This window comes from Megalops cyprinoides, chromosome 23, assembly GCF_013368585.1.
Source record: "Megalops cyprinoides isolate fMegCyp1 chromosome 23, fMegCyp1.pri, whole genome shotgun sequence".
NCBI lineage: Eukaryota > Metazoa > Chordata > Actinopteri > Elopiformes > Megalopidae > Megalops > Megalops cyprinoides.
In genome coordinates, this window is record NC_050605.1 from 2421384 (window position 1) to 2565562 (window position 144179).

At 41.6% G+C, this 144179-nt stretch overlaps 3 protein-coding genes across 6 annotated transcripts; 2 read left to right on the top strand and 1 right to left on the bottom strand.

Annotated features, from left to right (window-relative positions):
- The first annotated feature begins 16458 nt into the window (after positions 1–16458).
- Positions 16459–47431, top strand: plxnc1 (plexin C1). The gene is made up of 31 exons (XM_036518351.1): positions 16459–17441; positions 17696–17836; positions 18185–18316; positions 18417–18517; positions 19943–20051; positions 20136–20304; positions 21210–21312; positions 21892–21979; positions 22336–22374; positions 23333–23466; positions 23788–23964; positions 25486–25591; positions 25819–25986; positions 26201–26362; positions 26502–26598; positions 27060–27161; positions 28107–28210; positions 28326–28367; positions 28606–28730; positions 29650–29848; positions 30022–30168; positions 33509–33677; positions 34355–34455; positions 35140–35215; positions 38277–38311; positions 38414–38509; positions 39663–39826; positions 39964–40111; positions 44013–44153; positions 44561–44635; positions 45741–47431. Exons 1-31 carry the CDS (start codon positions 16515–16517, stop codon positions 45843–45845), a joined length of 4482 nt encoding a protein of 1493 aa, XP_036374244.1. The 5' UTR covers positions 16459–16514; the 3' UTR covers positions 45846–47431.
- A 3027-nt stretch (positions 47432–50458) lies between these two features.
- cep83 (centrosomal protein 83) lies at positions 50459–62545 on the bottom strand. The gene is made up of 14 exons (XM_036518115.1): positions 62469–62545; positions 61056–61321; positions 58182–58332; positions 57800–57892; positions 57187–57318; positions 55167–55418; positions 54492–54623; positions 53556–53670; positions 53026–53170; positions 52700–52849; positions 52470–52545; positions 51998–52155; positions 50998–51127; positions 50459–50830 (listed from the first exon to the last, which is right to left on the bottom strand). The coding sequence occupies exons 2-14, from the start codon at positions 61232–61234 to the stop codon at positions 50642–50644; spliced, it is 1902 nt and encodes a 633-aa protein (XP_036374008.1). The 5' UTR covers positions 61235–61321; positions 62469–62545; the 3' UTR covers positions 50459–50641.
- Positions 62546–110750: 48205 nt separating this feature from the next.
- Positions 110751–115393, top strand: LOC118770764 (V-set domain-containing T-cell activation inhibitor 1-like). Of its 4 annotated transcripts, none has more exons than XM_036518533.1 (7): positions 110751–110781; positions 110924–111024; positions 111186–111548; positions 112313–112600; positions 112922–113047; positions 115179–115229; positions 115343–115393. In XM_036518533.1, exons 2-7 carry the CDS (start codon positions 110961–110963, stop codon positions 115366–115368), a joined length of 918 nt encoding a protein of 305 aa, XP_036374426.1. In that variant the 5' UTR covers positions 110751–110781; positions 110924–110960; the 3' UTR covers positions 115369–115393. The 4 variants fall into 4 exon arrangements, with proteins under 4 accessions (XP_036374426.1, XP_036374428.1, XP_036374425.1 ...); XM_036518535.1 differs by having other exon boundaries at positions 110778–110884; positions 111008–111024; XM_036518532.1 differs by having other exon boundaries at positions 110778–111024.
- The last annotated feature ends 28786 nt before the right edge of the window (positions 115394–144179 follow it).

A 144179-nucleotide genomic window follows, 5' to 3' on the forward strand; every position in this document is an offset into this window, starting at 1 on the left:
CTGCTGTCTCCAGAGAACCATGCACATGGGAAACGTAGCACTGCATTGTACAGGATGAACCACAGGTGGACTGTCTCTGAGACACAGTCCAGGCTCAGTGCCTGGAGAAAACACAGAGGGGAGGGGGGCACAAAACATCATATCTTTAAAAAATGTAATAAATACTGTAGACATTGGGATATAAGGTGTGGGTTCACTAAGATCCATCTGGGGCCCTAAGCAACCCCATAGCTCCGTCCCAGGCACAGTCCTTGGCATAACCCTTACCCCTTTTCCACCAATGCAAACTACGTGCTAGTTATGGGCTGGTGCTAGTGCCAGTTCGGAGTTGCTTTAACTTGCAAACCTTCTAAGAATGGGTTTGCTTTTCCACGGGCTAGAGAGCCACCGTAGAGCCACGTCATTACATCATTGTATACATCTCCACTTTCCTGCTAGCGCCAAGCTGGCAGTGGTGGCTGGTGAGCTGGAAACAGGGGAAGCCCAAACATTACCTTTAAATCTATCATTACTTTCAACCTGTTCCCCTTTATCCTTCTTGATTAACAATACAACAAATAATTCACAGAATAGTTCACACCAATCGCGTAAATAGAGTAAATGATTATGCTCGCAAAACACTGCAGATTGTCTGTAGCTTGTGTGCTTGCGAAAGCTATAACGTGAGTTTAATTAACAAGGATGGCATTTATCGATTTAAATTACGTTAAATGCTCATGACACATCACAGCTTTTGTGAGGTCTGTGTTCTAAACGTTATTGTTCATTGCACTCAACTTAACCTAAAAGTTTATTCTCAGTAATTTAAATCGATTTAACTAAATTTAGCTCCGTTCTGTAATTTGAATTTTGTAACACAAGAAAGCTATAATGTGACACATTTAAGAGAAAGCTTTGGGATTAGTTGCCACTTAATTATTCAAATTTCCATCCTTTTTCATTAAACATTCTCATGCTGTAGCTTTCACAATAGCACACAAATTTCAGACAATCTGCGCTGTTTCGCGAGCATAGTGTTTTGCTAGCTTGCAGCTGTCACTGCAAGCTAATGGGAACAAACAACAACTATAAAAACAAGAGAACAGTGCTTTTAAAAACAAACTTGTCCACTACAGTTTATACAATGTTAGCTTTTTGTGACGCCAAATGTGAAGTGACATTGGTAGGTGAGTCAATGGCAATGTTAGAAAGTAGCATGCTAACGTTAGCTACTGTTACCAAGGTTACGGTAGCTGGCTAGCTAGCTGTTGGTCAGCTAACATTACCCAAGCAAGCATAGCTACTAATTTCTCACATCAATGTCGAATGTAAGATTGATGTGAGAAATTAGTAGCTATGCTTGCTTGGCTAATGTTAGCTGACCAACAGCTAGCTAGCCATCAATGTTACGTTCATAACATTGATGTGAGAAATTAGTAGCTCGCTAAACAGCTAAGAAATACATAGCTGGCTGGCAACAAGGTAAAACATTTGAAAAATAAAACTCTGTTTTTTCTTCTTTTTCTTTTTAGGCAGACTAGATGACTAGCTCTGGTTTTTTAAAAATGGCGGTCACAAAGTTTTAGTTGGACTTATTCGGTCACAATAATCCCACCCCAGCCCCTGACGTAGCAGTTCTTTGTTCTAGACCAGCAAAGTGTTGGTGCCGCTCTCGAACCAGTTTTCCTGGCCCAGAGCCAGGTCTTTGGCTGTCGAAACACGAAGAAATGGTTCGAGATTAGGCACTGGCTCCGAACCAGCCCTCGAACTGCCTTGGCGGAAAAGGGGCACCTGATAGAACACCCTGACCTGATGGTCTGGTCCTCCACTGTGGTCCCACTTCGAGACAGGAGCACCTTCTGTTTCTGCGGTGTTCCACAGAGAAGAGCATGCTGGGTGTTGTCCGCCAGGGAAGGAAGGAGCTAACCGCAGTACCAACGCGGTACTGCAAGTCATGATGAGAAGGCAACAGCACAGCAGACCCCTCCACCAGACAGCCTTTATTTATCAAATATTTAAAATTTATCTCATTTAAAATTTGCTTTGACAAATCAGATGGAGTTACAGGGTTGAGGGAGGGTTTTCTGAGGTGAAAGGACAGTGATAATCTGATTGAAATGCGTGGGGAATAGGGGATGGGGGTGGAGGCGGGGTGATTTGATGTGGTTTGGGGTTGTGGGAGGACGCTGAGGCTCACTACCCTGCAGAGTCTCGTGGCTCCCGGCCGGCAAGCAGGTTGTCACTTCTGGGCCACGATCCACAGATTTGTTATGTTTGCCAGCTCCGCCTTGTCCTTGTGTGACCCAAAACAACTGCTCACACACGGTCACACGCGCTACACAAACAAAACATGTATATGCAATCGCAAATGCACTATGCAGACATGCATGGTTGTACATGCCACAAACCATCAAACACATACATACACATACATACACATGCCCTGGAGTGAGTCCTCCTAGAAATACATGCCCATACATAAACCGGATAGGATAAAAATAAAAAAATAAAAATTATATTATAAATATCTACTGCCTGAGGGAACAGGTCTGTATTTATGACAAAAGTTGCTCTGATGATGAAGGTTTTACTTACTGTTCTTTGTGTGTACATTCAGGATGCCATTTCATTTAGCACTGTAAAACTTACATAACTGAGCACCAATACCAGTCTGGTTCTTCTTCTATAGCTACATTTTTAGTATTGTTTACCCAACATGCCCTCACACCACTGCACTTCCTGCTTTATTCATAGTGTCACACAAGCATAGGTGCTGGCTGCTAAACATCCATTTTTTGAGCATGTGTGTTTGTGTGTTTGTAAATCTGGGACAGCCATAAGATCATCCATGGTTGACATTTTCTGTGGAAGCAGACCTGTTTGGTCAGCACATACAGTTTACCAGTTAACACACTTGAAACCAATTTATGCTATTGGATTTTTAATTAAAGGAAGCTGAAAGTCAACAATTTTCTTGAGGAATAAACAGCAATATCCGAGTGGTATTTCAAACCACAACTCAAAGGTTGTCTGTCGCTGTTCTCTGATTGCCTGCCAACTGCATTTACTGGGTTTTAGTCCAAAGCGTAAACCAGAAGGCATGTACCACATCAGCAAGGTGCAAAACGAAAAAGCCTCCTCCCATAAATGCACTGGTATGTAGATGGTTCCCACAGCACACAGAGTGCTCTTGCATCTGGAAGCTTTGGGGATTGTTTGAGGGAATTTTCAGCTTTAACATTCTATCTTCCAAGGGATTGAGTGAAGTAATTGATTTTAATAGATTTGTAATAATAGTAATAGATTTGTTTCTTGTAATACTGTAACTAATTTGATCCTTCTTGGTGTGGGTAAATTGAAACTGTATTTACTCATTCTTTGCCAGGTGCATTTTTATCATTAGCATTCGCAACTCTCTCCAGGATATCCTGTCTGCCATTCTTAAATGAGGACCCTGTAAAATCGGTTTGGGTTTTTTAGAATGACTCATTTTAAGCCTCTACTGTGACTGTCCCCAGGGATAGGAGGACCTAAATGAAAGTGCACGTGGGCTCCCATGTGGTGTTACTGCTCTTACTGAGGGTTAAATGACTGTTCAGCCCATGCTCATTGGTGGAATTTTGTCCCTGCGTATTGTAATCACCCAAGCTCCTCGAGTGTTTGTCTTATCATCAGATCAATCTGTCAAATTTAACATTGTCCTCTTAACCAATGGACAATTTGATTTGATGTCCAAAGATTTCCTTTGATTTCACTCAGTACTTTATTGTAATTATTCAAGTTCCTTTTACATTTTTCAAACTGAAAGCTGACAGAGCATGTAACAGTTCCTTTACAAGCTTCATGGGACCATTATCTAACAAACATTGAGAAGATTATAAATCATAATAACTTTGGTTAGTCCAGGCTTGTGTATCGAGGGGAATAATCCTAAAGATTTTCCTGGCCCAGTAGATGATGATATTGAAATAGACTGATGATATTGTGTGGCATACTAACAATATAGAAATAAAAAAATATTTCAATGCTATTACTGAATAAAAAAATTGGAATGGTTCATATTCCCAAGTGACACAAACAATAATTATATTTGCTCACAGCACCAATGTCATGGGCAATGGACACTCCAGTGTAACATCATTTATACTGGAGTTCAGAGTAGTCACAATGTCTTATCCATTTTAATGAGTATTGCTTTTTTCTCAGAGACCAAAGGAAAAACAGTAAGCCATGACACAGAGTAATGCGATGCTGCTGAACAGACACTGTGGAAGTTAGCAAGCATTCTGTCTAGCAGGGAGCAGGTCCCACCAGCCCACACCTCTTTCCTTACTGTTGCATCAGTTTGCCCGGTTGCGGTTTGTTACGTCTGTGCGTTTGTCCCGCTGTCATTCGTTTTTTGGGACTTTGGGCTTGCCTGCCTGTACCCACAGCACGGTTTCTGAACTCAGTGAACTGTACTGAGAGCTTTGAAAAACAAACCAAAACAGCGGTGTTTTGGTTTCAGTGTTCCAGTTGTCTGGAAAGGGATGAAACATTCTTATCGCGTATGCGCTGTTAAAAAAAAAAAGCAGTGGCTGTGTGTCTCTGGAAATGGCCACAGATTACAGGCTACATGGAGACAAATAAAAATGACAAATGATATCTGCAATGGAGTCTCAGTATGTTTTTTGGCTGAAGTTATTAATGATAGTCTCTTCCAGTTTGGTAAAGACTTTTATTTTTGTTGAACATGAAATGTCTAGCCAAAAAGCTGTTGCATTACCAGAGGGCCTTTTTAAAAAAAAAAATCATCAAAGCTTTCTGTTTCCACATGAAAGCACCACTAATGACAGCTAAATGAGTGCCACGTTCAGCTTCCTCATGTTTTGAGAGAAACAAAGAGTAACATAAAATACCTCCCAAGTCATGTTCAGCTGTAGAGGAAGTTAAAATTAAATAGTAATTCTTTCAAAATCCAGATAATAACCACAGAACCAGGATATAATCATTTTCAAATGACAGTACTGTAATCATCATTCTAATTCAGCCATATTAGTGAAGAAAAACACATCCTAATGTGGCATTTCAGCAACACTAGTACCAATGCAAATTAACCCCTGTTTTCTGATAGATTGCTCCAATAGAAATCAGGCCAACTGTCTCTCGCTAGGGAGCTTTGAAGCTCGGTGTTGAATGTTTGTCTCGGTGCAACACACACACACACACACACACACACACACACACGCATGCACACACACTCACGCATGCATACATACAAGTAGATTCAGTCCCTGCTTTAACTAAAGCAATACAGAGTGTCCCCTTACATGGTCCAAGCTGGGCGCACAGTCTGCAGGATTTCTTTGGGATTATCTTGTGAGGGTTTCCCAGAAAGCCCCTAACAGGGAAGGGCTTTCCTGGAATCCTGATTAGAGCATAGTGGCAAAAAGCCAGTGGGATAGGGTCGCTATAACGTGCTGCCCTTGATGTCACATCCTGCTGAACACACATTTCACTCCTGTATGGTCACTAATTGGTCATTGTCCTTCATGAATGAACAGGAATCGGTGACAAATGAGGGTGTTTCAAGATTCACGCAAAGAGGTCAACACGAACTCAGTGAGGTCAGTGGGCCGGAGGCCTGACTCTAAAGGAATACTATTAATGGGTAAGCAGTGGAAACTGAAGGAGCAATGTATAAAACATGTTTACACATGCAATAATTGTACCCTATAAATAATAATATGTTTACTGTACTCAAAATGGAGTAACCCTCCAAGGATGGAAATGGTGGTAGTCTTTACCTTTTTAATGTGGCCTAATAATTCCCACAATCCCCTGAGGGAAAGGGAGTAGCTTAATGCTTCAATGCTGTGCAATATTCATAAGCTCTTTGAGTCTCCTGAATGCATATGTGCAGATATGGTATTCTACAGCCTAGAGAGACTGAGGGATGCTGGAGTTGTGGCCTCTTTCTGTCTGCCTCCCTCTGTCTCTTTCTCTCTCACTCTTTCATTACATTACATTATTGTCATTTAGCAGATACTCTTGTCAGGAGCAACTTACATGTAGTACTATTTTTACTACTTCACATTTTAGAATAACAGTAAAGACATTAAAACTTTGAAATAACACAAACGGAATTGTGCAGTGACTATTTTATAAACAAATCAAAATTATCTTATATTTTCTTATATTTTAGATTCTTAAAAATAGCCAAATATATTTTTTAATTCATTTTTTTAAAGAAATTCATACATAGGCATCGACTTCACTATTAATATTTATCAAGGAAAGAACAAATGTCAAGCATTTAAACGTACGTCTTTACAGCAAAATGTCTTTGAATCCATATTTCCCATTATCTGAATCAGGTGTGTCCAAACTTGACTGGCACTGTGATACTGGTACAATTCTATGCATTTTATACAGCTGGATAGTTACTGAGGGAATTGTGGGTTATGTACCTTGCCCAAGGGTACAACAGCAGTGCCCCAGGAGAGAATAAAACCAGCAACCTTTTGGTTACAAGCCCCACACCTTACCACTACTCCACACTGTTGCCCTTTCAGGGCCATGTTATCCATAAAAATGCAATCCATTACTATTATTTCCATTTTTGCCAAGTGGTTTTCAAAATGGGAAATAAAGCTTGAAAGAATCAGACTTATCCAAGAATCAATTCCAAGTTCAATTTTGTGAGAATGTTTACACTCACACACACACACACTCATATGCAGACACATCATCTTAGCAAGGATATGTATTGATATTCTGTCAGTCGCTCAGAGTCCTGTACTGTTAAACTGGCCCACTCCCCTCTGGTTGCCACCAGTCAAGGTCAAAATGCTTTTAATGAATCCTAATGTCCAATCAGCAGTCAGAACATGCCCTTGATACCCTGTACATTAAAATAACACTCAGGTTTGCCCTTGAGCTCCTGTTACGTGGAGCCAAAGTCCACAGGTTTAGGTGCCTCAACACTGCAGGTGTTTACCCTGAAGGGGACAGGGGGTCATCTCCTCTCCACTGTAAGTAAATGTTTTGGACAGCTTTGCGCGAGTGTGAAAATATGCTGCATGTGCACTGGATTTTGTTTATTTGAAAGCATACATGTGTATAATATTCAGAAGGCCAGTCAGTAATAGTGAGTGTTAGGAGGTCAGTTAATGAGTACAGTAGTCACATAGTCAGTGATAGTTAGTATGAGTAGGTTAGTCAGTGATAGTGACTGTGAGGAGCTCAGTCAGTGATTGTGAGTGTGCAGGGGTCAGTCAGGGCCAGAGATGATGTGTAGCTCAATCAGTGCTAGTGAATAATACCAGCTCTGTCAGTGTCAGTGAGTGTCAGTATCTCAGTGAGTGCCAGTGAGTGTGATTAACTCAGTGTCAGTGAGTGTTACCTCGGTCAGTGCCAGTCAGTGAGTGTGATTACCTAAGTCAGTGCCCCAGAAAGTTCAGTCAGTGCCAGTGAGAACGCCTGCAGGAGCAAAGTGGCCCCTATGTTCACAGCCTGCCCATTAGGCTTGATGTACCATAATTACAGTAGATTGCAGCACTGCCTATACAGTCACGCTTCATTTGGCTCTATTGCAAGGAGGATGGGAACAGTTTAGATAATGCCCATAAAATCCCTGGTTTACAAACATTCACATTACCAGGGAAATCTTTGTACTTTTCACATTAATTATGAACACCATGTATTTTCATATTCGTGGATCTGAGTCAGTTGTACTACGCAAGCAACACAAAAACAAAGACTTTCTGATTTTTGGATTTGATCATTAACATCATTAATGCCCCCATTCTATCTAGAAACATTCACCATGGCATCTGAAAAACATGGCCACAAAGAGCTCATAGAACAAGCGGGCAACAGATAATCTACGACTGCAAGAAAAGGCATGACCCAACGAATAACCTCCTTAGCAAACTGAAGGAGCTGAAAGCGAGCTGTGGGAGCTTCATGTGAGCGGTAGCTAAAGGCAGACAACGAGTAGGAAGGCCCTTCTGTTGGGGGATCCGTGTCCTCTGCCCGAGCATGAATTGATTGAATGCATCTGCACAGTGTTGGCACGGCACGGTAGAGCGCCACTACTGTGTGAACCTTCCCCATTTTATTAGGCAAGTGTGACACAGCAAAAAAAGGCAGGGATTTTTGGCTGCGATGCATATGGGGTCACTGTGTCCCTGTGTGAGAGCTCTCTTGTGACTTGGTGAAATTGGCTGAAATTGTGCCACTCTCCCTTATCTGAACAGGTTGGTAAAGCGCCACCTGTAGCTGTGCGAGGTCACTTGCATCAGTGTAATCTTGCAACAAGTCAATCAAAGTCTGGTCTTTCTGTGCTGAACTTTTCTTATGCTTTTCTGTGTGAAAGTTTTCTTCTGTTTTTCTTCTTCCATACTGAACTTTGAGCTTTTCTTTTTCTTTTCTTCGTCTGTATGGAACTTTGAATTTTCCTTTTTCTTTTCTGTTTTCTGTATAGAGCTTTGAACTTTATTTTTTCTTCCTCTTCTTTATGGAACTTTGAACTTTGTTTTTTTCTTTATGTAACTTTGAGTTTTTCTGTTTCTTTTCTTCATCAGTATGGAACTTTGAACTTTTCTTTTGCTTTTCTTTTTCTGTATAGAACTTTGAACTTTATTTCTTTTCTTTCTCTTCTTCTTTATGGAACTTTGAACATTCCTTTTGCTTTTCTGTTGCATGAAACTTTGAACAGTTTCTTTTTTAATTCTGTATGGAACTTTGAGATTTTATTTTTCTTCTCATGCTATCATGCATTGTGAAACAACCAGTGCTGATCATGTTAGTGCTTGAGACTCTTCAGAGCAGCACTGTGGCTGCTGCAAAATTGTTGTCTCTTGTTTGAATTTGACCAGATGTTTTCTTGATCGGTTGTGTTGTTCATGAGGCCCTATTACAACTATATGTACCAATTTATCTTTCACTGGTTAAAAGTATAAGGCAAACAAATTCATGCAGATATAAACATCACAGGCATCTAAGAAAATACTTTACACAATTTCTATTGTAACATTGTTGCATGTACTTTTGGTACTTAGGGTACTTAATGGTTGCTTATGGTAAAATTGATTCAACAAACTCATCATGCTCTCCTGAGTTGCAGGGAAGCATGAAGGTGGACATGTTTGGTGTATGGAGGCAGAATGAATCCTGGGAAATCGTCTTTGTCATTGAAATAGGGTAGCAGTAGCAGCTGTTTTGCATGCACTGTGTGTGTCTGCACTTTGGCCATAGTCCCTGGAGCTGTGCGTGTCTGCACTATGATCACAGTCCCTGCAGCTGTCTCTCTGAACCACAACGGGGAAACTTGTTACAGACCAAGCAGGATCTCTGATTGCACCTATATATCCACAAGGCAGCAGTGTTCAAGCATGATAAATGAGCTATATGCTCTTTAAGGGTCAAGGACTCCTTGTGGTGCACACATGATGATTAAAGGGTGAATTACTGCTTGATGGAAGCAAATTTCCACAAAATGATGATCTTTCAATTTTAAAAAGATAACACGCAATGCAGCAATTATAACACAATGAGTGCTGAACATAAAATGCAGACAATAACCTCTCAATTTCCAATATTTCTGGGTGTGATGAATTCAAGACATCTCAAAATCATGAGATGACTCAAGCTCCAACTGCGGAAAGAAATCCTTTGTCAAACTTTGGTTTTAGCGCCATCTACTGACAAAACAGTACTATCGCTAGTGTTGATCTTTCCTTTGGACATACTGTACTTTTCCAACTGAGAATGCTCATGCAGATAAGATGCAGAGAAAATCCATGTGTTGTAGAGACTTACGGCAACAGCTGTGGATCAAGCATGATCAGAAAGGTAAATAAAATAACATAAAATTTCTGTAATGTTGGCCAAAAAAAAAGAGTCAGAGCGGTCAGCCTGTGTCTTTGAATATGCATAACTCAAAACTTTTCATTCATAAATTTTAAAAGAAACAGCAACAACAAGACAGACCTGTCTCTTGATGCAGCCTTCTTCAGCGTAATTTCATTATGGTGATGCTCTTAAACAGAATGAATCACTGTTAAAACAATCAGAGGACTGATGCTCTCTTCAATTAACGGTCCTCATGGAGTTTCAGATATATAAGAGATATATACAGTTAGGACCTTGGATTAGTTGCAAAACTACAAATGAGGTGCATTAGACCCACAGCTAGCTCCAGACACACTGGCCACTTTGGCCCCGCAAACATACCTGCTGTCACTGGATGATCTACTTGCTCTTTCTAACTGAACCCCTCATGCTAACTACCATCGACTGATCTACCCACTGCTACGAATGGAACCTGTCATGCATTACATTACATTACATTACATTACATTACATTACATCACATCATTTAGCAGACGCTCTTATTCAGAGCGACTTACAAAGTGCACCACTGTGCTAAGAGTACAAGAGGTCAGTAAGATACAAAGTTAAGTGCTCGGCTAGTGTGGAGTTTTTTTCTTGTTTGTTTTTTTTTTTTTTTTTTTGAACATAGCAATCAATAGGATAGATAGACATACATAGGGGGAAAGTACTTTTTAGCTACAGATACATCTTGAACAGATGATTTTTAAGTTTTAAGTTTTAAGTTTTTTCTTGCCTTGATGTTTCATCTTCCTCTGCTTGTGTTCTCCCTCTTCATTGGTCATGCTAGCTACCATTAACTGATTAACTAACTACTCGCTGTTACTAACTGAACCTCTTATGCCATTTACTATTGACTGCAGTACTTGCTGTTGATAAGTGAAACCCTTTTGCTAGCTACAACAGACTGATGTACTTGCTGTTATTAACTAAAACCCTACTTATGGGTTAGCATACACTCACCATTGGACATGTTACAGAATGATTTTGGGGTGAAGAAAATATTTTCTATTAGCATGTCATGTATATGTACTTATGTAGCTCAACATTAGATGTATTTACATAGTTTAAAAATCAACAAATTATCTAGCTGGATAAAATGGATTAAGTACCTTAATGCAAGTCAAACTTACATTCTGCCATATTGTCAGCTGGGCAGTTGTTAATTTGGGGGATAAAATGTTATGTTGTTATAGTTTCTATATAGTACATTAGTGCGGTCTTCTCTGGAATGTTCTGTTTGAACTGCTACTCAATCAGTTCTGTAAATTGGAACAGAATGTAGCATAGAGCAGTAATTTGTGACTGAATTGCTGTGAAATGGAATTAGCTCACTCTTGCAATATCTCGTTTGAGGGTGATGAGGTCTTGTGTTGCAAAGTGCAGATTTTTGTTCCAGCAGAGCTCTCAATAAGGCTCAGTTGAGCTGTTTATTGTATTTGGATTTTTATACGATGTCTGCACATTTAATTTATTGGTGGTTTTTGTTGTTCTGTAGTTCTGTGTTGATGGTGAGACAGTGATCGTGCTGATAAAGCTGTTTTCTCCACATTTATTCATTTATGCCCTTTTCCCAAATCTTGGCGGCTGTCTCAATTGCAGTGAACTGTTTTGTCTTTTCTAAGTCTTTTTTAAAGAACTAATAACTTGTCAGCAATAAAACTGAATACCTCTCTGCATTACTAGATGAATCGAAATAATCTGCAGAAAAACCCTTGTTTGAATTTTCTCTTTCTCTTTCACGTTAGAACAAAATGCACTTTTAAGAAACCCTATTTGTAAACAAAGACCCAAAGTCAACTCCATATGCCTCAACACCTAGGAGCTTTACAGAAACCAGGGCGCAGAGGACAACGGCTTTTTATGAATGAGAGTAGTGATTTTAATTTGACTTAATTTCGTTTTACCCATGTGTTTTTATGTTTTTCTAGATACGTAGCAGAAAAACACCCAACTAAAATTCCTATAATTCTCCACTAGAGGACACTATCGTATTGCAAGAAACAGTTCGTAGGAGGGCGGACTTGAAAATGGTGTACGAAGTTTCTGTAAGCGAAATCTTTTGACGATCCATGTTACACATTGCGCCCACCACTCTGTTTTGCTAGCGACTATATTTAATTAATTTGCACCATTTTGTATGATGCGAATCTGGCCACGCGAAACGTGGTTATTTTGTAGGCATCAGTTAGTTATGCTAGTTAGCTAATTGTCTAGTATACATCGTTGTACAACATTAACGAGCGCTGAGTTTTTCCATATTAAACAGCAGCATGAAGATACTGTAGATTGTTCGATGTGTCGTCAGCGTTCTAGTGGAATATGGCCAAAGGGCATCAGTACTTCAGTACTACATCAGTACTTCAAGATAACACACGCGCCTTGTCCCGACCCTCTTGCCTGACCCTCGCTCTAACCCAGAGGGTTAGGGATAACAGCTGGATATTTACTGAGGGTTGTGTACCTTGCCCAAGGGTACAACAGCGGTGCGCTAGGTGGGATTCAAACCAGAAACCTTTCGGTTAGTAGACCTGCTCCTTAACACTACGTCATACTGATGCATTGGATACTACCACTACCTCCATTAGACGAATATGGTATTTGAATTATACGTTAATACACGTATCCGGAGCATAAATAATAAGCATGGCGGTCAATTTTACTGTATGAATGAATGAATGAACACTCAGTCGAGGACCAGTGGTGCGGAGGTGACGACTTCAGCGTATTTTAATCAGAAGAGAGCAGAAATAGTGACAAGCGACTTTGCGTTTGCGTTCACATTCATTCATTTGGCTGACGCTCTTATCCCGAGAAAAAAAGGTTACGACTGGATTTCAGGGTTCAAACAGATATGAATCACTGTGATATTTACGTGATTATCCAGCGCTATCTGCCAAAAGACAAACAGGGTCGGTCTAAAAGGGGCAGGAGAAGTTGGCGTGATATGTGGGGGAGGTGTATACAAATCAAGACCATAATACACACCGTCTTCCGCCTAATTAAACAAACAGCACAACATTCAATAGGGTCAGTGGATATACTACTCTCATAATACCTGACAAAAAGGTAATTAGCCCCCCCCCCCCACCCCCCCCCCCCCCTTCCTAAACACCTCGACTAAAATTTCATCAAAACCGAAGTTATTTACTTAGAGGGAAAAGTACGTACAATATGAGGGTTATTACCTATGTATCTTAGACACCAAACAACATACTGTAGAATTTATGGTAAATTACTACAAACTGGAGTTGCCAGTAAACTACTGTAAATATCACTCTTTTACAGTGAGTTACTGTAAAAGACAAAACTACAAATAAATCATTCTAATTTGAAAACAGCTATGCTTTATAATTACAGTAAATTGATATAACCCTCTTTCCAGTAAACACCAGTAATTAATGATTTATGTGGGCCTACAGCAATGACTCCTGCTGCCAATAATTTCTTCCATTTTACAGGGTTTTGTACTGAAATGAAAATGAAGTTTAACATTATGTGTCTACAACGATATCTTGGAGACTGGAATTTCTGTTTACCATAGATTATAACTTAAAAATGAAGACAACAGTGATAGCCTTCAGAGACAACGGAATGGTTGTAAGCCGTGTTATAGTTTATAACCATGCTACAATTAGGCTCTGCCGTTTCCAGTCCTTTCGCTTCCTCAACAGAGAGTGGGTGCCAGTTGAATTCTTGTCTAGTCTACTTGACTTGACTTGCTGACGATCTGACCACATATTTGCTCGAGCAAACAATATTTAACCTTCTTTTACTACCTCTTGTATAAATTTGCACCTCATTAATTTTGGGTCTCTTTTGGCATTTTTTCCTTCATAAATGGAAGAAAGTGCAAAAAAAAATCATGGTTAAAAGCAGGCTTGCTTAATGTGCTTGCAACACTCTTCTATTTTTACATTTTCGCTTTCCTTAAATAAACAGAAAACGTTTTAAACTGATGCTGGTACAAAAAATACAAAACAGAAAAATTGCAGAGGGTGTTAGCCATCAGTTTTCAGAAGTACTCACAGACAGTTGGCCACTGACTCGCACGTCAGTTATACTTTATTACATTTGACAGTTAATTATGAGAAAAGCCAGTAAGATATGTGGGTAATTGGGGGCATGTATTCGTACTATCGTACACAGTATGTCTGAGGTGAAAGGGGTGTGGTTGTCTTTCTGGTCTTCGAATAGGGAAGTAAAAAAGCAGTAAAGGAACTCCCTGCGCAATTTCCCATCTCACTTAAGACTGCAGGAATGGACTTTGTCTTTTGCGATTAAGATCGCTGAGATATTTAAAGTAGACAGAAAAAACTAAGATGTTCCTCTTCGTTATTCTCCTCATTGGACACTGCCGTTGCGATAACACCTACACCTTTGAGCGAAACATCACTGACTTTGCTGTTGCAAATGGTATGGTTTACATCGCGACAGATGACAGACTCCACCAGATGAACAGCAATCTTTCATTAGAACATCGAAAGGACACTTCCATCACAACGCCTCATAATACGGTGAAGATTCTGGTGCCATTTGAGAGAAACAACTCATTGGTCACCTGCGGAACAGGGCGTTGTGGGTACTGTGAGGTACTTGATTTGAACAATATTTCCAAAACCGTATACGACGAATCACTTAATATAGCTTCAATCAGCCCCGAAGACTCGTCTCTGGCTTTCCTTGTGGACCTTGGGCATGGTCCAGAAAGCACATACCTTCTGGCGGGAGCGGTCCAAAGAGAAGACAAGCTGAAGGAATGCGGCAGGGAGGGTTATTTAATAACTCTGCGGGACACAAAAGAATCTCAGAATGGTGGGATATTTTCGGCGACGGGAGACCGTGGTGTCCAGTCCATCCGCTCAAAGGGGAACGGATCTGTTGAGTTTGTGGACGGCTACCAGTTGGAATCGCGGGTGTATTTGTTTTTGAACTTACGTGATAAAACATTACAGCAAAACCGAGTTCGGGTCCTGTGGATGGAGACAAAAAAGAGCAAGGATGATACACTGGGATCCCTCAGAGGTCTGATTCTTGAGTGCTGTGAGAACACGTCTCGCGCGCTAGTGTCCTCTGCCGGAGCGCGTAGCACCTCTCTGCAGCTCTGGGCAGGTGTCTTCACAGCCAGTAACAATCTTGAACCTGACAACACCGCGCTAGCCATTTTCAACTTCACACTGATAATCGCCGATGGTGGACCTACAAATACGGACCCGGATTTTAACGTAAACGGTCAGGTTAGTGGATGCTGCCAGTTTCTGGAAACTGTTTGATTTAACACTTGGACTGCAATGTCCACCTAAAATGTATGTATTATAAAATACACAATAGCATTGACAAATGTTTTGAGAAAATGTGTTTCAAAATATAACAAAGAATGAATTGCAGTGATATGATATCGTATGTATCGTATCAGATTACATTGCTGTAGTGAAGGAGTTAATTGTCCAAAATGATGTTTCACAATGTGTCATTATTCAGCGTGGACTGTAAATATATGTCGGGTTATACAGTACAATGGAATTGTAATATTTATCTGCCCCACAGCTGCACATCTTACATTATAATTTTAAATTGATTATTAGCGCAGTCTGGAGCTGTTCGTAATTTGCATAGAATCTGTTAACGCACCGATACGTCTACTACACAGCACAGCTTGCGGTGGCAGCGGAGCATTCATTAGTTTTTCTTTGCACGAAGCGTTGTGGTGCTCTCGTCAGAGGGTGGCAGTACAGATCAATACAGGGAAATTCACATATGAGGCATGTTTTACTTACAACAACAGGAGTTATTAAGCTATTTGCTTAGTGAATACAGAGCTAATATGTAAAGAAACGTTCATAACACGTAGCCTGGTAATAGGAGCAGAAACAATACCACAGGTATAAAATAGATAGAATTACCGTAAATAGTTGAATAAAAGTAATCTGAGTGTGAACGCAGTAGCTTTGTCAGTGCGAGTTAGTGCATAGGGTAACTATGGCAGGAGCTGAAAGCTACAAAGATCATATTAGTCTTCCTTTCCTTGCGTCTTTATATTTGTTTGCGCCTCGTTAATTTGGGGGTTTGCTTTTCCTTTTTTAACCTAAAACATTCTGCAAAAAACAACAAAGAAAATTGGTATTGTTTACTCACGTTTTCTCATTAAATTCTTGTTTCTTTTCGTGACGTCATGAATGGGAGCGTCTCGGACTTTCATTCATCGCACATATGCAGTAACGCGGCCGTATACAAAGCTTCGTAGCAAGTGGGCAACACTTTGCCACATTTAGCCTACATTTTCGTTTACAGTAAAAATAACCTCCGACTGACAGACTACAAATACAAAGCATCGTAGTATTGCAGGACACATTAGTGGTTTTTCATAGGTTGTCGTAGTTGGCCAGCGACTCACATGTAAGTTATAGGTTACTTTATTACATTTGAGTTAACTGTGTGCCAGGTCAGTCAGTTAGATCGTTAATTGGCTAAATGTAACTGCCCTACTGTATTGGCTAAGCATGTGAAGAGAGGGCTGTGGTTGTTTTCCGAGGCTCGAATATGGAAGTTAGAGCTAGCGTTAAGAAAGGAAAAGAAAGGAACTGAAGTTCAGTCGAGTGCGCGAGATGGAACCTCTGCGGCTGCGATTCATTTGACTTCACTGCATCGTGGACAGAAACATGCCGTCGGTTTTCCTCGTTGTTCTCCTGCTGCTCGGATGCAGTGACAGCTTCACGTTTGACGGAAACATCATTGATTTCGCTGTTGTAAACAGTACACTTTATATTGCCGCAGACGACAAACTCTACCAGATGAACAGTAGCCTTTCAGTAGAGCGTCTAAAGGACACTTCTAACACAACGCATCATAATAGGCTGAAGATTCTGGTGCCTTTTGAGAAGAACAACACATTGTTCACCTGTGGAGACCGAAGTTGTGGATACTGTGTGGTGCATGATTTGAATGATATTTCCAAAATCATACATGAAGAATTTATAAATGTAGCTTCCATCAATCCTGAAGATTCGTCTCTGGGGTTTTTAGTCGACCTTGAAGATGGCCAGGAAAGCACATACCTGCTGGCTGGAGCGTTCCAGAGAGAAGAGAAGCTAAGAAATTGCAACTCTGAGGGCTATTTATTAACTCTGCGGAGCACAAAAGATTCGCAGACGGGAGGGATATTTTCGGCGATTGGAGAGCAAGGTACCCCATTCATCGGCACTAGGAGGAAAGACGTTGTTGAGTTTGTGAAAGGCTTCCAGCTGGATTCGCGGATTTATGTGTTTTTGAATTTACGTCAAAATAAAACGCTGTCACCAGTCCGTGTTCGGCTTTTGTGGATGGATGCAAAAGTAAATAAGAGAAACACGTTATCATCCCTTGGAGGTGTGACCCTGCAATGCTGTGAGGACAAGTCTCGTGCGCTGCTCGTTTCATCTACCGGGGCTCATGGCAGCTCTCAGCAGCTCTGGGCAGGTGTCTTCACTGCTGGTAACGATCGCGTCCCTGTGAACACCGCGCTAGCCATTTTCAGCCTGACACAGATTATCACCAACGGTGGATCTACAAATAAGGACTCCGATTTTTGCCTTAGTTGTACTGGTCAGGTTAGTGAATGCTGTCGGCTTTTGAAAATTCTTATGCCTCACACACATAGGCCTACACACACTAACATACACACATACGTCACATAGCCTACATGTATTTGTTAAAAGCAAACGTTTGCGTTGTTGCGAGGGCGTGTTTCAAAATATGGTGGAGAATGAAATGTCAGGTTACATTTACTCATGTACTGCTGGCTGAATAGTTGATATTATTAATCCATTACGTGCATTTCAATGTACTGTAATGTATCCTTCAGAATACTGAGCAAATTCAACCTGTGGCGGTGAACCCGACGGCAGTGGTATTCCGGTACTCCTGGATGACGTCAGTGGCCTCTGTGACGCTCGGTTCCTGGCTGGTGTACTTTGTCGGGACAGGAGATGGTCAGTTAATCAAAGTAGGTGCTCAGCACAGAAGTTCCCGTTAGATATGACATCTCTTGAGAGGTGTCGCTGTCTCAGCTATCATTAAAATGGTTGCAGATAACCACTGTATAACCCATGCACACGCACTTTGAAATATTAATTGTTTTTAACATAACTCGTGAGCCTAAGAGTTGTGAAACCTTGAAATCATCTGTTTAATTTCTGGCAGAACAAAGCCATGTCAAAGCCACATGCTTTGTGCTGCAACCTTTATACACACTCTGCTGTCAAACAGTACAGCCCCAAAGTGTTCGCAACCATTAAGAGCAATTACCCATTATGGTAAAGTCATGTAATGAGTTTCCCCTTTTTCTTTAAAGATTGCAGTGGACAAGGCCCTGAAAACAACCTGCCCCATTGTCTTGTACAAAGCTGATGACGATCGCAAGATTTCCAAAATGGTGCTGGACCCAGGAGATGAGAAACACATCTATGTGGCTTTGGAGAATCAGGTGCATTGTTGTCTGTCGTGATCCATGCTGTTACATGCTTTTAATCGTTCACTGGCATGGTGGGGAACATGTCCGTGACCCACTGGCTTTGCGTTTGCAGATAAGGAAGGTGGGTGTGGCTCAATGTGAGAGATATGAGAGTCTGACATCCTGCTGGAACGCACAGGACCCCCACTGCGGGTGGTGTGCCTCTCAGAACAGGTCTGTGTCTTTTTTTCTTCATTTTAATCCTTTAAATACAGTATTTTTCTTCACCAATTCAATTAATGACAATTATAATAAAACATTTTAAAGCATGTGTACATTCAGATGTGATTGAATGACAAATGTTATTACCCATAGTGACTTACACAGCTTGGATTTTTACTTGTGATGCCGTTAATACAATTGTGCATGTATGAACCATTGCGGGGTAAGTGCCTTGCTTACGTCAATTGCGCTCCTCCACCTGGGAATCAAACCTGTAACATTGGTAGAAAAGTTGTTAACCAGGCCGTAGTCTACATAATGTACATTTGACCTGAGCTGATTGTTAATCTGGACCATTGTTTTACTATGGTTATAGATTGGCAATGTTGTGAGATACCTTGCTGTTCAATAAACTGTAACAACCTGGCACATTCCTAGAGAACAACACGGTTTTTGCCCTCTGCAGGCATTAAAAACAACTGACAGCCAGATGATCATTAAGGATCTAATTTTTGGTTATTTTCATGAAGGGCTTGGCTGTATCCCTGGAAGGTATTTCTTCATACAAGTCACTTTTAAGCGTGATGGTACAACTGACCTTTCTTTGAGGACATTACTATTTGTCAATTCACCTCTTTAATGAAATCCTTTTTTTCAGATAGTTAGCAAGAACTCCTTTGCCTGCCATAGTGCTTTGCCTGCATAGCACTTACTCCCACTTGCTCCTACTGCCAGTATTTTTTTGTCCTGTAGATGCACGAGCACGAGCAGTTTTATTGGCTAAGCTGACAGCAGTACCATTCTCAGTAAGAGAAACAAGCATTTTCATTTTTCAGTGATTATCAGCTCATCTGAAATGAAACAAGCAATTTCTGTTATTTCTTTCCTGTTCCAGTTTTATGCATGTATTTGGAATGTTGTACATTCATTGGATTTGGAACCTCCATCACAAAATCACAGCCTTTGAGATGATATTGTCATAGGTATTCTTTGATATGATATCCTTTGATATAATAGAGTATGGTAGGTGTGTAACCTTATTGTATACAGAATGCTGTGACAAAAATGTTTTCAGAGACATTGTTGGGAAGTGTCACAAATACATGGATGCAATGCTTTTTACAGACTCACAGTACCTCCTATGAGTGTCTGTTAGCCACCGCTAATGCTATGCTAATGCTACGCTAATGCTATGCTATGCTCATTACTCTCCTATGATCATACTCTGTGATCTTTGCTCTGTGGTCTGTGGTCATATTTTGTGGTCACTGCACTCCTGAAATCATATTTTATGCTCAGTCTCCCCTGTAGTTGTATTCTGTAATCATTTCTCTCGTGATCATATTTGGTGCTCAGTGCTTGCTTATGGTCATATTCTAAGTTTGTTGATCTGCTGTGGTCATATTCTGTGCTCACTGCTCTCTTTCTTCTCTCCAGATGTATGTTTCGTGATGAATGCTCAGGGTCCCTGTGGTTCTCCATTCCCGACGGCTCTGTGCAGAAGAAAATGTTTTCTTTTCAGGTGGATCTGAGTCCTTCTAAAGAGGTAGAGGATTTTTCTTCATTAAACTTTATGCTGAATCCATTACAAGCTTTATACTGAACTAACAACACACTTACTTCCTCTCAGGAAGTCACTGTGAATGTAATGGCCCACCTGAATGAGCAACATACAGGAAGACCCGCCTTCTCCTGTGCTTTCACTACAGAACAGGGGAACCTGTGTGTCGGGTCTGGAAGTGTCTCTCCCTCACACAGCTGCTCCTGCAGCTTCTCCACAGAGAAGCTCCCTGCTGCAGGTTAGTGTCCTCTTACCTGGCCGCTCCTACCACACCTTACTCTAACTTTATTAGCACAACAGGAGCAATCCAGTGTCTGCAAAGCATTTTACAGCAGGAATGTATATATACAGTGCACATAGTGTTTACGTCCGTAGATTATCCATCGAACATCTTTTCTAAGTTTCCTGCTGCTTTTCTTTTCAAACGGTATGGTTAATTTTGATAGCATAGCAGAGAACACAGTTATATTTTTCAAAATTAATACATTTCTTTGTTGAGGGTCACATTTATACCCTTAAAATCAATTTCCACAGCAAGAAATCTACAGTGTTCTGTGTTTTGGAAGTTCAGTGGGAGCTTCTGAAAGTGCACAGAGGCATGCAAAGGCTTCCTGTTTCCCTGGGGTATAGAAGGAGGTGACAGATATGCCAGGAAAATGGTGCTAGCGTATCTTGCCCTTACAGGCTGTGAGAGTGGTTTCAGTATAGGAGGCCAGGGTAAATCCACAGGCATGAGCTGGAGATCTTCATAACAAATTGGCCTTTGCAGGATACAAAGTGTCAGAGAGTTACATTCAGAGTTGCTGCCTAAATAATAATTCACGGCTGGATGACAAGGGGGAGGCCTCTTTGGAGGTTTTTGGAGGTTCCCATCAACATTATATCTAGAACCTTTACGTTCTCTGGAGTCATAGTTTGTGAACAGTATGTCTGTGCTCTCTTGAATGCTATTAAGAATGAATCAATAATTAAAAAAAAAAAATGAAGCATAAATGCAACCAATCACCTTCCTTTTTCCGTTACACCATTTTTCTTCCTTTTAATTTTTTATGAATGATGTTACATTAATTAAGATGCGTTGTTCACAATGTTCATATTAATTGAATCACAACATAATGAAGAAGTTTGGCTTGTTTATTACAGGCCTCAGGGTAAGAGTGCAAATCTCTTTGGGGGACCAGCAGGTCTCTGAAGACTGGACTTTGAGGAACTGCTCTGCCCTGGTTGGAGAGCCCACCGCTGGCCTGTAAGCGATGGCCAATACGCCATACTCAATCACATCCGCACACTGTGGTTATGCTCCTGAGTCCCTTTCACTGCCGGCAAACATCCTTTTCACCAAAACGAGTCTTCTTTTGAAGATGTCTTTTGCTGAAACATTGTGGTTTTGTCACAGGGAATGTCACTCGGCAGTGTTACAGCAGTGTGTTGGTTTGCTGATTTTTTTCTCCCACTTGATTCCTTGTCATTGCATCCAGTCCCTGTGAAATGGTAAAGATTGATGCTGATCGTGTTGATCTGATCTATAATACTGTGTATGTGTCAGTATGCATTTAATTGATATTAATCACACCTGAATGTACTATATACTTTATAAAGCACACTATCTGAAATTTCTGGTTTTGCCTTAATAAAGAATCAAGTAGTATATGAGAAAGTTTACATTTTGCAGGTGTGTACAAGTTATGATATTCATCCCATATCCTGTAGCACACATCTCAAGTAGGAGCTCCTGGAAAACCCATCTAAACTGTCAGTCCCAGCTGCCCCTGGCTCTGTAGTATTACAGTAATGCAGCACATGTGTGTGCTTATCTTGTTCGCAGGTGTTCAGACTGTGTCACAGCTGGCTGCTTATGGTCACATCACACATGTACCTGGATGTCTAAGCCTCCACGCCTGAATCAAACAGAGGTAAGACTCTTTCTCTTTCTCACACACACACAAACACACACACACGCACACACACACACACACACACACACACACACACACACAAACACACACACTAGAGCCATTCTCAGCAACAATAGGTCTCCTAACCCAAAGGTTGTTGGTTTGATTCCTTGGTGGGGCACTGCTGTTGTGCCCCTGATCAGAGTAGTTAACCTGACCTGCTTGAGCAGATAACCAACTGGGTAAAGGATAATATGAAGTTACTGTGCATAAGGGGGTCAGCTAAACATATATGAAACAGTAGGTTTAACCTCGTGTTCAGTCATCCCTCAGTACTATATATGTCATTCTGACTTTGATGCTTCTTCCCTCAGGCCACGTGTCAAAGCTACCCGTCTGGACAGAACATCTCTGTAAGCAGGACTCTTCGCCATCTTCTCCTCTCATAAACAACTTGGCTGACTTCTACAGAAGGAAATAAACTTGTCAGCAGGGCTTTTGAGTAAAGGGGCCATTAATCAGGAAGTGAAACTGATAGCTGGCCTTGCATAAGAGTGGTTCCTCTCTGGAACCAAGCATAATGGATTGCTGTCGCATTACAACACGATGCAAACTTCTGTATTTCAGTAATAAAGGCTAAAATGATACAATCTCAGGCACATGTTGGTAATGTTGCTTAGTCAGCCCAGGAAATGTGACAGTAGATAATTTCTGTATGTTTTGTTTTCATTACACAAGCTATAACCTTTCTATTTATCTGGAGACACAGAGACATGTAACATTTGAACCATTTAAGACACTTTGAATATGGAAAAAACAGGAAGTGTTTTCCTATCCACTGAATGAACTTAGTGTTCATTGAACATGCTGCTTCTCAGACTGTCTCAGTGTTTCAATGAGGTTATTTAACCCCTCTTTGAATCTGATATTCAATTAGATTTGGTGCATATTTAGCAAGCATGTGGCTTGTAATTATGAATGGAGCGTTTGTCTGGCATGAAGTTTCGAAGCTCGAATGCACAGAGAATGGGATCAAGTGGCTGATGTGGACAATGCTGTTTAAATAGCTGTATTTACTCTCTGTTTAATTGGGTTTTCACCATTAAACCCTCCAATGAGGCCTAAATTTTTTTTTTCTCTTTTGAAATGCCAATGCCCAATCACAATTAGGAACAATGATTCTCAATTCCATTCCAATTTTTTTATTGCATCTATGAAATACCCATCATTATAAGATAAAGATTTGTTTGTGATTACGGTGTGTTAAGCAGTTTTTAGATGCAACAGCCAGCTCACGTTGGACTCCAAGTGGGATGAGAGATTGATTTCATGCCAAGCTTTATCAGATATCTCTGTCGTTGCCATCTCTAGGAACCGAAAATAATCTCTGTGGATCCAAATGAAATATCCTTTTATGGGAAAAACAATGTAACACTGAAGGGAGAAAACCTTGATCAAGTGACTAAAATACGTATCCGGGACAAAATGGACTGCAATCCAAAGGAGTAAGTGACTGACGTCTGTTGTGATTTGTGGGGTTTCCTAGAAAAACATGTAAATTCTATGTATTCATTATTTATTCTGTGTCAACCGTTTTATTTTCCAGCTCACATGATAATCACTTTGAGATGGGTTTACTTCAGTTAGGGATTCATTTACAGCTGAAATAGTGTTATCCAATATGTTAGACTTTATAGAGGACCCTTTATAGAGCAGCCTTCTGTAGGCAGCACCCCTGATCTGAGAGATTCTCCTTACTCTGTCGTTCGCTGTGTTTGAAAGGGGGAAAGTCAGATATGCCTGTGTCACACCTGCCTTCTGTCCAGGTCTCCAGTGTGGAACCGCTCCAACCACAGTCTAACGTTCCACGTTCCGAGTGCCAGCAAGGGTGTAGTGACCGTTTGCACCGTGGTCCCTGGGGGGAAGTGCCACGGGTCGGCTGAAATCGCTTACAGGTCCCTGCCCTCCTGCAGCAGCTTATCACCCAACAGCACCTGGGCCAGGTGAGTCCTCTGCTCCTCCTCATAGACAGGGGTGTAGCTTTGTGTGCAGCCGATAGACCAGCATCAGATCCACTATGATAGAGTTACAGTTAACATAAACACTGGTTTGTCTGGTAGTCTGTTTTGTTGCAGTTGTTTTTTTTTTCTGCTGAACATGCTGTCAGTGATCTCATTAGTGTTACTTTCTCAATTGCATGCATATTTCAAAATCAGCATCTACTGTACATTGTTATCATGTTAACTCTTATAGAGTTAGGCATGTATTGACACTCCAGAGAGGTGCTAGCGTCACCCTGGTGTGCCTATGCTGTCATAGATAAAGGGACATACATTAAGGGCAAAATTTGGCTGCTGTAATTGTACTGTGGCCCAAAAGGTCATCCTATCACAGGGAGACAACATTCCAAAACTGAATTTCCAATTTATGACACAGTAGGCTAAACTGAATCAGCAAGACTCTTTCTAGACTCAGCAGTTATTAAACTCTACTACACATTACCATTCCATTCCATGTCATGTCAAACTATGCTACTATACTATAGTATGCTATGCTACTGTGTTATATTATGTACTAAACTATACTATACTGTGCTACACTATACTTGTCAGTACTCCGCCCCCCTAGCTGTTTTGGTGTTCTTCCTGTCTGTCAATGTGGTCCATGTGCTTTTGTTTACTGTTTTCCTTGTGTTCCAGCCCTGCCCCGCTCTCTGCCCTGTCCCCGCCCTCCTGATTACCTGATCTCCTCCACTTGCCTGCCTGCCCACCTGCATCCCATCTCCTTGTCACCCCAGCCCTGTATCTACCCTGCTTGTCTCTGTCTTGTTGCCAGTTCGTTGCAATGATTTTTGCCTGTCTCGTTCCCACCTGTTATTCTGTTTTGCATTTCCTGTGCTGACCTGGCCTGTTCCTCGACTTCGTCTCTGCCTGCCGTTTTGCCCTGATTGCCTGATCTGCTTGTCTGCCCGGTTTGACCCTGCTTGTTCCTGTTTTTTTGATCCCCGCTTTGTCTTCGGACTGCCTGCCTGGTTTTGACCCTGCCTGTTCTGTCGTTACTCTCTTGTCCTACTATTCCAATAAATCGCCTGGACCCTGAGCACTTGTGGTCTGCGTTTGAGTCCTTGCCTTAGCCCTGACATGCATATCAAAACTGTCTCTTTTTATTTCTGTGGTAACTGTAACTACTAACTCATGCTAATTATTTATATTATGTCAATAAATATTTTCTCATTATTTTTCATTTATTTTGTATTCAAATGTAATTTGCCTGGAGTTCTTCATAGTTTTACCTAGTTAAACTTATGATTTGGAACTGAGGAGTTGGTGAGACCTTTCACATCAGTTTGCATTGTACAATACTGATGAAAGGTGAAGTTCAGGGTGAGAGGTTGTGGAGTTAGCACCACCTGACTCTGAGCTTTAGCTCCCATCAGCAGCCAAAAAGTGGCAGCTCACACTGACAAATGCAGAAAAAACTGTCTGATTACTGACTGACTGAATTTGTCTTTCTGTGTTCAACAGTGGGGGAAGGATAATCAGAATCCTTGGCTCAAACCTGCAGTTTGTAGATGGGGTAGAACACGATGGCAACCAGCAGACACTCAACATGAATGCCAGTTCCAATGGAGTAAGTACCCTATTATCATCATTGTCCTGTCACAAACAGCTTCTCACCCATGTTTCACCATAATGACCCCGTCACACACATCTTCCTCACCCTGATTTCACCACAGTGGACAACTCCCATCTCTGTGATCTCACAGCTTGCCTGCTTCCTTGCTATAGGGACTTGCCATGAGTTTGAATGCCTGCACACTGCTGAGCTGCTGTTTTAAGTTCGTTCCTCCTTTTCAGATTGGCTGGTACCAAACACCAGCTTCAGGAGATGAAACAGTCAAAGGTGTGAGGTTGAAGGTGGCGAATAAAACGATCAACTGTCCACCCCTCACCTACCACGCAGACCCGGAGTTCACCAGCTTCACTGCCACGCCCACAGGAGATGACCTACGCATCACCATCAAGGTAAAGTGTAACCTGGGGCTGCAGTCCATCCACCACATGAAAAACTCACTAATAAAGAATTTCACAGATCTACCCAAACTTACACCAGTGCAAACAGGATTGTGCGTAGCATTTACATCTTTAGTTAGGAGTAGATTGTTGATTTAATTTGTCTCATTCACCTTTTTAATGAGTCCAATCTTTTTATGATTACACTCTACCTACGTTCCACCAGAAAAAAGCAGACAAAATGAACATTGGGCCAGAGGAACTGACCATTTGGGCCATGGACCACCGCTGTGAGAACATCATAGTTGAGACGGGAAAAAACATTGGCGAAGATTCCGTGGTCTGTGAAATCAGCAATGAGGCAAATGCAAAGATACAAACAGTCAAGGTAAGTCATCAACCAAACAGTATTGAAACCATTCTAAACTGAAATATGTCATTTTTCTTGAACTTTTGAATTAATAATGAGCGTACTAAAATGTGAATGTCCTGCTAGTATTCAAATGTACATTAAATGTCTGTTTCAGATAATACTGGGATACCGTACATATGAAGTAGATGGGGCACATTCTTTTATGTACCTCATACTGTTGATTTTGTGTATCATACCTTTGATTATTGTCGGTGAGTATTTTGCTTTTGAGGTAAGTTCCTTCTACTAAAAATGAGATAGATTAACCACTTCCATATCCAGTGTGCTTTACACTGAGAATAAATAAGAGGAAGCTGAATTAACAGGAGGTTGAAACCAGGATTACTGCAGTATTAAAAGTAAAACTCATATAATTAGAATCTATCAATATGCTCTGCTCTGAGGTCAAGTCTCACATCACAGTAAATAGATACTGTGTATGTAGCTCATCTAAAAACACAAAGGCCACATTAGAACTGTTGAGCTGTTTACACAAGGCACATTGGTTGTCTGTGTAGCTAATGTTATCCAGGCCTGAGTTGCACAGCTGTTTTGATTTCACAGACGCTGGTTTTGTCCCAGATCAGGTGCTTGAAATGCTGTGTTTGTTACCGTCGTGCTGAACAGAGGTATGTGCGTCCGTGTCTGTGCGTGTGCATGTGCGTGCTGGCAGGAGTGGTGTGGATTTATCGTGTGAAGCAGAGGAACCTGTCGGAGCAAATGAATGAGCGCCTGGAGCTGCTGGAGAATGACATCAGAAACGAGATTCGACAAGGTCAGTCACTGCGGGTGCTCTTCCTGCGGTTGAGCTTTGACTCAAGACCAAGGTAACGTAGCAGAACCAAGCCATTCCTCGTGGGAACTGTGTCAGGACTGGGCCTCTTTCATGCTGAAGAATGTAGCATAGTGGTTAAGGAGCAGGACTTGTAACCAAAAGGTTCCTGGTTCAATTCCCCACTGGGCCACTCTTGGGCAAGGTACTTAGCACACAATTGTCTAAGTAAATATTCAGCTGTATAAATAGTTGACATTGCAAAAACTGTAAGTTGCTCTGGATAAATGCATCTGCTAAATGCCACTAATGTAATGTAATGCTTTTGTCTCCCACCCATAACATATCGCCCCATCTGCATCCAATTTTCCAAATTTCACTGATCTGGGACTTGTTACTGTACCATACAAATACCTCTCTGGTCCCAGAGGCTGAGAGTTAGGCAGCTTCTTTTTCTGCCTGGGACCACTAAACCTAACTGGATTCATTTGGTTATTGGGTAAGTGAGTTTAGCTCCTGGTGTTGAGAAGCTGGAGCTACAGTAAAAGTCTGTTGGTGCAGCAGACTACAGTTTTCCAGACTCGGGGATGACACTAATCTTGACTGTCATTTGAGTGTGATTGTGAAAGGGGTTCAGAGGAATTAGCTCCTCTTGGGCGGAGTCGTGGTTGACTCATGAAGCAACACGAGAGTGATGACTGTTCCTTTTTACATATAGACACTCACACACACACACACACACACAGCACATTTTGACTACATTTCTCAGCAGTGTGCTTTAATAGAAACATTAATTTTACTGTCCAAAATAGATCACCCAATTAGACCCATAGTAAATACATGCCTCAGCTTATACTGAGCAAACCTATCATGAATAATGGCCACTGTATAATGTTAATGTAAAGGAAAGAGTCATATTCATTTGCATTCCTCCTTGATTTTCTTTAGGCTTTGTGGACATGCAGACAGAAAAATCAGACTTAACAGAAAACGTTGGTGCGATCCCCTTCTTAGACTACAAGCATTTTGCTTCCAGAATTTTCTTCCCTGAGGTAAGCGAGTGTGTTGTGGGTTTTATTGAGTGTATAGAGGATTGGAAACTGATTTAGTGCAGATGTAGTGTTGATGCAAAGGAGACAGAGCATTTTTTCTCCTTCTTATTTGCAGGCTGGAGCTGCGACAAGCTCTTTCCTTAAAGACCTGGGCCAGGTGAGGTCATGCCCCAGCATGCATTTGTTCAATGAATACCTGCTGCACTTTTATACTGCTGTCTTCAGTGTGATTCTTTATATACGCCTCTCACTGACTGATTTACCTGGATCTAGCACTGAATCCCACAATTTTATTTGCCTGGGGGTCTGTGAAATATCCCTGAAAATAAAGTGATGGCTCATGGAGTGTATTGTTGGCTGTTACATTTTTCTACTGGTGTCTGTTTTTCCCGCAGGACTCGGTGAAAGTGCATACAGATGAGAGCTGCCAGGCCCTGTCCCGACTGATCCAGGAACAGTTCTTCCTGACTTCCTTCATCCACACGCTGGAGGAGCAGAAAAACTTCACCATCAAGGATAAGTGAGTCAGCAACCAGTCACCACAACAGGGGGCGGAGTAACTACGGTGTGGCCCTCTCAGGTGTGATACACAGGTGGTGACTGAGATGTGGCTCACCAGGTGTGATATAGGGGCGGAATGACCAGACCACTTGTACTGTCAAGTTAACACCCATGGTTGTATGGTTTGGCTGGTTTTGTATGTGAAAATACACAGGTCTAAAAGCACATGAAACTAAAGTGGCTATTTGATAGCGAAGACAATGGAGACAGATAGCAGCTTCCCTGTTTGTGCGCATGCAGACAGTACTGCTCACAACTCTGCCTCATGTCACATTAGAGCATTCTGTAAAAGAGATCTCAAGTTTTCAGTTTCCCCACCCACTGAAGTGAACTCATCACTGCTGACTCCCTGGATGTTACAAATTACCACAGGAAATGAACACAAATTCCACAGCAGTGATTTGTTTTTTACAAGTGACCTAGGATCAGCTTTTCCATCCCCAATCCTTACCCAACCATTTAGGGTAAAATGCAAATGTAGGGGTAGGGCAGTAGGGCAGTTTTTCGAAACATGTTGCCGCCAGGGTTCTCCATAAAAAGGTATCAAATGAAGGAGTTTTCAGCTGTCTAGCTAGTTAGCTGCCCATCTTGGTAATCCAGTCAGATAGCTGAAGTAGGAAATTGCTTATTCTGGTAATCCAGTCAGACAGCTAAATGAAGCAAGTGGTATCAACTTGTAAGCAGGAACACATACTCATGTGGACCACAGGCTAGTACATTTTGCTTTGAAACAGGTTCTGTTTCCAGAGCAGAAAAAACAAGAGTTTTGCACATAATCCTGTGTTGATACCAAAAGCCAGGTCAACATATGAGGTTAGAGTGTCATTACCCTCAGGTGTGGCATAGGTGCGTAGTGACGGGACTGTTTTGACCTTCAGGTGCACTGTGGCCTCCCTGCTGACTCTGGCGCTGCACAGTGACCTTCCCTACCTCACAGAGGTGATGGAGGACCTGCTCCGTACCCTGATGGATCTGTCCAGCAATGCCCAGCCCAAACTCATGCTGCGCCGCACTGAGTCCATCGTGGAGAAGCTGCTGACCAACTGGATGTCCATTTGTCTGTATGGCTTCCTGAGGGTCAGTCTGTCTGCCTACCTGTCTGTCTCTCTCCACTTATGCTACAGATCAGTTCAACTGAGATCGCTTTGCTGCTATTACAACAAAGTGTTTGTCCTGAATTTGGGGGACAGTTAGTGGGCACTGCTGTTGAGTAAATTCTGCTGAGTCACCCTCATTGTGTTTTTTCGCAGGAGTCTGTGGGGCAGCCCCTGTACCTGTTGGTGTCTGCACTGAATCAGCAGATCTCCAAGGGCCCGGTGGACTCAGTGACGGAGAAGGCTCTGTACACTCTGAATGAAGATGGGCTGCTGTGGCAGGCTCAGGACTTCAACACCTTGGTACACAGACCACGCCCACTCCTCTGTCTTTGCCCTCTAAAACAGCACCCTGGCACACAGTCCACACCCACTCCTCTATCTTTCTCCTCCAAAAAAGCACCCTGACAAACAGACCACACTCACTCCTCTGTCTTTCTCCTCTAAAACAGCACCCTGGAACACAGTCCACACCCACTCCTCTGTCTTTCTCCTCTAAAACAGCACCCTGGCACACAGACCACGCCCACTTCTCTGTCTTCCTCCTCAATCACAGCACCCTGGTTCAGCGTTACCTCAGTTGCATAACTTCCACACATACTTCCGTTGCAGAAAGCATTCATACTCACACACGCACACAAACTCATGCAGACACAATCACCATGCAATGAGTTTTATCATAAAGCTTGCCATTCTTGTGGATAGCTCATAGATGCAGACAGTGAGCAGCAGCAGGGCTCTCAGTGCTAAGCCGCAGCAGCAGGGCTCTTAGTGGTGAGCAGCAGCAGGGCTTTCAGTGCTGAGCAGCAGCAGCAGCAGGGCTAAATCTCTCAGTCTGGCATGTAGGGGGTGAGAAGTGTGACTGGTTTTCCGCTGCATCTGCTGTCTTGTGTTTTTTCTTTATTTCCTTTTTCCGTTGTGGCACGTGCTTAGAAATGACTCTGTGTCAATAGCGCAGCTTTTGGTTAACACAGGCTATTAAAATAACCAGCCCAGTTATACTGCTCAACCTGATGATTTAACATGCATCACCAACATCAGCTCCTTCATCATCAATGCAAAATGATTTCTCAAGGTGAGGTTCTGCACAAATCTTTACATGATAAGATTTAATCTCACAACTCAGTTCTGTTGCCACAAGTAAACTCCACAAACCAAGCTCTTCTTGACTACTGAGGAAGTGACCACACTGTTTCTGTCTTGGGCAGTTGCCATTTGTAGTGAATGTGGGCTCAGAGTTCATCTCTCTCTCTCTCTGTCTTTATTGTATCGCAGTATCTGAAGTTGTCAACAGGAAGGAACAGTGATATCTTTTCATCTCACTGTCACCCTGCTTAAACAGCCTCAACTGAAATCTTTTAACAAAGAACCAACATAAGATGGCAACAGATGGCATGTTGAGAGTCAAAATGGAAATCCACCACAGCAGAGGCTTCCTGAACAACATTTCATAAAAGTGACACCTACTTAGCAAATCTCACATAAATAAAAGGGAGGGAGGACACACACAGGCTGTGTCCCAATATGAAGTCAGCTGCCTTAGTATTGGGACCCAGCCACAAATTACTTTCTACCCTTGATGTCTGAGGCACCAGCTTAGAGAACCAATTGCAGAGCACAGCAACCTGAGGGAATCAATCACACTGTTATTATAGTTCACATTACCCTTCTCAGCAAACTGATAAATAGGGTATGCCCCCTTATCTGGGTCACTGACAATTGTGTGTTGATGGTACCAAAGCACTGCTGTGGGTTTTGAACCACAGGCCTTGCAATCATTGCACAACAAAATATCTGCTTGCTGAGCTTAAGATGAAGGCCTCAACTTAATCAAACCAGTCATATTCTTGTGACTCTAGTGGGTGATGTCACCTTCTACAGTGAATGCTCACATGTTCTCTTATGTTTCTGAGCTCTGCAACAGCTACTGATTTTTACCAGAAGACAGACAGAGAGAGCGAAAGAGAGAGAAAGAGAGACCTGACTCGTGTTTTCCTGTGGGGTTTATTCAGTGAATCCTAACAAAGATGTGCAGGGGAGGGCACACCTCATCTATTGCAGTCAACAGTGAGAATGGTAAAATGCGTCCCTTTTGGTGTCACTGGCAACACAAGCTATCCTCTCTTGGATAAAAGTGTAAAACAAATGGATCATTAGTTAGTAGGTGTACTGAACATATGAGCTGAAAATATTAGGTGCAAAATATTGGCCATTTAGTCATAACCATTATTCAGAGGACTTGAACAGCACTGCTGTTTCTTTATGAAAATGACCCCTCTGTACAGGCTGTGGATCTCCACTATATTTGCTGATGTAGGCATGCATTTCTATTGGAACATGCACTAACTTGGCTGAAGTTGGTGCTATACAGTCTGTGCTTGTACGGAACAGAAGCAAGGATTTGCAGTTTGAGAACCATGTCCACTGCAGCACAAGCCTACCTGCTTGTCAGACTCACATGAAGAGGCATAACAGATGAAACAATGGAAAAAAGGCTTGAGAATTTGATGCTTGAAAACCTTTGTTCTGAGTTTTTTCAAGATGGGCACTGCTTATAAGAAAATGCATGCCCTTGAAATCCCCACATTTAACCCAAAATTAATGGCAAATAGCAGTTGCAGACTTAAGGGTATTTCCCAAAAAGTGTTAAAAACAGAAGTGGATTGTGTGCGCAGTACGACACAAGTGTTTTTTTTCTAAAGCCGTCTGTTCAGTGTGTTGTGATGCTGAGAAAAGCCTTGGTGCATTTGTGGTTTTAAGTCACAGACCTCTTCTGTCTGAGGGAAATGACTGACACACACACACACACACACACACAAATACATACACATGCAGACAGAGGTGCACACAGACACAGGCACTTATAGGCACAGGCACCTCACATACACATACATACACACACACACACACTCACACACAGACACACACACACACACACACACACACACTTCACTCCCTTGAGCAACTTTGGCTGGAGTACCCTCAGCTGAATTTCATGTGGCACGCATGCAGCATTAGTCAGACTGGTTGTCAAGAAAATGGTTTTTGTGGTGTTTTGGGCCATACAGTCAACAAGGCCACAAAACATTGAAGCCCTTGAGCCCAAATATAGACTCATTTCATTTCAGAGATGTACATAAAGAGTAAGCTTCATACGTACAGATGCTGGCACTATATATAGTTTAGGTTAAAAACACCACTTAATTTTACAAGAAGTTGTATGTCTAAGAGAGGAATCCTCTGACAGCAAGCTGGTGTGCTGCGAGGCCATAGTTTTTTTAAATCACTGGAAACTAGAAGATGTCAGGATGATTTGAATGCAGAATTTTGGCGGCATTCAAGCATGTGCTGTATTCAGAGCAAGCAGGAGGTCCCAGTGCAAAGCTTCTGTCATTTTATCTTTGATGCATTTCCCCTGTTCTTTCCTTACTACATTGGTTTTTGTGACAGCTATAAGTGACAGACATGCATAATGTAATGAGGGAAAACATCTAAATCCAAAGCCCATTCTCCCAAACTTCTCTGCACTATTAAACTTGCCATCAGAGCAGCTCATTGTAAAGTCTGTCCTCATTTCAAAGTGGTCTCCTGCACAGGGTTACTGTGGTGTGAGTTCTCAGCCCTGTCTTGGTTGCTCCATCAGAAGCTGAAGGTGTCGTATGCGGTGGTCTCCATGGGAGAGGGCAGCGCCCCCCTGGAGGTCAGTGTGCTGGACTGTGACACAGTGGAGCAGGTGAAGGAGAAGATCCTGGCAGCCTTCAGGAGCAAGTTTGGCTTCCCCTACAGTGGGAAGCTAGGGGACATTAACATCAGTAAGTGTGTCTTTTACGCTACCATTGAACAGTACCAGTCTGTTTGATTGGTGGACATTTTAACCAGTATAAGAATGAACGCACAGTATAGACATGATGGTAGAGATTAGACTGTTAGTCTAGACTGCTGTCATATAAAAAGAATTGCATATATTGTGACTCAGAATATGGCTGTCTTGAAATTGGCAGTCATTTGACTGTTGCTCCAAGCTGATGCTTTGGGATTTGTAGTAAGGTTACATGCCTAACCTTATTCAATGCACTTTTTCTAAATCACTCTGAATAATGAATAAATGTAAATGCAAATATGAGTAGAAGCACTTCTGTGGTCATACTCTTGCTCGCCTCTGTCTAGTCCAGGGGTCTAGAACTCTGTGTATACCCTCAGTTTCTCTCAAGCAAACGAGCCATATTAATCCAATCATAGTAATTTATGTATCCACGGTCATTAAGAGTGAAAATGAGAATATAAAATACATGCTCTCTAGATCTCTGCTGTATGTGTGGAGGATTTGGCATTTCTGTTTTGCCCTGGGTAATACATTCTGCAATCCGTATGTGGCTGCAGTATTGCAAAAACATTGCAACAGTATGGTGCGTTCATGTCTTCAGCTTGTGTAGCTGTGAACAGCTCTCTTTTTTTGTTGAAACTCTTCTTCGGGTTTTCGTTATTACAGCATACGAGAAGGCAGGCGGCTGTGTTCTGCTACAGGAAGTGGACAGCACTTCACAGGTTCTGGGGGAAGTGACCATGCTCAACACTCTTAGGCACTACCAGGTAAACAAGAGCACTAAAACACACAGGAAATGGAGGCACAACCCCCACTACATCCTGCAGACCTGAGCTGATGTTACAGCAGGCCACTGCCATCAGCCATGAATTTAGTGACATAGCATTGGCTCAATGGACCTCAGTAAATGTTGCAACGTATCTCTGGAAAAGAGACTTTTTACAATGGCAACTTGCTGGAATGGCCTTGGGACACTTGGAGGAATTTGTACTGGCTGTACATCTGCAGGCTGTACTTTAGGATACAACGTGCTCTGCGGCTGCAAAATCAGATCACACATACACCCCCCATCCCCAGAGCTTCATTTCAAGGCTGGCTTTTCAGCTGAAGTGCTCATGTCACAAGGCCAAATGAGGCCAGGATTAGATTAGAATAAAGCCAGGATTAGATTAAAACTTTAAACCACATGTTTAAACCACATGATACTTGTAAATCCCAATCCACAACATTGTTGTGTGATTTTTTTTGTAATTTTTAACAGTGAGAAAGCTAAGAAGGACTAAGTATGGATAGAGGGAAGGACAGAGGTGTGGAATGAGACAGACAGAAAATGTAGACATAGATAGATAGATAGATAGATAGACAGATGTAAATTATGAAGAGTTGCTCTAAATTTAGATGAAATTGAAGAGTACCTTTAGATCCATGACAAGGTTTTGGGGTTTTTGCAGGTTCCTGATGGAGCACCGGTCAAAGTCACCCTCAAAGAAGCCCATGCCCCTTTGAGCAGCCAAGTCAGCTTGAAGGGTGAGTTTTGCAGCACAAACCACTGCTTTAAAGCTGCTCCTAGAAAAGAAAACTATTAGCAACTGAACTACTTTAGACAATCTGCCTTTTCTTCCAAAGTCATTAAAGAATGGAATAAGCTCCCCGCCATCTGAAAACCTGCACAGTCTTCCATATTTTCTCTCTTAAAAAATGGATATTAAGTAACCAGTCTTGTCAGCATTAATTCGACATTCTGATGACCTGATTTTATAACTTTGGATATATGTATGTAATATTTTGATATCTATATTCTGTCATGTGTTTATTCCTATGAAGTGTGTTATTGTGTGTCTGTGTATGTGTGTGTGTGTGTGTGTGCGTGTGCCTGCATGGGTATGAATAGGATGTTGGCCTATTTGTAGTGGTTATGTTTTGTTTTGTGTTTTATTGTTTCCTTCACCTGCCCAGGGACTGCAGATGGAAGTTAGCTAGTAGCTAAATCTGGTATAAACCATCTTTCCTTTTTTTTGAGGTTAATGTATTTTGTACATGGTCCCTGATATAAATAAACTTAATAAATAAATAAATAGACCCATATGTCTCACTTGTGAAGACATTTGAACAAATAACTTTCTATATCCTTTCCACCCCGGAAGTACAACTTGACCCTATGCAGTTTGTTTATAGACTGCAGAGGCATGGAAGACACAGACAGACTCAGACTCATTGCAGATAAGATTGCAAGGCATCTCAGGGCAACTAACACATAAACAGGAGCTTTGTTTGGGATTTCTCATCAGCATTTAAAACCATGCTGTTTCAATAAATAGTAAACATATCAACCATTTTCATGTAGAGAATCAATTTGCATTGTGGATTGTAGATTGTAAATTAGTCACTGTGCAACAGTACATTAAAATGTATTTTAATCAGACATAACAGATAAGTAACGCGTATTAGTATTTTGCCAATTCCCTGCACCAGTGCCTGAAGACATAGTCATGCAAATACTCGCTTAATAAGAAATGAACTATACAAGGATATGACCCAATATGAATAATGTGTAATAAGGACATCTTAATAAGTCTTAAATTACTAAATCAGGCTTAATCAGTCCTAGAGTATTAAATAAGGCTTATTCAGCCTTATTTGTTCTAAGGTTTGTTCAGCCCTAGAATACCAAGTAATGCTTATTCAGTACTAGAGTACTAAGCAAGGCTTATTCAGTCCTAGAACACTAAGGAAGGTTTATTCAGTCCTAGAAGACACTTGCTTGCTTCCTTCCAGAAGACCTAACCTGCACCAAGGTGTAAAACAAAGAGAATTTGTCAATCAAAATGTGGCACCTTTACTCTCCCGGTGCTAATCTCATAGCTTCTCATACAAAAACTTGTCAAATCCACTTATGGGAAATCTAGATATTTGTGCATAATGTTTAGTTCTTGCATCACATATGTACTTTTGTAATCCCAAATGTAATAGACTCTGGTGGGATAAATATAGCATGTTTTTGATAGATCAGGATATGCTCAACATCTCATTAATGTGTACCTTATGCATTAACGCAAGCTTGAAAACATGTGAATATGGACAGTGGTGGATTTGGGTATGGGGGACATGGGCAGCCGCCCAGAGCGGCATCTTGCCCGGGGTGGCACGGGGCGCCTGCACAAAAAAAATTGGAATGGTGACATTTGCGCAGTCGGTTTTCTATCACTCATTTGCATGTCACATCAATGATATCATGTCACCATGTGGGTGTCACAAACATGTCTAGGCTCAGGAGTGTGAACAAAAGGGGTGAGACGGCACTGTGGGCAAAAAAAATGGCGAGACAAGGCCTGGTATATTTTAAAGTATTTATTCTACAAAGAAGACAACTAGGCTTGCAAAGTCCACAACCAATGCCGGCTGTAAGCAGGTCAATTAACAACAAGGCATTGGTCCCGGAAAGCAAGCCTCGCGTCTCAGGCCGTCAACTCAGACTCTCATTCTGAGTACACACAGGGACGTAACAGTAGGTCAATTAACCTTGTCGGAGTGGGCGCCCTGATTCTAGTTTGTGAGCTAGGCAGGCTACTGCCTGGGAAGGTCTCCCAATCAGAAGTACGAGATGGGAAGGGGGTGGGGGTAGGTTGACCTCAGGTCTCCCCACTGGAAGCCCGAGGTAGGGGGAGTGGGGGAATCTATTGAATAGCGCACACTTCATAAAATCGGTCAGTTTTACTAAGTGCAATTAGTAAAATCGGTCACACTACCAAATGCTATCAAATAAACCACAATTCATTCATAATACTGTGAATATATAGTTTCACAGACATATTGTTGCATATACATACATATTTGTTTCTGCTTTGTGCAAAATCGTTAAGAATAATATTAAACCAGTCTGCATACCACCAAGGTGAATTGGTTTAGTCTTGACTCTTGGTTAACAGTGTTGGGGGATGGGTAATGTATTAATGCGCGAGTGCCCAATCAACACAAATGGATAAGAAAAGGTTTAAGCCATCAGGTGCCCAGTTTAGGAAAAAGAGGAGAGAAGAAGAGGAGAAACGCGCAAAAGATAAAGGTATTTAGCTATGTGTCATCTCTTGCCCAGGGCGCCATACAAGCTAGAACCGCCACTGAACTGACACTCACTGCTGTTGTACCCTTGACCAAGGTCTTTAAACTGAATTGCCTCAGGACATTACCCACCTGTAAACTGGATAAATTGTAAAACCATGTGAGTCTTCCTGGCGAGGGCATCGGCTCAGTAAACAGAGACATTTAGAAACTGAAAATGAATAAAACGAATAAAAATAGAGCTTTGAGATCATGGCAAGAGCCTGCTGTGGTTAAGCTGCAGAGTGGCTCCAGATAACTTTGACTTAGATAGCTTTGGTTGTTCTCTCACTGCCTATTCTTGGAAAGAAGAAGTGTTCCGTTTTAGCTATTGCGGTCACTGTCGCCGGAGGCTCATTTGTAAGATTGACAGTGTTTTGAATTTGCAATATCTGTAGATTGAAACATTTAATAGCAGAATTTTGCAACTAAACAGTGGAAAAAAACTGATGAGAGTCTGAGTAACCCTCTTCACTGTATTTGTGTGTTGCAGATGATAAGAACTTCTCCATCAAGTACTTCCATTTGGTAAGGCGCGCCATGGTTTTGGTCAATGAATCGGCATGTGTTGGCTGTATGATGCATTTCGTCACAGGTCGATCATGATGTGATGGTGCATTTTTGTCCCAGATCGATCCTGATATTGACCATGACCTGAGGAAGCACCCAGAGAGGAAGAAGCTGAAGCTGAAGGAGGTCTATCTGACAAAACTGCTGTCCACCAAGGTACGAGGTTTAAACTCTTCACCATGGCTCCCTGGTGACTCTGTGGTAAGACGTTCACTTTGAGCATGTGATGAGCTCTATGGCTCGGGTTCGATCCAAGCCGCATCATCAGCCAACAATGACTGGGAAGCCTGCGGTAGAAGAACAAATCTGCTTTGTACTGTTGGGGTTTAAGGGTTGTCAGGGAAAGGACCCAGGCACAGACAAAACAGGCAGTAAAAGAGATCCTTTAATAACAGATCCAAGCACACAGGCAAAGTCGTAATGAAAACCAGTTCAAAATCATTAACCAAAAAATCCATAGGGAAAACACGGTATCAAAAACGGCAGGCAAAAAGGGAGAATCAGGAACAGGCAAAAAACCAAACAGATGAAAACCAACAACCGGCGAGAACAACACAGGAATAAGGCTGAGACGATCAGGCAGACAAAGGAAACAGCAGGGTATATTCAAGGGCTGGTGATGAGAGAACCGGGAACAGGTGTGCAGGATGGGCTTCAGGTGGTGGGTGTGGCAGCAGGGCAGATAGGCAGGACAGGAGGTGGGGCGATGGCTGAAAACAAAACAAAAGCATATGCATGGGAAAACACAAACAAAAGACACACCCACACTGACAGAAAGGGAGAAACCTGCCGCTCAGGCTGGAGTACTGACATGGGGTGGGTATGTTAGCCAGGGATCCCATGCTGCACCCTGTAGGGCATTTGGATGCCTACAAGTTGCTCAGGTCGCATCAGGAAGATGCACTTTTCTTGCATATGGTGTTTGCTTCCTGTTTCAGTGTGGGACTTCAGGTGCGTCTTCCTGATGCCATCTGAACAACTTGTAGTCACATGTAGGCATGAAGTCTTACCTTACATACTTGAGACTGCCCACTGCAGTAGAAAAAGAAACTAAGGCCGGAACAGCATGAAGATTAATCAAGGGGGAAATGCAAAGTTGGAGAGATAACGCAAAAAAATACAGAAAAGATTAAATCACCACAATGAGGCATGTATGAAACATGGGGACCATGCATAAGAGATGTTAAGCAAAGTGATAAAGATGGGTCCATCCTCTCGGTCATGGTAAGCGGTGCATCTGAGGAGGTCCATGATGACGGTATTCTCAGCCTGTTTCACAGAGAGGCTCGACTGTCTGCTGCTCCCCCAGGTGGCCGTTCACTCCTTTGTGGAGAACCTTTTCAGGACGATTTGGGGCACGGCCAACAGCAGAGTCCCACCTGCTGTCAAATACTTCTTTGACTTCCTGGACACCCAGGCCGAAAACAAGAAGATCACCGACCCGGACGTGCTGCACATCTGGAAGACCAACAGGTACCTGCTGCAAGCTGCTGTGGAATCCCTGGCACGCTGCCACTAATCTGTCACACCCTCAGTGGCAGGTTCATGTGCTGAAAAGCATGCAGGTCCTCTCCTGTCTCTGATCCTCTCCTGGTCCTCCACCTTCCCAGCCTGCCCCTGCGCTTCTGGGTCAACATTCTGAAGAACCCCCAGTTTGTGTTTGACATGGAGAAGACGCCCCAGCTGGACAGCTGCCTGTCTGTCATTGCACAGGCCTTCATGGACTCCTTCTCCCTGGCTGAAAACCAGCTGGGCAAGGTGACTCTTATTGGCTTATCTAAAATCCTCATGTCAGCGTACAGTAGGACAGAGTCATTTAATATAGGATTGGACCCAGTGGCAGAACTAGAGTTTTATACATGGGGTGGCCAAGGCTACTTCAGGGGGTCCATAGACCATGACAGAAAATTGTGTATAACCCTAACCTGGCATCTAAGGAGCATGAATGAATCCTATGATTGCTCATTAGAGGTAGAAGTGATAATTCACTTAACCCTGAGCTGTACTATTTACCCCACATTACCTAAACACTTGTATACTGTAACTTACGACACTGTACTTTATATGCGTGGCGTGTATTACTAGCACAGATGTAAACATAACAACTTTCATAAAAGATGTTCAGGAAACCTAAACCCGACGCTAAACCTTAAAACTAACTTCAAAATAGTGCTTTCGCCGCAGGTCTGACTGCCACCCTAAAATTTCATTTCAGTTTGATGCTGATTGACATCTCATTTCACCTCTAGTTGAAAGAACCATTTATCTTGACATCAGGCAGCGCCTTTTTCAAATTGAGGACGAGGAAGAGAGAATATTGCCATTACCAAGTCTTTCTGCCACTCCGCGTATTGTTACTTCACGTGCATAACCCCAGTCAAGTCATGACAGTAGCAGTAGATCCAATCGAACCGCTATAACCAATCCCTCTTTAGACTGAGGTATAGGACCACCCACTCAATTAACATACAGACACAGAAATACAGAAATAAATAAATGTAGAAATGTAGAAAAACGTAAATAAATAAATAAATAAATAAATGTAGAAATGTAGAAAACCATAGGCTAAATGTAGAAATGAATAAATGTAGAAATACACAAATAAATAAATGTAGAAATGCATATATAAATAAATGTAAAAATACAGAAATAGCCTTTTTCATTACCAAAATGTATTTATTTATGCTTATGTCATTTTTTTTCGCAACTCTGTCTAGTAACGTCATGATGACTCATTGGATGGAGACTGATCGGAGTAGAGAGAAGCGTGTCATTACCCATTGTCATTTTTGATAGGAGATGGTGTTTATGACATGTGAGACGTCAGACAACGCTATCAGTAGACGCTATTTTGGAACATTAAGCCACGTTAAGCCTTTTCCTTATAATGGGCGTCAATGGAGAGGAAAACGCTTAATGTGAAATAACGTCCATACCCATAGGATTTCGGTTTAGATTTTTTTACAGGTGGAATTGTTTATGACAAGAGATATCCGAGAGAAATTTGGTGATCATTGATCGCTGTTTTGGAACATTAAGACAGGTTAAGTGTTTTAGAATGTCCGCGAAAGCCTTGGCGCTTGATCAAGACGCTTGGTCAAATTCAAGGCGGAATTTGTTGGCGAAATTAAAGTGACAAGGACACCAATGGATATTCTGGTTATATGTGGACAGGTTTCTACAAATATTTTTATTTTATTACAGCTTTTTTTTTTGAAAGCTGTAAGCTACACGTTTGGGTGCCTGGATTCCAGTTGTTTCTGCGAATTGCAGTCTTTGCAATTGCAATCTTCAGCTTTCGGCAGTCTGTAATAAGATAGCTCCGATTTCCTGTTGAATCTATTTGTACAGTCAATCGCACAACAGCTCTTTCCCATTTTATATGTGTTTTTTGTGTTTTGGCGGCATTCAAGCTGAACACTAACTGCCTGTCTTTCTGCCACTCAATGGGTGTAACCCGCAGTGACTCCGCCCTAATGTGACGTCACGTGAATTTTCCCCACACTGATTTTGGGATAGAAAAGGGACACTGAGGGAGTCCAATCAGACTTAGATCCTCTATATATCTGGCCTTCGGACAGAAGGATATTGAAATAGTCTGGTGTTGACATTTTACGTTAAAGCTGTTTCAAGACACGGTGTGCCGCAATTTCCCATTCTCTCCCTTTCAACTTTGCGGAATGTTTCCTCCCATGAGGGGCGTGGTTTTCCCTCCGATGACGCGTTGCGCTCTGTCTCTAGAAGGTGGCGATAACGCCCCTAAAAGCTGTTTACCAACGTCTGATAAACAACGGAAGAAGAGCAAAGCTGAACAAAACTACAAATAGGTTTATCACGTGAAAGCAGCCTTACGTTGTCGGGGTTTTTGCTGTGTGGTTGGCTGCTGTTGTTGTTATAGGAAAGCTATAGGATTTTTAATGCATGATTCGGCTGCCGGTGTCCATTGCTTTTAAGTATTGTACAGTAAGTAATTGAGGCAGTTAAAATACTGAACTAAATATTGATCAAATATTTTGGACGGTTTTGTGTGCGTTTTGGCGCTTTTTGAACAGTTTTTGGGCTGGAAACCACCAGCTGCATCTGGCAACACTGTTTGCAACAAGATGTTGCAGACAGTTACAGGATTGATACAGAATTATTTAGGTAAAGGAAATCCCATTAGACAGGAAGCCCCATCACAAATGACATGAAAGAAATCCAACACCATGATAGCTTGCTGAAGCCAGGGAAAAGTAATATTTCTAGAGCATGTGATATCAGGAGCAGGAAATCCTTTGTCTTTTACAAAATCATTACTAGTCAGACCACCTCTGTCAGTTCTGCATAAATATCCCATATAGTTAGTAAGTGATGTTAGATCAGGTTTCCAAAGCAGTTGTCAGAGAGTTGTCTGGTTAACATACATACTGGATGGAAGGGGCTTTGTAATAGCCAAGTGAAGATGCTGTGTGTTTGCAGAGCAGAATAGCCATAGACTGGTATTTGAACAGAGCTTGCTTGCAGGCTGGCTATACTTTACATGTCAATGTTGCCCAACAATTGTCATGGAAATATGTCTGCATGGTGTTAGCAACCTCAGACATCTTAAGGCCGGGGGTGTTGTCTCGCATGTCTCAGATTGTACTGTTCAGTGTTTCATTAGGCCTCTGCAGACCTCTGAACATGCAGGCATTCATCCCACTCTACTGAATGTTGCTTTAGCTGTTGTTGGTTCATGCAGAGATTTCTAGGGCAAATCCTAGCCCACATTGCCCACAGAATATTAGCCAGTGGTGATGAAAGAATGTGATAATGAGACACTACAATGACACATTTGATACCCTCACAGGAAGAGGACCTTTATGAGGTAATTATCTCATGATCATGCTTTTTATGGCAAAATTTCTGAAATTAAAATGAATTATATTTTGTTGTTTTGGAGATTTTAATCATTTGGCCAAACACCCTTCTGACTGCACTTGCTAAGGCATACCAAAAAATGGACCCCTAAAATCATTACTTTCAATTTCTTATAAATAGTTGCTGGTAAAAGCATTATCTTGAAATTATTACCACAAATAACAGCAGAAGACTGTAGTAAATATGTCCATCCATATTAGTAGAGTGCTGGTTGTACCCATGCTTGCTAACTAACTAGCTAGCTCAGAAAAAAGCTGGTGAGAGAAATCACAACAGCTTTTGCTCACAATAAGTTAAATGTCAAGCTCATAAACCAAGAGTTGAGCTTGCAGTTGTCTGAATACCAGCCACCACACAATGCAAATTATTCCATTCCGATGAGCTCATATTTCCACTGATGGAATTAGACTGGATTGCGTCTGGCCAGAGTGGATGGATTTCCATTACAAGTCATACCCCTTGAAAGACCAGAGGGGAAGTTCAGAACTCCATTTTGCTTTAACCCAGACACTGACCTGTGATCACTGATTGAACAGCTTGCAGGAGAATGAAATCCAGAAAGTTCCAATATGTTGAGGGGCTAAGAAAATGGTGATTGGTCTAATTAACCCCTCTGTTCATAAAGAGTGTAGTCCATTAACCTCAAACTTGGTATGATTTGACACCGGATTACACATGACATGCTAATGGGAGATTTCAGTTCCCTATTTCACTTTTGGCTCATTTTTTAACTGGAACCTGCACTGTCTGTGACTTCCAGCACGCGCCCACCAACAAGCTCCTCTACGCCAAAGACATCCCACAATACAAGCAGGAAGTGAAGGCCTACTACAAGCAAGTGAGGGACATGCTAGGTTTCACTGGCCCAGAGTTCAAGGTCTTCCTTCAAGAGGAATCAAAGGTACCATTCCTGTCCAGAAGGAGGCTGGCAGACACAGATAGGGACAATCACAGCATCAACCCTCTGTCCCCGAGGACAGTAGAAAGACCATGTTGCGCTGGTGGTGTCACACATGGCTACTTGCTAGTTTCACTTTGACACGGCACACCCACCCCCCCTTACTGGTGAGAAGCAGTAATTCAGAAACTATATACTTTATCTGGCAAGTTGAGGCCTTCCTTTTGAGAAAGGGTTTTTTTGCCTTCCTGTTGAGAAATGTTTTATTTTGCTTTTTCATTTACTTTAAGTGTGAACTTAGCGGTGTGAATTTTCATCCTCTCAAGGAAAATGACTGAAATGTAAAAGGGAAGTTGAGGGAAACAGATGGTGAGAGGTTTTCTGTTGGACATTTTTTGTTAACTTTTCAGAAACACGAGAACGAATTCAACGAATCAGCAGCACTCCGTGAAATCTACAGATACATGCAGCGGTACTTCACTGAGGTAAGCAGCACAGGGTCACCACTCCTGAGTCACCCCCAGCACCTGTGAAACACAATCTTTCTTGCTGTGACAACACAAGCCACACCGGAGTGGGAGATGGGAGATCAGCTGCGTCCTTATCTGCCTGGAGATGAAACATGTGCTGCACACCCACAGAAATGGTGCAGAGGCACTGAAACTCACCACTGACCTCACTGGGATGAGACAGCAACCTACCATTAGGCTTCTGCATGAAGGCTGAAAACAGATGACTGCAACTTTCACTTCCCTTGTGGAAATTTGACAACTGTTCAAGTTTCAACTCCCTTTCCTTCACTCTGAAAGAAAGGGTGTTGCAAATATATGCTCAAAATTCCACAATTTCCCAAGAAAGAACTGTTTTGTACTGGGTTATCTGGCCGTAAACATTTTCATCGGGAAACATTTTCAGCAATGCATCATATATGTAACATGGTGATAAACTACTTGTATGTTTATGTAGGAAGTACTAATCAATTATTTATGCAATTATTTAGTGTTGCAGCTGCAGAGCTTAATAATCGGATTCTGTTCAGGAGTAGTCTACATATGTGTTTCACTGTTACTTGGATGATTTGGACACACTCATTACACAGGGCATCAGACAGCAGATGTGTTTGTCCTTTCAAAATCATGTTCGTATCACTCAGTTAAAAACAAACGTCAAGGTCACACTCATAGGTACAGTAGAGTGAATAGAACAGCACAGTAGAATGTCATGTGCCATAGCCTGGAGACCTTGAGCAACTCCAAGGTTTTCACTGGGCTGATTATTTGTTACATAAACATCAGAGCCATTGGATGAAAGTTAGACCTGGAATGTAGAGCATTTTGAATTTGAATGATTGGTGATCTCAGCAGTTCCACAGTATTTATAGTGGTTTGAGCCAGCTAAATAATAAGCAGTCTTCCTGCTAATGAATATTCACAAGAGCCTACCTTCACAGGATCCCCTTTGGTTTAAAAACACAGAGGCAGATGTCTCTGGAAGCACAGACTGATCATTTAGCTGGTGAACAGGTGGCCTCTGCTGGTACTCTTCAAGCAAATCTACTTCTGGTGTTTTTTTTTTTTTTTCGACTCACAGATCCAGGAGAAGCTGGAACAGAATGGTGCCTCTAGTGACCTGAAGGAGCAACTGCAGAAGGTCAAGGACCTGTTCAACAGCCACAAGAGCTGTTCTTGGGATTGACCGGACTCCCTCCCCACCCTGGACAGTTGTTCTGTAGGCTGTTCTCCCTCCGTATGCTCAGCTCCAGCTCCAATTACTGTTCCTGTTGCATTCATGGCAGAAAAGGCACAGGGTCAGCTCTTAAGGAATGCCCCCCTTCCCACGATGACTGTCTGTTGGCGTTTATCACAAGAGGAATGCTCCGGGGGATTCTTTTGAGTGAAGGACTAACATAGCCACAAACACCAGCCATGCACTTGTACTTTTTTTGCTTGTAGCTTTGACATTAATATGCTTTTATACAATGCTGATTAACCATAACCAAGCTCTCACACGTTGCCTTTATGGAGACATTAATCATGGTACTCCACCACACAAACCCCAGTACAAGGGTGTGTTCAGAGTCAATTTAAGAAAAATTGAACATGGTCCTTTACTGTGGCACACCTACACCAGTCATTGCCTATTCAAGACTTGTTAGAATTACCAATCATCAGACATATTGGCCCACTACGAAAGATAGCACACCATGCCCCAATGCACTAGTGCTGCTGAAGAAGCCCCATGACTCCATTTTTGTGCATAGTCCACTGGTGGCCTTGTTTTAGTGTGTGGGAAGGAGCTGCATAACCACTGGGTTTTACCTGGGCTGAATTTGGTCTGATTTCTACACAATCAGATGATGCCCAGGCATTCGCCTATTCAGGATTCCAGTCTATCGCAGGGCCGCTTCCGACAATCCATCTTTGTTAATGCCTTAAAAACACACAGCGGAACAGGAAAAATAAGTCTGACAAACTGAGAAACACATCAGCAAGACAATGCTGTATTGCCTCTGTGGCCTTAGTGCGGAATCTGTTCCAAATTCCCTCTGGTTCCTTTTGCAAAGAGGGCATTGGAATGTCTTTTTTTCAGCTGTGTATTGTATGCAGTGCTGCAGTAAAAAAAAAACCCAATGCTGTAGCACAATCGCATATTTTGGACGTACCTCCACGTTGTTTATCTAGAAGATATCCTTCATCTTCCACTGAACACAGACCACAGTACCACCAGTTTCTGTCTGAGGTGATTTGCTGTATTTTATATTAAAACATGTAAAGTTGTTATACACTGCTTTTATTTACTTCCACATTCACAATATGCACCGATGAAGTCTGAAGTTTAGCTGTGAATTTTTTATAAAACCATGACACTTGTTACTTGTTAACTTGTTAATGTTTCACTTCAGAGTCAGGTAGCTTTTGCCCTTCTTTCTGATTGTCAGTTGCTTTGCTGCATTTTAAGGAAGTACTGCCAGCAATTTGTCAGCTGTTATTGTTGATCCTGTTTTCAGATCTGTATTTTTACATGTGTAATGAGATAAGTTTCATTAATTGACTATCGTTGTTCAGCAATTATCGTGGCTGCTCTCTCTGAATAAGTGCTTTTACGCAATCTCTTGCATCATGACGAGCGACATCATGACAGGTTTCTTAATTAACTTACAGCTGACAAAATCCACTCTTTGAGAAGTCTTCAGTTTATGAGAAATTGGGTTCTTGAGATACACACCTACACTTTTACATACAAGTTGAAAAGTATCCATCCAAAATAAATCATAATACAAAAAAGTTTACTTCTGTACAATGCAAGTAAAGAAATACACAGCACATGTACAAAGAAGTAAAAAAAACTGTGCACAATGTGGTCAATTACCGTGCTAACAGCTCAACTGGCTAGCAATGTGAGTAACCTAGCCTCCTGTGCTGGTGAGGCTCAATAATAACAGAAGGTAGTGACAGCCACAGCCTGATGAACAATGAACAATAGAGGAGCTGTTCCTGCTGGTAAGTCATGACATGATGTTAAAAAGTCTCCTCTTAAAGACACAGTGTGCTGTGCTTAACTGCCACAATGGCTGGTGTTGGTAAAACCGTGCAAAAGTCAAACAGGGTAAGGGCCTTCTGGATCGATTTCCTTCCTGCTGCAGCATGAAATACAAAGTCTACAGTCTTTTCAAATGCATTCCAGGGTTTTTTGATTTTAAATCAGTCAACATAGATTATTCTGGAAGAGCCAAGCTCAAAACTGAGAACTCTGTGGAGCAATACAAATAGTGTGTAAATACAGGACACGGTCATATTTTAACCAGCCACAAATTTTTAAATGAATAGAAAAAAATACAGTAGATGCTTATGCAACATTTTACATGGGGTTGCAGCTATCCAATTAATCCAAATCAAACTTTAGTTGACAAATAATCCCATTTTTTCAGGTTCAACTGTCTGATGCCTATGATCTAAAACACAGACTGTTTTAGATCACACAAAGAGTGAATCTTCTGAAAGCATTCAGAGAATTTGCTATTGTGCCCATGAACAAATCTTCCCCAAGCTATGTATATTCAGAAGATTCACACAAAGAATGAATCTTCTGAAAGCATTCAGAGAATTTGCTATTGTGCCCATGAACAAGTCTTCCCCAAGCTATGTACATCCAATCCTTGAAGTTCAATACTTTTCCTTATGTATTGTTCTGTCACAGCTGGTAGCTACGCTCACTATAAGGACTATGCTCAGCGTCCTCTCATTTCTCCACTCGAGTTTCCACAACCAAGGCCATGTTCTGCCAATTTAGACCAAACAGCTTGAAACTTCTGGAAAAGATGTACCGATTATCTATTTTCGATGGATTTTCCCATAATAATGGTCATTCTGATAAGACTGAGCTGAAAAGCCTATTTTTGTCAGATGGAGATGCAAATCTGCCTATTTATCAGGTGAATTTCCAACATAATTTCACCACAAGCGTCAACCAGACAAGACAGTGTCTGTGGTAGCAGCCTAAGAGGTCAGGAAACATGGATAAAACAAGATATTGCAATCATGAAATATTATCTCAACGTAGCTATAAAAGTATACTGGTCCCTGTCTACCGTTAGCCAGCCCGCAGCTGGTTGGCTATTGCTTGTTGTAGCCCTCATAGCAGGCGAAGCCACAGCTTTCCCACATCAGTAAACCGTTCCCATGCCATGGTAGTGGACACCTGAAAGCCAAAGGCAAGCTGTCTCAACCAACCAATGGAAGACAGTGTGTTAAAAACAGTGATACAGTTTGTGCTCTTTTAATGCCTCCATCTGATAGTGTTTGGTCTGACACAGAAATGCACGCCAAGTGGAAGTAGCTAGAAAAGAAAAAAAAAACGCCCATTAAATCCACCAATTGATCAACTATCCGAAAATAATCTTATTTCTTTTGACTGATTGAAAGACCTAATTTTTGCACACATGAATAGTGGACAAAACAATAATGAGGTGACAAAATGTTCCCAGTTACACCTTTGTGAAGTCCTCGTACACCCTGATGGGTTCAGTCAATCTTGTGTGTCTTTTCAAACCAATGACACTGCTCGGAGCCAAAGCCAGCTAAGGAGCTTCTTGCATTTTGGTCAGTCTCATGCTGTGATTTCAAAAACCACAGAGTTGCTGTAAGCTTACTGTAAACTCACAGTAAAGGGGCTGTTGTGGGCTTTTTCAACTGGACTGCACAAAGCTGTGAGTTTTGATGCCATGCCACACATATCACAGTGATGAAGTTGCCTCACAGTGGTGAATCAGAGCTCCTCACAGATGCTATGCGTTTACATTTCCTTAACCGGCCACAATAAACACACTTTTAGGCACCGTGGAAGGTCTGTAGGAGGACAGTTGAAAGAATTCAAGCAAAATAAAGAGTTTTTACACTGTACAAAGTAAACTTTAAAACTCATGTCATTAAAAAAAACACTGGTCAAACATAACAGTTATCATATTGTTAAAAACAAAACAAAATTTCTGCTCAATTCATCTTTAAATAAACGCATTTCTTGTTTGGGAGCCTGCTCCCTGTCAGAGCTGAGGCAGGGAGTTGTGCGGACTGGCCCCCCCCTGTGGCCGCTCCATGTCTCTCTCCAGAGAGGGGCCTAGCTCTTCCAGCTGCTGCTGCTGGCTGGACTCCAGCTCCTCCAGACGCTGCCGCAATACTGCCAGCTCCCTCTGGTGCTGCTCATCCTACGGAGAGGCACAAGTGAGCCGTGAACAGCCCTTTAGACCCAGCCCACCTCCCTATAGCAGGGCTCTGCTTCTGTAGGACACTCTGCCCCATCCTTTCTCCCTTCAGCAGGGCTAACTCACATGAAGGCTGGGGAAGGTGCCATCAGTCCCGGGTGCAAATGTGAAGGCGAGGTTCGGGCCAAGGTGAGTGCCCAGCAGGAGCCGGCGGAACTCGCTGTGTCTGCGCTGGAGTTCCTTCAGGCGGCGGTGGAGATGGGCCTGCTCCTCAGAGTACGCTGGCTTCCTGGGGGAGGGAGGGGAGTACGGAACACAGGAGAGGACAGTCTATACAGGTGGGCTGTCCTGGAGCTCAGGGAATTCTGTGGACACCACATTCCTCCTTGAGAGCTAAGGTTCCCACAGGCCATAACAATGGGCATCATGCTGAACTGACAGAGCTGTATCTCTGTATCGTTCATTTCACTGCACAGCACAGTGCACATAACTTCCCCTTCTGCCTCCTTCCTGACAACAGGGAGAAATGAGGGTTTTAACCCTTTGGTGCGTACGGTCACACCGGTGTGATTCGCTGTTTAGCGCATATGGTCATAGAGACAGGGTGGTATATATATATGCTTTAGAGTGTTGGGTGTGAAAATCACGTTTGCATCAGGATGGGTGTAGCACTTGCTGTGAAGATCTTATTTGAGTAATAAGCTACCGCTGGGACAGTTCATCATGTGCTGCAGGAAGTCACAGGAAGACAACCACAAGCACTACTAACTGAAGTACAAATTGACAAAACTTCTTAAAATAAAATGGACCCCCTGCAAACTGTGAGCTGTGTGTCTGAGCAGTTCCCTTGTTCAGCAGAATAGTGTAAAGGCTGGTACTTGTTTGCTGCGCTTGTCTCCAGCTCCAGCTCGGAGATTTTGGCCTCCAGCAGCTGGATTTTATCATAGAGCCTCTTCTCTTTGTTCTCACTCATGGTCTTCCTCTGAAAGCAAACACAACCACACTCATGGTCCTCATTTGAGACCAAACACAACCACACTCACGGTCTTCTTCATGGTCTTCAAATAAACTCCTGTACATGAGGCGATGAGGCCTGAGGCGACCACGCTGTGCAGTTCCCTGACATGACTGCGCTGTGCAGCTCCCTACCTTCTTTTGGGCCAGCGCTGCCCGGTGCAGCCGCTCCTTGGCTTGGCTGTACTTCTCCTGCAGCTCAGCGTCCCTCTCCTGTAGCTTGTGCTTCTCTTCCAGCCACTCCACACGCCGCTCCTCCAGCGCCCTGCGGGGGAGCCAGAGAGCACAGGTCGGACACCAGTGGGCACAGAGATGGAGACTCAGCATCACAAAAGCGTACTAGAGAGGGACGGGAGAGAGCAAATGCAAAAGGGCTTCCACATTGCTGGGGAGGTGGGGAGTGGGAGTACAGAGGTGTCACCAAGAGAGGATGACCACTTCAAAGTAGCACAACACTGAGGATAATACAACGATTCTGTTATAAAGACCACAAAATTCATACAGCCATACAGCCGTAATGCAGACAGGCCTATCAATCTGCTACAGCTTGCAACACCTCACAAGCAGAGAGAAAAATTAAAACTCTCTCGAAATACACATCTGTGTCTCCGGCAATATCCTCTTTCACTATCTGCTGGAGGAACCGTCATTAAGATCTCTCATCTGGAGTTGGAGGTGCGTGGGCGTCCGTATCATTGTGTTCTCTCGCACCGTTTCTCACCCCGCTGCGTGCAGAGCATGCTCAGTGTGCAAGTGTGTGCGTTTGAATCACAGCCATGGCCTGCTCTGGTGGCTGCGAGTGACCCCTGCATGCTGAACACTAGTGCTGACTAGAAACCCGATGAGCTGGAAGCTGTCTGGCTGGGCTTGCAACTTCCCCTTATTTGCGGGGCTCCACAGCTGGCTCCAGTATCAGTATCCACCCACCACCCACCGGTTTCAGAGAGGAAGTCAGCACTGACGGTTCTGCTCGTTACACTCATGCATGGTGTGTCTGTGTGTCTGTGTGTGTGTGTGTGTACAACAGACATGTATGTATGTTAGCAGTCAGGGTTGTCTGAGATGGCCAGGGCATGAGTGTGGCGTGGTCAGGGCGTGGTCAGCACACGGTCGGTTGGGGCGTGGCGTGCCGTACCTCTCGGCCTCGTGCTGGGCCCTCTCGGCCTGGCAACGCGCGTTCCTCAGCTCCTCCTTCAGCCTGTCTGCAGCATCCCGCAGCCTGTGGTTGGCCTCCAGCAGCTCGCTCTCAGAGTGAGCCAGAGTGCCCAGCTGCATGTTCAGCTCCTGGTTCCTCTGAGGAACCACACACACACACACACACACACACACACACACACACACACACACACACACACACAGGAGAGAGGAACACTCCCATAAAACAGGTTTACAGATTTCAAAGTGTTACAGTTGTTGCTGGCCAGAGCGCTTCTACACAAACCTCAGGAGTGGCTGCAGAGGAGAACCATCACTTAAATCCATATTTGAATATCTTAATCAAGGCCTCTGTAAACCAGCCTGACGGCCCTTGATCACCCTTTGGGACTCATTTCCTTCTCCTAAAAGCTGCTTCACCTGGCGCGTGAGTGACAGTGGGGGCTCCATACCTGTCTGAGGTTCCCATTTTCCACCTTCTCTCTCTCCAGCTCCTCCAGCTGAAGCACCAGCTGCTGCACCTTGGACCTGAGAGACAGGACACAGACACACGCAGCCGCGGTTCAGTTCCGCTGAGCTCAGCAGCTGCAGGCAGGGTAGATGTGGGCCATCCCCAGCCTATGGCCGGGTGGGGATCAGGGTTCAGGGGGTCAGAGAGGGGTCAGAGAGTCAGACTGCCCACCTCAGGCTCTGCACCTCCCTCCTGGCAGTCTCTTCGCCTAGTTGGGCAGACCGGACTCGGCCCTCCCACTCCTCCTTCAGCGAGCTCTCTGCCGCCTCCTGCAACGCCCTCTGCTGTTCCAGCTCAGACATGCGGTTCTCCAGCTCCAGCCTGCACACAGTCACAGAGACACGCACAGAGTGTTTTACAGTTGTAAGAGCAGAGGCAAGGTTTCTCAATAGTAGCATCATGGTTTCTCAAGAGCAGGGGAAGAACGCCAGTTCATCTGGCCAAAACGGTCATTATTTCAACTGCAGAAATTATTGCAGAGAGATAGATGTCCTCACTTCTCCTCCTGAATGGCAGCCATCTTGTGAAACTCTTCCTCTCGTGCGGCCTGCACTCTGCGGATCACCTCACGCTCCTTCTCCACCAGGAGCTCCTTATTTCGCTCCACCGTCTCCTTCAGGACCTCCAGGTCCCCCTGCAGCCCTGTGAGGGGGAGGGCAGAGAGCCAGTGAGAGAGAGAGAGAGAGAGAGAGAGAGAGAGAGAGAGAGAGAGAGAGAGAGAGAGGCAGGGGGATAAAGAGAGGGAGGGAGAAGGACAGAACAAAATGGGAAATAGGGCATTCAGCAGGTGTGTGTGTGAGAGACAAAGTAAATATACCGTCTACATTACACACACAGTATCTGTGCACAAGTATATTCATGCTCTATAATGCACCATAGTTGTAACAGTTTGCCTTGTGCTGCATGTGACTGCTTCGGATATATGCCTTCAGCTTACCCCTGTCGATACAGCACACCTGAACTTAGGGAGAGGCAGATCTGCACTGCCACAGTCTGTAAAAAGCGTACAGTGCCTGTGAACAGTCACCTTCTATCTGGCTTTGCAGGGCGTCCCTCTCCCTCTCCAGCTCCCCCCTGGCCCTAACGCTCTCCAGCTTCACATTGGACACCTCCAGCTTGTGGGAGTGCTTCATCTGCTCCACCTGTGGCACACACACGTCACAGAACAAAACTTGCCTGAAACCGTCTTACATTACATTACATTATTGTCATTTACATAGGTTACATGTTATTCATTTATATAGCTGGATATTTATGGAGACAACTGTGGGTTAATTACCTTGCCCAAGGGTACAACTGCAGTGCTCCAGCAGGGAATCAAACCAGCAACCTTTGATTACAAGCCCTGCTCCCTACCACTATGCTACACTGCCGCCCCACACTGCCACCTATGAGTGTCGCATCAGGTTCCCATTTTATTACGACTGTAAAAATCACATAGGCTTTAGTAAATATACCTCAAATGTGAAATCAAGTTAACTACATGAGCTGTGGAGATGGACACAGGAAAGGGCTTAAAACCTAAAAGCTTGTTTACAACGATGAGTCAGGTGAGATCTGGATTAGCTAGCACTGAATACATGATGCTAAGCAATGGTGTAAGGTACTTAACCTGAATTGCCTGTGGAAAACATAGCTGTATGAATAAATAAAATAAGTTGCTCTGGAAAGGAGCCTATGCTAAGCAACTGTAATGTAACGTGACACACAATTTAAAAATGCATCTTGAAAGTGACAGTATTTGTAGTGTCAACCACAATACTGTGGTGAGACAGTTACAGGAGGTGTTTACAGTAGCTAGAGGCCACGTGCTATATTTTGGGGCTGTACTTTGCGCAGAGCGCTGGGCTGGTTGGTTGCGTGTGGTGATGGTGTGAGCATGTAGAGAGCCTGCGCCGCAGTGCTGGTTGTCACAGAGGAAACACTGGCGCGTACTGACCAAGGGCGAGGGGACGGGGCTCACCTGGCTGCTCAGCAGGCTGACCTCACGCTCGGCCTTGTGCAGCCGGCCGGTCAGCTGGGAGTTCTGCTCATGGCTGAGCCGCAGCTCACCCTCCAGACGCTCCAGCTGCAGGCGCAGCGACTGCTTCTCCGCCTGGGGAACGCCGAACACACACCATGCGCACGCACATGTACCACACACACAGACATATACACACATACACACACACACATACACCCATACACAAACACACAGACGTACACATGTGCACACACAGACATATACACACATACATACACATACACCTGTAAGTGTACATGCCTGAGTATTCAGTGTCTACTACACTTCTCTACGGCAGTACAGTCATAAACACAGCAGTAATAAGGAAAAGGGGACAGCTCTAATCACTGCCATTTTAAAGCATTACTTCATCATTCCTATATGATTCAAGAAGAAATGACTAGCATTGGGCAGCTACAAGCAATACATTCAAATCTGTATGTGTACTTTGTCTGAGCATGGTCATATGATGTCATATAGTGTATGACTGTCTACGTGTGCCTTTGAGCTTTATCATGAATTTTCATTGTGTAGCGGAGCTTTAGCACTTGAATGTGAATGACCGCTGTGTTCAGTTGCTTGTGTACAAAGCCAAGCATCTTCGCACAGCATAATAAAGAGCTGCCTGGCTCGTACCTCCAGGGCCTTGACAGCAGCCTGGGACTCAGCTAGCTGGCGGACCTGGATCCTCTGAACATTTTCGGCCTGCGTGCCGGAGCTGTCCCTCTCGGCTCGGAGCTCCGCTACCTCGGCCTCCAGGCCTTTGAGCCGCAGGTGTAGCTGGGCCTTGTCCCGGAGGAGGACTTCCACGCGCTTGCTGTCCCGGGACGGGTCTGAGCTCAGCAGCTGCGCACTCAGGTCCTCCTTATCTTTCTCCAACCGGGATATCTGGGACGGGTACCAGTGCACACACATGTGCCCACAAGCACACGCAAATAAGCACACACATAGAAACAAGGAATAAATTACCTCACAAAAAAAGAAAAAAAATCAGCTTCCTGGTGGGCCTGGGTTCAACCTCAGCCGTGTACTGAGCCAACGATGGCCAGGATTCCACAGCAGCAGAACAAACTGGCTTCGTTTCACTGAAGAGTAGGATAGGGTAGATCAGCCAGGGGCTATAGTCTGCTCAATTGTACATTAGCAGCCCCTGGTGGTTGAGTGCGTGCATGCAGTTCTCACTGCATGCAGCTGTTACACGAACTGTTCTCCTTTATCTCATGTATGCGCAAGCTTAGCATGGGAGATGCAATGTGTAAAGACGTCTGCCTCTCCCATTGACAGAAGTGGTTTCAGCATTAGGGTTAGCAACTAAGGACACTGGGTTTGGGGAAATAAAGGGGAAAAAGTGTTTGCCAAATAAAAAAAAAAACAAACAAATTCACTTGCTTCTGTGCACTCCCACATTGTGCCTAGTATACAATGGTGGCCAGCTCCAACTGCTGGGAATATATTGATTTGATCAACGGCATACTGAATTGCACATATTTCCATATGTAGAGTGTGTATGAAGACACTACAGCTCAGTACTAGCCTAAGTGCAAGGTACTCTATGAGAAGTGAACAAGCTGACAGGAAGAGGAGAGTTTTGCAGAGGCAGTCACCACTTCTTGTTTGTAAGCGCAGTAACCGGGACAACACAAAGCTTAAAATAAGTGAAGAATCACCCTGATGCACAGAAGTGAAAAGAAAAAAAAAACCCGCACAGTGGTCTGAAAGATAGCAGCCACACACCCTTAGCAAGATAAGATAAGATGAGATAACACTTTACTGATCCCCAGGTGGGGAAATTTGGGTGTTAACAGCAGCAGAAAGGTAGGCAAAGAAGTATAGATAGAAAAAACATTACAATAAATATAATATATTATAATGTGCAATATAGTAGTAAACAATAAAAAACAACAAATGAACAAACAACTGTACATGTAGTGCAAAAAGATGAGATAGAGAACAATAAACAAATGAGCAAAAACAGGTTCAGGTATTTACAGTGTCCAAATGTACATGTAGTGCAAAGTGGCATGATACAGAGCAGTAAACAAATGAGCAATCAGGTTCAGATATTGACAACCTGGGAAAAAGGCATTGGCTGGGGGTCTCAGGTGCACACACAGGTCTCAGCCGCAGACCCCATAAAGGTAAGTCTGCTGCTTCACTAACTGCAGACACATCAGCTTTGATAACCTTGCCAAGCAGAAGATCAGGGTTAATGTCACCAATTCGTGTCAAAATATTAAAAAATTAAAATCAATAAAAAAAAATTACAGCATCACTCATTCTTACTCTTTGCTGAGTGAGACTGCAGAGGGGCAAATAAGACACATTATTCTTGTGGCTCCCAGCATTCTGAATGTGACTGCAGATGTTATGTTACAGGAGGGCGACTGTGGCCTTAACAGCAGTTTTCTTAAGTGGGGATGTACGGTGAAACTGTATTTGAATACAGACGGAATCATTTCATGAAAAGAAAATGTTATTTGAAACAAACAACCATGAGTCTGCTGACACACCAGTGGTATTTGACTATATCACTCAACAACCCAAGCCTACACACAATACACTTTCACCACTTCCTTTGAATGAAAGTTAGCATTTTCTCCCCTTTGCTCGTAATGCAATGATTTAGCTTAGTGTGGTCACTGCATGCAGAGCCTACCTCAGCATCAAAGCGAATCTTCCTCTCTTCAAGAACACGAGCATGTTCCTCCCTCTGGTGGTCAAACTCGGACTTCAAGAAAGTATACTCATACCGCAGTTTGTTGAACTCTGACCTGTACTTCTCAGTTTCCTAAAAACAAAATAGCAGCATAAACAAAGGCAAGTGCATCTAAAATACTACATTGCTCACAGCTGTTAAACGGAATATTGATGAAGACAGTAGTAAAGAGATTGTATGAGTATCTGCTTGCCTTCCCCTTCATTTCACTGTAGAAGCATTCAGTCATTGCTATGGGCCCGAGTTCCACACTTTTCAATGCTGTGCAGTGAACAGTTACAGCGGTGATGCAGAGATCAGAGTACATTACAGCAGAAATGGGTCAGCGAGTGGCAAGTGTTAAAGAAATGACAATGTTAGAGACTACACTGTTATGGCAATGACTGTAATAGAGACAGGGTGGTAAGTGTTACAGCGATGACGATGCTAAATAGACAGAACAGTAAGTGTAATGGCAATGACAGTAGCAATGGACACAGATCAGTAAGTGCTGCAGCAGACAGTGAGAGGCGAGACAGTTACGGTAATGGCAGTGCTGCAGGGGTAAGCTCACCTCCTCCAGCTTGTTGAAGCGTTCCCTCACAGGGCCCTCCAGCTCCTGCTGAATCTGAGCTCTCAGCAGCTCCAGCTTCTGAGGGGTGAGGGCCTGACAGTGGCACACGGCTTAACATCATCTCAGCTCACAAGATCATAACATACCCACACATGCAACATCATAACCTACCTGCACTCAGCATCATATCATAGTAACACAATACCACGCACAAAATAACAACATACCTGCTGTTCTAGTACAATAGAGAACAGAACAGTACCTGCTGCTCTAGCACCATACAGAATAGTAGAGCAGATGCTGCTCTAGTACAGTACAGTAAATGCTGCTCTAACACAGTATAGTACAGTACAGCAGATGCTGCTCTAGCACATTGCAGTACCTGCATCCTGAGCTCCTCCAGCTCCCTGGTCTTGTCCAGCAGCTCCCCCTGCAGCTCTGCCAGCAGCAGCTGATGCTTCTCCTGAGTGCTCTGCCTCTCACTGAGCAACCGCTTCAGCTCATCCTGCGCCCGTGTGAACTCACCCTGTAACCTGCAAGAACACACCCAGGAACATACATGGTCAACAAGGCACACACACAGGAACGTACGCGGGCACCAGAGAGACACACACTCGAGCGCTCACATTCAACAAGGAACACACAGTGTAATGCACACAGTCAACCAAGAAACACACAGAAGCACTCATGGTCACCAAGAAACACTCAGGAACGCTCCCAGTCACCGAGGAACACAAACACACGCACACAGGAACACACAGCCACCAAGAAACACACAGAAATACATGGTCACAAAGGAACACCCGCCACCAAGGAACACACACAGAAACACACACGGTCACAAGGGAATACACACATGCACATGGTCACCAAGAAACACACAGGAACCCTCACGGTAACCAAGGAACACACAGAATCACCAAGGTATACACTAAGGAATACACACAATCACCAAGGTCTACACACACAGGAACACACATGATCACCCAAGTACACACAACCCCACACACTCAGATGCAGACAGCAACATGCACATTCACATGTACACAAGAAAATACACATTTGCTTCAGCAAATTTATTCACTGAGGAATATCCAGTCAACTCACAGGGACAGACACTATATTAGAACCAAAAGCCCCAACCACAGTGACACTTGTGTAAAACAAACCAAAAATCTAACAAATATTCAGAATCATTTCACAGGGTACAGCCATTAGTAAGCTCGAAGCAATTCATCAAAAATTTGAACCACGAGGGGTATTTTAACATCTGAGATTCTTTTCAACTCTCATCATTGGATCTGAGAAATATGGACAAATGCCATGTCCTTTCTACTGACTGGAAAGAGAATCATTGGAGATGACTGTGCTGCAAACTTCAGTTTTGAAATTCAAATACACCACCAGTCTCATCTGAAAAGCAGCTTGTTAACTATATGCTGGAACAACAGCTGCTTTCATTCCGTGTATGATGTCAGACCCACCTGGGACATCTCAGAGTAAGCCACACCTCTGGGTAACAGCACACAAAGAAATGCAGACCTCAAGTGATGCCACTCAACAGCCCAAATACCTGCTGCCACGATGTTGTCCAGTGTGACCACACAGCCCCACTGCTTTCTCTGCGAGTGACTCAGAGCTGTCAGGACCAGTTGTCATTAACGTCTAGGGCAGGGGGGTGGCCAACATGACCCAGAGCAGTAGCCAAAATTTTACCAGTATCACTGTCAGAGAGCTCCAGTGCTTTCTAAGTATTCATATTCCCCTTTTATTGAGTATTCATATGCATTGCAAGATATTCAAATGTGTAGGACAGGACAACCAATGAGGGAAGTGGCAGCTGTTGAAGGCAGATGCGTGCGTTTGCGTCTTTGTAAGTAATGATGTTAAAGTCTGCTTATCTAATAACTAAATCTGACTCCATTTTATATTAACCTATGCCTTAGTTCCCCAATTCTCAATTCTAACTGGCAACCCAGAAATTCTCAGTTCGCTTTGGCTTGTAGGTGATCAGACTACATAGTCCACAACGTAGGATACCATACCAGCACATTTAAAATAACTCGCTGCCATTTAGGCGGCCTATCTAGGGACTGCAGACTCGTCAGAATAGTGCAATACTTAAGACTGACCGAGCGCAAGTATCAATGGGTTTCGAGTGGTACGGTTTCAAATCCTGCTCTGTGCGTCATTAAAATTGGTCAAATGAGAAATCAAACAGAGGTTAACACTAATACTTTCATTAATCAGAATCATCCCAATCAGTTGACATTTCAGGATTACAACAGGCAGTATGGTATGGTGCAAATGATAATTACACATACCTATAGTCACGTGGCTATACGTTTGGTGCGCAGGAGTCCGTGCTGTTGGTGCTCCCTATACGGAGTCACATGGCTATACGTTTGGTGTGCAGGAGTCCATGCGGACGGTGCTCCCTACACGGAGTCACATGGCTATACGCTTGGTGCGCAGGAGTCTGTGCTGACGGGGCTCCTCGAGTGCAAAACTCTTTCCCTCTATATACCCAAACAACAAAAGAAAGTTGATCAGCACAGGAGATAAGATCATGGGAAGGGCCCCGATATGTTTTGTCATTCCAAGGTAATTGATTAGTGCTGGTGTTTATTCGTGTCCCATTATCTGAGGCATGCGCAATGGTGTGCACCATTTTAGTTTTCTGAGCTAATTCCCAGAACAATAGTTAGGAGACCTCCTACTGTTATAGAACTATCACCACTTTGCTACTCGCACTGTATGGATCAAAATGAGATCAAACAAGACATATATACCTCAAACCGAACAGAATATACAGAAATAGTTTATAACTGAGGACTGTAATTTCACCACTGGTCAGGAGGGAGGGTCCCTGAAGGATCTGGGGTCATAAAGATCTCATGCCCTCTGAGTCTCCTTATCAGTGGTGCCTCATCCTGTCATGGGGTTCCTTTGTGTGGAGGAGTGGGGATATATTCCTCAGCCGCTTGGCTGCCATTTTGGCCTGAGAATGTTTACTTTTGCGTGCCGCAGTCCATACATTGTCGGGATGGCTATTTGAACAATGGTCTCTTGTATTGCATGCCATGGTCTATACATTGCCAGACATCTCCCGTTCCCACCTTACAAATGCGATTCAATTATTCACAGAGAAACCTCAATGTAAATTGTTAATTTTTATTATTAATGTGCTATTATATACTATGTCATATGCTGTCATCGAATTAAACATATCCTGCTGATATAGGTGAGCCAATACCTGGTGTGCTCTGCCTTGAGCGTCTGGTAGTTGGTCTTGTGGTGCTCACATCTCATCCTCTCATCAATTAACAGTTTCTGCAGCTCCATGTCGGAGCCCAGCGCGGCGGCCGGCTTGCTGGTGCTGGCGCTTAGGTTTGGGAACAGCGGGGCCGACTGCGCCATGGCGGAGGGGTTCATCTTTCCTCCCCCAGGAGAGAGAGGGGTCCCTCGGCGTAAAACAAGGTCTCCCGTGATGGGGATCCTCCTTTCGGTGGGTCAACGCATCTTTAGCGATAGACAAAACGAAAAATGTGGTGGGTCTATCAACAGCATAACAGTTCGTTTCCTCTTCGCAAAGTATACCTAGCGTTAGTCCACACGCGTGTAGCTAAATGAACAAATCGGTGCAGGCAGCAGTGCGATCTGTGACATTCAAAATCAAGGCGTATTCACGCAGTCCAGAGGAGATTTTAGAATCACTGGGCGTCCACTGCTTATGGAAAGGAAAGCTCGACTGTTTAGCCATTTTCTGTACTTGTATTGGAATGATATTCTGTAGTTGATCGCCCCTAAATTGCTAAATTAGTTCAGCATTCACTACTTTAAGGTTAGCACAGCAGCTGGATAGCTACCTGCATTTCACATACAATACATACATGTCTCCAGTTATTCATATCACTGTGTTGTGGATACGCAGTATCAAGGGAATACAGTGTGTATCATCATGGATTGTGCTTTGTGTCGTCTTTTAGTGTAGCAAACGTTAGCTAGGTATCTGGCTGGCTAGTTACACAAATCTACATCATATCAGATTAGAAGACGCTATCTGGCTAACTAACCGTCTTGCAGTTGCCAGTGAAAATGACTGCCACAAAAAGATGACCGTATTTTGAGACACGCTGGCAGTTTGCTCTTCCTTTGCTAGCAAACTCATTTTAACCAAAATAATATATAACGGTTATACCAACAAGGCCGGTATCTCACGTTAGTCAGTTAAAGTAGTTAGCGTAACTGCGGAGATAACTAGCAAAGCACCACAAGGCAGGTTGTCCAGGCAACTAGCAAGCTAACCGTAGTTAACGCTAGCCAGATTGGATCTTATGTCAGCAACAACATGCTGCAGTTACGACAAAAGTAAAATAAACTTTCAGTGTCAGCGGCTACACATCACTGACTGTGCTGTTTTCATCTGTCACTTCTCTGTATTTAAAAATGGCGCTTTAATTCCCGCCTGCACATATTCCCTATCGCCAGCCATGTAGCTAGTTAGCTTGCTTGCTAACGTATCGATAACAACAAATAACACACTGAGATCCTACAAGACATACATAGCATTAGCTAGCTACGTGTGGATATATGCATGCACCCTTTCTCTCTTTTACTGAATAACCCATATTTGAAGAGTCTGGTCTTCTGAAACCGTCTCCCTTACCTGCTGCAGACCTGGCAGGCTAGTGGGCTGATACCCTTTCCCTTCCGTAACAGCGGCTTGTGTGAATTGCGCCAGGGAATCACGGGAATCTCCAACTGACAGGAAGTTTAGCGGTCTAATATATTGGGTCAAAACATAGGCGACCTCTAGTGGTTATGAGGGGTATTAAACATTTTATTTGGAGGCACTGTGCGATTCTTAAAACAATCGTAATTTGCAAATTACTGTGGAACAAATACATAATTGAGACAGTAAAAAGTGGGGAAAAAGATTATACACAATGTGTTGATGAAACAAAGCAGATAATTAAAATGCATTCATTAAAAGGCAAGGGCTAAAACAACAGTGTACAAAAACCCACTTTAACAAAATTTTATTTAGAATGACCAATAAAAAAATCCCATTATGAATTACCATTGATTTAATACATCTGACTTTTTAAAACTTTCCCCCTGTTACATTTAAATTTAAAACCACAAGAAATGTTCACTAGCATTGCCATACTTACTGAAACTTCTGAGTTCTGGTCTCTGATTTATCATAATGCTATAGGTTATGATTCCAAAAAATGAGACTACTGTGAATGTGACTTTGTGTTGTTGATTACTGTAATGGCTTTGCACAGTTCTCTCCCCCTTTCTAATCATAATAATGGATTCATTTTACATAGCACTGACCTGTCCATGTAGTCAAAGCACTTTACAGTGAAGTGGGGGGCTCACCTCAATCACCACTGTAACACCCACCTGTGTGATATACAGCAGCCATTTTTCAACAGAACACTCACAGCATGTCACCATAACTGAATAGATCATTTCTCTGTTCTGATTCTCAGACTTCCTGTCAGATTCCAAAGTCTTAAAGAGACAGACCTTCTAATAGGTGCATTCCTGTCACCCTTTCCTTTAACTTTGCAAATTTGACTTCTTATACTGACCAACTCCTGCAGTCTCATATTTCTTTGTACATACAGTATCTCTCCACAGAGTTTTTACTGGATTATGTATTATTGTATTATGACCTGCTCCAATTTTAATAAAAACATGGAATATTTTTCGGCTCATTCTGCTTCCTCTCTGAATACATTTTTTCACTCTCTGTGAAAGCACTTATTCTGTCATATTATGCACAGCTCCTTCAAATGCTTTGGTTGTTTCTCACCTAGAAAATAATTTTCCAGCACTATTTCAAGTCTGGAATAGAACACTGATCCGGGTATGAATCCTGTTGAGCTATTCCATGCATAATAATAATTCCCATAGACTTCTTAGTATTTGTGTGAATTAACCCTTCATGTTCTCTCAACTCATCTAGTTGATAGTGATGATGACAATGACATTGGTGACTGTTAGCCCACAAAACACAAATGCAAGGCGTGAACCCTGTCTTTACTTGGGTACCAGGTAATGTTATGTTTACCTCAGAGGCCCATGGCCTCTCCTCCCCACTCTCCACCCTACTGTAAGAGTGACTGAATGACTCATTTCCAGTGCGGAGCAGCACCTCCACACTCTAGACTGCAGCTCCAGGGATGGAGAGGTCAGACCACTAGAGCCACAAGCCATTCTAGGGCCAGAATAGCAAACAGGCAATCAATAGCCCTCATTTTCACCCTGAAATATGGATTAAAAACACAAATACAAGGTCTAAAAGTCTGATTCTATCAATTGCCTTCTTTCGCTGTGAATTTCCCCAGCTTTCACTAAATGTCATGTAGCTTGACTGAATGTCACATTAAGCCCTTTTCATTTCTGCTTCTGCAGATTGCCTGACAGTAGATGCCACTACTAAAGCAGTGGTGAGGGGAAGTGAGAGACAGACAAGTGATATACAGTAGTATAACTGTTCACATCAAACTACAAACATATGGTGGCATTGTGAGAGAGCAGTAATTGCCTGGTACTTTGAGGATAAAGTTGTGTAAGTGCTCAGCTGCTTGTGCTGTTGTCTGTACTGCAGTGTAACCATGGGAGAGGGAGAAAAGCAGCAGATTTGAATGTCAGACATGAACCTATGCTTCTAATGCTGATTCTGATTCACACCTCCAGAGTACAGTCATGTAAGGCAAAGTTTGTTTTCCTTTTTCGTTCTCTTTCCTGGTTGTAAGACTCTCAACATGCTGTACTTTCTCTAAATTGTGGGTCTTCATTTTGTGATGGAAAATGGCCAGAGATCCCAGTCAAACCATTTCATGCAGTTTATTGTCTGTCCATTGCATTGGCTTATACATTTCCCAGCATACAAGTGCATTAGAGCTTAGTGTTTAAGAACCTGCTACCAACATTGATTTTTCTTGGTGTTGCTTAGCTAATTTATTGGGTGTCTTATTAGATAGTTGTATTCAGGGCAGTCACGATGTTTGCAAGTTCAGTGTATGTCACACTACTTTTTGTTTTCTTCACAAGTGCAGATGTCAAGAGCAGTAATTTTACTTCATTACAGAATGCTATGGTTTCTGATGTTTCACAGGGTATCAGGAGGCAGACACTGAACAGGGCATAGGTGCATCATTGCTGAAGGTATCTGGTCACAGGATGCTGAGACCAGGACCTCCTGGCTAGCACTACCCACTCCATTCTCTTTATAATTACAGAAGTGTATTACCGGTACAGACTTTTTGTGCTGACTTTTTGTACTGAGGAAAAGTATTTCCTGTGTATGCTAAGCATCTCCTACATTATGACATCATCAACACATGCAAAAACATCACTACTGCTGACCAGTCATTAAAAGCAACCTTATGAATCAATTAATATAAGAAAATGGACCACATAAAATTCCTATCATACTGATTTGACCAAACTGAAATACAGTTTTGTACTGACTGATGTTTCCTCTTCGGTCTTAAATGTTCTCCAGCAAGGCCCACAAAGTTGGATTTCATTTACAATGAAGACAAAGCTTCCTCCTTCTCCTCCTCTGGCTGGTTCCCACCGCAGTCCATCTTTTGGACTGATAAGAATAACCACAATGTGAATGATATCACTGAGACTGACATCACCCGGCAGGACAGAAGCAGAAAGAGGATCCTGCCTACAGCAGCCGCACTGATCTGTTTTACAAACTCACAGAGGGAGATGCTAGCTTAACGATGCAGAATCTCACGTTGCAAGATGCAGGATTGTACATCTGTGAGGTGTGGAGCTGTGGCTCTTCCCCAGGCCAAGGCAGAGTTAACCTTTCTGTGGCTGGTGAGTTTAGAATATTTTGTGTGAGTGTGTGTGTGTGTAGGGGGGGGGGGGGGGGTTACCTGTCTGCATACATGTTAGTGTGTAAGAATACACACTAAAAAGTGTAAAAGTATAAAACACCTTCAATCTTTCATTTTTAATCCAGCATTAAAGTATGGGGTGTATGCACTCCTAAGATACATATGCTTATTGTTACCATTTTCCACTCCATAAGTCCCACAGGGCACCAGGAGCCCAGCATTGAACTTAGTGATCCCATGGGAGCACCCTAAATTAATTTTATAGAACATTTCATGTACATATTACATTCAAATGTGTTACAGGCTGGGGAAGGAGATGCATTCTGTAAGGTAATATTCATCAGCAGAAATTTCACTGACATATAAACAACATGGCATATATAGGGATGCATGTTGGGATACACATATAAATCACTTGTTTACTGCATGCTCATAAGTATATGTGGAAAACATTCATCGAGCATAAATTTCTTATTGTTACAGTACATTATTTGCATTCATGGGGACCTCAATAAAGCTGTTGAATGTGAGGGTTGCAGTGTAGTATAGTGGTAAGGAGCAGGACTCCTAACTGAAAGGTTGATTCCATGCAAGGGAAATGATTCTGTACCCTTGGGTGAGTTAATTACCCCAGAATTGCCTCAGTAAATATCCAGCTGTATAAATGACATTGTAAAAATTGTAACTTATATAAGTCACTCTGGAAAAGAGTGTCTACTAAATGCCAGTAATGTAATGAAACAAAAAAATGAAACCAATTAATCAATTAATATCAAAAATGTACTGTCTAAAATGCCAAAATATTACACTTCTCTTTAATTTGCAATTCATTGCTGACTTATGTTTCCTATTTTGCCTTGAATCTTTTCCAGCAAGGCCCTCAACATTGGATTTTATTTCCAAGGAAGACAAAACTTTGTCATTCTCCTCTTCTGGCTGGTTCCCACAATCATCTGTCTTATGGACTGATATGAATAACCAGACTGTGAGTGATGTCACAAAGATTAACATCACCCAGGGGACGGATGGCCTGTACAGCATCTACACAGTTCTGTATACAGACACTCACCAGTACTCACGCAAACTGCACCTGCGCTACATCAACCCCTACACTGGAAATGAAGTCACAAAATTCCTCCTGCAACAAGCAAAAGGTTCAGGTACAATGTCCTCTCAGAATTAGGATAGGAATCAGAGGTATGGTGATTCAAATTTCAGCATTCCTATCCAGGGTTATATACAGCAGTCTAATTCTGGATGACAATCAGTGATACAGGGTAATATCTATGTCTAGTTATCATCTGAAAAAGAGATCTATTTTATTTTTGTTGATGTTTTATTTTGTAGCTGCAGATCTGTAGATCCATTTTATTTTGCCAACAGGTCTATTTTGTAGGTCTGTATTATGGTAGATCTACTTACATCTTTTTTTTTTTTTTGCATGTAGATTTATTTTATATTGTCTGTTTTATTTTGTCAGCAGATTCACAATACAGCTTTGCTGGTATTTTCATTGGAGGAATTGTATGCGGCGCATTCTGGATTTTGATCATTTTTATTGTTTCGTAATGGTAGTTAAATATAATCATCAAAGAGTCAGTGAAGGTAAGATGACCCTTAATAACTCCTTATTACATTTAATTACAGTTTCGTTGAACCACTGAAGGCACTACCATCTGACTATATAGTTATATTTCATCAAGAACCTCACTCACATATTTCAATAAGATTGTCATTTGGGGTATTTGAAAAAGAAGCCATTTTCCTCTAAAAATGATTGAATGAGCTGAAGACCACACCGGTGTAAATTTGAACTATTTCAATTATTTAAAAGTTTTCATGGCAAATGCCAAAGGGGTCATAAAGCCACCTAGTTAGACTTGTATTTGCTACAAAACAGCAGTAGCTGCTATCTATCATGTTTAGAGTGATAATAACTTTCATGCATACACCCCCTTTATAACGGCACATAAACACCTATCAAAACTCCTTTAGTCAGTTTAATTCAATAATTTAAGTTTAACAATGGAATATTTTAAATGTAGTAATTTACGTTTAATCAGTCACTCAATGTTTCAATGTTTCCTGTATCTTGCATGTCATTTTCTACATCTGATTATAATGTGGTTTTTAAAACTGTATCAAAAGTATCAAATGACAGTGAAGGCACAAAATGTTTTCTCTCTGGTCCTGGAGGGTACATTGTCTGCGTTGTTTTTTCCCAATCTGGCACTAAACTCCTAAGCCCAATGAATATTATATAGAGAACTGATTATTAGTACAAATAATGAATGCTAAAGAATCAAAGTTATTGGAAAACTGAAAGAATGTGCTGGAAAACTAGTCCATCATAGATGACAAAATTTACTGCTTAGGTAGTTGGTTTCTAAAAAACAATATGATCTATGGATTTAGTCCCTATTTGTAATCACCAATATCAAATTTAGAATTTTGCTGATGGAAGGAATTTAATTTGGTTCACAGGGACTGTGTTCACTTTACGATGGCCTCAATTTTCAACATTAATTGAATGAAAATGACAATAGTACCCTTGGGAGATTTTGCCAGGAAACAGCTGAATATCTTTTTTATTTGGAATGCCCAGTGTTTTTTTTCCCCATTTGCTCCCAATTTGGAATGTGCAGTTGAGACAAATAAATGTTGCCCCATCACTCCAACCCCGCTGATAATCCAGGAGGGCAAGACAAACACACGCTCTTGTTCGAAACACATGAGGTCACCACCACCTCTATACACATGCCAGTCCTCATGCCAGGCTTGCACAAATGGAAGAAGACATGTTCAGCTTTATACAGACAGATAACTGGTGCCTGACTGACTAGCACTGTTGCTGGTGAGCAGAGGCTCACATAATCTCCTGGCTGAGCTACTTACCTTTGGATCCCTAGAGGAAGAAAAACCATTTTTTTCCAAGACTGTAGATAGATACCCAGGACGTAGCTCTCTGCCTCGCTCTTGAAAGTGCTTTCAACAGCTTAGCTGCGCAGGAGCCCCACACCTTGATGTCTTTAGCTGGTTGGTGAAATATGTCAATATTTGAAAAACACTTGTTTGTTTACATTAAAAACAGTGAAGTGCACAAACACTGCAGTTACACTGAACGATAGCCTAGATCTGTCTTACATTACATTGCTCCGGGCTGACTTCAGGTGTAACTGTCACTATTATAATCATGTTGTCCTCTTTGTCCTCAAGATTCACCACTTCTCCCACGCCCTAGATCTGACAGCTGCCATTCCTTAGATGGTAATGCAAAGAATCATTTATACAATTGAAAATGTATTTGAAAATCCCTGTGGGTTTTGTGTTTAGTATTTACACTTTGTGTGTGTGTGTGTGTGTGTGTGTGTGTGTGCGCTTCTGTTCATCGTCCCAGGGCCTATGACTGCCATGCGTCGGTGAGACGGAAATCTGTACTTACTGGACCAAGTTTTTACTATATAACAATGATTTTTTTGGAAACAAATGTTTGACAAAGGCATAATTTTTATAAAGGATATGGTTGATGAAGAAGGTAAACTCATGTCATATAAACAACTAATTCATATTTATGGAACTGTTTGCACATTACAACAATACAAGCAACTTATCGGATCTTTACCACAAACATGGAAAAGGAAAATTAGAAATGGCACTGGATGCCAGTTAGTCTGTAGGCCACCCAGTGGAATCAGATATTCATAATCCTTTATAAAACAACACTTGATTCAAAAATAAGATATTTCCAATACAAACTAATATATTAGTTCCTGGCAACGAAAAAGAGAAATATCTGGGGAAGTGACCCATTTCCCCGTATGCCAATTCTGCCAAGAAGAGGTTGAATCTGTAGAGCATTTGTTTTGGTACTGTCCATTTGTGACCTTGTTTTGGACAAAGGTTCAAGAATGGTTATCAATGCATGATGTTTGTCTTCAGTTAAACTTTAGTGTTGGGATAAAGTTAGGGAGGCTGAAGGATGGAAGGGGTAATATATTTAAACAAAGTAAAGGAAAAATTAAATATATTGTATAATAAGGGAGAAGATAGAACAAGATGCTGTCCTCCTCTGAGAGGGGTGGGGGTAAATTTAAAAAGAATGAGGCGGGGGGGGGGGAGAGAGAAAAAGTGAACCGTTTAAATTAGAGTCCGCTTTCTACAGTCTTTATACAGTGCTGCCGATCTTGTCAGTGTATTTTCCTTTTTTCCCCCCATATGTTCTTATACATACATTTATTTTGTCCATTTGTTGATCCAGCCATAGGTTGTACTTTCCACTCTGTCTACGGGGAGGGAAAGGGGGGAGGAAGGGCTGGGGGGGCTGGCGGAGGGAGGAAGGGTGGGGGTGGCTACAGGATGAGGGGGGGGGGGTCTTTTTCTTTGAAAAAATTTTTGAAGACTGTATTCTGTTTTGTTTTGTATGAAATCCAAAAAAAAAAATGCATTCGAAGACATTTTGGTCGAAAGACTTATGCTTAAATGATTTCAGTTTCTTTCTTAGACAAATATTAACAGTGGAATTGATGCCTATGTAAGAATTTCTTTCCAACAAACGTTTTAATTAAAAAAAGCTACTTTTTGGCTATTTTGAAGAATCACAAATATAAGAGATTTCATTTGTTTGACACTTTTTGGACACTACATAATTTTGTTTGTGTTATTTCATAGTTTTGATATCTTTATTATCATTATAAAATGTGGAAAACAGTAAAAAGAAATAAAGGTGTGTCCAAACTTTTGATTGGTACTGTATATTCAACAAAATTAGACATTTGTGTATAGTCAATTTAGCATTGGTCAGGGATCTGTCAATTCCTGATTTAAGAACTAAACAAGTGTATTATCAGATTGTTAATGGAGTTGATGCTTTTCTGCTATTAAGAAGTGGAGAGTAAAACGTACAGTACCAGTTATCTTCCTTCTTCAGGAGTCTACATGTGTATTTGATGTTATTGTCAATATTAATTACCAACACATTTATGCTGTAAAAGACGTTTTACAATCCACACTTTAATATCAGAGTTTCTAAGGCAATGTGACAGATCTTACAGATTTTGAAAGAGGTCAAATACTTGTGTCTGTCTCCCTATCCTCCAAAAACAACTTCTCATAGCTATCCAACAGAGGCATTTGTTTTGATGAAGATGAAAATCAGTCCCTCTAAAACCGTATCCATAATATACAGCCAATTGGATCAAAATATTGTACTAAACAATCTGAGATTGTTAACTCCAAAGGTATCACTTGTGAAGGAAGTAATTACCAACCACCATGTCAATGTGCTTGACTGAAACTTGTTGAATATGGTGCCTTTAATTCCTGCTTCCCCACTACAGTAACAATAAAGTCCCTTGCCTGCCTGGTCAAGGAGACTGATATTGCTGAGATATGATTCTAGATTGCGTACTACACCAAAAGCTGGCTGCAAGTTTATTTCATTTGAATTGCTCGCCCTTGCTTTTGTACATCCTAATAGAAGAGCTGCACAACCTGTCAGAGCTCAGGCAAGGACTCAATCGTGGACACGAGAGCTTCAGGTTCCGAAGGGCTTTGATGAGAGTGTCAGAAAATCTCAAACCAGAACAGGCAGAGTAGTTAACAGGCAGGCAGTCCATGGGCGAAACCAGGGCCGAAAACAATCAGGTTGGGGAACAGGCAGGATCGTAAATGGTAATACTCACAGGTAGGAACCACGGCGGGAACGAAACAGGCACAAGACACTGCAACAAACTGGCAAACAAGACAGAAACAAGCAGGGTAGATATAGGGCTGGGCTGGTGAGGGGATGTGAAACAGGTATGCAAGCAGGCAGGTGGAGATGATCAGGTGGGCAGAGACAGGGCGGAGAGCGGGGCAGGGCTGGAACACAAGGAAAAACAACAAACAAAAGCACATGGTTTGATACCCAGGTGGAGGAGTGCAATTGACGTAAGCAAGGTGCTTACCCCTGTGGTGACTACACCACTCCCCGCCTCTACCGGTCAGGCCAGAGAATCCTTTCCGTTCTTGTGCCTTCAATATGCTGTATCAAATATAGAAATAGCAATCTCCAAAATTAATACAGATTATACCTCAAAGTCTGATGTATATAGGTTTATTGTATATGGATCAGAAATCACATACAGTAAAGCGGGCTGGTCCATGTGGAGCAAAGCAGTCACACCCTCTCTTGAGACCCAGGTCTGGAGAAGCACCTCAAATTCCCCTTCTTATATACCTTTTTCCTAAACCTTCCCATTGCTGGGATTACCTGCTCCCCCTCTCATGATCCACCCTCTTTTTCTCTTTTTGGTTTAATTAAACTTTTACACAATTATTTATTTATTTCTCTCAATCATTCTTAATTTTTCTCAGTTTTCTCAGGTTTCTCAGGTTCTTTCTTCCAATATTTTCACACCAAGCCAAGCTATATTTTTTAAAATGGGTGGAACCCTCCCAAGATTTAAGTTGGCAGTGACCCAGGCTTCCTGGGTCCATTACACCTGTCCTGCAATAACCTTAAACTAGCATGGTGAACTTAATACAACCTTTTGGCAGTGAGCTTATGCTAGTACACAGTGTTGCTAGGCTAATACAGTTTTTCCTACCACACCCCGCAATGGTTCAATACATGCACAATCGTATTAATGGCATCACAAGTAAAAATCCAAGCTGTGCAAGTCACTATGGGTAATAACATTTTTCATTCAGTCACATCTGAATGTACACATGCTTTAAAATGTTTTATTATAATTGTGACCGCACTCATGATTTAGGGGCACATTCGCAAAATTGCCATTTTTGTTTTATCACAAGATAATAATGTACAGATTCAGAGCTACAAAATGAAGCATCACTTGCCAAGATTGACCAAATATTTTGGCTGTAATGCTCAATAGAACATCATGACTTTGCAAACCACACTTCTGAGAAATCAGCCCTTTTCTCTTTTGCTGTCATTCTCACCTACCCAGCTGTGACAGACAAGTTATCCCAGTATGCAATTGACTATGAAAGGCTAGAGGACTAATGGCTGCTGATGGTTGGAAAATCCTTGCCATTGTTCATTGTGGGTGTTCATTTGCATTTGAATAGTTGGAGGACTACCTGGGAGGACTACATGGAGTTTAGCAATTGTTTCTGCCACAGTGTTTCTCTCGGCACATGAAAGAAGAGCTATGATACTTTTATTGAAATGCTAAAACAATTTCATAACATACATGACATGAAATACAAAGTATAGTACATCCATACAGTACAATAGTATACTGAGTCCACTGAGGCTTTCTCTTGGTGGCAATTCGTTTGTTGTCGTTTGTCATGTCACTCCTTCTCCCGTTACTGAAAAGTTGTCCCATGATGAACATGTCCTTTTCCGACTGTGACAACGCACTGATCATACTGCGTACTTTGTATATGCATTCGTAAGACAGTTTCTTTGTACAGGATTCGTATCCGAGTTTTGAGTTCTTTCTTTACGCCTTTGACCGCAACCGCAGTTGAAATTGAGGATTGTCTCAATTTTTTGGTCACACTCAGAGTCAATGAAGTCAACAAATTTGATGGCATCTTCAGCTTCACCAGTCACAACAGCGAACGGTACATCCTCTGATGGTTCTTCGAAATCCACTTCGTGATCACTTTCACAAACCATACTTTTGTCCAAGTCCGGAATGCTTTCTTCGTCATTGCTGTCCTCACCTTCTGAGTCAGACAGGACAAGGTGCATCTGATCCCCCTCAAGAACCAATGAATGCTCAGCATTGTGTTACGACACCACAAAAGAAGAACCTCCCCCGCCACCCCGCCTTTTTTATATAAGGTTATTAACAGTTATCTGAAAGGTAGATTCACATATACTCCAAGCTGAAACAAAGTACAGAAAGATGTATTTAAGTATATTTAAGTCAAGTACATTTAGTTGGATTTAAGTATATCTTTAGTAGCACTAATGATATATCAGCACGCTAAGTACAAAGTTAATACATCGATAATAGCACACTTTAGTACATTAATCATGAATGCATGGAAGTATACTATGTATACTTAAATTAAGTATACTTCAGTGTATTTTTTTTCTCCTGGGTGTATGTAAGTGTGTGTGACGCATAAGAATTTTCAAAAGCCAACAGCATTCACTAACCTGACCAGTACAACTAAGGCAAAAATCGGAGTCCTTATTTGTAGATCCACCGTTGGTGATAATCTGTGTCAGGTTGAAAATGGCTAGAGCGGTGTTCACTGGGACGCGATCGTTACCAGCAGTGAAGACACCTGCCCAGAGCTGCTGAGAGCTGCCATGAGCCCCGGTAGATGAAACTAGCAGCGCACGAGACTTGTCCTCACAGCATTGCAGGGTCACACCTCCAAGGGATGATAACGTGTTTCTCTTATTTACTTTTGTCTCCATCCACAAAAGCCGAACACGGATTGGTAACAGCGTTTTATTTTGACGTAAATTAAAAAACACATAAATCCGCGAATCAGCCGGAAGCCTTTCACAAACTAAACAGCGTCTTTTCTCCTAGTCCTGATGAATGGGGTACCTTGCTCTCCAAGCGCCGAAAATATCCCTCCCGCCTGCGAATCTTTTGTGCTCCGCAGAGTTAATAAATAGCCCTCAGAGTTGCAATTTCTTAGCTTCTCTTCTCTCTGGAACACTCCAGCCAGCATGTATGTGCTTTTCTGGCCATCTTCAAGGTCGACTAAAAACCCCAGAGACAAATCTTCGGGATTGATGGAAGCTACATTTATAAATTCTTCATGTATGATTTTGGAAATATCATTCAAATCATGCACCACACAGTATCCACAACTTCAGTCTCTACAGGTGAACAATGTGTTGTTCTTCTCAAAAGGCACCAGAATCTTCAGCCTATTATGATGCGTTGCATTGGAAGTGTCCTTTAGACGCTCTGCTGAAAGGCTCCTGCTCATCTGGTAGAGTTTGTCATCTATGGCAATATAAACTGTACTGTTTACAACAACAAAATCAATAATATTTCCGTTAAATGTGTAGCTGTCACCATGCCGACTGCATCCAAGCAGGAAAATAATGACAAAAATCGTCTGCATTTCTTTCCACATTAAATAAGAGAAGTCAAATTGAATCAAGTCCCAGTATGCAGTCTTATCAGCTGAGTGCACACTCTGTTGGAAGCCCCAAGACCATTGCTAACATTTCACAAATACTTGGCCCAACCTACAAGAACCACACAGGCAAGGGAAGTACAAAATGCAAGCATCTTTACTGCATGTGTTAAAAAGATGTACAAATAAACAGGAAGGCTGACACTCTACTTTCTACCCTACTCCTGTCGCTTATGAGGCCTCTTGCGGATCACATCTTGCTCAGAGGTGTCCCTTATAAGTAAGCATGCTCTGCTTTTACACAGCACATAGAAACCACCACCACACTTGAGGTCACAGACAGACTTAACTTTGTGCACATGAAAGCAACTTAATTCCCCTCACTGAGAAATAGCTTGTCTGTATACAGTACTGGAGTTACATTCAGTGAATTACACTTGGCGCATGTCTCATGTTTTAAATAAAGAGCCAATCTAATGAGGTTCACAGAAATATAAAGAAGGCAGGAAAGGTTGCACACTCTTAGCTTCAGCCAAGGTTGCTCTTAGTTGCTTGAACAGAAACTATGTCTTTACACAGAACAACTGTCAACTGTGCCCTGTCAGAGGCACTACATTTAAATGTACATACATTTTTATAGGGCTGTTGTTCTTATCTACCTGTAATTCAGCCTGCTGCATTCCTGTGGTTGCTCCTATTCAGAATCAGAATCAGAATCAGAATCAGAATAGACTTTATTGTCATTGCACGGTGGAGGGTGCAACAAAATTGTGGGTGGTCTGCAACAACAGCGCACTGTGGAACATTTATGTAAACCCAATACAAATATGGCACACGACATAGAAAAAAAATATACAAAATATACAATAAAATACAATAAATACAATAAAATACAAATTTAAAAAGAAGACACATTGTAAATAAAAAGAAATATAAAGGAAAACTTGTGCATTAATATGGCCTTTTAAAACTACTTAAAGTGCACAGTGGAATTGCACAGTTGTATTGAGGTAGAGGGTTGGGGGGGGTGTCAGTGTTTGTTAGCAGTCCGTATGGCCCAGGGGAAGAAGCTATTGGTTAGTCTGGTGGTGTGGGACTTGACCTGAAGCACCGTCCGGAGGGCAACAGGTCAAACAGGTGATAGGCGGGATGTGAGGGGTCTCCTGTGATGGCCTTAATTTTACTGAGGCAGCGGGATCTGGATATGTCGTCCAGGGAGGGCAGAGGGTAGCCGATAATTTTTTGGGTGATGTTAATAATCCGCCGCACAGCCTTCCTGTCCTCAGCTGTGGAGCCTGCGTACCACACCCCCAGAGAGTATGTTAATATGCTATCCAAAGAGGAGTGATAGAAGGCCAGCAGCAGCTTCTTGTCCAGGTTGTTCTTCCTGAGGACACGCAGGAAGTGCAGCCGTTGCTGAGCCTTCTTCACTAAGACCTTGGTGTTGGATGTCCAGGAGAGATCTGCAGAGATGTGGGTGCCCAGAAACCTGAAGGTGGTGACAGTTTCCACACGTTCCCCGTTGATGAGGAGAGGGGCGTGGTCTTGTCTGTGTTTCCTGAAGTCCATGATAAGTTCTTTTGTTTTAAGGATGTTCAGTGACAGGTTATTTTCTGAGCACCACACAGACAGTTTCTCTATCTCATCCCCATCGGAGATGAGCCCAACCACGGTGGTGTCGTCAGCAAACTTAATGATGGCGTTGGTTGGGTGGGACGGAGCGCAGTCATAAGTGTACAGGGCATACAGTAGGGGGCTCAGCACGCAGCCCTGAGGAGAACCAGTGCTGAGTGTGAGCGTGGAGGAGAGATGGGGGCCAAGTCTGACAGATTGTGGGCGGTTTGTGAGAAAATGTTTGATCCAGGTACAGGTGGGGAGGGGGATCTGCAGTTTGAACAGTTTGGTAACTAATATGTCTGGGATGATTGTGTTAAACGCTGAGCTGTAATCCACCAAGAGCATCCTCACATAGCTCTTCAGGTTCTCCAGATGACTCAGCACTCTGTGAAGTGTTATGGCGATGGCGTCCTCCGTAGATCAGTTCGCTCTATAAGCGAACTGGTGGGGGTCGAAGGCGGGAGGGAGGCAGTCTCTGATGTGCTGAGAGACTAGCCGCTCAAAACACTTCATGACTACAGACGTGAGGGCTATGGGTCTGTAGTCACTGAGGCTGTCTATGGCAGGTTTTTTAGGAATGGGGATGATGGTGGCGGCGTTCAGACATGAAGGGACGATGGCATGTGTCAGGGAGAGGTTGAACAGCTTGGTGAGGATCCCTGCCAGCTGGTCTGCGCATGCCTTGACCACAGTCCCCGGGATGCCGTCAGGTCCAGCAGCTTTCCTGGGGTTCACTGCTCTCAGTGTCCTTCTCACCTCATGCTCCTGTAGAGAGAGAGGGGGGGTGCTGGAGTTGTGGGGAGGCAGTGTGTGCAGGTGTGTGGTGGTCTCAAAGCGGGCAAAGAAGCTGTTCAGCTCCTCTGCCAGCGTGCTGCTGCTGCTGGTGGTCGGTGGGCTCTGGTCTTTGTAGTTGGTTATAGCCTGGATGCCCCTCCACATCTGCCGAGGGTTGTTGTCCATGAGGTAGCCCTCCATCTTCTTCCTGTAGACCTCCTTGGCATGTTGGATGCCTCTTCTCAGGTTGGCTCTGGTAATGCTGTACAGTGAGCTGTCTCCCGTCCTGAAGGCAGAGTTACGAGCTCTGATCAGAGTCTGGACTTCATTTGTCATCCAGGGTTTCCTGTTTGGAAAAACCCGGATGCGTTTGTCCACTATGACATTTTCTACGCAGCTCTTTATGTAGAAAAGCACAGTCTCTGTGTATGCCTCTAGGTCCTGCTGTTCAAAGATGCTCCATTCTGTACAAGCAAAACAGTCCTGTAGATGAGGGAGAGCATTTTCAGGCCAGGTTCTGATGGTTTGTGTGCTTGGTCTTGTTTGCTTTCGGAGGGGGTGTAGGCCGGAATGAGGAGCAGAAAGAGATGGTCGGATTGTCCTAGGTGGGGGAGGGGTGTCGCTCTGTAAGCATGCTTAATGTTGGTATAGACACGATCAAGTGTATTTTCTCCCCTAGTAGAACACTTGACATGCTGGTGGAGTTTGGGGAGCACAGTCTTTAAGCATGCTTGGTTGAAATCCCCGGCGATTATGTGGAAGCCGTCGGGATGAGTCCTCTGTTGTTTGTTAACGATGTGTTGAAGATGTCCGAGCGCCGTGCTAACGTTAGCATCCGGCAGGATATGGACAGCGGTAAAGATGACTACAGTTAGCTCCCGTGGCAGATAGAACGGTCTGCACTGGACAGACATGGCCTCTAGGTCCGGTGAGAAGTGGCTGTCTATTATTTTTCTGTTAGAACACCAGCCCTCAAGCACGTAAACACAGAGTCCCCCCCCCTTTGCTCTTACCGGAGGCTTTGTTCCGGTCGTGGCGATAGATGGTCCGTCCTGCTAGATCCACCGTAGCATCGGGGATTTGCGAGTGCAGCCAGGATTCACAATCAACAGACAACACTCACGGATGAGGCAGTTGTAGGCAATCTGTGACTGTAACTCATCCATTTTGCTTGCGAGGGATCTGGCGTTTGTGAGGAAAATAGATGGTAGCGGAGGTTTGTGCAGTTGCTTCCTTAGTTGAGCTAGCAGTCCGGCTCTGCATCCCCACTTTTGCTTCCTCTCTCTGCGCCTCCTCCTTCGCCTGCTGGGCCCAGCAACGATCCACGGAGCTCCCGGCGGTCTTGCTATCTCCAGTGGGATGTTATGAGTCCGTGTGAAGGCACTTGTGATTTCAGTGTTAAGCTGAAGTCCAATGCCTATCAATTCCTGACGACTGTAGGCTAAATTTCCATGACAAAACAAGACAAGCAACAAGTAAAAACACAAAAGAGTGCACTGTAGTAGAGCGCCTTGAGCTGCTGCGTCCATACGCGCCGCCATTTGTGTGACAGTTACTGTAAATGTAATAAAAGTATCATGACATATTTGTCTTTTATGCTGATTTGAACTTGCTAAACGTAAGTGAATACACGTTTGTCAGTACTCCGGCCCCCTACCTGTTGTTTTGGTGTTCTCCCAGTCTGTCAATGTGGTCCATGTGCTCTTGTTTACTGTTCCCATGTGTTCCAGCCCTGCCCCACTCTCAGCCCTGTCCCCGCCCACCTGATTACCTGATCACCTCCACCTGCCTGCCTGCCCACCTACATCCTATCACCTCATCAGCCCCAGCCCTTTATATTCCCTGCTTGTCTCTGTCTTGTTGCCAGTTCGTTGGTGTTTTTCTGTTTCGCACCGGCATGTCTATTCACTGTTGTTGCTTTCAGTACCAAATTCTGCGTGACTTCTGACCTCGTCTCTGGCTGCCGCCCTGCCTTGATTGCCTGATCTGCCTGCCTACCCGGTTTGACCCAGCCTGTTTCCGTTTTTGATTCCTGCTCTGCCTTCGGACTGTCAGGGCTCAGGCAAGGACTCAGTCGCAGACCACAGTGCGTCGATTTCCGGGCAGATTTAATCAGACGAGAGCAGATCGTAAACAATACACAGGCAGGGTCGAAAACCAGAGAGGCAGTCCGAGGGATAATCCAAGAATGGGTAAACCGGAACAGGCAGGGTCGAACAACAGGCAGGCAGCGAGATCGGGCAAACAATACAGAGCGGCTGGCAAATAATCAGGTCGAAAAAATGGGCAGGTCGAAAACGGAACACAGCAACGAACAGGGAAAAACAGCAGGGACGAAGACAGTCAGGAACTAACTGCTACGAATAGCAACAGAACAGGGACACGCAGGGCAGATATAGGGCAGGGCTGACAAGGGGATGGGAAGCAGGTGTGCAGGCAGGCAGGTGAAGGTGATGAGCAATCAGATGGGTGGAGAACCGGGCGGGGAGCAGGGCAGGGCTAAAACACAAGGAAAACAAAAGCACATGGATCGGGGAAAAAAAAAAACAAAAACACAACAGCTAGGCGGAGGGAGCACTGACACGGACTGCCTGACTGGTTTTGACCCTGCCTGTTTTGTCATTACGCTCTTGTCCCACAATTCTAATAAACCGCTTGGAACCTGAGCACTTGTGGTCTGTGTCTGAGCCTTGACAATGCTGTTATTAAAAATACTTTACATTTACATTTATTCATTTGCCAGATGCTTTTATCCAAAGTGACTTATAAGTGAGGCAGAGTACAACAGAAGCAAAAAGCCGTATAAGGAGTTACAATATTAGAAGCTCTGCATGGCTGTTTCAATAGTTGGCCATACAAGGTATAAGCTAGCTGGTGGAGATACGAATACATGAAAACCATGGATTTGAAATTTTTCTTTTTTCTTGAAGTTTAAGACACAAGAAATTGCTCTAGTTGATGGTGTTTCAGGTTTTCAGGTGAGTGCAGAAGAGCTGTGTATTCAGATATTTCTTGAAGATAGTGAGGGACTCAGCAGAACGGATGAAGTGTGGAAGTTCATTCCAACATTGGGGGACAATGGCAAAGAAAGTCCTGGATAGTAATTTTGTGCTGCAATGTGTCAAGACACCAGATGCCATTCAACAGCAGATCGTAGTGGTCGGGAGGGAACATAGGTTTGTAGTAGTGAGTTCAGGTAAATATGTGCAGTTAGTTGGTTGCGCTTGTAAGGAAAACCTGCTTCAGTGTTCTTGGATGCTTATCTAATACAATCAAAACTAACTTAATTATCAAAGGAGGATTAGAGACAAAGGGAGTTGATTGGCATGCCTTGAGGCTGACAATGACCATTTGGTTGCCTTCCACACCACACCCTTTGTTGCTGTATGAGGTGTGATACCCCTGTCCCTTCCTGTGAGCAGGATGAAGGAGGAGACTCTGTGGAGCCTCGAAAACCTTATACATGTAAATGTCCATTTGTTTCTCTGCCATCCAATCAGGGACAGGAACCTGCATTTTATTTCAACATTTTATTTCAGACAGCACAGAAATAAAATGTTGTCGTTTGTCCGTTATTGCGAAAGCTACAGCATGAGGTTGTTTAATTAACAAGGATGGCAATTTGAACAATTAAGTGGCAAGTAATCCCAAAGCTTTCTCTTAAATGTTTCACATTATAGCTTTCTTGTGTTACAAAATTCAAATTACAAAACGGAGCTAAATTTAGTTAGATCGATTTAAATCTCTGAGAATAAACTTTTAGGTTAGGTTGAATGCAATGAACAATAACGTTTAGAACACAGACCTCACAAAAGCTGTGATGTGTCATGAGCATTTAATGTAATTTAAATTGATAAATGCCATCCTTGTTAATTGAACAATCTCACGTTGTAGCTTTCGCAAGCACACAAACTATATATATATATAGACAATCTGCGCTGTTTCGCGAGCATAATCATTTACTCTATTTACGTGATTGGAGTCAATTATTGCGTGAATTATTTGTTTTATTGTTAATTAAGGAGGATAAAGGGGAACAGGTTGAAAGTAATGATAGGTTTAAAGGTAATGTTTCAGCCTCTCCTGTTTCCAGCTCACCAGCTGCCACTGGTATACATACATGCTTTTTTTGTGATTAATATGAAGTTTTTTCCTTTTTGGGTTACATTCTAATGGTCCATACCTCAAAAGAAAGAAGGGTACAAAGCTGTGATATTTTGTCATGTTGAAACTTGGTCAGTCAAGCAGACGGTATTAGATGTTAAAATCCCTGAGTAATTGGCAGTCTTGAGGTGTTGAATGGGGGATCTGGTGGCTCTCATGAAAGCTTTAAAAGTAGTTGATTCATAAAGTGGGAAAGTTAATCCTACTGTCAGATTAGTTGTTTGTATTTATTCTGGCAAAAATATATGCATTCTGACACATGGAGAGCTATCACAGTGGAGTGGCAGTATGTGGGCAGCAGATGGAGACAAAGACCCAACCTGCTGAATCCCTCCTTCCTGCCTACCACTGCAGATGGTGGCAATTCACCAACCAACCCACCAGCAGGTCACCAACTGCAGACTCCACTCGTAAAACACAGTGACAGCACCCTGGCTGTGAGTAACTGGAGGAAAAGCACTGAACCCTGGTGGGGGGGGGGGGGGTGAACTACGTGTAGCACAGTCATGTGTCAGTAGGGTGAATCTTTGTGTGTAGTTGACTGCTGAACTGCTTGCTGATGGTGTTTTGAATGACAGCTGCTTTTCACTGCCTTTGTTTCCTAGTTGTCTCTGCATTTTTAAACTGGCATCTGTAATTTGAGGTCAAGTTGCTAAAATTCCCTTGTGTGGGCTTTAACCCTGTCCCTTTCCTTGAAGTTTTTTGCTTCCCTGAACCTCAACAAACACCAGCAACCAACGTGCCTTGTTACAACAGTCTCAAGCAGTGTCCTAAAACCTTCACATAAGCTATTTGCTGCCTTTACTGCTTTTATTGCATACAATTTTATACCTAGAGTCATAACACAGGCCAAATTGATAGTCTTATTCTGCAGTTCTTTCATGTGGTTAATGTGAAACCATTTCACTACATTATTCCCTTTCTCTTGCGCTTTAGCTTTGCAAGCAGGAGAGCTAAACTTATCCATTATTCACAGTGTATGCATCTTCTTCCATGGTGCTACATTTAATCAATTTGAATAAATACACAAGACAATAAATAGACAATAACAAGACAATACATAGACACAATAACACAACATCAGACTGTAAAAGTGGCAGGCAGAAGAGTGCAAGTAAATATATAAATATGTAAACAGTGTATACTTTTTAAAGTGGCTGTATGCATTTTGAATTTAGGGTGCTCAGTCCAGGGGAGTGGGCAGGGGCATGCTGTGCTCCAGGGGTGTGGGTCCATTCTTGTACAGGCGCAGGAGGGGAGGAGGAAGCAGCGAGGAGTTGAGGAGCCTAACTGCCTGAGGGAAGAAGCTGTTGCAGTGTCTGGCAGTGACGGTACGGATGCTCCAGTACAATGCTCCGGAACAATCCGTGGGAGGGGACTGTGGAGAGGCAGGTTGCGGACCGGATGCAGTGATTGTAGAAGAGCTCTTCCATGGTTAGAAGAGGGACCCTGATGATCCTCTCAGCTGTCCTCACTATCCTCTGTAGGGACTTGCGGTCAGCAATGTTGCAATTCCCAAACCAGACGGTGATGCAGCTGCAGAGACCTACAGACCCTCGGTAAAAGGTGGTGAGGATGGGAGGGGGGAGGCTGGCTTTCTTCAGTCTCCACAGGAAGTGAAGATGTTGCTGGGCCTTTTTGGTTATGGTGGTGGTGTTGAGTGTCCAGGTGAGGTCCTTCACTATGCGCGCTCCCAGGAACTTGACACTGTTGACTGTCTCCACGGCAGAGCCGTCGATGTTCAAGGGAATATAAACAGCAGGGCTCTTCCTGAAGTCAACAATCATCTCTTTAGTTTTCTCAACATTAAGAGACAGATTGTTGTCTCGACACCAGTCCACCAGCCGACTGACCTCTGCTCTGTATGTGGACTCATCACTGTCACTGATGAGCCCCACCACTGTTGTGTCATCTGCAAACTTGATGATGTGATTAGAGCTGTGCTGGGCAGCATCATCATGTGTCAGCAGGGTAAACCACAATGGGCTCGGCACACAGCCCTGGGGGGCGCCGGTGCTCAGCTTGACAACCCTGGAGATGTTCTTCCCATACTGACAGACTGAGGCCTGTCAGTCAGGAAGTCCAGGATCCAATTACAGAGAGAAGTGTTCGTGCCCAGTAGGCTCAGCTTCCCCACCAGCCTCTGCAGAATGATTGTGTTGAATGCTGAACTAAAGTCTATGAACAGCATTCTGGTATAATTGTCCTTTCTGTCCAGGTGGGAGAGGGTGAGGTGAAGGGCTGTAGTGATGGCATCATCGGTTTTCCAGTTGGAGCAGTAGGCAAACTGCAATGGGTCCAGACGGTCTGGGAGATGGGCCTTCATGTGCCTCAGTACCAGCCTCTAAAAGCACTTTGTGACGATGGGTGTGAGTGCTGCAGGCCGGTAGTCATTCAGGCATGACTGACTACCGGAACAATACAAAACAGAACTGACTGATCCTGGTTGTTTTGAGCCGAGCAGGTACTGTCACTGTGCTCAGGGAGATGTTGAAGATGTCCGTGAGAATGCCTGCCAGCTGCTCAGCGCATTCTCTGAGCACCCAACCAGGTATGTTGTCTGGACCAGCAGCTTTACGTGGGTTTACTCTGCGTAGAGTATTCCTTTCATCAGCTGTGGACAGGCAGAGGACATAGTCGTTGGGGGAAGGGGTGGTTTTCCTCGTGAGTTCCTTGTTCTGTGCCTCAAAATGTGTGTAGAAGTCATTCAGCGCATCTGGCAGGGAGGCGTCACTGCTACAAGCCTGATGTGTTGGTTTGTGGTTGGTGATGGTTTGTATTCCCTGCCACATGTCCTTGGAGTCCACAAGCTTGCTGTGGATTTTCTTTGCATAGACATGCTTTGCCTCCCTGATGGCCCGGGACAGTTTGGCTCTGGCTGTGATGAGAGCCTCCCTGTCCCCAGACTTAAAGGCTGCATCCTTGACTTTCACCAAAGCATGTACCTCTGCAGAGAATCCTGATTTTTGATTTGCTCAAATGGTGACAGTTCTGGAGACAGTAACATCCTAAATGCACTTGTTAATGTAGCCAGTCACTGAGGCTGTGTACTCCTCCAAATCCGCAGAGCTGCCATGTGTGGAAGCTTCTGTAAGATTTGGTCCAGATCCCTAAACCAGCTCACTCAGTGCAGCATAAGATAGCACAGATCCTCTCACTTAAGGTAAGCTAATACTTGTATTCATTTGTCTAGATGGCCTTATTGTAACCACAGTCCTGCTCACAGACTTCAACACAACTTTGGCAGCAGCTAGCTGCTGCAACAATTGACACTTCTAAAGAAACCAGCGATGGGTGATTGAGAACTGTTCTTGCTAGGGAAGACCAGATTAATTATATATTTTATATATATATAATTATATATCTAATTACCAGACCTTCGGTAGTTCACCACCGGTACTCTATTGTCTATCCTGATCAAAGACGAAATAATCTCATGACCAAACCCCCCGGTATTTCACCACATGTATTCCCACCCTTATTGATAGTTATTTAATTATTGTCTATCCCGATCAAAGCGCAGCATCTGTATAAAAAATGTCTTCAGTGGACCCTCATGGTCAGATTGACTCCGCTGAACCCAGAGTGCGTTTTCACATATTTTCCTTACAACTCCTTACAATTCCGATCTTTGCAGAAAAGACTTCTTTATTTACAGGAACGGCAGTTGTCAGAAATACGTGAAAACGCACTCTGGGTTCAGCGGAGTTGATCTGAACCCCAAGCACTCAGCGAAAGCATTCTTTATACTGATACAGAGCTTTGATCAGGATCGACAATAATTAGCATACAGGTGGTGAAATACAGGAGGTCTGCATTATCTTCCCTAGCAAGAACAGTTCTCAGTCACCCATCACCGGTTTCTTTACAAGTACCAATTGCTGCAATGGCCAGCCATGGCCAAAGTGACAATTGAAGTCTGTGAGCAGAACTGTGGTTACAATAAGGCCATCTAGACAAATGAATACAGGTATTAGCATACCTTAAGTGAGAGGATCTGTACTATCTTATGCTGCACTGAATGAGTTAGTTTAGGGATCTGGACCAAAATCTTACAGTCCCCCCTTTGATGCTTATATGCCATAAAGCATCACCCATTCCAGGTATCCTAGTGGCGGTGCTGTCCTGCCTTAGGTTGTCATCCTTTACACGGACAATCTTACCCATCATTGGACCAACACCTCTTTCCACTGGATCACTGTAAGCACCACATCCTCAGGCCCGATGTAGCTTTATTATAACCACAGACTGCTCACCCTAACCTTTATTCAATTATCTACTTTTAACCAGGATAGAAGACAGAGAACTACTCCAGCCAAGGAGACTCCTTAAGAAGGTTATTGGACAGATTTGGTGTAGGAGTGGGAAGCAGATTATTTAAGTACTTTATCCAACTGTGGTAATTCACAATCAAATTCAGAAACGTTTTCAAATCTTCCGGTTTGGCATACACAGTTTGCTGAGTCACACTGACATACAGGGAGTGGTAATTTCCTATTGATCAAGATGAGCTGAGTACAATACAGAATGAAGTGGAATTAACAGGTTTGGAGCTCTTCTGCAGACTGGTCCATAGATGAACTGGTGGCTGCTGCACTATGGTATTTCAGGAGTGCTGTTGTCAGAAGGTCCTTGTACATTCCAGTCACTCTTTCTCCCTGACACTGCTCATCAAGCATGGAGACCACGCCGTCAGGTTCACCAGGACTGGAACATGGACCCACTGAATATTGTGGATCAGGACCCCAAGATTGTCAGCACGTCGGACTGGGGGGCTGGTTGTTGCTCTGGACATTCTGCAGCACCACAGCAATGGGTAGAATTAACCTCAGGACACTGCACCACATCTCCTTTTTGTTGTTGTTTTGTGTTTCCTTGTGGACTGTCCAACTTTTGCCTTGTCCACCTTCTTTAGACCAACAATCTCCTCTGAAGTGGCCTATTTTCCCACAGTTGTGGCATCTGTCTGTAAAAGAGCTGTTTCTAAATCTCCTGCATCCATTTCTTTGTGGTGGTCTCTGCCCCCCCTTTGCCCAACAGTGCCTCCTAATGTGCCCCGGTTTACCACAGTTGTGGCATATAACCATGCCATTTGAATTACGATGTCAGGACTCCGCCCCCCTAGCTGTGGTGTTTTTATTTTTTCCCTGTCCATGTGCTTTTTGTTTTCCTTGTGTTCGAGCCCCGCCCCGCTCCCCGCCTGGTCCCAGCCCACCTGATTGCCCCATTACCTTCACCTGCCTGCCTGCCCACCTGCATCCCATCTCCTCATCAGCCCAGCCCTATTTCTACCCTGCTTAATCCTGTCTTGTTTGCCAGTTCGTCTCAGCATTTTTGTACCTGTTTCGTTCCCGCAGTTTTTTCTGGATTTCTGATTTCTCTGTGTTTTGACTCTGCCTGTCCTTCGTCTTTGTTTTCTGCCTGCTGTCTTGTCCCGTTGCCTGATTGTTTGCCTACCTGGTTCCTGACCCTGCCTGCTCCTGTTACTGACCCTGTTTTTGCCCGCGGACTGCCTTCCGGTTTTCAACCCTGCCTGCTTTCATTTCGCTACTTGCCTGTCGTCATTAATAAACCCGCCTGGAACCTGGAGCTCTTTTGGTCTGCGAGTCCTTGCCTGAGTCATTACATACGAAGTGGGGGCATAAAGTTTGGTGTATGGTTCAGTCTTTTGTTTGTGGGGTTATGGATACGAGAGTTATACGCTTTTGTCATTTTGCTGACTATCTCTGAATATAGTGTGTTGGAGTCTATATGTAATATGAGGGCGTTGCGCATGTATACATCACACTGTGCTATCAGAGCTGATTTGAACATTGGATCCTGCTTTGTGATATCGGGTATGCCACTGTAAGCTAGGAAAGCATCCAAAAGCCTAGATGAAAATGCTGCAGGGTGCTCCCCTTTTCTCATTTTAACCCCTGTTATTTTCTCCCAGCTAATGACTCTTGCCCCCAAGACCTCAAGCAATGCCTCTTTCCTCTCTCTATCATTAGCAGTTTTCCTCTGCACCTTTTCTGGGAGGGCCCTTACCAATGCACGTGGGAGACACATAGTCAGGACCACACAAGCATCTGAATCTGTTAAGCTATGCAAATCAACATATTGTTCCAAACTGGCCAGAAATTCTAAAGGGTCATGCTGAGATGAAACTTCCCAATACTCTTAAATAACGATTCTAACTCCGTAGGAGTGAGAGCCCTAACAGTGGTAGTGGTGACGGCGCTATCTTCCTCGCCTGGGTGAACAGTAGTAGTGGAATGGATTGGTGCCATGGGGAACTTAACTGTGCGGTCAGAGTAATGATCATAATTGTCTTGCAACTGAGAGGTTTTCTCCCAAAAATCATCACTTTTATTTCTGCTGTGAAAATCTAGTGATGACCCTGTACTATTGTTTCTAGGTATTGTAGGATTTGATGGACTACAACTGTCTTGTGTAGCCGAACCCTCAGTCACATTTCTCATCATAAACTGACGTGCTGCTTCTGCTTGTTGTAAGTCAATAGATAGTCTTTTAACAGATGACTTAAGCATGTAATTGTCAGCTTTAAGTTATGCAATTTCTTGTTTCAAGTGCACTTTCTTCTTTCAAAGCGGTTACACCCGCCTGGTAATTTTTCATAGTCATTATACTTTCGCAAATTAGTGAGTGAAGCACTTCATTTTCAGTTTCAAGTGATTCTTTCTCCGACTCCGTGTTATCTAACCTTTGTTAATTTGTATGAGGCAAAAATTGCATGAAGCGCATTAGCAACCCTCCCTTTCTTGTTTTTAGGCATTTTGGGATAATTTTTGAATTGGGACGCAGCCCACTCATAGGGCTCATCCGTGATGTTCTCAATCCCATTGAAGATCCGCATGAACCGTGCTTAGCAATATATTTAACAATTAAATCTTCCATTATGGATGAAGTTGTAACAATTCCATAGGCTAGTCACAACCAGTCCCCTCTGATGATTGTACGTTATCTAGTTACTTTAAGATACCCGTAAGTCTAATTATTCACAGCTCCAGTGCTTCGGACGTAAATGAATAAAGTTTCCACACAAACAACAACACTAACAACTTTAAAACTCTGCCACGGTACGTCGGGCGAAAAACCACACTACGGGTAATCGTTTTAAACTTCACAGAGCCGCAGTGCATCGGGCTTGCAACAACACAAGTTTCAGTTGCTTTAGAAACTTACACTACGGAATCACTGCCCCAGTACTTCGGGCCCAGCAAATTCCCACGGTCCAGCTACTTTAGGGCCGTCCTACTATAATCACTGCCTCTGTACTTCGAGCGCAGTAGATTAACAAGATCCAGTTACTTTAGGATCTTACAGGCACTTCGTTTCAGTTACGTAAGAAACTTAATTCTGAAACAACTCTGTCACCACAGTACTTCGGGCGGATTCAATTACTTTAGAATCTTTCACAGAATAGTAAGGAATTAGCCTTCGACTCCTCCTGCTTGTACGTAAATAAAGATGAAAACCAACAATTGTCCCTGTCCTTAAAACTCCTGTCTAGGTTTTTTTACAGGAACGGCAGTTGTCAGAAATACGTGAAAACGCACTCTGGGTTCAGTGGAGTCGATCTGAACCCCAAGCACTCAGCGAAAGCATTCTTTATACTGATACAGAGCTTTGATCAGGATCGACAATAATTAGCATACAGGTGGTGAAATACAGGAGGTCTGCATTATCTTCCCTAGCAAGAACAGTTCTCAATCACCCATCACCGGTTTCTTTACAAGTACCAATTGCTGCAATGGCCAGCCACGGCCAAAGTGACAATTGAAGTCTGTGAGCAGAACTGTGGTTACAATAAGGCCATCTAGACAAATGAATACAGGTATTAACATACCTTAAGTGAGAGGATCTGTGCTATCTTATGCTGCACTGAGTGAGTTAGTTTAGGGATCTGGACCAAAATCTTACACTTCTCTGAAGATTTCCCAGTCTGTGTTCTCAAAACAGTCCTGGAGAGCTGATGTGGCCCCTGAGGCCAGGTTCTCACCTCCTTCAGGGCTGGTCTGACCTGTTTTTGTATGGGTCTGTATGTTGGAGTCATTAAAACGGAGATGTGGTCTGATTGTCTGAGGTGGAGGCGGGGTGCGGCCTTGTATGCACTGTGAATGTTTGTGTATACAAGGTCCAGCATGTTTTCCCTGTGTGTGGCAAAGTCTCTGTGCTGGTGGAATTTCAGGAGTACTGTCCTTAAGTGCACTGTTGAAGTCCCCGGTGACGATGAAGAAGCCATTGAGGTGAGCCATCTGTAGCTTGCTGATTTTCCCGTAGAGCTCACCCAGGGCCTCGCTAGTATCAGCATTTGTGCTCATGCTGGGGGGATGCAAACAGCAACGACGATCACTGTTGTGAACTCTCTCGGAAGGTAGAAGGGCCTACATCTGACTGCCAGGACTTCCACAACTGCTGAGCTGTGCACAGAGACAATCACCAAGTTCATACACCATTCTTTGTTGATGTAAAAACACAGGCCACCACCGCAGGCCTTACTGGACAAAGCAGCAGTCCTGTCCGACCGGAAAGAGGCTAGCCCGTCCAGCTGAATGGCAAAGTCAGGGATACACTCGTGCAGCCACATCTCAGTGAAGATGAGAGTACAGCAGTGCCTCATCTCCTTTTGGGAGGTCAATAGCTTCTGCTTCCTTGCGCACCGCTTTCGGCGTCCTTCCAGGCAGTCGCTGTTGTCCAGTGATGCCGTGGTCTTACAGTCCAGTGTCCGGAGCATGTCGAAGCAGCGCAGTTGGTCCAACGTGTAGTTTGGAGTTGATTGCCGATATTGGCTTGGCGGTTATACACATGTCTACCAGAGATTCTGGTACACATGCAGAGTGAGGTAGTTATGAAAAAAACAATAAATGCACCATGTTTGCGACCCGGATTGGCTGCTGCGACCTAGCCCACTGCCATCTTGAAGCAATAAAAATAGTCAGTTGATTCCTGCTAAAGACTTTATTTGGTCTGCTAGTATATGAAAGGGCGTGCAATACAGAATTTCTTCATTTGGATGTTCAAGAGACCATTCACTGGTGCACTGACAAATGCAAATCATATCACACATCTGTCCATGTGATAACCAATCAAGAGCCTTTCATCTTGACTGATCCATGATGGCAATGCCATAATGTTCAATGGTGGGTTGGTAAGTGATAGAATATATAATGTTGCCCTTTTTCTTTTAAGGTCTGACTTGAAAGGCCATCTTATACATCTGTTGGCATACACTTACAGAGTCTCAGCTATGAAACCATGTTCTACCATATGAGTAGTGTAGCGAAGGACGAGAGCAGTCACCCCACCCAGCCTGGAACCTGGGTCTACAGGGTACCAACCATGGGACTTTGACTGCGACGCCAAAGAGCAATGTTAGAATAAAAGTGTCAGAGGGACGAGGAAGCTCCAAACCCAGTGGTTTATTTACAGGTGCCCCAATTACAAATGTGAGATATTTACAGTGCAACATCTACATGTACTTACCAACAACAAAAACTTGGCAAAGTAAAAACAAGAAAAGAAAGAAAAAGATTACACTAGAATTTACTTGTGCCAGTAGGCTATGCCCCAACTGGGCCCTATAGCACAGTCTAGGAGAGTTGGCATACTCTCCCAGCGCTTCACCTTCTGAAAAAAAGACCCCTGAGGGTGCTCTATCCAGGCCTTATAAACCTGAAGCCCCTCCACTCTGGGATACAGCAAACACTCAGACACATACTGCATTCCATGATTTACCATTTCCTATTACTTCACAAAAAGAAAGACAACTGCTAATCGAGAGTAACATTATTTCCCAGCATATAATAAGGGATACTGTAATACACTTAAAACAACCATAGAAGCCGTATATTCACATATATTCCCCCCACTGTTTACTGTTTGGTTTGCCCCGGGCAAAACCCCCCTCTTTTTAAGTACATGGTTTCACCCGCGCCCCCTCTTTACAACCACACTGTGGCGAACTGGTGCGTAAGTACTTTTTCGTTTCCCCCCTTATTTACCAATTACAATTACCATAAAGAATCAACAATTACTTCTCCCACCTATGAAACATTTAACAATAAACAAAATTCTTTTCACACACTTTTGCTTTAAATTTTACAGAGTTTTTTTTTTAAAACTGTGTTTGATTCGCCGGTAGGTCTCCGGTAGGTCTCCCTAGCGCCAACTATTATTGATAGTAAGCTGACCTTTGAGCATCAGGTGGACGCTGTTTGCAAGAAAGCTAATCAACGCTTGTACTTTCATCGTAAACTCAGGAATTATAATGTGGACAGTATTTTTATGAGAATGTTCTACTGTTGTTTTATAGAATCTGTTCTTACTTTTTCTTTTATTTGCTGGTACGGGTTACTGTCTCAGAAAAACAGGTCCCGCCTTCAGCACGTGGTTGATCTTTTTTATACTTATATCTTCTATGTCCTTGATGATGATTGAGCTTGTCTGCTGGCTGTGAAACAAATTGCCCCCTTGGGGATAATAAAGATACCTTGACCTACCTTGACCTTGACCTTTCTGTGGCTTCAGTGATGGTGCGTATGGCTCCCCGCTTTGCTCTAGTAATATGATAACACTTGTAAACATTAAATAACATTGGGCAGTCACATCTATCAATATGAGGCATGAAGTAAGCAGCGAAAAGAACATGGTATTAGTCATCTGAAATGGTGGAATTCTTTGTATTGTACAAAAGGTAAATAGGAGACACTCTTCTATTACTTCAGAAATACCTTGGCAGCTTGGAATTGTATAGAGTTGCTGTGGATATTGTAAAACATGAACCTTATCATCAAAAATTATAAGAACAGTTATTTGGTCACAGTTGTGGTATCTGTGGCTCATTTGGTGACAAAACAAACACATTAAATATACTTGATAAAAAATACAGGAAATATCTGTTTTGCACATGAAATTTATTGTAAATTATTTTTTAATGTGGTGGGTGTTTGAAATGATTGAGTTTAATTAGAATTTGATGGCTATTTATTTCTGCATGTTTTGATAGAAAATACTTTTTAGTTATAAGCATAAGCATTATAAGTTATAATATGCTTCAGTGTTTAAGTAAATTAATTTGATGTAACACTGAAATTTGATTATGTGGCTATTGATAAATGTTAATATTATAATCAATTATAATTGGTATTGTAATTCCTTGGTTGTTGTTCTTCATTAAAACATGTATTTCATTATTTGCTGTGTTACTGTTTCTATAATTGTAAATATTGACGTTTGCCACCACCAGGCAAAGCTGATTCAGGATCTTGGACAGCCCCGACTTGGTCCCCTGCAGGACCATCAGGTTAGTTATTTACAGCAAGATTAATAATGTGTGGATGTTTGCTTTTGTTATTAACATACAGGGCACACTGCATGCTGATTAAGATTAAGTTCTTAAGACGAGACTCTGAATTATGAAGGGCTTGGTTAAATTTTGTAAGACAAGAGATTGGAGTAAAATCCAGAATCAAAGCCCCTGCAGAAAAGAGTCATTTTAATTTTTTGCCATGTGGTTTGTTGAAGTATCTCAATTAAAGCTTACCAATTTCGGTGAACACGTTAACACTGCTACAAGCTACTGCAAGCCTATGTTCCCTCCCAAGCAGTATACTCTGCTACCAAACGGAGTCTGGTGGTCTTGTCTGATTGTGGCACAAAATCACTGTCCAGAGCTTTCTCCACTGTTGTCCCTGTTGTTCATCCGCTTTTCTGAGTCCCTGTGCTCACCTGAACACATGAAACACTACCACCTAAAGCAATTTCTTATGTATTAAATTTGTTTCAACTTTGTTTAACTTTGTTTAAAATTTTCAAATCTGTGGTTTCATGAACACGTACTGTACCTCTACCAATTAGCTTGTATCTTGTCCGGCCAACTGTTGAAACTTGGTCATGCAGCACTTCTAATATTGTTGACTCCTTGTATGGCTTCTTCCTTGTGTTGTACTCTGCCTCACTTGTAAGTCACTTGATAAATGCAAATGATAATTTGCTTTTATCAAGTGACTTACTTGATAATTGCCAAATGAATAAATGTAATGTAAATAAGATTTTTGTTGGTGCTTCAGGCACATCTACAGTTGACATTTAATCATCTGTTATAACAAGTATCATGCTTCATCCTTACACAGATGATAATGCACACAGAGAGGACATAGTTTCCTTTTATAAAAGTAGCATTGGTTGTGTTTGTAGAAAAGGGCCACATGTTTATGTTTCTGTCTTTGTCTTTGTCTTTGTTTGCGCACCACCCCCACCTCTCACAGGCACTTGTTTACAACTCAGTTGAAACCTGGCCAAACCGGTCCTGCTGCTCCCCTTATCAGCAGGACCCCCGCAGGGAACTCGAGGCACAGGCGCACCCCCAAGGACGGCCCCCAGGTCACCATTTGCCCTCGGACCTGCCCGTATCCTTTGGCCACCAATCAGGGCCTCAATAGGGCCAGGGATACGGGACAATATAAAGGTGGTAGTGACCTCCCCCACCTCAGTACTGCAACAATACCTGGGAGGTGAAGAACTGGGGAGACCAAGCCTTTGGGGACCAAGCATTGTGCTGTTGTTGTGTGCGTCTGTGCCAAAGTAAGTAGTATGCCTAAGTTCAACTGGTTGTAATACAATTGCCTGTAGAGAGAGAGGGGTGTGCATGTTAATTAAGATAGTGTGTCCTTGACGTATAAATGTTTTCATAGCCATTCATGCAGTTAAAGCCTGTATGTACCATACCTGTTATCCTGGTGCAATGTACTGATTCATTCTCCCTGCTTACTCCTTGCAGGAAACCACACACACATACAAGACAAACCCTCGCATCCATCCATTCAAAATCCCCAATAAACAACTGAACCCGGAACCTGCCTCCTGTGTCCTGACCGACACCCCACTGTGACAGCAAATTAGCCTGAACCTAGTTACGGGTGAAACTACCCCCTCAGTTTCAGTGTTTGTGTAGCTTTTCACCTAATTTCAAAAACATTTCCAGCTGAGTGATTCTATACTCTATTCCACACTGTCCACCTTAAAGATTCCCATATCTGAAGACTCAGAAACACCAAGCCTTGTGCACAGGAACATACACAAGGCAGGGCAGCACAAGACTGAGCACATGAGAATATATCTGTACTGCCATTGTCACATTACAGATGGAACTTAATTACAATAAACAAAGGCTCATAATTCCTGAAACTGAAAATCTCAAATGAGTTCATCCGCAACACAAAACAGTGTAGCCTCTGTGTTGGAGATACAACAGTGCTGTCTTCTCTAATCATACCTCCTCACCAGATATGTGGCACTATATCCTTTCTTTTGTTATGAGGAAGAAAAAAAAGACTGGGGCAGGTTCCAGTGCCACCTATGTTCAGATTCAGGTTTTTCCAGCAGAACTGTTAAAACTAGATTCTGATCAGGGGCATAGTTCTCCCTACTTTATCTTTATAACTCAGCTGTCAGTGAATTATTTTGGTTGTAGTCAAGGTAACAGTAACTAAAGCTCATTAATGATGTAGGTAGGGCACACCTGTCTCTCCAATAGCAAGAACTGTGTGTGAGTGTAAATGAACAAACAGTCCCCAGTATGTCTGATCAGTGTGTCCTGTCTGTCTTCTTTGAGCTGACACAGGGCAATGTGTCATTGTTTCTGGTCAATTATCTCTTTATCTGTGAGCAAATGAAGCTCTCCCTTTCTGTCAGTCCATGAGACCTGTAAGACACAAAGGATTGTGAGCTTCATAACTGCATCTCATTACATCAGCACATACAACCTGTATAACAGGAGAGACAAGGAACAGGTGACAGATCTGAGACTGTGAAAACTGGCAAAGACTCAGGAGAGGGAAGACTTGGGTCCTATTCACAGAATGAGGCAGTAACACACCACAGACACAAAGGAGAATTGAGTCGTAACACACTACAGACTCATCCCCCTTATTCGGTCTAACACATCTCTGAGACATGAAACAAATAAGGGGTTGAAAAACAAATGTCACTGCTGGTGAGCGGGCCATAACCATGTAAAAGGGCACATTTACCAAAGGGAAGTGATGTTAATTTCCTAAACATGCAGTGGAACTCTGAATGATAGATAGATAGATAGATAGATAGATATGTACTTTATTAATCCCAGTGGGAAATTAAGTTATCCAGCTGCTCGCTGACATACAGTACATTCATAATAAAAACCATAATACAACCATTAAAAGTGCGGAAGTGCAAAAAGAATAAATAAATAAATAAATAAACAGATAAAAACAGTGAACAGTACATGGGTAAAGGACACAGTGCATGGGTAAAAAGACTAAAAAGTTAAATGACTAAAAGACTACACAGTGCTCCTCCTTTCCCCTCCTCTCCCACGTGTGGTGTTGTACAGTCTTATGGCTCTGGGAAGAAATGACCTGCGGCATCTTTCGGAGGAGCAGTTCAGTGAGATCAGCCTCTCACTGAAGCTGCTCCTCTGCCCCACCACCAGCTTGTGGAGTGGGTGGCTGCTGTCGTCCATGACAGAGAGCAGTTTGAGGAGTGCTCTCCTGTCTGCCACCGATGAATGAATAAATCATAATAGTATTATGACTCCAGAACTGTAAATGTGTGAGCATGTGTGGGTGTGTGTGTGGTGGGAAGAGATCTGGATGTAAAAACTTCAAATGCTTCAAATGTCCTCTCTATACTTTACGTACATTTGAAGTATTTGAAGTTTTTACATCCAGATCTCTTCCCACCACCCACACACCCCCACACACACACACACACACACACATAAGAGGCTTCAAATGGCCTCTCTATACTTTATGTACATTTGGGACTCTTACATTTAAGAAAGTCCACCTCGGTAGCAGGATCAGTGCATGAGCATCTTGTTAGCCTATCAGGGGCTTTTGAGAAATAGGTGTGGTCTAATCAGGGCTAAGGGGGAGAAAAAAGAAAAGAAAGTAAAAGTAAAACTGCCAAGGCAGTAGAGAACAGGGATTCGAGCTTGTTGAGTGTGGGTGTGAGTTGGTGGTCTAGATAAATGAGTTTTTGAGTGTGGAGAATAAGCAAGAAACACGACATAGGTCGTTAACTGCTTTAGTGTGGTGAAAGAAGTGTGGCTAGTCAGTGTAGATGCTCAAAAGTGTGGGGGAGTGTCGTCGTTCAGGAAAATTGGACTTTGGAGCTAATAGTTGGGGCACTTCTTCAGAGCATCGCTGGTGGAAATAGAGAACAGTATCTTCGTGGTAGATAAGTGTGAACAATCCCACTACCAAAGCTAGTGTACAGTAAAGTGAGCCTAAGATAGGGTAGGCTTCATTCGTTTACCTTTATCCACCTGGGAGGAGACTACGCACTCAAAACTGCGACGGATGTTCCTGAAAACTCAGGAGGTCAGGTGGGGCTGGCGACAGGCTTCTGATGTTTCTCTTCCCTCTCACCAGGGTATAGCACATTGCACAACTCCTCCCTGAGTATTTCCCTGCCACAAGACTTTCACCGCGACTAACACTGAGCTCTAAAGAAGTCTTATTCTGAGTCTTATTCTCATTTTAAAGTGGTGTGGTTGTTTTGATGTGAGTGCGTGTGACAATAACAGTACTACAGATCAAACCACATACTCCCATTTTTGCCAGGTAAGAGGGCCTGTATGCTGGTTTGAAGGGTTATAGGAATTGGCACATGAGAACATACCTGTACTGCTATAGCTATGTTACTCCACTTCAGATGAGTTCATCCGCACCACAAAACAGCATAACGTTAGCATTGGAGATGCATCAGTCTTGTCTTCTCTCTCATCGGCAAAGTCCATGCTATGCTCTCTGGCTGGTTTGGTGTGATTGCTACCTGAGCAAGGTAAGAATGATGACACCTACATTTTATGGGCACCAGTCCCTTATGGGGGAAAATTGGAGATTGAGGGTTTCAGTTTCTCCCTAACGTGTTTTTATTATGTAAAGTGTTTACATATGTAACAAATAATATATGTTTATTATGTGTAACAAATATGATGATGATTTGGAACCAATCACACACGCTCAGTGGATATGTGGCACAATGTTGTGTTTATTATAAAGCAGAAAAGAAACTAAAAGTGCAGAAGGTTCCAGTTCCACCAGGTTTCACACCTGTTAATCAAAGATTCCGATATAGTGCTCCATACTTCCTCACTATAACTCAGCTGTTGGTCAAAGTTTTTTTTTGAATACAGTCACTAAATCTCATAAATTAATGACACAGTCCGCATCTGTCTCTCTAGTTGCAAGGTCTAACTTTATACTGAATAATTAAGTCTCTCCATTGACCTTCTGTTGAATACCAAGTCACTAGACCCCAGGGTGTCTGAACTTTTTTCTCATTTGATCTGACAGAGGGCAGTCTGTCACTGTCAATGGTGTGTTTATTATTAATAATATGGAGCTGTCCCTCATTCTCAAACCATCACTACTAAGATATCAAAGCTTGAGGTTTTCGTTACTGCATCTCATTACACCAACTCATGCCACCTGCTTCACTAGACAGACAAGGAAGAAGTGACAGGTCTGACAATATGCACTACAGAGCACAGCACAGTGTGTCCTCGGATAGCTGTTACTGATTGAGGTTATTGTTGATAGTTTGGCCTGTTCAGGCACGTTATTCAAACTGTAAGTTCAGCGGTGAGAGCCACGTGCCTTGTGGGAAGACTGAGGTTGTATTTTTTTCTCCCACTGTTTGTGTGAAAGCATGCAGAGGTGATGGGATGTATGGTATGTCAGATAAAGTGTTTGTTATTCTCTTTTCAGTAAGGATCACCAATCAGTTTTGCATTTATCATTTTTTCTAAATTAACTCAGAAAATGAATGTGATGTCAGGTTGGCTATTCTAACAAGAAAGAAGAGCAAAGGCATTAAGTAGTAATGATGTGAATGAACAAGTGTCACTGGGTGTTAATTGAGCACATACTGAGACTCAAATAAAACACTTGTTGATGTTGATGCATGAACATAACTCAGTGTGTCAGGTAAATTAATCTAACTCTAATTTGCTTTTGAAGGTTTAAAGATCTCTGTGTATTTTTATGCACATTTTGTATAGTTTGACTATTTTGTGTAAACCCTTTGCTGTACTTGTCATGTGTTGTTCATTTGTACTCTAGGGGGCAGTCACACATCATGTCACAGGTGATTACAAACACCTGTGACACTCACCAGTATCACGCAAACTGCACCTGCGCTACATCAACCCCTACACTGGAAATGAAGTCACAAAATTCTTCCTGCAACAAGCAACAGGTTCAGGTAGGACTTCCTCTCAGAACTAGGGAAGGAAATAGAAGTGTTGTAATTGGAACATCCACATTCCTATCCAGGGTTATATTCAGTGGTCTAATTCTAGAAGACATTCAGTGATGCAGAGTAATTTGTTTATCTTTTTACCTTCTGAAAAGTGACTGATGTAGATCTATTTTGTTTTTGACCGCAGGTTCAGGAGTCATCCATCCTGTCATTTTTGGACTAATTCCATCAGGGGTGGTGATTTTAATTGGTGTGGTTGTCTTTGTAAAAAAAAAAATGCAATCGTCAACAATCCAGTGAAGGTAAGAGTATCCTTTATGACATATTTACATTTAATTACAGGTACAATTCACTTCCAAAAAGACTACCATTTGACTATATGATATTTCAACAAGAAAAATTTCCAGCATACAATGACAAGTTATTCACATATAGGGTAGTTTGAATGAAACTCAGAAGTTATTTCACAGAAGTTATTTTCCTTTAAAAATGAGTGATGCATTAAATATATCTATTAATGGTTGACAGAAAGATCTTTCTTTAAGCAAAAGAAAGCAAAAAAAGAAAGCATTTCATTTAACATTATTGCAGTGACACAGCTGACATTAAGCAATGGTACACAATTAAAAATGTTTGCTTGATAGCATCAGTTCTTTGTTGCATATTTCATTTAATTTCCAGCCTTTTTTAATGATCAATATTTTGTTTTCTGTCATTTCTGTAACTTTACTAGTGTCATCAAGATTACACCCCCTGTTTGGTGAGACCCCTGACAGTAGCTGACATTATAAAAATAAAAAATAATGAAAATAATTATGTATAAAAAGAAAACATAAGAAAAGGTAAAATCAAAACAATAAAGTTAAACATAATGTAACAGAGAAAAAACTTAACTAAAAAAGGAAAACACACATTTATATTACATTCATACTGGGTATAACCACCAAGAGAAAATAAAAATGTAATGATCAGAGAAGTCTTCTGTGTTAAGTGGCCATTCCTTTAGCAGTATTTGTGAACCATAGTAAAAAAAAGCTTGCATTGTCCATAAGAGTAAATGTTATTACAGAACTTACTCAGAAACCTGGATTCCTACATAGTTTCTATACATACTGTTTCCATACTTTAAACATGCCGAAGGATAACTAGATATTGTATTCATACAAAGATACATACATACACACATATACATGCATGCATCCATATATCCATCAATGCATACATATAGTGCACGCACCTCTATCAAGTTCTTCAAACATTTCATAAAAAAATGAAAAACTAAAGTTCTTGTGGGTCTTCATTTAAAGCGTCAAACCAATGTAACCCTGCCATTTGGTTTAGTATTAGCCAGGTTTTCCCATTAATCTGTATGATACTTACTCATTAGAATGTTAGAGTACAGGGTTGGTGGTGCCATTTGTCAAAGCAGGAAACATTCTCTGATCTCCAGAGAATAGCTTAGTGCAAAAAGATGGAATGGAATGAAATACAGTATGTTACCTTATATAATTTAATACATCCATCGACTTGGTCCCACATATTCTTTGTTTTTGGGCACTCCCACAAAGACTGGACAAGGGACCCACTCTATGGAATTTGGAGGCAGTCCATTACATTATTTTCCAAATTGTTTATTTGAACCCATCTATAGTCATGAGGGTGTTTTTAATGTGTTTTTACTCTTGCAAACTACACATTTGCTGCAGTAAAAATTGCATGCCACTTGACAATTTTATGATCTATGATGTTTTGAATAACTGATGATGGAGAGGTACAGATAGTGGAGTATTAGAGAAGTTATATACACACTGAAATGCTTAATTTGGATGAATGGAAAGTAATGCTGAGACATGCAATACCCTTTTTCTGGCCAATGGAATTCAGAGGGAAATAGTTCTAGAACAAAACTGAGTGACAGGGAGAGCCTCCAATTTTATTCAGTCAGCCCTATAACAAGATGATTTGGAGTATGTCTCCATGATGTTCAGAAATGCATGCAATATTGAAGGGATCACAGGCAAACAATAGTATATTGTCAACATGTGGAATAAGTTTATGAGATGTCTATCCAATCTTATTAATGGGGAGGTGTACATGCATTCTAAAAGTAACTGTCAATGGTTTAAGGGTGACAGTAAAGAGCAAAGGTGATAATGAAGGTCTGATACCTATATGTAATACAAAATGGATTGATCAGCCTGTTTGTAAGAAATGCTGTGCACAGTTGATAAACTTATCACCAAATCCAAAAGCTTTAAATGTTGAAAACAAATGTTGCCACTCAACTTGGTCATAACCTTTTTCTGCAGGTCAAGAAATTGCTGCTACTGGAGAACTAGTACTGCATGTGCCCCTCCTGTATGAATAAGAGTAGTCATTACTTGAATCTTTTAGCCAGGACTTGAGACAGAATCTTGGAATCAACATTAATCACAGATATAGGTCTTTCATTTTAAAATTCAGATGGATCTTTTTTCTTTTTATGAATAACTGAGATGAGAGCCTGAGCGAGTCGGTGGGAATGTGCCAACTGATAGTGATTTGTTGTACTTACTTAAAAGAGGAGGTAGTTGTCTGATATTTTTAATCAACTTCAGAAGTAAAGCCATCTGCCTGGAGGTGTCCCAGTCGGTAGTATGTTAATTACATTTGCAATCTCTTCCTCTGTCAGAAGTTTACATTACATTACAATCATTTCGCAGACGCTCTTATCCAGAGCGACTTCCAGCACAGCTTTATCTATCCGTCTGTGTTGGTGCTAAGAAAGTAGAGATTGGCTGCACCCAAAAATGAATTGATCACTTGTTCATATAAAGAACTCATAAGAACTTGTTCAACACTCAGAACCATAGATAGAATTCTTTAAATGTGTTATTGATGTGGACACTACTGCACATGAAATCACCTTCATTATTTCTAACTGCTAGAATGAATTCCGTTGCCTCCACCTGTTTAATGCCTCCAGCGGGAGGTTTGGTAGCCTTTTCCCTCTTCTTCACAGAGGTTTTGATTTGTTCTAAAAAAGTGAAAATTAAGAAATGTTTAAGCTTATATTTAGCTTTATCACTGACTACATATTGCATCTGTATCATAGTCCTTTAGTCTACTAGACCAAGGTTTATTGCAAGTTCTACCCTTGTCCTCTGGTTCAGACTGCTTTGCTGAGCTGCACCTTTTCTTATGCAATATGTGGCATGCTGAATAATGCGTCCTCTAATATGCACCAAATAATCAACTGTTCTCTTTCCAACTACTTAACATCAGACAGGTGTTAAATGGTAACGTGATTAGCATAATTTTAACATGTAAGGATAGAGGTGTTTTGTCGGTTGGCAAGTGCCACAGAAGGCCACATAGCCTCCTGGTATAAACTTTGACTAAACACAATACAACAGTTGCCTTTTAGGCATAAACCCCATGTACGTCTATGACCAAGTACAGATGCATTTTTAAAAAGTCTTAAGGTTTTAAGCACTCTGTGGATTAGCAATAAACCATTCATGTGAAGGTAGATCAGTAAGGATGTTTCATGTCCTATAATCCCATTTCATTTCATATTTTCATTACTTAAACGTGGTAAGTACAAATATTAGTTAGACCCAAAAATTTAAATTCGGAATTAAAAAGTTAAATTATATTCATCTGTAATCGTAAACTAATTGCAATTCACTTTGTGTTCATCATAACTTAAACTTAAACCTCTTTCAGTATTATAATCACATTTTCCTCTTTGTCCTCAAGAGTCACCCCCTCTCCTGCACCCTAGATCTGACAGCTGCAGTTCCTTTGATGGTAATTATAAGAGATCATTTATATAATTGACAATGTATTTGCATATTATTTCAGTTTTTCTATTTATCATTATTTACAAGTGTGTATGTGTGTGTGTGTGTGTGTGTGCGTATTCTTTGTTTTTGGGCTCTCCCACAAAGACTGGACAAGGGACCCACTCTATGGAATTTGGAGGCAGTCCATTACATTATTTTCCAAATTGTTTATTTGAACCCATCTGATTTATAGTCATGAGGGTGTTTTTAATGTGTTTTTACTCTTGCAAACTACACATTTGCTGCAGTAAAAATTGCATGCCACTTGACAATTTTATGATCTATGATGTTTTGAATAACTGATGATGGAGAGGTACAGATAGTGGAGTATTAGAGAGGTTATATACACACTGAAATGCTTAATTTGAATGAATGGAAAGTAATGCTGAGACATGCAATACCCTTTTTCTGGCCAATGGAATTCAGAGGGAAATAGTTCTAGAACAAAACTGAGTGACAGGGAGAGCCTCCAATTTTATTCAGTCAGCCCTATAACAAGATGATTTGGAGTATGTCTCCATGATGTTCAGAAATGCATGCCATATTGCAGGGATCACAGGCAAACAATAGTATATTGTCAACATGTGGGATAAGTTTATGAGATGTCTATCCAATCTTAATAATGGCGAGGTGTACATGAATTCTAATAGTAACTGCCAATGGTTCAATGGCAACAGCAAAGAGCAAAGGTGATAATGAAGGTCTGATACCTATATGTAATACAAAATGGATTGATCAGCCTGTTTGTAAGAAATGCTGTGCACAGTTGATAAACTTATCACCAAATCCAAAAGCTTTAAATGTTGAAAACAAATGTTGCCACTCAACTTGGTCATAACCTTTTTCTGCAGGTCAAGAAATTGCTGCTACAGGAGAATTAGTACTGCATGTGCCCCTCCTGTATGAATAAGAGTAGTCATTACTTGAATCTTTTAGCCAGTACTTTAGACAGAATCTTGGAATCAACATTAATCACAGATATAGGTCTGTCATTTTAAAATTCAGATGGATCTTTTTTCTTTTTATGAATAACTGAGATGAGAGCCTGAGCGAGTCGGTAGGAATGTGCCAACTGATAATGATTTGTTGTACATACTTAAAAGAGGAGGTAGTTGTCTGATATTTTTAATCAACTTCAGAAGTAAAGCCATCTGCCTGGAGGTGTCCCAGTCGATAGTATGTTAATTACATTTGCAATCTCTTCCTCTGTCAGAAGTTTACATTACATTACAATTATTTCGCAGACGCTCTTATCCAGAGCGACTTCCAGCACAGCTTTATCTATCCATCTGTGTTGGTGCTAAGAAAGTAGAGATTGGCTGCACCCAAAAATGAATTGATCACTTGTTCATATAAAGAACTCATAAGAACTTGTTCAGCACTCAGAACCATAGATAGAATTCTTTAAATGTGTTATTGATGTGGACACTATTGCACATGAAATCACCTTCATTATTTCTAACTGCTAGAATGAATTCCGTTGCCTCCACCTGTTTAATGCCTCCAGCGGGAGGTTTGGTAGCCTTTTCCCTCTTCTTCACAGAGGTTTTGATTTGTTCTAAAAAAGTGAAAATTAAGAAATGTTTAAGCTTATATTTAGCTTTATCACTGACTACATATTGCATCTGTATCATAGTCCTTTAGTCTACTAGACCAAGGTTTATTGCAAGTTCTACCCTTGTCCTCTGGTTCAGACTGCTTTGCTGAGCTGCACCTTTTCTTATGCAATATGTGGCATGCTGAATAATGCTGAATAATGCTGAATAACTGTTCTCTTTCCAACTACTTAACATCAGACAGGTGTTAAATGGTAACGTGAATAGCATAATTTTAACATGTAAGGATAGAGGTGTTTTGTCGGTTGGCAAGTGCCACAGAAGGCCACATAGCCTCCTGGTATAAACTTTGACTAAACACAATACAACAGTTGCCTTTTAGGCATAAACCCCATGTACGTCTATGACCAAGTACAGATGCATTTTTAAAAAGTCTTAAGGTTTTAAGCACTCTGTGGATTAGCAATAAACCATTCATGTGAAGGTAGATCAGTAAGGATATTTCATGTCCTATATTCCCATTTCATTTCATATTTTCATTACTTAAACGTGGTAAGTACAAATATTAGTTAGACCCAAAAATTTAAATTCGGAATTAAAAAGTTAAATTATATTCATTGGTAATCGTAAACTAATTGCAATTCACTTTGTGTTCATCATAGCTTAAACTTAAACCTCTTTCACTATGATAATCACATTTTCCTCTTTGTCCTCAAGAATCACCCCCTCTCCTGCGCCCTAGATCTGACAGCTGCAGTTCCTTTGATGGTAATTATAAGAGATCATTTATATAATTGACAATGTATTTGCATATTATTTCAGTTTTTCTATTTATCATTATTTACAAGTGTGTGTGTGTGCGTGTGTGTGTGTGCGTGTGTGCGTGCATGTGTGTGTGTGTGTGTGTCGGTGTGTGTGTGTGCATGCTTATGTTTGTTATTCTAGGGCCTAGTATTAACATGTGATGGTGAGATGGTGAGGTACTCAGAGAGGGGACACATGACTCCTTCATTTGGTGTCTGCCTCCTGGTGCACTGTGGGATTGGAGGAAGATATCCCACCCCCACTTCCGAGTCCACCTGTGCATTTTTTTCCCTTTACTACCACAAAGGAGACATATTGGACCCTTCTTCACATATTCTTTAAAGTGAGGTATCAATTCTCTAGTACAGTTTTGCCATTTCTTTATTAAACATGGTGCACCACCACTCCATGGTCGTCTTGTTGTTTCTTTTGTTTTCTTCATGCTGAGCTAGTGGAGTCGCACTTTCTCCAAAGCCTTCTCACCTGGCTGCCATTACCAGGGTGGTAGTGAGGGCAGCTCAGCTAACAAGGACTGTCATAAATGACGCTCAAACAATATTTGCCTTGGGCTTCAGACTGGGAATGGACAGCCATGTTTCTATTTTTTGCATAATAATGTTTGCATAATAATTTTTTTGTTGCTTTTGTTTACATAGCCGAGCTAGGTGCTACCTAATTATTTATGGAGCTACAGGCATTTTTTGTAGCTAACATCTTCTTCAATGTGATGGTATGGTGTTTTGCACTTTGGTGATTAATGTTTAGTTGCAACACTGGTATGTCCATTGAAGCAAATTGTTAAGATTTTTTGGACTTTATATTTTTGCATTGGATCAGACAAAGTTTATTTGGAAATTCTCATTCTATATGTTCGTAAGAAGGATGCATAGCTAACTGTATCAGCTAGCAGGACTTGGAGGACATTGCCAGTTAGCAGGCCATGCCCAGCACATGCGGCAAGTTGGTACACAGAAGAATCTAGTGCGCATTGGGGTGCTTCCATGCGCAAGTGTGTTTAATTTTGAGTGGGATCAGCGTCTTACAATGGACTATTATTCCTCGTTCCTTGTAACTCAAATTGCATACTATCTAATTTTGTGTTACATGTGTTGTTTGATAGATTAATGACTGTAAATAGTAATTTAGGTGTGAAGTTTGAAAACAAGTTAATGCTTTTTGAATGTAATTAAGTTTTGGGCAAGTCAACTTGCTTATCTTTATGTAAAATACTGTCATGTAGAGATCATTTAATTTCTTTCATCTCAGCCTACTTGTCGGTAATGTAGGGAGTTGTGAGTTTACTATTTACCATTGCCTTTTTATGCAAGGTAGAAAATGGTGTCACACCCTGACTTGCCTGACCAGCTGACTGCTGGAGCAGACTCTTAGTTCCCTGACTAACAACAGAAGGAAGATGACAGATGAGTATGATTAAAGAAAAAAAGAAAAACATTCTTAAGTATGTTGGTAAACTCTCATTTCTTTGTTTTGTTCCAGACAGACTTCTGTTAGCAAGTAAAAAGTGTTTATTGTGTTTCAAGGTTATAGAAGAACTGTGGAAAGTTGTGTTCATTAAAAAAGGGGTATGTATGTGTATGTTAGTAGTACTCTTCACCAGCAACTACAGTGCATTCAGAAAGTATTCAGACCCCTTCACTTTTCTCATTTTGTTACGTTGTAGCCTCATGCTAAAATCATTTAAAATCATTTTTTCTCTCATAAAGAAAATTTATTTTTTCCCTCATAAAGAAATTTTTGCAAATTTATTAAAGATAAAAAAAAAACAAAAACTGAAATACCACACTGACATAAGTATTACGACCCTTAAATCAATATTTAGATGAAGCACCTTTTTTCAGCGATTACTTGGCTGAAAGACTGTTTCCCTTATGAGTTGTGTATTTTGTATTAAGAAAATTTTCAAGAAGCAGGTAAGTCTTGTTTACTAATGTTTTTTTCTGTTTTCTCTTGTGTCCTTGGGTGAGGGAATACTTTCTCATAAGAGAAGGGGAGTTTTGTGTTAACTGTAAATGCACAGCCTGTACACTGGGTACACTGTAGCATGTCACCAACAGTAATTAGAAGGTGGAATGCAAAGGTGAGACATTAAAGACTCACATTCTGAGCATACATGTGTTTTAGTTTGCATTATTCTCATAGCTGAGTGCTGAGTGTATCACAATACTCATTAGGTGCAATGTATTATATGGCATGTAATGAATGTTTTAAATCCCATTACATGACTCTTGGCCCTGAAGTGACAAACAAGGGTACGTATATATGCCTAAATTCAAGGCAGCTTCTGTGAACTTCAATTTTTCTATTTTTCACCTTTGGACCTGGGTAAACATGTTATTGTTAGATCTTCTTTTCATTGTCAAGATACAGTATATCATTTGTTAGATATATTTGATATAACTGGAAGTAAAAACTCAAAGGAGGTACAGGATTACTACTTCCAAAAAGGAGTTCTTTAACAAAATCAGATGTGCCAGTTTGAAATAAAAAAGGAGCTGTTGCAGTGACAAATAGCTCTTGAATTCAGAAGTCACCAGGCAGGCCTCCAGTCTATGGAACTAAGAGTCATTTCCCAAGAAACAGGTCCTCAGCCAAAAGGAAGGCTCTCCCAAAGATTATCTATCCCAATCGGTTAGTACCCTTCTCTCAGTGCTCCTCCTACTGGTATTGACTCCCAGAGAACTACATAGCTGCCCTTTAGGAGCATATTTACATAAAAATACAAATTTAGAATGATTTCAAAAAATTGTACTTCAATCAAATCAATATACAAGTTAATTCAACATTTATTTTTAATTATTTCTTTTAAATGCAGTCAATGTAGCAGAGAGATTTACAGAGTAGTGTAGGTGTATCAGGTTAAATGAACACCAGAATAATAACAAAGCTTCTCCATAAAGGAGCTGAATATTTATATTTGTACCATTGTGTAAAACAATGCAAAAATCAACAGGCAGAAGAATCATACTGAAAAGGACAACATTTAATAACAACATTTTTGTGGGTGCTTCAGGCACATTTATACTTGATATTTAATCACCTGTTATACCAAGTATCATGCTTCACTTTTACACAGATGATTCTACACAATAGAGCAAGTAGTTCCCTTTTTTAAAGGCAGCATTGGTTGTGTTTGTGTATCTTTTCAACTAATTTCAAAAACACCTACAGCTGTTCCACGCTGTCCATTTAAAAGATTCCCAATAGGTTAGTCCAAATGTTCTCTTAGCAAATTTTACTGAATAAAAACACTTAAGGCTCATATTTCTGCATATGGCTGACCATAATGGAGTTGGATCAGACTAAAACTACGCTCCAGAAGCTATAGTGCAGGGCAGACAGATCACTGTTTCTGAAAGCAGAACAGGGATCTTCACCCTCCTTCAGATTTGAATGGCAACATTTGCTGAAGTTTTGGAATGCACAGAATATTACTCAGCTCCTCCCTGATCTGTTTCCAGAGAATTTAAATTATCTATGGAATTATATATATATATTATATATATAATGGAATATATTATCAACGAAAATAAATTACAATAAACAAAGACTCATATATCCAACTGCATCTCTTAGATGAGTTCATTCACAACACAAGACAGCGTAGCATTAGTGTTGGAGATGCAACAGTGCTCTCTTCTCTCTCATCGGCAATCTCCACGCTATGCTCTCTCGCAGGTGTGACATGATTGCGTACCTGAGCAACGTAAGGATGAGGAGGCCTATGTTTCACAGGTTCAAGGTAGCTCAGATGCTAGAGCAGTGGCCTCAAAGAAGGGACTACTGTTGGTCCACAGTTCGAGTCCATCCCTTGTGTGTGTTTTTACCACATGAAACAATTATTACAAATATAATGATGTTGACCTGATCACATGCCCTCAGCTGATGTGCGGCACAGTGTTGTTCCTGTTATAAAGCAGAAAAGAAACTAAAAGTGTGGCAGGTTCCCAACCAGGTTTCACAAGTGTTAAAACTAGATCCCGATCAGACACAGTGCTCCATACTTCCTCAGTGTAACTCAGCTGTGGGTGACTGTTTTTGGTTGAATACAAAATAAAAGTCATAACTCAATGATATAGTCTTCACCTGTCTCTCTAGTTGTAAGTTCCAACTCTGCACCAAAAAATTAAGTCTCTCCATTGACCCACTGTTGAATGCCAGGACCCTAGTCCCCAGGGTGTTTGAACTTCTGTTTCTTCTTTGATCTGACGGAAGGCAGTCTGTCACTGTTTCTGGTCAATGGTATGTTTATCTGTAAAAATATGGAGCTGTCCCTCATTCTCAAACCATCACTAATAAGATATCAAAGCTTGCAATCTTCATCACTGCAACTCATTATACCAACCTGCTTGACTAGACAGACAAGGAAGAAGTGACAGGTCTGAAGATATATAAACTAGGTAAATAAAATAACTAGGTGAATAAAAACTAGGTAAACAGGTAATACACACAATCATATGTAAGACAAGGGGCTTCTAACCAGGCAAGCAAGCACACGTCAGTCACATATGCTCAATACAGCTCAATAATATACACTATGGGGTGATCAGCCTCAGCTGGAAGAGATCAGTGACATATAGTGACTGATAACTGACAGAACCTCAAAAAAGTCTTGCTTCTCTGACTTGCCTGCGTGATATTGCTTCAACTTTTTATTACTTTAATCCATTTGTTCCACATAAACACATTTTAGTAGGAATGTGATTTGCTCCTGTTGTTGACTTTAACCTTGAGGAAATACTCCATGGCAAACATCACGCCTGCACTGTTGTCTCCATGCCCATGAACACCTAAGATGATCCTTCCTGTGGTTACATATGTCATATATTGGGAGAAGTTCCACAATCCCCCTTGCACCCATGCCTGCCATGTTGCAGGACATATCCCTCATTTGTACATAGCCAGAGAAAGTGTAATCTGATTACAATGTGGAAACAGGGGACAGATGTGACACCTATATTACTGCCAGGTCCCATATCAGTAAGGATCATATGCCCCCTTCACCTGTGTGTCTATTCAATGTTCACCTGTCTATTACCAGTTTATTTTTAACCTGTTGCATGATGTATGACTGCCTCCTAGAGTTCAACATGAGCAACACATGACAACAAAGTACACAAGTACATTAAATAACAAAAGCATAGTGATTAATATTAATTACTTTTTAAAGCACAAAAGTTCAGTAAAATCTACCGTATTTCATGACAGCAAAGTTGTGAGGTGAAATGTGCTTCCAAACGGAGTTGTGTAGACAAAGAAAATGAAAGATTGAAACTGCAGCCTTTCATTTTTAGAAAGCAACCTACTGCTACTTCTGGGTTCTTGTCTCTGAGGTATCCTAGCTCTGAAACCCCTCATGTGACTTCATGTTATGGTCAATTGTAATGGCCTTGCACAATTTTCTTGTTTCTCTATTCTGTTTCTCAGGCTTCCTTTCTGAGTTCAAAACCCTGAAGAGACAGGTCTTCTCTGCAGTCTGGGTTTGATGCCAGCCAAGTTATCAGCATCACCTTTATTTCTTTTACAATAAGCAGGAGCCCATTACATCAGAACAAACTGACTTTGATCCCGTAGCGGATTTGTCCCATTGCTCATTACTGACCCCCACTAGGGTTACATGTTTGGCTGCATACAAGAACAGAATTATGATGCTTACCTTGAGAGTTTCTTTGTGTGTTTTTAAATGATAAATTGTAAGCTTATTGCACTTTTGTAGTTTTTCTTCCTCAGTTTTTAGGAAATGTGCATCAACCAGAATTTTTATTGTTTTCTTGTGTCTTTCATTTTTAGTATCTCAGTGACCAAAGCCATCTGTAAAAAAGAACACAGTCAGCAAGTCAAGATGGTGGCTGTCATATTGGATATTTCAACATTGTTGTTGTTCACATTACTGTATCATTAGTTTTACTTCTGTGAGAATTTCCCCAGCCCTGCACTAAAGATCACGTGGTTGAAGTGAATTTCACATGTTAAGCCCTTTTCCACTTCTGCAACCTGACTGGCACTTACATGCCACCACTGTAAGGAGGGGAACTGTGAAACAGACATTCAACATAGTATATCTGTTCACATCAAACTACACAGGCACAGGGATATTGTTACAGAGCAGTAATAATCTGTCATGTGAGTGTTCATGTTATTGTGCTGTCCTCTGTTTTGCAGTGTAACTGAGTGAGAGAGAGAAAAGCAGCAGATCTGAATGTCAAGCATGAACCTTCTGATTCTAACTCTGATTCTGTTTCACAGCTTCATGGTAGAGTCAGGTAAGGTAAACTTTATTTTCCTTATTCTTTCTCTTTCCTAGATTCTCAACATCCAGTGAAAATACACCTGTTTAAATGAGTGGAGAATAGTGTATTGAAGTCTCTCTTTAACCTCCAAATGTTTCTGAGGTCACACGTTCTGATCTTTTACTCTGTTACAGCGGTACACGTATATATTTCCAAACCCAATGTCACTGGGCCTTACTTGGAACCAGAGGGTACAGTCCTGCCCTGCCTTTTCCACTTTGACCAGATTGTGCCACTAAAGAACATCTGTTTGACTTGGTGGAGAAATGACACTGGGCAGCACAGTGTTGTGTATGACTTTGAAAATGGCCAGCGGCAGAAGCAGAAAGAGGATCCTGCCTACAGCAACCGCACTGATCTGTTTTACAAACTCACAGAGGGAGATGCTAGTTTAACGATGCAGAAACTCACGCTGCAAGATGCAGGATTGTACATCTGTGAGGTGTGGAGCTGCGGCTCTTCCCCAGGCCAAGGCAGAGTTAACCTTTCTGTGGCTGGTGAGTTTAGAATATTTTGTGTATGTGTGTGTGTGTGTGTGTGTCGGGTTACCTAACTGCATACATGTTAGTGTGTAAGAATAGTATAGTGACCCCATGGGAGCACCCTGAGTTAATTTTATAGCACATTTAATGTACATATTACATTCAAAGGTGTTACAAAAGTTGGGGAAGGAGATGCATTCTGTAAGGTAATATTCGTCAGCAGAAATTTATTTATAAATAACATGGCATATATAGGGATGCATGTCGGAATATACATATAAATCACTTGTTTACTGCATCAAGACCTAAAATGTCTTTTGTGTGTGTGTGTGCATGCATGCTTGTAAGTATGTGTGGAAAACATTCATCGAGCATAAATTCCTTATTGTTACAGTACATTATTTGCATTCATGGGGACCTCAATAAAGCTGTTGAATGTGAGGGTGGCAGTGTAGTATAGTGGTAAGGAGCAGGACTCCTCACTGAAAGGTTGATTCCATGCAAGGGAAATGATTCTGTACCCTTGGGTGAGTTAATTACCCCAGAATTGCCTCAGTAAATATCCAGCTGTATAAATTACATTGTAAAAATTGTAACTTATATAAGTCACTCTGGAAAAGAGTGTCTGCTAAATGCCAGTAATGCAATGAAAAAAATGAAACCAATTAATCAATTAATATCAAAAATGCACTGTCTAAAATGCCAAAATATTACACTTCACTTTAATTTGCAATTTTTCGCTGACTTATGTTTCCTATTTTGTCTTGAATCTTTTCCAGCAAGGCCCTCAACATTGGATTTTATTTCCAAGGAAGACAAAACTTTGTCATTCTCCTCTTCTGGCTGGTTCCCACGACCATCTGTCTTATGGACTGATATGAATAACCAGACTGTGAGTGATGTCACAAAGATTAACATCACCCAGGGGAAGGATGGCCTGTACAGCATCTACACAGTTCTGTACACAGACACTCACCGGTACTCACGCAAACTGCACCTGCGCTACATCAACCCCTACATTGGAAATGAAATCACAGAATTCTTCCTGCAACAAGCAACAAGTTCAGGTACGATGTCTTCTCAGAATTAGGATAGGAATTAGAGCTATGGTGATTCAAACTTCAGCATTCCTACCCAGGGTTATATACAGCAGTCTAATTCTGGAAGACAATCAGTGATACAGGGTAATATCTATGTCTATTTATCATCTGAAAAGTAGATCTATTTTGTTTTTGTTGATGTTTTATTTTGTAGCTGCAGATCTGTAGATCCATTTTATTTTGCCAACAGGTCTATTTTGTAGGTCTGTATTATGGTAGATTTACTTAGATCTATTTTTTTTTTTTTGCATGTAGATTTATTTTATATTGTCTGTTTTATTTTGTCAGCAGATTCACAATACAGCTTTGCTGGTGTTTTCATTGGAGGAATTGTATGCAGCGCATTCTGGATTTTGATCATTTTTATTGTTTCGGTAATGGTAGTTAAATATAATCATCAAAGAGTCAGTGAAGGTAAGATGACCCTTAATAACTCCTTATTACATTTAATTACAGTCTCATTGAACCACTGAAGGCACTACCATCTGACTATATAGTTATATTTCTTCAAATTTTCAAATTTCTTCCTATTTCCTCACTCAAATATTTCAGTAAGATTGCCATTTGGGGTATTTGAAAAAGAAGCCATTTTCCTCTAAAAATTATTAAATGAGCTGAAGACCACACCAGTGTAAATTTTAACTATTTCAATTATTTAAATGTTTTCATGGCAAATGCCAAAGGGGTCATAAAGCCACCTAGTTAGACTTGTATTTGCTACAAAACAGCAGTAGCTGCTATCTATCATGTTTAGAGTGATGATAACTTTCATGCATACACCCCCTTTAAACATGCATACACCCCCTTTAAACAGGGCACATAAACACCTATCAAAACTCCTTTAGTCAGTTTAATTCAATAATTTAAGTTTAACAATGGAGTATTTTAAATGTAATGATTTAAGTTTAACCAATCACTCAATGTTTCAATGTTTCCTGTATCTTGCATGTCATTTTCTACATCTGATAATAATGTGGTTTTTAAAACTGTATCAAAAGTATCAAATGACAGTGAAGGCACAAAATGTTTTCTCTCTGGTCCTGGAGGGCTACATTGTCTGCATTGCTTTTTCCCAATCTGGCACTAAACTCCTTGGCTCAATGAATATTACATAGAGAACTGATTATTAGTACAAATAATTAATGCTAAAGAATCAAAGTTATTGGAAAACTGAAAGAATGTGCTGGAAAACTAGTCCATCATAGATGACAAAATTTACTGCTTAGGTAGTTGGTTTCTAAAATACAATATGATCTATGGCTTTAGTCCCTATTTGTAATCACCTGTAATTTGCTGATGGAAGGATTTTAATTTGGTTCACAGGGACTGTGGTCAATTTACGTTGGCCTCAACATTAATTTAATGAAAATAGGACCCTTGGTACACTTTGCCGGGAAACAGCTGAATAACTTTTTTATTTGGAATGCCCAGTGTTTTTTCCCATTTGCTCCCAATTTGGAATGTGCATGTCAGGGCTCCGCCCCCTTAGCTGTGGTGTTTTGTTTTCCCCTGTCCATGTGCTTTTTGTTTTCCTTGTGTTCCCGCCCCGCTCCCCGCCTGGTCCCCGCCCACCTGATTTCCTCATTGCCTGCACCTGCCTGCCTGCCCACCTGCATCCCATCTCCTCATCACCCCAGCCCTATATCTTCCCTGCGTGTCTCTGTCTTGTTGCTAGTTCATTTCAGTGTTTTCGACCTGTTTCATCCCCGCTGTAGTTTTGTCTCTGTGTTCTGCTGTTATCGCTTTTCCTGCCTGCATCCTGACTACGATTCTGCCTGCCGCCTGGATTCGATTGCCTGATTTCACGCCTGGTACCTGACCCTGTCTGCCCCGATTCCCCAACTTTGGATTTGCCCCCGGACTGCTTCTCTGTGTTTTAACCCTGCCTGTCTCTGATCGCTCTACTGCCTGCCGTTCACATAAACGCCCTGAACCTGAAGAACGCGTGGTCCTCGTTTGTGTCTCGGTCACTCCCGTGACAGTGCAATTGAGACAAATGTTGCCCCATCCCGCTGATAATCCAGGAGGGCAAGACAAACACACACTCTTCTTCGAGACACATGAGGTCACCACCACCTCTATACACATGCCAGCCCTCATGCCAGGCTTGCACAAATGGAAGACGACATGTTCAGCTTTATACAGACAGATAACTGGTGCCTGACTGACTAGCACTGTTGCTGGTGAGCAGAGGCTCACATAATCTCCTGGCTGAGCAACTAACCTTTGGATCCCTAGAGGAAGAAAAACCAATTTTTTCCAAGACTGTAGATAGATACCGAGGACGTAGCTCTCTGCCTCATTCTTGAAAGTGCTTTTAACAGCTTAGCTGTACAGGAGCCCCACACCTTGATGTCTTTATCTGGTTGGTGAAAAATGTCAGTATTTGAAAAACACTTGTTTGTTTACATTACAAACAGTGAAGTGCACAAACACTGCAGTTACACTGAACGACAGCCTAGATCTGTCTTACATTACATTGCTCCAGGCTGACTTCAGGTGTAACTCTCACTATTATAATCATGTCATCCTCTTTGTCCTCAAGATTCACCACTTCTCCCACGCCCTAGATCAGACAGCTGCAGTTCCTTTGATGGTAATGCAAAGAATCATTTATACAATTGAAAATGTATTTGAAAATGCCTGTGGGTTTTGTGTTTAGTATTTACACTTTGTGTGTGTGTGCGTGTGTGTGTGCTTCTGTCCCAGGGCCTATGGCTGCCATGCACCGGTGAGATGGAAATCTGTACTTTCTGGACCAAGTTTTTATTATATAAATATTATATGAATTATAAAAAAAATATCAATTATAAAATTTGTCTATTTTATGTTAGGTTTCCCATTACATGATACTGTAGGTTAGTATCCTACAGTAGAGTAGATAGATAATATCATCCATAAAGAGGAAGGATAGAAGAATATCACATAACTCAAATTAGGTAACTGTGTTTTTACTATGTAAAAGAGCTCTGGCTATTATTCATTACTCAAGTTCTTTTTAATTGCCTATTAAGCTTTTTTCACTCATAATGAATTACTCTTAAAGTAGAGACACTGTTTAAGTATGGAGTCATTTTCTGGTCTATATGCTACACCTTTAAGACAGAGAATGTCTGCTAATACTGATGTTTAAGTAATTATAACATGGTATTCAATACCATGGAAGCACAAATACCAACCATGTATATAATGTGCAAATACCTGGTAATTAATGTATTATGTTTTAAGTACCACATAATACAAAATAGAAACTTAGTACAAATACTTACTACTTTCTCACTTTCTGACTATTATTGCACTGTAAAAGAAAGTGTTGACCTGTTTTTTTCCTATGTCTAATCCAGAATTTAAAATCACGAATTAATTTGTTGAGATTGTCAAGTGTGATATTTATCGCAAATGTTGTGGTATTATGCTGTATATGCTTTGTAATTTCAGAGCTATGTCCAGATTTAGAGACAGGAGGTGCATACTGTTTAAAATGTGATATAATTGGATATGAGTATTGCTGCATATGGAAAAGCCTATTAAATTTAGCTTTCTGCATTGTGGACATAAAAACTTTACTCATCTATTGAAAATACATCTCTTCATCAACTGTGTCCCATTGAACTATTCATAAGCATTGATCCATTAACAAATAGATCCAAACAAGATCAAATTAAGCAGACATATCTCTATAATGATTACGTATTTGGTTGTTTATAATGACTACATTTAAAAGCCTTGAATCTCTCACTTAAAGCCTCCCTTATTCCTATATTGTATTTCAACTCACAATGGTTTTCCAGTAAAATACTTGAGTGTTCACCCCATGTTTGAAAAAGGCCTTTTTCCATTCTACATGTCAAACCTATGCATTATTTAGTAATTAATTACATATTCTCAAATGTCTCCACTTTTTTGAAAGAAGCTCTACTAAGTTGGTTACAATACCAATTTCACCCACCAGAAAATACAGAAGTCTTACAACAAATCAAATGGCTGAACTCCAATATTATAATGGATAGAACAATGATTTTTTTGGAAACAAATGTTTGACAAAGGCATAATTTTATAAAGGATATGGTTGATGAAGAAGGTAAACTCATGTCATATAAACAACTAATTCGTATTTATGGAACAGTTTGCACATTACAACAATACAATCAACTTATCAGATCTTTACCACAAACATGGAAAAGGAAAATTAGAAATGGCACTGGATGCCAGTTAGTCTGTATCAGATCTTCATAATCCTTTATAAAACAGCACTCGATTCAAAAATAAGATATTTCCAATACAAACTAATATATTAGTTCTTGGCAACGAAAAAGATGTTAAATATCTGGGGAATTGACCCATTCCCCCATATGTCAATTCTGCCAAGAAAAGGTGGAATCTGTAGAGCATTTGTTTTGGTATTGTCCATTTGTCACCTTATTTTGGGCAAAGGTTCAAGAATGGTTATCAATGCATGATGCTTGTCTTCAGTTAAACTTGTTTACAGTGTTACTGGGCGATATATAAAAACACTGTCACCCAATACAAAACATATTTATATTGCTGGGAAAAGTATTTATTTTTGGGTTGACATCAGTGGAGACTCTAAGAATTGAGAGATTCAAGAACTTTGTCAGCTATTACTGTAGAACTGAGTGTCTTATGGCACATGAAACTGGGGGTTTAGCTTATTCCAAAAGATGGGATAAAGTTAGGGAAGCTGAAGGATGGAATGGGTTATATATTTAAACAAAGTAAATGAATAATTAAATATATTGTAAAATAAGGGAGAAGACAGAAAAAGACGTTTTCCTCCTCTGAGAGGGGTGGGGGTAAATTTAAAAAGAAAGAGGGGGAAAAAAGAAAAAGAAAGTGAACTGTTTAAATTAGAGTCCACTTCCTACAGTCTTTATACAGTGCTGCCGATCTTCTGTCAGTGTATTTTCCTTTTTTCCCATATGTTCTTATACATACATTAATTTTGTCCATTTGTTGATCCAGCCATAGGTTGTACTTTCCACTCTGTCTACGGGGAGGGAAAGGGGGGAGGAAGGGTTGGGGGGGCTAGAGGAGGGAGGAAAGGTGGGGGTGGCTAGAGGGTGGGGGGGGTCTTTTTCTTCGAAACTGTTTTTGAAGGCTGTGCTCTGTTTTGTTTTGTATAAAATACAATAAAAAAACAAACTAATAGATCCATTAACAAACCTGGACCATGTAATAATATTTTATGCCAGTCGACAGTTTTGGATTAGCGTTCAGACATATACACCATTTGCCTGTCTTCTGGATGAAGACATTACAGATAAAACTACACGTTTATGCATTCAATTCATACAGTACCAGTCAAAAGTTTGGATACACCTCATTAATAGCAAACATGCATTCAAAGACATTTTGGTCGAAAGTCTTATGCTTAAACGCTTTCAATTTCTTTCTTAGACAAACAGTGAAATTGATGCCTATGTTGATGCCTATGTAAGAATTTCTTTCCAACAAACATTTTAATTAAAAAAGCTACTTTTTGGCTATTTTGAAGAATCAAAAATATAAGATAGTTTTCATTTGTTTAACACTTTTTGGACACTACATAATTCTGTTTGTGTTATTTCATAGTTTTGATATCTTCATTATCATTATAAAATGTGGAAAACAGTAAAAAGAAATAAAGGTGTGTCCAAACTTTTGATTGGTACTGTATATTCAGCAAAATTAGACATTTGTGTATAGTCAATTTAGCATTGGTTATCTGTCGATTCCTCATTTAAGAACTAAACAAGTGTATAATCAGATTGTTAATGGAGTTGATGCTTTTCTGCTATTGAGAAGTGCATAGTAAAATGTACAGTACCAGTTATCTTCTTCCTTTAGGAGTCTACATGTGTATTTGATGTTATTGTCAATAGTAATTACCAACACATTTCTGCCGTTAAAGATGTTTTAAAATCCACACTTTAATACGAGAGTTTCTAAGGCAACATGACAGATCTTACAGATTTTGAAAGAGGTCAAATACTTGTGTCTGTCTCCCTATCCTCCAAAAACAACTTCTCATAGCTACCCAACAAAGGCATTTGTTTTGATGAAGATGAAAATCAGTCCCTGTAAAACCGTATCCATAATATACAGCCAATTGGATCAAAATATTGTACTAACAATCTAAGATCATTAACTTCAAAGGCATCACTTGTGAATGAAGTAATTACCAATCACCTTTTCAGTATACTGTGTTTGACTGAAACTTGACTAAAACCTGTTCAATATAGTGCCTTGAATTCCTGCTTTCCAGCTACAGTAATAATAAAGTCCCTTGCTTGCCTTGTCGAGGAGACTGATATTGCTGAGATATATGATTCTAGATTGCGTACTACACCAAAAGCTGGCTGCAATTTTATTTCATTTGAATTGCTCGCCCTTGCTTTTGCACATCCCAATAGAAGAGCTGCACAACCATGCTATTGTTTATAGGCTACCCTGCTCATATACACGCTTCCTATCTGAGTTTACTGATTCTACCTTGGCAGTGAGTATGAATAATGTAGTGATAGACTTTAATACTCACATGGACATCAAAAGTAATTCTGTTAGTCTTAGTATTATCATCTATTATCATATTGGCTTTGCTTAAAATATGAAGGGATCCATGCACTATTGCTGTCACACTGTCTGGTTTTAACATATGGCATAGAAGATTAGAAGGCACAGAAGCATTGCGATCATGGCTCCTGACCATTATCTGACCATTCTCTCATTGTCCTTAGTATATCATTTGTCTTTTTTGTGAAACCAGACACGAAAGACTGCCTCAGTTATATGTTTTCTCCATAAATACTGTAAATATTGTACATGACTTCATTGAGGAAAAATGAGCACCCTCAAGCTGTAGCATAACACCTAGCAGAAGCTCAGCTATGGTGTCTATTGATTGACTGGTACATAGATGCTAGCTTATGCAGATGCGGTTGCACCTCTGAAAAAGAAGAAAGTTTGTTGTAAGAGGCTAGAACCCTGTTACAATGAGCTGGTGAAACATCTATACTTGTGTTCTTAAACAAGCTTTCCATAAATTTCAATGCAAATGGTGCTCTACTATTCTAGAAGTTTCCCCCTCATGTCTTTAAAGATAGGCTTACAGGATACAAGCATGTTCTCTCCACTGCTCCACATCAAGAGGTTTACCTGGTACACCTTTCCAGGTGAGAAATTTAATGGGTATTTCTTTCTCTGTCAGCTGGTTCTTCAGCTCTGACTAGGCTGGACATCTATGGCTGTGCCCCAGCTCATCATATGATTTCTCAGTTCTTCATACACACACAACATCTCACACAATTTAAAATTGTTGTCCTAAAGGCAGATGTATTGAAAATGTAAAGAAAAGAAAAGAAATAAAGGAGGGTTTTTGTTTAAGGATCGCTTTCTTTGTTGTGACACTCTGACCTGAATGGAAACTGAAGCTTTTCAACTTTAGAAAGCCACTGCCAATGAAACCTGTGTTTCAGCAGTTATGACCACAATGAATTTTCACGGGTGGTATTGCCAAACATGCTACCACCTCTTAGTTCTGTTATTCAGGTTATGTCTGTATGATTCCCAGTATATGAAATTACCATCTGCTCATGTGACTTTGTGTTTTGGTCTACTGTGCTTGCCTTGCACAATTCTCTCTCTATTCCTCTATTTGGATTTTCAGGCTTCCTTCAGATTACAATGCCTTAAAGAGACAAACCTGTGTGCATTCCTTTCACCTCACTGCTAACAGTATGAATTCTAGTGAGCTACTTGCATTAATGCATACCTGTAAGACCTGCATTAATGCATACCTGATATAAGGTATCAGCGTGAATTATTCCCTCACACCCTCTTGCCTCTATATCTAGTTGATAGTGATGATGGCAATGACATGGGTAATCTTAGCCCTCTAAGAAACAAAGACACAATGTTTAGGCATGAATCCTGTCTTTACCTGAATACCACATGATGCGGTGTTGATCTCACATTCATTCCACGCTCCACCCTGCCAAAAAGCCCACATTTTCATCCTAAAGCAAAGGATAAAGAGGTAAAATATGGATTAACCCAAATACAAGCTCAGGTACAGGTAAATTATTAAATCACATGTTTTGTCATGTTGTTGCCTACTCACAAATTTAAATTTGTTTCAAGATTCTAACAGTTTTTAGTGAGAAAAGGAAATGTGTGTTGATCATAATTTTGAATATAAAAAATATCCTTTTGTTCATTGTGTGGCTTGTGCTTTAATTTCTCTGTGACTAAACCCAAAGGGAGAAGGAGACCACGATTTCTTCAAAAACTAGTCGGATGATAGTTGAAGTTGGAAAATTGTCCCAAGTCATCAACATATTTGTATTTTACAACTAGTGGTCACACTAGTGGGCCTACCAGAAACGGAAAGAAAAGACAAATGGCCGTCTGTGAGCGGACAGTCAGAAAGAGGAGATGGTGGCTTCTGCTGTAGAGGTTGATACAGGTGTACTATTTGCATGGGTGTCTCTACATTAGGGGCCGGTGGGGCCCGGACCCAACACTAGATGGTGGTATTGAGTTCTTTTGTTGAGTTTCTTATGTCTCTGGCACAGCAGTTCAATGAATAAAAGAGGCTTAACCTTTGATAGGTATTATTCGTAATATCTCTTTTAAAAAGAAATAAAAATTGTTTGTGCAATGTACTGTACCCTAAGGTGCTTGATGCTGGCAAGTATCTGTCAGTGGGGCCAGCCCCACGACCCACGGCCCTGACAGTATGACAGGAAGCCCCTTCTGCGCATGTCATAACGGATTTTCTATGATGGGCTGTGGGGCCCAATCGTCTCGGCCCCACGTTTGATAACGCCCACATAAAGGTCAAGTGCAGGGCGCAGATATCATCTGTCAACTGGCCAGCTTGCTGTAGATCTTCTCCTGACTGCTGTAGTAGCTGTCTCCTTACGATCGCATTATTGATACGAGATTGCGTTAGACTGTCGTAGTAGGCTAGCTGTAGCAGTCCATAGCATAGGCGGAGTTTGATATTTGCGCGGGGGGGCGGGTTGGCAAACATTTTTTAACTGACGTCAGTACACAGTCCAACTGTTGCGTGGCGTGTTACGGATAAACATACAGAAACAGAAGACAATAGTGCCAAGCTTGCCATAAAGCCAAACAACACAGCGCATCAAATCAGTTTGACCACTTTGTACTATATCACACATCGGCTTACGCAGGGTATTTGTCTTTCACACATGAGCACACACATGAAGCGCACTAACCATAAAGTTAAAGTCTGTTAAAAGTGAAATATCAATTTGTTTATATTATACTGTTATTCTTTCATTTCCCATGTACCCTTTTAAAACATTTAGTGTACACATGAAATAATTTCGTACTAAATTGAAAACTATGAAATACGCATATTCACTCATATGCAACTTACTGTGCGCACACACGCACACAATTACAAAATGCTCAGCAACAGTGTCGCCTGTTGTTACTGTAGGCATGTAAAATATATATATTAGATAACTAGTGTCCTACCTAGTGTAGAAGTAAACGCCTTTTTTGCGTCCCGCGTATATATCTTCTCAGGTGATGGGTTTACTGTTATATCGTCCTCAACGTGAAGGCTCAAAAATGAATTTATTACAAAACCAAACATAATAGAATTCAGAAGTATTTCTTACAATCATTTTATTTTATTGCATTACTGTAGGGTAAGTAACGCGCAAAATAACGCGTTAATCTAGATTAATTAATTATAGAAAAAATAAGGCGTTAAAAAAATTAACGAAGATTAACCGCACTCCATGATGCCCCATTGACCCCATACGTCACTGTGAATTTAAGCAATATCACACGAGAGGTGAGTGCTGTTATTACTGAATATCAGCATGGCTGTGATTCGGTCGTAGTTCTGAGGCTGCAAGCCGAGTGGCCAAGATAATCACAGCCGTGCTGATATTCAGTAGCCTATAACAGCACGACTTCGAGTGTGATATTGCTTTTATACAATAGTTCTACAAACAAGGCTGTTTATCAAGTAACGATAATTTGAGACAACAAATTATGTTTTTTTGTCGTTCATTCGGCACCGCCGACAAAAACACTTCCTTCAGGATTACATTTACATGTGTTGTCAAGCAACACATAAAGAGTTTTTTTAACTGCAGGATAATTAGCTAGCTAGCTAGCTTCCTGCTTTTTATCATACACGAAAAGGCTAGCTATATGATAGGCAAACAAGCCACTTATAATCATAGGCCACTACAGGCTACCGAGCTAGTTTTTTAGCATACATGGACGGGCTAGATAAACGGTAGGCTTGCTAGCAAGCTATTGTTTATCATATCCAACTGCAGGCTAGCTAGGAGTATTTTAAAATATTTTTTTAAATGCTTCTCACGGCAAATATTATATATGCGATTAATTTAGATTAATTAATCATAAAGCATGTAATTAATTAGATTAATTTTGAATTAATCAATTTTTAATTAAATTTTTGAGCCGACATGGACCACAACTGGCTTTAAGGATTTAAAACATCTATCGGAATGGCTGGCAAAATATGAAAGCTCTGGAACTCATACTAATAATGCGATCAAGTTGGGCTTGCTTGTGAAGGCAAACATTGCTGCTCAGATTGATACAGCCCACATCCGGGCCATCGAACACCACAATCATCAAACTAAAGGATTACTTGTTTTACTGCTATTCAACAATTAAGAACACAGTTTGGAACAATTCGTCTGTTTATTTAGTAGCCTAGACCCAGACGCTATTAGGCTAAAATAATAGCCCGAACGGTAAGAGTTTGAAAAATGAATTGAAGCCAATGGGAGGATGAAGGGATGAATAAACGAGTAAAAGACGAGTGCAGGTCAGTATGGGTTTCAATGAGTGTTGGGTGATTATACCTGAGGCAGCAAATGTGGTATGGTGGCTGCTGGGCCAAAGGTGACAAAAATGCAGAGTGTGATTGCGACCAGGCAGCAAAAATGTGCAAATGTATAAGAGACGATCGCTAGGATGTGGCTAAGTGGTTGCTAGGTGGTTGCTAGGCTGTGCTAGGGTGTTGCTAGATGGTTACTAAGGTATATGAGGTGGTTGCTAGGGCGTTGCTGGGTGGTTGCCAGGCTGTTGCTAAGTAATTGCTAGGTGATTGCTAGGGTACACAATATGATGGGTGGGCGTTGCTAGGGTGTTGCTGGGTGATTGCCAAAGTGTTGCAAAGTGGTTGCTAGGGTATTAGTAGGTGATTGGTAAGCGGCTGCTAAGTGGTTGCTAGGGTAAATAATATGGTTTCTTGGGACACACCCACCTTTGAGTGTTGGGTCACATGACCCAAAGCATGCCATGTCTGTTGGCAAAATGGTGACAGAGTGGTAAGACTTTGAAAAATGAATTGAAGTCAGCGGGAGGATAGAGGGATGAGTGAACAACAAAACGATGAGTGCGGGTCAGTATGGCTTTCAGTGAGTATTGGGCGATTTCACCTGAGGCAGCATGTGTGGTATGGTGGCTGTCGGGCCAAAAGTGACCGAGCGGTAAGACCTAAAAAATGAACAGAGGTGAATGGGAGGATGGAGGGATGAGTGAACGAGGAGAAAAGACGAGTGCGGGTCAGTATGGATTTCAGTGAGTGTTGGATGGCATGACATGAGCCAGAATGTAAGGTATGTTTGCTGATGGCCTAAGTGTGCCCCCGTGATAGGGCTTTGAGAAATGAATTGAAGTCAAAGGCAGGATGAAGGGGTGAATAAATTAACTGGGGTGAGCAAAAAACTGATGAAAAAAATGACAAAAAGACAAGTGCGGGTCAAGACGGTCTTTGATTAGTGTTGGGTGATTTGTCCTGAGGCAGCATGTGAGGTATGGTGGCTATGGGGTGAAAAGTGACCAAGTGGGAAGGCCATGAAGTGTGATGTGGGTGTTTTTGAAAATGAATGGGAGTCTATGTGGAAAAAAGGGATAAAAAATGACAAACTGGAGAACGAGTGCAGGTATGGCTTAGCTGTATACAAGCACACCGATCGGGGTCAGAGAGGACAGGTTGCTGTTGGTTCGGGGTCGATATCTTCAAAAACTGTGGGAGGAGAAGCGGGACAAAATTTGGTGTAATAAGAAAAAGAGGAAGTAGAAAAGTGCATTTCCTGAAGAAAACGCAGAGTGTGATTACGACCCGGCAGCGAAAACATGGTAACTTATATGAAACGATCGTAAGTGGCTGAGTGGTTGCTAGGGTGTTGCTTGGTGGTTGCTAGGGTGTTGCTAGGTGGCTGCTAAGGTATAGAAGGTGGTTTCTGTGTTGCTAGGTGGTTGTTAGGGTGTTGCTAGGTGGTTGCTAAGGTGTATGAGGTGGTTGCCAAGGTGTTGCTAAGTGGTTGCTAGGGTGTTGGTGGGTGGATGCTAGGGTGTTGTTGGGTGGTTGCCGGGGTGTTGCTAAGTGGTAGCTAGGTGGTTGCTAGGGTGTTGGTAGGTGGTTGCTGTGGTTGCTAGGGCGTTGTTGGGTGGTTCCCAGGGTGTTGCTAAGTGGTTGCTAGGTGGATGCTAGGGTGTTGCTAGACGGTTGATAGGGTGGTGCTAAGTGGTTGCTAGGCGGTTGCTAGGGTAAACAATATGGTTGTTAGGGACACACCCACCTTTGCTGAGTGTTGGGTCACATAACCCAAAGCAGCATATCATGTCCCGTGGCTATTGGTCAAATGGTGACCGAGTGGTAAGACTTTGAAAAATTAATTGAAGTGAATGGGTGGATGGAGGGATGAATAAACGAGTACAAGACCAGTGTGGGTCAGTATGGGTTTCAATGAGTGTTGGGTGGCATGACCTGAGATAGCATATGAGGTGGTGTGACCGTAGGCCGAAAGGTGAATGCACGGTAAGACTTTGAAAAATTCAGTGAAGTCAATGGGAGGATGGAAGGATGAATAAACGAGTAAAAGACGAGTGCGGGGTCAGTATGGGTTTCAGTGAGTGTTGGGTGGCATGACCTGAGCCAGCATATGAGGTACTGTGGCTGTCGGGCCAAAGGTGACCAAGCGGTAAGACTTTGAAAAATGAATTGAAGTCAATGGGAGGATGGAGGGATGAGTGAACGACAAAAAGATGAGTGTGGGTCAGTATGGCTTTCAATGAGTGTTGGGTGATATGACCCAAGGCAGCATACATGGTACAGTGGCTGTCGGGCCAAAGGCTGTTGCTAGGGACACACCCACCTTTGGTGAGTGTTGGGTCACATGACCCAAAGCAGGTCCCATGGCTATTGGTCAAATGGTGACCGAGTGGTAAGACTTTGAAAAATTAATTGATGTGAATGGGAGGATGAAAGGATGAATAAACAAGTAAAGGACGAGTGCGGGTCAGTATGGCTTTAAATGAGTGTTGGGTGGCATGACCTGAGCCAGCATATGAGGTACGGTCACTGTAGGCCGAAAGGTATGAGTAAATAAATGAGTACATTGATGAAAAAATGACAAAAAGACAAGTGCGGGTCAAGACGGTCTTGGATTAGTATTGGGTGATTTGTCCTGAGGCAGCATGTGAGGTATGTTGGCTATGGGGTGAAAAGTGACAGAGTGGGAAGGCCATAAAGTGGGAGGTGGGTGATTTTGAAAATGAATGGGAGTCTATGTGAAAAAAATGCTTCGCAATGCAATCGCACTAATAAAACTATCGGATAAAAATAGTAAGAGCTCTACAGAACCATTACCTACATAACTAGCAATGTAACTATAATCAAGTTTCAGCACAGCATGTTATTTTAGTGATCAAGTGATGTGTTCGTTAAATGGTTCAATTACGTGGCAACCCTGCACCCTGCAGCCATGAACCCTGCAACGTTGAACTGCAATGTGAGTTTTAGTAATGAAGTAAATTTTGGCAGAGAAATTTGACAGCACAGGGTTAAGGGACGCTGAAGTGTGTAAAAACGCATATGCGGCGCTCACATCCATTGTGTGTTTTGACGTCTGCACTCCTTACTACCCACAATCCATTGCTCAAGTGAACCATGGAGAAAGGTCAAGATTATCATCTTGTCATTATCACCTTTGCTTTTCCTCTGCCATTAGATGTCAGCCAACAGTTATGGTACAACCAGCCAGCACTTACAGTACAACAAGTGAAACATAAAAGAACACTGTCCTATTTTTTCTGCTTACAAACAAGCCAATGGGTGGTGAAGGGCGGTTTTTCATCCTGACGTTATATTGTTACATCAAAAACAATTCATCATGGATGAAAGAGTACAGTGTACAGTGTCATAAATACAATCCCACCCACCCCATTCTTTTGGGACACCCAAAAGAAACTTTGCTAAGGCTAATGTCAAGCTGCTGGTGCTATTGAATTTTTTAACCTTAAACCTAGTAAAACAAAACAACTGACATGGTACTCGACTTCTAGAAAGATTTGATACGGTGAGATATACAGAAAAGGATCTTTTGGTTGTTTACTGACAAGACTGAGAAATTATTAGATGATCAACAGAACTGTGTGTCTCTTAAGTTTGTGCACACACAAGAGCTGAGATATATACTCCAATTACAGTGTTTTTAAGATTTGTATGGACTGATGTAGTTGGTGTTCATATTCAAAATTCTGATCAACACACATTTCCTTTTCTTACTAAAAACTGTTAGAATCTTGAAACAAATTTAAATTTGTGAATAGGCAACAACATGACAAAACATGTGATTTAATAATTTACCTGTACCTAAGCTTGTATTTGAGTTAATCCATATTTTATCTCTTTATCCTTTGCGTTAGGATGAAAATGTGGGCTTTTTGGCAGGGTGGAGCGTGGAATGAATATGTGAGATCAACACAGCATCATGTGGTATTCAGGTAAAGACAGGATTCATGCCTAAACATTGTGTCTTTGTTTCTTAGAGGGCTAAGATTACCCATGTCATTGCCATCATCACTATCAACTAGATATAGAGGCAAGAGGGTGTGAAGGAATAATTTACGCTGATACCTGTCTTACAGGTATGCATTAATGCAAGTAGCTCACTAGAATTCATACTGTTAGCAGTGAGGTGAAAGGAATGCACACAGGTTTGTCTCTTTAAGGCATTGTAATCTGAAGGAAGCCTGAAAATCCAAATAGAGGAATAGAGAGAGAATGGTGCAAGGCAAGCACAGTAGACCAAAACAAAGTCACATGAGCAGATGGTAATTTCATATACTGGGAATCATACAGACATAACATAGAATAACAGAACTAAGAGGTGGTAGCATGTTTGGCAATACCACCCGTGAAAATTCATTGTGGTCATAACTGCTGAAACACAGGTTCCATTGGCGGTGGCTTTCTAAAGTTTAAAAGCTTCAGTTTCCATTCAGGTCAGAATGTCACAACAATGAAAGCGATCCTTAAACAAAAACCCTCCTTTATTTCTTTTCTTTTCTTTACATTTTCAATACATCTGCCTTTACTACAACAATTTTAAATTGTGTGAGGGGTTGTGTCCTTTCAGTTCAGCAAAAATGAGTGAAATTCCACCTCACTCCCAACACTGTATATATATATATATATATATATATATATATATATATATATATATATATATATATATATATATATATATATATATATATGTATGTATGTATTTGGCCACACCTGTTTTTCAGGGTTTGGGCTAGGCCCCTTATCTCCAGTGAAGGGCAATCTTAATGCTTCAGCATACAAAGAAATTTTGGACAATGCTATGCTTCCAACTTTGTGGCAACAGTTTGGGGAAGGCCCTTTTCTATTCCAACATGACTGTGCCCCAGTGCACAAAGCAAGGACTATAAAGACATGGTTTGATGAGTTCAGTGTGGAAGAACTTGACTGGCCCGCACAGAGCCCTGACCTCAACCCTATCGAGCACCTTTAGGATGAACTGGTACAGAGACTGCGAGCCAGGCCTTCTCGTCCAACATCAGTGCCTGACCTCATAAATGCTCTACAGAATGAATGGGCACAAATTCCCACAGAAACACTCCAATATCTTGTGGAAAGCCTTACAAGAGTAAAAGCTGTTATAGCTGCAAAAGGGGGACCAACTCCTTATTAAAGTACATGTATTTGAATACAGTGTCATTACAAAGTAGTGGTCAGGCATCCGAATACTTTTGTCCATATAGTGTATATATATGTGTGTGTGTGTGTAATGTTGTATATATGCTATATATGCTGCTTAAAAATAAACACCCTTGCACTTGATATTGTATCTGCATCATTTGACATTTTGATCTTTGATTGGGACACTGTGGGCTGTGATATGAATAACTGAGGAGTCATATGATGTCATATGATGAGCTGGGGCACAGCCATAGATGTCCAACCTAGTCAGAGCTGAAGAACCAGCTGACAGAGAGAGAAATACCCATTAAATTTCTCACCTGGAAAGGTGTACCATGTAAACCTCTTGATGTGGAGCAGTGGAGAGAACATGCTTATATCTTGTAAGACTATCTTTCCAGATATGAGGGAATACTTACAGCGTAGTAGAGCACCATTTGCATTCAATTTTATGGAAGGCTTGTTTAAGAACACAAGAGTAGTCATTTTACTAGCTTATTGTAACAGGGTACTAGCCTCTTACAACAAACTTTCTTCTTTTTCAGAGGTGCAACCGCATCTGCATAAGTTAGCATTTATGTACCAGTCAATCAATAGACAGCATAGCTGAGCTTTTGCTAGGTGTTATGCTACAGCTTGAGGGTGTTCGTTTTTCCTCAGTGAAGTCATTTACAGTATTTATGGAGAAAATGTATAACTGAGGCAGTCTTTCATGTCTGGTTTCACAAAAAAGACAAATGATATACTGAGGACAATGAGAGAATGGTCAGGAGCCATGATAGCAATGCTTCTGTGCCTAGACCAGAAAATGACTCCATACTTAAACAGTGTTTCTACTTTAAGAGTAATTCATTATGAGTGAATTATTGCTTAATAGGCAATTAAAAAAGCAGACAGTGTGACAGCAATAGTGCATAGGTCCCTTTATATTTTGAGCAAAGCCAATATGATAATAGATGATAATACTTAGACTAACAGAATTACTTTTGATGTCCATGTGAGTATTAAAGTCTATCACTACATTATTCATACTCACTGCCAAGGTAGAATCAGTAAACTCAGATAGGAAGCGTGTATATGAGCAGGGTAGCCTATAAACAATAGCATGGTTGTGTCAGGACTCCGCCCCCCTAGCTGTGGTGTTTTTGTTTTTTCCCTGTTCATGTGCTTTTTGTTTTCCTTGTGTTCCAGCCCCGCCCTGGTCCCCGCCCACCTGATTGCCCCATTACCTTCACCTGCCTGCCTGCCCACCTGCATCCCATCTCCTCATCAGCCCAGCCCTATTTCTACCCTGCTTGTTCCTGTCTTGTTTGCCAGTTCGTCTCAGCGTTTCTTGTACCTGTTTCGTTCCCGCAGTTTTTTGATTTCTGATTTCTCCGTGTTTGCCTGTCCTTCGTCTTCGTTTTCTGCCTGCTGTCTTGTCCCATTGCCTGATCATTTGCCTGCCCGGTTCCCGACCCTGTTTTTGTCCACGGACTTCCTTCCGGTTTTCGACCCTGCCTGCTTTTTGGTTTCGCTACTTGCCTGTCGTTATCATTAAACCCGCCTGGAAACTGAAGCTGTCCTGGTCTGCGACTGAGTCCTTGCCTGAGCCGTTACAGGTTTTGCAGCTCTTCTATTAGGATGTGCAAAAGCAAGGGCGAGCAATTCAAATAAAATAAAATTGCAGCCAGCTTTTGGTGTTGTACGCAATCTAGAATCATATCTCAGCAATATCAAGGCAGGCGGTGCTCGTTCTGCCATCGCTCCCCAGTGGTGGAACGAACTCCCTGTCTCGCTACGGACAGCTTCTTCACCCCATTCCTTCAGACGGGGCCTGAAGACACACCTCTTCAGACTCTACCTGGACTGACCCAGCACACAATTGCTGCTGCGCCCAAGTGATGCCTTTGAAGTTAATGACCTTAGATTGTTAGTACAATATTTTGATCCATTTGGCTGTATATTATGGATATGGTTTTACAGGGACTGATTTTCATCTTCATCAAAACAAATGCCTCTTGGGTAGCTATGAGAAGTTGTTTTTGGAGAATGAGGAGACAGTCACAAGTATTTTACCTCTTTCAAAATCTGTAAGATCTGTCATGTTGCCTTAGAAACTCTCATATTAATGTGTGGATTTTAAAACATTTTTTACAGCAGAAATGTGTTGGTAATACAATAATATCAAATACACATGTAGACTCCTAAAGGAAGAAGGTAACGATTGATAAAGGCGTGTCCAAACTTCTGACTGGTACTGTACATTTTACTCCCCATGTTGTTCTTAAATCAGGAATTGACTTTACACAAGTGTCTGATTTTGTTGAATATACAGTACCAATCAAAAGTTTGAACACCTTTCTTACTTTCTTTTTACAATTTTCCACATTTTATAATAATAGTGAAGACATCAAAACTATGAAATAACACAAATTGAATTATGCAGTGTCCAAAAGGTGTTAAACAAATGAAAACTCTTATATTTTAGATTCTTCAAAATAGCCAAAAATGGTTTTTAATTAAAATGTTTGTTGGAAAGAAATATATATACAGAGGAATCAATTTCACTATTTATATTTGTCTAAGAAAGAAACTTCAAGCATAAGCATAAGTCTTTTGACCAAAATGTCTTTGAATGCATGTTTCTCATCTTAATCAGGTGTATCCAAACTTTTGACTGGTACTGTATGAATTGAATGTATAAACATAAGCAGTTTTATCTGTAATGTCTTCATCCAGAAGACAGGCAAATGGTGTATATGTCTGAATGCTAGTCCAAAACTGTCGACTGGCATAAAATGTTATTACATGGTCCACTTTTGTGAACAGATCTATTTGTTAATGGATCATTGTGAATGGTTCCATGGGACACAGTAGATGTATTTTCAATAGACTAGTGAAGTTTTTATGTCCACAACGCAGAAAGCTAAATTTAATAGGCTTTTGCAGAGGCAGCAATACTCATAACCAATTATATCACATTTTAAACAGTATGCACATTCTGTCTCTACATCTGGAGATAGCTCTTAAATTAGAAAGCATATACAGCGTAAAGGCACATTTGCGATAAATATCACACTTGGCAGTCTCAACAAATTAATTCATGATTTTAAATTCTGGATTAGACAGGAAAAAAACAGGTCAATGCTTAGTCAGGTATTCATAGAGAAAGAAAGCAGTAAGTATTTGTACTAAGTTTCTATTTTGTATTATTTGGTACTTAAAACATAATACATTAATTACCAGGCATGTGCACATTAAACACGTGGTTGGTATTTGTGCTTCCATGGTATTGAATACCATGTCATAATTACTTAAACATCAGTATTAGCAGACGTTCTCTGTCTTAAAAGTGTAGCATATAGACCAGAAAATGACTCCATACTTAAACAGTGTCTCTACTTTAAGAAACTGGAAGCCATGAGGACTGGCATGTGTAAAGAGGTGGTGGTGACCTCATGTGTCTTGGAGGAGAGCATGCGTTTGTCTTACCCTCCTGGATTATCAGCGGGGTTGGAGTGATGGGGCAAAATTTATTTGTCTCAGTTGCACATTCTAAATTGGGAGCAAATGGGAAAAAAACAACGGACATTCCGAAATGAAAAGATATTCAGATGTTTCCTGGCAAAGTCTACCAAGGGTCCTATTGTCATTTTCATTCAATTAATGTTGAAAATAGAAGCCAACGTAAATTGACCACAGTCCCTGTGAACCAAATTAAATTCCTTCCATCAGCAAAATTCTAAATTTGATATTGGTGATTACAAATAGGGACTAAAGCCATAGATCATATTGTATTTTAGAAACCAACTACCTAAGCAGTAAATTTTCAACCTCCACTTGGCAGAATTATCAGACACTGAGTAATACACTATATCTGTAATGACAGGACTTGTCCAAGTTCGAACTGCAAAGTATTTCATTGTTTTTACTGCAGATTTCAGATGTTTGTATTTTCCTCTTGTCGGACGGATGTGTTTAAGTCCGGTGTCAAAATTCAGGACTCAGACGCAGACCACAAGAGCTCAGGGTCCAAGCGTTTTATTTGAATCGTGGGACAAGAGCGTAATGGCAAAACAGGCAGGGGCAGAACCAGTGGCGAACCGTGCCTATCAGAACTGGGCCTTCTGTACCTCCCCAAAAAGCAACAACAACAACAACAAAAAAAACACTAACGAAAAATATGGGGCGTCCCTGCCCATATTTGCGCTTAGGGCAAATTATGGTTTGCGATTAGTACAAGAGATTGGAAAAAAAAATTCTAGCTAATTTTATCTTTGAGGAAACAGCGATTTAACATTAAAAATATAGCAAATGGGGCGGTGAAAACTACAAGAAGCTTAATAACGCTAAAGAAAACATAGCGAACCATGTAACGTAGACTAACACGCGCTATAGTGCGAGAGGGTTAAGCTGACCTGCTGTGTTTTGGTGTTTTTGTGCAGCAGTTAAACAGCTAAGATTCTCGTAGCCTTTCCAATTCCACGCACCCTTGCTGGTCCCAAACAAGCACTCTCAACAGTAGAGCCTCTTGCATCAATCTCAGCCTGTAAGCCAAGTGTATCGTTCCCAGTTGCTAGCCTAAAAATGACGAACATAGCCTGCTTTTGCAGGTTGGGTGGCCTTTTTAAACAATGTCCATTTTTTCATTGAACAGTCGTCTTGATAAAAAATCCGCGACAATATCATCTCCAGGTGTTGCCATTTTCGACATCAGCTATCAATCGCTAGTTAGCACTGAGCTAGGTCTCGTGTCTGAGCGAATGAGCGGGTCTTCTACAATAGTGTTTCCCAAAGACTGGGTTGCGACCCACAGGTGGGTCGCAGGAGATTTGATTTGGGTCGCCAAATAAATTTGCAGAATTTCTTCCATGGCCCACCCATCACACCCTTTCGCGCTGTTCACACGTAGCGTCTTTTTGAAGCTGTCAGCGTCTGTTTTACATAATAATCTGTGGTGGATATCCCCCTGGTCTGGGCCAAATGGACCGAGGGTCTTCCTCCACATTTTGATGCCTTCCAGAAAATAATAAGTCCTCACAGAGTCTGATGTAATCATGGTTGTTTGGTTTATTGCATATGGTGATCAATCACATACAGTAAACCGGGTTGGTCCGCGGAGCAACAGGTGTATATGCGGTGTGTATACATTCACAAACACTCCCCAATCACTTCCTCAATCACTTCCTCAATCACTTCCTCAATCACTTCCTCAATCACTTCCTCAATCACTTCCTCAATCACTTCCCCTCAGCCTACATCCATCCTTTATGCCTTTTCTCACTCCTCCTATCCCAGACCACAACTTCCAACTCCTCCCAGGCTCCTCCTTCAAGATCATCCCATTTTCCATTTTAATACACCATTATTTAATTTTTAAGATGTTACATTTACCCCGCCTGGAAAGTCTCATAAACTCCATAGTCATTAATTGTGTATTATTTTTAAACATAACACTTCTGAAATTTCCCATTATTTCCACTCCACACTTATATGATTTTTAAACATAATTAAATAATACACAGCATATATGCCTGGAATATTACCATTATTTCCAGGCCCACATTTAAATAATAAAAAAGGTTAAGTAACTCAGTTAGCCAGACCACGGTGCTGCAGACTGTAAGAAGGCACACAGATATCTATGTGCCATAAGCTACAAGGTTAGGCCTTAAAACAAAGGGTTAATGTAAGAACTAGGCCCCGTCTAGACACGGCCCAGAAGACGGGCCAGAAGAACTAAACCCCGCAAAGGGGGGCCATTAGCTCAGCACTACTATGATGAGCAACTATGACAAATTGCAGTAAATCCACATACAGTTCGCAAGCATTTGCCAGTGGATGTCAGCTAGGCCAAAGCAGGCAATCAGCTCTTATTTTCTAGCTGTATAACTCATAAAAGAAATATAAAACTAAAATGGGATGCATATGTTAAAAGGGGCAAAAACAGGCTGACGTGCTGTAGGGGCATGTCAAAGGGAGGAGATACAATAAGCGAAGGTGGCATGACTATGAGTCAGAGGAAAAAGATACAATAAGCGTAGACCGTAAACCAATAGGAGAAGAGCAGGGAGAGAAGATACAATAAGCGTAGACTATGAACCAATAGACGTGAAGGGAGAGAAGATACAATAAGCGTAGACTAGGAGCCAATAGGAGAGGATGGCATGACTATGAAACAACAACATAGCGCACAAAGGTTCTGGGGTGACGTCCAAGGAGGGGCAATGCTGAAGGCAGTGTTCCTTCTCCAAGGTCACCCACTGTCCTGTAATAGCCCCCAGATTACCCCCCTAGCGGTGTCTTACAATGGCCTACATGCAATATTTATGACCTAGGGTAACCCCCAGCATTATTTAGGCATAGAATCACATCATATTACTTTTCAGTAGTAGTGCTTAATGCAAACAATATTTTCCACCATACGAAGTATAATAGAATACATATTATTTAAGGCTAACATATTAGATTGTCTGGTTTCCTTATACACTTCCAGACCTCCACATGTACAGTAAAGATAAAATAAATATCTAATGTAATATATCAGTTAATATACCTTCAGTTAATATGTCAATAACTGTGGTTAAAATCAAAAGCTAACATCTGTTGGCAATGCTTATGATGTTTGCTGGCAATAACTTATTTCCACCATGTAACAATGTAACAAGCTTAATCGTACCACATCAAGCTCCGCTTTTCTCTGGGGGGGGTGAAATTGGCAATACTCATAATTTACATATGGGGTATACACTTTATCAAAAATTTTCCACCACAAATCCTATGGGGTAGACCGTGTTTTTTTTTTTTTTTTTTAACCGTCGCCGGCGTTTTTTTCTGCAGCTCAGGGCGTTTTTTCCAGTTGAAAAGGTCCAACTTCTCAGAAAAAAATACCCTACATCAAGCGCTTTTTTGACAGCTGACCAATCACAAGCGGACTAGTGACACCTGTCGTTTCCCATAACAACCACCAAAAATGAAGAAGGTAGCGGTGGAGTTAACTTAATTGTGCTAGTTTCTGAGCACAGTTAACTGCAGAACATGACAGTTAAACGGTATCAGAACATTCATCATAAAGATGCCGTTTGGAGTCAAACTGGACGGATCCTAGGAGTTTCTGGAAAGTGTTTGTGTTTACTGCTTGTCTTTAGCAAAACTAGCCTGTTAACTAACATTAGCTCTGCAACAATGTATAGCCAACTAGATCGCTAACAATGTACACGCTACTGTTACGGCAACAAAAGACGCTCTCAACTGCTTTTTGGAACAAACGCTGCCAGCGTTTTTTTTTTTTTTTTTTTAGCTTGAAAAAAAATTCTCTGGCCAGCGTTTTTCATCAAAAAAGACGCTACGTATGAATACAGCCTAAGATCACACTGCTAGCTTTAAGGAAACAGCGATTTAACATTAAAAATATAGAAAATGCGGCGGTGAAATCTACGAGAAGCTTAATAACGCTTGTTAAGCAGCTAAGCCTAACACTTGAAGCACCTGAGGGATGCTGCATGGTGCTTTGTTAATGGACGCGCTCGCCTGTCTAGTAATGTCTGGTGATTAACTGAAAGTCCACAAACAGTGTGAGATGCTCAAATTGTAGATTTATTTTTACCGTACTTTGTCTTCATTCCAGCAGAAGCAAGAATCCATACAGTCAGTAAATCCACACACGGAATAATTCACCAATATAAATCTCCCCGCTCGCCCAGCATAGCGTGTCAAGCGAAGCGGTCAAAAAATTGTGTGCACCTGTCCTCCAGCAACCCTTGTCACCTGAGGAAAGGTTCCCACCTATATTGCCAAATGATTCATCCCAAGAGTGACCCCTACAGGACACACCTCACAACATGACAAAATGGCTCTTACAATGCTAATGAAAACATAACGAACACAAGCGCGCTACATAGCATAAAATAAGTTACGCGCGAAAGGGTTAGCCAGGTAAATAGCACATAATGTGCAATGAGATTTGACGTGGAATAGACCTGATGTGGTTAACGAGTTGACAGTTTGAATAGCTGCACACTTGTTCTGATAATAGGCATGAGCATTTCAAAAAAAAAAAAAAAAAACTTTCAACAAGAAGCATGTTTTTGATAGTACTGAATGTTCGTATTGTTCTCATAATTGTACTTACAACATTGAATCTAGTATGAACGGCTAGCGTACATTATGTTCCTTTTACTGATGAGAGGGAAAAAACGAGAGCCTGTTAACCCCACCTAAATGTACTTATTTGGTCTCATTTATGTATATGTTTTCGATAACACGTGCATAAAACGAAGTTATGGTTTATCAAACGTATATCTCTTCAAAATGGCTGGTTTACCTCCTCAGGATAATATAAAGTGATGCGGAAATGGCAGTAAAATGGTTAGGAACGTTCATTTATGCACAAATCTGCTCTTCTCACGATTAATAGATAAGGCCAAATGTGAATTGGGTCGCGATGGTTTGTCATTTTTAAAAACTGGGTCCCCAGAAAAAACGTTTGGGAAACACTGTGCTATGAGATTTGACGTGGAATAGACCTGATGTGGTTAACGAATTGATTGCTGACTGTTTGAATAGCTGCACACTTGTTCAGATAATAGGCATGAGCATTTCAAAAAACTTTCAACGAGAAGCATGTTTTTGATAGTACTGAATGTTCAAATGTTCACTGCACTACAGACTCATCCCCCTTATTCAGTCTAACACATCTCTGAGACATGAAATAAATAGGGGGTTGCAGGCCCGGCCCAAACCAATTTGGCGCCCTAGGCGAAAATTTAGGTGGCGCCCCCCTTGCATCGGAGTAAATTCGACTGCTGGTGTACATACTCACAAGAAACTGAATAGCTTTGCCTTCGACATTCTTTTATTTGCGATTGCAAAATCAAAACACTTGGAACAAATTAGAAAGAAATACAATAAAAATATGAAATGAATTTTTGAAATACAATATGAATAGCTTAAATAAAGTATAAGATTTAAATAGCCACAAAATAAAAAAAGTGTAGACCAGTGGCATAAAATAAATTATAAATACAATATAAATAAGGCACTGCACACAATAAGATATTAAAAAAGCGCTTGATGGTGCTGCATCACTGCTGGGTGTTGCTGTGGAGGTGGAAGCAACAGGAGGAGCGCTTGGTGGTGCTGCGTCACTGCTGGGTTGTGCTGTTGAGGTGGAGGAAACAGGAGGAGCGCTTGATGCTGTAGATGACCCAAGATTTGCAGGGGTGGGACTGAGAAACCTCAACAGCGCATCTGAAGAGAGAAGAGGAATATATTACACCAATCTAATAATAAATATGATATGATACATAATATGATTTTAAGAATAAACTGAAATATGACAAATTAAAAATCTAAGGGATATGTGCATGATGACTACGCTGTACATGTTTAATACTTTTCTGATATGCAAATGATATAAGATTCAATTTTTGTCATTACAAGGAAATGCTGATTAGCAGAATGCAAAGAAGTAGTAAACTGCACTATAATATAGAATGTAGGAATGCTAAGGTATGCTATAACAGGAATGATGTGCACTGTGCAGGCTTAAAACTATAGGAAAAGGAATAACATGTTAGCTTTTTGATCAAGGCTAATATTGCAAGCTAAGAAAACGTGAGCTAACCAGTTTTCAATAAAAATGTAAACAAGTTTTATTTTAATTTTAACTCTTGCTGACCCTATAATATTGGGTGGGAGTGCCATTTTTCATAACAGCTTTGGTCCTTCGTAACATGCCATTAGCCTAACTGAAGTTAAAACAGTTCACGCTAGCTATTTATTGATTAGCAAACCATGTTTGGTTAACAACGTGTCGTTGTTCTCCTACGTACAAATAATGTCATGACATCACCTTTATTGTAACATTACCTCTGCCTTTCTCTCTTTTTTCCTCCTCTTCTTTTCTTTTTTTCCTCCCCTGGGCACCAGACAGTTTGGGACGTTTTGACATGTTGTTGTTGTCCTGTCGTCGTTGTCTTGTTGTCGAGCTTGCTTTTGGGGTCACGTCAATGCGTGCCCCCCTCCCCCCTCCGCCAGCAGGTAGAGTCTAATTAGTCCGGGGGAAGGGGAAGCATCTCAGGAAAGTAAAGTGTGATCATCATTTTTATTATTATTTTTATTCATATTTAATAGGGTTTGCTATGCAGTTAGATATTTTTGGCTCATTATCTTCCTATTAAGATATATAATACCAACTAGTTTTAAGAAGAGCAATTTTTTTTTTTTTTCTCCCCCGTTTTTGGCGCCCCCTGGATGGTCGGCGCCCTTAGCATTTGCCTATACTGCCTATGCCGCGGGCCGGCCCTGATAATGGATCTGATGCTGGTCTATCGGCTGTACACAAAGCTACACCCCTGTCTGTGAGGAGGAGCAGAGGACTCACCTGGCCCAGGTGCTGTTGGGTGACAAGCTGCTGCAGGAGGGCAGGGACCTGTATGTGATTTCAGCCGACCCGTGGCACTTCCCCCCAGAGACCACGGCACACACGGTCACCACACCCTTGCTGGCACTCAGAACGTGGAACGTCAGACTGCGGCTGGAGCGGTTCCACACCGGAGACCTGGACAGAAGGTAGGCGTGACACAGGCGTACCTGACTTTCCCCCTTTCAAACACAGCGAACGACCGAGTAAGGAGAATCACAAATCAAATCAAATCTCAAATCAGGGGTGCTGCCTACAGAAGGCTGCTCTATAAAGGGTCCTCTATAAAGTCTAACATATTGGATAACACTATTTCAGCTGTAAATGAATCTGTAACTGAAGAAAACCCATCTCACAGTGATTACCATGTGAGCTGGAAAATAAAAAAGTGGGCTGACACTAATAGAATAAAAAATGAATACATGGAGTTTACATGTTTTTCAGACTTCAGTCACTTACTCCTTTGGATTGCAGTCCATTTTGTCTTGGATACGTATTTTAGTCACTTGATCAAGGTTTTCTCCCTTCAGTGTTACATTGTTTTTCCCATAAAAGGATATTTCATTTGGATCCACAGAGATTATTATCGGTTCCTAGAGATGGCAACGACAGAGATATCTGATAAAGCTTGGCATGAAATCAATCTCTCATCCCACCTGGAGTCCAACGTGAGCTGGCTGCTGCATCTCGAAACTGCTAAACACACCATAATCACAAACAAAAGCTTTATCTTATAATCATGGGCATTTCATAGATGCAACAAAAAGAATTGGAATGGATTTGAGAATCATTCTTCTTAATTGTGATTGGGCATTGGCATTTCAAAAGAGAAAAAAATATATAATATTTAGGCCTCATTGGAGGGTTTAATGGTGAAAACCCAATTAAACAGAATAAATACAGCCATTTAAACAGCATTGTCCACATCAGTCACTTGATCCCATTCTCTGTGCATTCCAGCTACGAAACTTCATGCCAGACAAATGCTCCATTCATAATTGCAAGCCACAAACTCACTAAATATGTATCAAATCTAATTGAAAAGTAGATTCAAAGAGGGGTTAAATAAGGTCATTAAAACACTGAGACATTACTGAAATACAGAGGTTTGCATCGTGTTGTAATGCAACAGCAACCCAGAGAGGAACCACTCTTATGCAAGACCATCTATCAGTTTCACTTCCTGATTAATGGCCCCTTTACTCAAAATCCCTGCTGGCAAGCCTATTTCCTTCTGTAAAAGTCAGCCAAGTTGTTTATGAGAGGAGAAGATGGTGGAGAGTCCTGCTTACAGAGATGTTCTGTCCAGACGGGTAGCTTTGACACGTGGCCTGAGGGAAGAAGCATCAAAGTCAGAATGATGTATATAGTACTGAGGGATGACTGAACACGAGGTTAAACTTGCTGTTACATATATGTTTAGCTGACCCCCTTATGCACAGTAACTTCATATTATCCTTTACCCAGTTGGTTATCTGCTCAAGCAGGTCAGGTTAACTACTCTGATCAGGGGCACAACAGCAGTGCCCCACCAAGGAATCAAACCAACTTTTGGGTTAGGAGACCTACTGTTGCTGAGTATGGCTCTAGTGTGTGTGCTTGTGTGTGTGTGTGTGTGTGTGTGTGTATGTGTGTGCGTGTGTGTGTGAGAAAGAGAAAGAGTCTTACCTCTGTTTGACTCGGGCGTGGAGGCTTAGACATCCAGGTACAGGTGTCATGTGACCATAAGCAGCCAGCTGTGACACAATCTGAACACCTGTGAACAAGATAAGCACACACATGTGCTGCATTACTGTAATACTACAGAGCCAGGGGCAGCTGGGACTGACAGTTTAGATGGGTCTTCCAGGAGCTCCTACTTGAGATGTGTGCTACAGGATATGGGATGAATATCAGAACTTGTACATACCTGCAAAATGTAAACCCTCTCATATACTACTTGATTCTTTATTAAGGCGAAACCAGAAATTTCAGATTGTGTGCTTTACAAAGTATATAGTACATCCAGGTGTGATTAATATCAATTAAATGCATACTGACACATACACAGTATTACAGATCAGATCAACACGATCAGCATCAATCTTTACCATTTCACAGGGACTGGATGCAATGACAAGGAATCAAGTGGGAGAAAAAAAATCAGCAAACCAACACACTGCTGTCACACTGCCGAGTGACATTCCCTGTGACAAAACCACAATGTTTCAGCAAGAGACATCTTCAAAAGAAGACTCGTTTTGGTGAAAAGGATGTTTGCCGGCAGTGAAAGGGACTCAGGAGCATAACCACAGTGTGCGGATGTGATTGAGTACGGCGTATTGGCCATCGCTTACAGGCCAGCGGTGGGCTCTCCAACCAGGGCAGAGCAGTTCCTCAAAGTCCAGTCTTCAGAGACCTGCTGGTCCCCCAAAGAGATTTGCACTCTTACCCTGAGGCCTGTAATAAACAAGCCAAACTTCTTCATTATGTTGTGATTCAATTAATATGAACATTGTGAACAACGCATCTTAATTAATGTAACATCATTCTTAAAAAATTAAATAGGAAGAAAAAACAGAAGAAGGAAAATGATTTGTTGCATTTATGCTTCATTTAAAAAAAAAAAAAACATTTATTGATGCATTCTTAATAGCATTCAAGAGAGCACAGTCATACTGTTCACAAACTATGACTCATTGCAGAGAACGCAAAGGTTCTAGACATAATGTTGATGGGAACCTCCAAAAACCTCCAAAGAGGCCTCTCCTTTGTCATCCAGCCATGAATTATTATTTAGGCAGCAACTCTGAATGTCACTCTCTGAGACTTTGTATCCTGAAAAGGCCAATTTGTTATGAAGATCTCCAGCTCATGCCTGTGGATTACCCTGGCCTCCTACACTGAAACCACTCTTACAGCCTGTAACAGCAAGATATGCTTGCACTATTTTCCTGGCATAGCTGTCACCTCCTTCTATACCCCAGGGAAACAGGAAGCCTGTGCATGCCTCTGTGCACTTTCAGAAGCTCCCACTAAGCTTCCAAAACACAGAACACTATAGATTTCTTGCTATGGGAATTGATTTTAAGGGTATAAATGTGACCCTCAACAAAAAAGTGTAGTGAAAAATATAACTGTTCTCTGCTATGCTATCAAAATTAACCATAACCTTTGAAAAGAAAAGCTGCAGGAAACATGTTAAATGCATAATTTAAGGACGTAAATACTATGAGCACTGTATATATACATTCCTGCTGTAAAATGCTTTGCAGACACTGGATTGCTCCTGTTGTGCTAATAAAGTTAGAGTAAGGTGTGGTAGGAGCGGCCAGGTAAGAGACACTAACCTGCAGCAGGGAGCTTCTCTGTGGAGAAGCTGCAGGAGCAGCTGTGTGAGGGAGAGACACTTCCAGACCCGACACACAGGTTCCCCTGTTCTGTACTGAAAGCACAGGAGAAGGCGGGTCTTCCTGTATGTTGCTCATTCAGATGGGCCATTACATTCACAGTGACTTCCTGAGAGGAAGTAAGTGTGTTGTTAGTTCAGTATAAAGCTTGTAATGGATTCAGCATAAAGTTTAATGAGGAAAAATCCTCTACCTCTTTAGAAGGACTCAGATCCACCTGAAAAGAAAACATTTTCTTCTGCACAGAGCCGTCGGGAATGGAGAACCACAGGGACCCTGAGCATTCATCACGAAACATACATCTGGAGAGAAGAAAGAGAGCAGTGAGCACAGAATATGACCACAGCAGATCAACAAACTTAGAATATGATCGCAGGCAAGCACTGAGCACCAAATATGATCACAAGAGAGAGATGATCACAGAATACAACTACAGGGGAGACTGAGCATAAAATATGATTTCAGGAGAGCAAAGACCACAGAGTATGATCATAGGAGAGTAATGTACACAGCACAGTAGCTAACAGACACTCATAGGAGGTACTGTGGGTCTGTAAAAAGCATTGCATCCATGTATTTGTGACACTTCCCAACAATGTCTCTGAAAACATTTTTGTCACACAGCATTCTGTATACAATAAGGTTACACACTTACCATACTCTATTATATCAAAGGATATCATATCAAAGAATACCTATGACAATAGCCTGTCAAAGGCTGTGATTTTGTGATGGAGGTTCCAAATCCACTGAATGTACAATATTCCAAATACATGCATAAAACTGGAACAGGAAAGAAATAACAGAAATTGCTTGTTTCATTTCAGATGAGCCGATAATCACTGAAAAATGAAAATGCTTGTTTCTCTTACTGAGAATGGTATTGCTGTCATCTTAGCCAATAAAACTGCTCATGCTCGTGCATCTACAGGACAAAAAAATACTGGCAGTAGGAGCAAGTGGGAGCAAGTGTTATGCAGGCAAAGCACTATGGCAGGCAAAGGAGTTCTTGCTAAATATCTGAAAAAAGGATTTCATTAAAGAGGTGAATTGACAAATAGTAATGTCCTCAAAGAAAGGTCAGTTGTACCATCACACTTAAAAGTGACTTGTATAAAGAAATACCTTCCAGGGAGACAGCCAAGTCCTTCATGAAAATGACCAAAAATTAGATCCTTAATGATCATCTGGATGTCAGTTGTTTTTAATGCCTGCAGAGGGCAGAAACCTTGTCTTTCTTTAGGAATGTGCCAGGTTGTTACAGTTTATTGAACAATAAGGTATCTCACAACATCTATAACAATCTATAACCATGGTAAAACAATGGTCCAGATTAGCAATTAGGTCAGATCAAATTTACACTATGTAGACTATGGCCTGGTTAACAACTTCTCTACCAGGTTTGATTCCCAGGTGGAGGAGTGCAATTGACGTAAGCAAGGTGCTTATCCCGCAATGGTTCAATACATGCACAATCATATTAATGGCATCACAAGTAAAAATCCAAGCTGTGCAAGTCACTATGGGTAATAACATTTTTCATTCAACCACATCTGAATCTTCAGATGCTTTAAAATGTTTCATTATCATTGTTATTAATTGAATTGGTGAAGAAAAAATTTAAAGGATGAAAATGAAGAAAAAAGGACACAGACCTGTTCTGAGAGGCACACCACCCACAGTGGGGGTCCTGTGCATTCCAGCAGGATGTCA

Coding starts and splice junctions, on each gene's coding strand:
- cep83 (XM_036518115.1), bottom strand. CDS start 61,234: ATGAACCCCTCCGCCATGGCGCAGTCGGCCCCGCTGTTCCCAAACCTA. Junction 57,893..58,181: donor TGGAGGAGCTCAGGATGCAG/GTACTGCAATGT, acceptor TGCCACTGTCAG/GCCCTCACCCCTCAGAAGCT. Junction 53,171..53,555: donor CCTGCAAAGCCAGATAGAAG/GTGACTGTTCAC, acceptor TCCCCCTCACAG/GGCTGCAGGGGGACCTGGAG.
- LOC118770764 (XM_036518533.1), top strand. CDS start 110,961: ATGTCAAGCATGAACCTTCTGATTCTAACTCTGATTCTGTTTCACAGC. Junction 112,601..112,921: donor GCAACAAGCAACAAGTTCAG/GTACGATGTCTT, acceptor TTATTTTGTCAG/CAGATTCACAATACAGCTTT. Junction 113,048..115,178: donor TCATCAAAGAGTCAGTGAAG/GTAAGATGACCC, acceptor TTTGTCCTCAAG/ATTCACCACTTCTCCCACGC.
- plxnc1 (XM_036518351.1), top strand. CDS start 16,515: ATGCCGTCGGTTTTCCTCGTTGTTCTCCTGCTGCTCGGATGCAGTGAC. Junction 18,317..18,416: donor ATGTGGCTTTGGAGAATCAG/GTGCATTGTTGT, acceptor TTGCGTTTGCAG/ATAAGGAAGGTGGGTGTGGC. Junction 38,312..38,413: donor CCATCAAGTACTTCCATTTG/GTAAGGCGCGCC, acceptor TTTTTGTCCCAG/ATCGATCCTGATATTGACCA.